The sequence below is a fragment of the Trichosurus vulpecula genome, chromosome 7 (assembly GCF_011100635.1).
Source record: "Trichosurus vulpecula isolate mTriVul1 chromosome 7, mTriVul1.pri, whole genome shotgun sequence".
In the NCBI taxonomy this organism is placed as follows: Eukaryota; Metazoa; Chordata; class Mammalia; order Diprotodontia; family Phalangeridae; genus Trichosurus; species Trichosurus vulpecula.
The window spans coordinates 262,852,285-262,993,961 of record NC_050579.1 but is presented as its reverse complement, the minus strand read 5'-3'; the positions used below and the strand labels follow the sequence as shown (position 1 = coordinate 262,993,961).

General features: G+C 43.6%; 5 protein-coding genes and 1 long non-coding RNA gene across 10 annotated transcripts; 4 read left to right on the top strand and 2 right to left on the bottom strand.

The window, feature by feature from the left end:
* Positions 1–26,590: 26,590 nt before the first annotated feature.
* On the top strand, positions 26,591–76,572 carry AGFG2 (ArfGAP with FG repeats 2). 2 transcript variants are annotated; one of them, XM_036768595.1, is made up of 12 exons: positions 26,591–26,907; positions 42,265–42,358; positions 47,345–47,460; positions 49,938–50,085; positions 50,684–50,834; positions 57,890–58,015; positions 73,876–73,996; positions 74,256–74,344; positions 74,528–74,611; positions 75,374–75,499; positions 75,797–75,882; positions 76,193–76,572. In XM_036768595.1, exons 1-12 carry the CDS (start codon positions 26,687–26,689, stop codon positions 76,250–76,252), a joined length of 1,422 nt encoding a protein of 473 aa, XP_036624490.1. In that variant the 5' UTR covers positions 26,591–26,686; the 3' UTR covers positions 76,253–76,572. The 2 variants fall into 2 exon arrangements, with proteins under 2 accessions (XP_036624490.1, XP_036624491.1); XM_036768596.1 differs by lacking the exon at positions 57,890–58,015.
* Positions 76,573–84,642: 8,070 nt separating this feature from the next.
* On the top strand, positions 84,643–88,131 carry LOC118855934. The gene is made up of 3 exons (XR_005010824.1): positions 84,643–84,962; positions 85,822–85,938; positions 87,342–88,131. It is a non-coding gene; the product is annotated as an uncharacterized LOC118855934 (long non-coding RNA).
* A 26-nt stretch (positions 88,132–88,157) lies between these two features.
* Positions 88,158–91,247, bottom strand: SAP25 (Sin3A associated protein 25). Its single transcript, XM_036765976.1, is given in 7 exon segments — positions 88,158–88,391; positions 88,394–88,538; positions 88,647–88,744; positions 89,910–90,060; positions 90,175–90,242; positions 90,371–90,462; positions 90,574–91,247. Coding segments are annotated over 7 exon segments (726 nt in total). The 5' UTR covers positions 90,699–91,247; the 3' UTR covers positions 88,158–88,344.
* Positions 91,248–91,289: 42 nt separating this feature from the next.
* On the bottom strand, positions 91,290–103,034 carry LRCH4 (leucine rich repeats and calponin homology domain containing 4). 2 transcript variants are annotated; one of them, XM_036766564.1, is made up of 18 exons: positions 102,293–102,705; positions 98,041–98,185; positions 97,708–97,834; positions 97,399–97,504; positions 96,728–96,864; positions 96,468–96,583; positions 96,178–96,277; positions 95,739–95,829; positions 95,545–95,618; positions 95,356–95,417; positions 95,062–95,178; positions 94,742–94,801; positions 94,578–94,654; positions 94,373–94,456; positions 94,058–94,155; positions 93,706–93,843; positions 93,534–93,611; positions 91,290–91,991 (listed from the first exon to the last, which is right to left on the bottom strand). In XM_036766564.1, the coding sequence occupies exons 1-18, from the start codon at positions 102,510–102,512 to the stop codon at positions 91,869–91,871; spliced, it is 1,953 nt and encodes a 650-aa protein (XP_036622459.1). In that variant the 5' UTR covers positions 102,513–102,705; the 3' UTR covers positions 91,290–91,868. The 2 variants fall into 2 exon arrangements, with proteins under 2 accessions (XP_036622459.1, XP_036622458.1); XM_036766563.1 differs by lacking the exon at positions 91,290–91,991 and adding an exon at positions 92,606–93,255 and having other exon boundaries at positions 102,293–103,034.
* Positions 103,035–103,156: 122 nt separating this feature from the next.
* FBXO24 (F-box protein 24) lies at positions 103,157–118,909 on the top strand. 2 transcript variants are annotated; one of them, XM_036766565.1, is made up of 10 exons: positions 103,157–103,336; positions 104,907–105,005; positions 105,091–105,274; positions 106,067–106,305; positions 106,571–106,805; positions 107,722–107,880; positions 108,251–108,372; positions 108,600–108,731; positions 117,885–118,055; positions 118,497–118,909. In XM_036766565.1, exons 1-10 carry the CDS (start codon positions 103,157–103,159, stop codon positions 118,857–118,859), a joined length of 1,884 nt encoding a protein of 627 aa, XP_036622460.1. In that variant the 3' UTR covers positions 118,860–118,909. The 2 variants fall into 2 exon arrangements, with proteins under 2 accessions (XP_036622460.1, XP_036622461.1); XM_036766566.1 differs by lacking the exon at positions 103,157–103,336 and adding an exon at positions 104,640–104,711.
* A 1,146-nt stretch (positions 118,910–120,055) lies between these two features.
* Positions 120,056–125,366, top strand: PCOLCE (procollagen C-endopeptidase enhancer). 2 transcript variants are annotated; one of them, XM_036768665.1, is made up of 10 exons: positions 120,056–120,257; positions 121,272–121,380; positions 122,065–122,323; positions 122,645–122,719; positions 123,396–123,520; positions 123,626–123,762; positions 124,005–124,231; positions 124,433–124,510; positions 124,841–125,011; positions 125,119–125,366. In XM_036768665.1, the coding sequence occupies exons 1-10, from the start codon at positions 120,148–120,150 to the stop codon at positions 125,271–125,273; spliced, it is 1,446 nt and encodes a 481-aa protein (XP_036624560.1). In that variant the 5' UTR covers positions 120,056–120,147; the 3' UTR covers positions 125,274–125,366. The 2 variants fall into 2 exon arrangements, with proteins under 2 accessions (XP_036624560.1, XP_036624562.1); XM_036768667.1 differs by lacking the exon at positions 122,645–122,719.
* Positions 125,367–141,677: the final 16,311 nt, after the last annotated feature.

Below are 141,677 nucleotides of genomic sequence, written 5' to 3'. Positions count from 1 at the left end.
TCAGCACAGTTCTCCTTGATAATTTCTTGAAAGATGATGTCTAGGCTCTTTTTTTGATCATGGCTTTCAGGTAGTCCAATAATTTTTAAATGATCTCTCCTGGATCTCTTTTCCAGGTCAGTGGTTTTTCCAATGAGATATTTCACATTGTCTTCCACTTGTTCATTCCTTTGGTTCTGTTTTATAATATCTTGATTTCTCATGAAGTCACTAGCTTCCACCTGCTCCAATCTAATTTTTAAGGTAGTATTTTCTTCAGTGGTCTTTTGGACCTCCATTTCCATTTGGCTAATTCTGCCTTTCAAGGCATTCTTCTCCTCATTGGCTTTTGGGAGCTCTTTTGTCATTTGAGTTAGTCTATTTTTTAAGGTGTTGTTTTCTTCAGTATTTTTGGGGGTCTCCTTTAGCAAGTCATTGACTTGTTTTTCATGGTTTTCTCACATCACTCTTATTTCTCTTCCCAATTTTTCCTCTACTTCTCTAACTTGCTTTTCCAAATCCTTTTTGAGCTCTTCCATGGCCTGAGACCAGTTCATGTTTTTCTTGGAGACTTTTGATGTAGACTCTTTGACTTTGTTGACTTCTTCTGGCTGTATGTTTTGGTCTTCTTTGTCACCAAAGAAAGATTCCAAAGTCTGAGTCTGAATCTGAGTCTGTTTTTGCTGCCTGGCCTTGTTCCCAGCCAACTTACTTGACCCTCAAGTTTTTCATTGGGGTATGACTGCTTGTAGAGTAGAGAGTACTTTGTCCCAAGCTTCAGGGGTTGCGCTGTTGTTTTCAGAGCTACACAGCAAGCTGTGCCACACCAGTGCTCCTCCTCCCCCAAGACTCAGATCTAAGCTGGCTCTGCACTCCTGCTCTGATCTGCCACTTAATTCCTCCCACCAGGTGGGCCTGGGGCCAGAAGCAACTGCAGCTGTAGTTCTGTAGCCGCACCACCTCTGCTGCCCCCTGGGCAGTGGCCAAACTCCTTTCACTCTGTTCCTGCAGCTTTTCCCACTAACCTTCTCTGTTGTCTTTGGTGTTTGTGGGTTGAGAAGTCTGGTAGCTGCCACAGCTCACTGATTCAGGGCGCTAGGGCCTGTTCTGCCCAGCTCCCGGTCTGGTTGGTTCTCTCAGCCCACACTGGGCTCTGCTGTATTCCGCTCCCAGGTCCATGCTATAGACCTTACCCTGTGACCATCCAGGCTGTCCTGGGCTGGAGCCCTGCTTCCCTCTGCTATTTTGTGGGTTCTGCAGTTCTAGAATTTGTTCAGAGCCATTTTTATAGGTGTTTGGAGGGACCTGGGTAGGAGCTCATGCAAGTCCCTGCTTTCCAGCTTCCATCTTGGCCCCCGTACTCCCTCTTGTTCTGATTCTTCTTTCGCAACATGACTGATGTGGAAATATGCTTAACATGATTTTACATGTATAACCTATGTACTTGCTCTCTTGGGGAGGGGGGAGGGAAGGGAGGTAGGGAGAAAAATTTGGAACTCAAAATCTTACAAAAATGAATGTTGAAAACCATCTTTACAGGTAATTGGAAAAATAAAATATTTAATTAGAAAGAAAGAAAGGAAGGAAGGAAGAAAGAAAGAAAGAAGAGAAGAAAGAAAGGAAGAAAGAAAAGAAGAGAGAGAAAGAAAGAAAAGAAGAAAGAGAAAAAGAGAGAGAGAGAGGGAGGGAGGGAAAGAAGGAGAGAGGGAGCACGAGTGCGAGCGTGAGCACGCGAGAGAGAGAGAGAGAGAGAGAGAGTTTGGACAAAAAATTAAACTTGGAACAAGAGATACAAAATATTACCCAGAGACAAAAAACTTGAAAATTAAAATATGGCGTCAGACACTTGATACTTACTAGCTGTGTGACCCTGGACAAGTCACTTAATCCCAACTGTCTCATAGAAAACAAAGAAAAAAAAAAGAAAATTAAAATAGACCAAATAGAAGATAATGACTCCATGAGACAACAAGAAATATTAAAACAAAAGATTTTGCCTTACAACCAAGAACAATTTAACAAAAGAATTAAATATAATCCTACTGGAGGGAAATGGACCTGAAAAGACTAGAATGAATAGAAACTTTGAACTCCAAACATAGGAGTTAAGAGAAACATAAAAAGATAATGAACAAGCGATCTGAAGGAACTAAACAAGGCTATATGAGCAAGCAATCAGAAAGGACTAATGAAAGATGAAGTGTTTACATCTGAACAGAAATGATACAAATGTCACTTCAGGGTTCTAGTAATGTCTGGAGTAATAGAGGGAATTAAATAAGACAGAGAGGCCATTGTTACATTTTGATGATTTTAAAAGAAGAAAAGACAAGGAAAGGAAATGCAATACGCTAAGAGAAAAGCGGGAGCAGGGGGAGAGGAAGAGCAGAAAAATTATCTCACATAATCTACATGTTCAAGTAGAAGATTGTGCAAACAAGGAGGAAGGAGTGGAGGAAACAGGTACTCTCTGTTCTCTGTTCCCTGTAACACTTGAACTTCACCTTTATTTGAACTGACTGAAAAAGGTTCTTAGAACAAAAGTTGGGTGCAAAAATACAAAGCTAGGGGCAGAAATAAATTTTATTCAACAGGGAAACACAGGGAATGGAGAAAGAGGAGAAGGAAGGATTAAGAGGGAGGGATTGGGCATAAGCAAAACAAGCTATAACTCTGGAGAGTGGATCACAAAGAAGGGTTTAAAAGGAAAGAAAGAAAAGATAAGAACTTGTGACTAGGGTCTAAGTGAGGAAAAGGAAATGAGGAAGGGGAGCAGACACAGATGACGTCAGGCACAGAGTACGGGTGCAAGCACATTATCACTCACCACTGACTTCTTTATAAAGAAAAAGCAGGAAATAAAGAGGGGGGAGCATTACAGACTAGGATGGAGGGAAATACATAATTAACTCATAACCACGTTTGTAACTATGATTGTAGACGGGATAAACTCACCCACAAAATGAAAGAGGACAGCAGAACAGAATCAAAAAGCAAAATCCAACAATATGTTATTTATAAGAAACCCACTTGAAACATAAAAATTCACATAAAGTTAAAATAAGGGTCCAGAGCAAAATCCATCATGTTTCAGCTGAAGTTAAAAAAAAAAAAGGCAAGGGTAGCAATCATGGTATCAGCAAGGCAATAGCAAAAACAGATTTGATGAAAAGAAATAACCTGGGAAACATTATGCTGAAAGGTACCATAGGCAATGAATTAATATCAATACTTAATACATATGCACTGAATGGCATAGTAAGTTGTGGCACATGAATATAATGAAATTAGGTTCTGTTGTAAGAAATAATGAATATGATGAATATAGAGAAGCATAGAAAGATTTACATAATCGATGTAGAATGAAGTAAACAGAGTCAAGAAAATAAAATGATGACAACATTGGAAATGAAAAGAACAAGCACAAAACAATCAAAAGCGAATGTTAAAAAATTATAAACAGGAATAGTTTCAACGAAGAGACACGAGAAGATGTCACCAATCCCACTGTTTTCCAGAGGCTAGAGGTCCATGGGTGTGGTGCATTGCACCTGCTTTCATACTTTTTTCTTGCATTCATTAATTTTGCTAGTATTTTTCTCTTCTAGTTCTTTTTATTTTTCCCTTAAAAATATTTGTTATACATGGTGACTTTTTGGGAGGGAGAGAGGGGAAAGGGTGCTGGAGAAATTTCGATGATGTTAAAAAAAGATGTCAATGCAAATTAATTTTTTTAAAAAGAAAGAAAAAAAGGAAGATACTCCCAAACCCTCAAGGGTATTCCTAAATCCCTAAGAGGAGACAGAGCAAGTAACCATTCTCTGAGGACCCAGCTTTTCAGTGGCAGTGTGAAAGTTGGGGTAAGGACTCCCAGAGTCTATTTGAGCTACACTTGACTATATTCAACTGTTGTAAGGGAGGGAGGGAATGATAGTGAAGGAAAAAAAAAGGAAGAAAAGAATGTCAATGAATCATTAAAAATAAAAAAAGAACAGAAGGAAGTTCAGAAGGAGAAATTGAGAACAGGGCAATGTTGGAAGTAATGTACTAAATGTGAAATACACAAAACCCCTCAAGTTGTACACAGTAGAGATTCATGGTTTCATTCACAGTCCTCTTTCTCTGTTCTTTGTAAAGGGAAGTATTTATGTTGCTGATATGTGTCAAGTTCATAAAAATAAAAAGGGGAAGTTTAAAAAATATGTACTTTTAAAAAGCTATATGTAATAACCTGACTTTCATATATAAGCCTTTTTTTCTGTTCTTTGTATGTGGAAACTCTCATGCTTAATATGTGTCAAGTTTATAATGATAAAAAAGAAAATTTATCATCTGAATTTAAGGCACAGGAGTCAGCTGTATGGCATGCATTGAGATGGGTTAGAAGGTTTTTTCTTACTCACAGCTAAGCACAGCATAGGAGGGTATGAACACACAATCAGGGTGCATCAGCAATCCGGCTAGCAGCTGCTGTGAGGGTGTAAAGCCAACAACAACGAGCTCACAGAGCGCTACAAGCCCAGGTCCTTTTCATCTGCTTTACTAAGGAAAGCAACATTAAGGGGTTAACAATCTTACTTTAATCCAGCATACAAATATCATTTACTTAGTTCAGGGGAAAAACCCAGCACCCTGAATGACAGACCAAATACAATTCGTAGTGATCAACATCTAGGTGTACAGCCAAGGACCTCATTATAACTGCTGGCCCAGAGTCATGCCAGCTCCTCCTCAGAGCTCTGAGCAAGAACGTTAACCTCTGTGCTTATATATCCTGTTCAGAGCTGTGACCTCACCCAGGCTGGGCGTGGAGAAGCTCCCCACCCCCAACATCACATCAGATACAAATCAATGGCTCCCAATTGTCTCAGTGCTGAGAAATACAAAAACATCCCACTTTATCTGCCCCATTCAAACGAAGGCCAGAATCATTAAAGGTCAACAGCAAAAAGTCCCACCTTAATTACTATTACACAAGGATAGAATCCTATGTAGCCTCCTTTGCCTCCACCATAGCACCTAGCAATATTTGGGGCGGGGGGAAGGTTGGCAATGAATGTACTGTTTGGTGGAAGGCCCAAAGACCCTGGGAACCCTAGCTTACACATGGTTTTCTGACAAAGGGTCTACCTTGATGAAACAAGGGAATGTGGACTAGTAACAAAAATAGGAGGCTTTAAAAGTTAGCCAGGAAAGACTACTCAGGACGAAGAAGATGAAATCATTACCCGATTTGCTCAAGAGTTTCGCCATCTAGTTCTAAGAACTGGATACAGTTTAAACCTTAAACATACCAGAATTGTATAAGAGACAGTCTTAGGAGATTGGGATCATACTCTCTTCTGGTTATTCAGAGGACTTATGTTTATCACTTAGTCTTTCCTTCTGGATTGTGCATATATGCTGTCAATCTTAAAGAGTTGCTCTAAGAAAGATAAACAGAGTTAGGCTGTATGCATATGTTTATTTCTCTCAAAGCAGGCAGACACACATGCATAACATGTACAGGAATTCATGTAGAAATGAACTCACTTTGGGGTCAGACTACACAGATTGTATACCCATAGAGCAAGGAAGTGTTCCTCCATCCCCTTGTCTCAGGATGCTTGTGTCCTTTTTCAGCCAAAATTAGAGTTCCCATAGAAGAAGAAAGTCCCCCCAGGATGTCTGGTTTCTGTCAACCATAAACAAGGGGATGTCATAACAAGAAGAGAGTGTCATAACAGGATGACAAGAGGAATGCCATTAATAAAGATAGTGTCCTGTTCAAGGCGCCTGGTACTTATCCTATCAAATAGGACAATATTCCCAGTCAGCTTCATCAGGCCTCATGGTTGCTCACATAGCAAGGAGGATTTTGGGTTCACTCATAGAGCATCACAATGGATTATTAGTAAGGGCTCAAATCATGTTCACAATACAGAATTTCTACTGGGAACATCAGAAATTGGCTCGTGTTTAGGTCTCCATGAAAAGGGAAATGGGTAGTCACCTCCCATGTGAGTGCCCGAGTTAACAAACAGTTAATATGAGACAGGTTCCATTTAAACTAGAGAATGCAAAATGCAAAGGACTAGCATCTGAACCCACAGTCATGAAAATTCTCTCTCCAATGAGCTTATGTTCCCCAGGGTCCTATACTACAGGCATAAGGTGGCTTACCTCCAACAAGAAGAAGGCACGTGATTACCTAAATTAATTTACTTATTCAGTGCCATACCAATCGAACTACCAAAAAATTATTTTACAGAGCTGGATAAAATAATAACAAAACTCATCTGGAAGAACAAAAAGTCCAGAATATCAAGGGAATTAATGAAAAGAAATGCTAGGGAAGATGGCCGAGCCATACCAGATATCAAACTGTACTATAAAGCAGCAGTCATCAAAACTACCTGGTACTGGCTAAGAAACAGAGCGGTGGATCAGTGGAATAGGCTGGGTACACAAGACGCAGTGGTAAACAACTATAGCAATCCACTCTTTAATAAACCCAGCTTCTGGGCTAAGAATTCACTATTTCACAAAAACTGCTGGGAAAATTGGAAAATGGTAGGGCAGAATGATGATTTAGGAATAAAAGCTGATACTATAAGCAGTTTGGGAGAGCAGGGAGTAGTTTACCTATCAGATCTATGGGAAAGGGAAGAATTCGTGACCCAACAAGAGATAGAGAGCATTACAAAATGCAAAATGGATTATTTCGATTATGTTAAACTGAAAAGTTTTTGCATAAACAAAGCCAATGCAACAGCGATTAGAAGGGAAGCAGAAAATTGGGAGAAAATCTTTACAACCAATGTCTCTGATAAAGGATACAGGGAACTGAACCAAATTTATAGGAATAAAAGCCATTCCCCAATTATGAAACGGTCAAAGGATATGAACAGGCAGCTTCCAGAGGAAGAAATTAAAGATATCTATAGGCATGTGAAAAAATGCTCTAAATCACTATTGATGAGAGAATTGCAAATCAAAACAACTCTTAGGTACCGCATCTCTCCTGTCAGATTGGCTGACGTGACAAAACAGGAAAATGATAACTGCTGGAGAGGATGTGGGAAAATTGGAACATTAATACATTGTTGGTGGAGTTGTGAACAGATCCAGCCATTCTGGAGAGCAATTTGGAACGATGCCCAAAGGGCTATAAAAATGTGCATACCCTTTGACCCAGCAATACCACTCTCAGGGCTATATCCCAAAGAGATCGCACAAGTGGGAAAAGGACCCGTATGTACAAAAATATTTATAGCAGCTCCTTTTGTGGTAGCAAAGAATTGGAAATCAAGGGGATGCCCATCAATTGGGGAATGACTGAACAAGTTGTGGTATATGAATGTAATGGAATACTATTGTGCTATAAGAAATGAGGAAGATACGGACTTCATAATAACCTGGAAAGACCTACATGATCTGTTGCTGAGTGAGAGGAGCAGAACCAGGAGAACATAATACACAACTACAGACATATTGATTCCATGATGACTAACTTGATAGACTTGGCTCTCCTCAGCAATACAAGGTTCAAAGACAACTCCAAAGGACTCATGATGGAGAGAGCTGGCTACATCCAGAGAAAGAACTGTGGAGTCTGAATGCAGACTGAGGCAAACTATTTGCTCTCTCTTTTTTTCTCTTCCTTTTTGGCTTTGTTTCTTCTCTCTCGTGATTCATTCCATTGGTCATAACTCTTCTTTGCAACTTGACTATTGTGTAAATAAGTTTAATGCGAAGGTTTATATAGAATCTATATTGAACTGCATGCCATTTTGGGGGGGGAGGGGAGAGGCGAGGAAAGGGAAGAAAATTTGAAACTCAAGAACATGTAGAACTAAGTGTTGTAAACTAAAAATAAAAAATCTAATTTAAAAAAATGTAAATTAAAAAAAAAAAGAAGGCACTTGAGCAATGGTGAGTTGACCTCTCTTCTCTTCCATGAATACACACAGTGCACGTAATTCAGAGTACTGGCAAAAGGTAAGGTCTGAGTTTGTTATTCCTCTTGCTGTTCCTCAGTTTTCCCTCCTATTTGAATTCCTCCTCAGTGTTGGAGAAACTTGGTCCAGAAATCCTCTGTGTAACCAATTCCAGTTCTGTCTACTTTCATCTCTGGAGTCTGAGTTGACTTTTGCTCCACATTCTCTACCTTCCCCCAGCCTGTGTTTTCTCTTTTAAAGGCCAAGTTCAGAGGTATGAATTAGCTACAAATCAATGTCATCTTTAAAGTGGTGTTAAAAGGGCAAAGGGGGTAGGGGGTACCTTGGCCTGAAAGAGTTGACACCTTATCAAAGAACTAAAATTATCTAGGGTTTAACAGCTCATTAAGGCAGTATTACCAGGCTTTGAATCCCATAGGGATTCAGGAAGGTTTTTACCAAGTTCTTCCTGAGCATACCCTCTGCTAATATATCTATATGTTGTGGAAGCATACAGAACCAAGACTTTTCATGTGTTAAAAAAAATTAATATTATAACAATGTCCTTGGTTGGTATTCTTAAACTCCTTAGATTTCCTTGAATAGAAGACAATTAAAATGGGCAGAGTCACTTAAAGAAAACAGAGAATTGATAAGTACCGAAGTCAGGAAATGAAAGTCCTTTTGTTAGTCAAATTGAAAGAGGATTTTTGACTTTTAGTTTATTTGTTCACAATAGAACTAAGACCTAACTGAAAAAGAAAACACCTTTAGTTTTCCTGGAAGGCAGATCTTTCAAAAGGTGGGGTACTAATGTAATATGTGTGATATTAAGCTCCTACTATGTATTAAGGATACATAGATAAAAACCCAAGTAGTCCCTAGCCCTCAGAAGTTTACATTCTCTAGGGGGAAACAAGTACACAAATAAATAAAATATGTATTTGTATATATGGTGTGGGCTGTGTATTCGTTTAGTGGCTATCTCAGGTGCAGCCCATACTGATGGCAAACTCTGCCATACTTTAAGTCAAGAAGACCCGAGTTCAAATTCAGTCTCAGCAACTTACTAGCTATGTGGCCCTAGTCAAGTCACTTAACTTGGGCCTCAGTTTCCTCAACTATAAAATGGGGATAATAAGCACACCTGTCTTACAGGATTTTTGTGAGGATCAAATGAGATTATATTTGTAAAAGCCCTTGGCACAGTAACTGGCACATAGTGGGCACTATATAAATACTTATTCCTTTTCCCCTTTCCTTCATGTCCTGCTTTCCTTACATTTAATAGGAATACAATACAGTGAGAGGTCATAATTTTGACCACCAGGTGGCTCTGTACTCAAGCCGCTAGGCCAGAGGTTTAATCAATATCTCAAACACATGTTCAGAATGTTCTTTCATGCCAGTGGCCCAACCAATAAACCACGGGGCTTCTAAAGAGAATAGGCTAGGAAAAAAAAAAGCCTCATCCACTAAGGGTCTGAATTCTAGCTTAGAGGTTATTAAATATTGTTAAAAATAATTTAAAATGATTGTGCGATGACTGACTTAGCTCTTCTCGGCAATGCAAGGACCTAAGCCAACTCCAAAAGACTCACGATGAAAAATGCTATCCACATCCAGAGAAAGAACTTTGGCGTCTGAATGCAGATGGAAGCAGACTACGTGCTCTCCTTTTCTTTTGTTGGTTTGTTTTGTTTCTTCTTCCTCGTGGTTCCTCCCATTAGTTCTAATTCTTCTTTACAGCATGACTAATGTGAAAATGTTTAATGTGAATGTGTAAGTAGAGCCTATATTGGATTGCACGCCTTCTTGGGGAGGGGGAGGAGAGGGGAGGAAAAATTTAAAACTCAAAATCTTATGGAAGTGAATGTCAAAAACTAAAAAGAAATAAATTAATTATATAAAAAAGAAAAATATCTTTGCTTCTTTCAGCCTTATCTGTAAAAAGGGGGTAATATTAGTGCCTTCCTCACAAGGTTGTGAAGATCATATAAAACTTTATTTATTTATATGTATATATACACACATATACATATATACATATATGAATATATACTCACATATGTATATAAAGTCCTTTACAAATACAAAAGGAAGGTAATATGTATTTCTTAAGCATTTATTATATGCCAGGAACTTTACAAATATGATCTCATTTGATTTTCATAGCAATTCTGTCAGGGAGGTGTTATTATTACCTCATTTGGGAGTTGAAGAAACTGAGGTAAACAGAGGATAAGTGATTTGCCTAGGATCACATACCTAGTAAGTATCAGAGCCATATTTGTATTCAGGTCTTTTGGACTCTAGACCCAGAATTCTATTCACTGTGCTTCCTAGCTGCATCCAAATAAACAAAACATGATATTAAAAAAACTTAAAATGATACATCTCTATGACTCACCCTCACCCACCATTTTGAAAATGTTCTACTTAAATCTAGTTTGATTGCATTCATAAAATTAGGGCAAATAGCATTCTTTGATCACTCATGTTATTGTATGAACAAAAATACACAACAATTAATCAACAAACTTTGTTAAGCTTTTGTGCCAGGTACAAAAACATGGTTCCTGCCTTCAAATAATTGTGCCAAAAATTGTCTGAGGATCTGTTGATTAGCTGTTGTTAATCATACAATCAATGAGGCAGAGATGAAAAAAAAAAACCAAAAAAAAACAACCACAATGCAGTTTACTATGCTCAGAGTACAGGCATCACAGTAAAAACAAATCAGTGAGCCCTGAGCATTCAAGTGCTGGTCAAGTGCTAATTATAAGCGTTTGGTCGAAAACACATGTGCAACATTCAGTTAATGTCCATTTAAAAAACAGATTTCTTGTGTTTTGTCACCCTTGGTTTGGTTATCTACTTCATGAAGCTGTCTGCTTCTGGGAAACATTTTCTCCTGGAAATTCTGTGTCAAAGTGGTCTATTTGTGATCTCTGCTCACAGATCGCCAGTTTTGTCCACTCAAACCCAGAGACATGTATCCCTGAATCAATACCTTAGTCTCTTTCCTGGGGTGTGTTGCTAGTCAAAAGTACCTGGAATAGGCCTTGTTTCTAGAGTAGCTCTGGAGAGGTATTTCTTCTAGCAAATAAACTTTCCAGGCTCCAAACCACTTGTGGATGTTTCCTAGAAAATGCTGCTTAAACCTGCTAGCAATAAGACTTAGCATAATTTAGGAGAACTTTATAAAACTTGATCGTATTGGCCCATCAGGTGGAAGTGGAAATTTTGTGAAGTTAACCTTACGAACATCAGTGCTTTGGGAAGAACATCAAATTAGGCTACTTGGAACTTATCAGAAAATTTAGAGAGTTTCAATCTTTACATAATACTTTTTCTTTCTATCTCTACTTGAACCTTGTACATGCATTATGCTCTCTGTGAGCTAAAGGAAGATTCTTTAAAAAAGAATCCTTGAGGATCTGACTTTGTCCTTCTCTGTCTCTTGATATTATCAGAGAGAGACTTCAAGCAGAAGGGAAAAAAAAACATGATTTAAAAGTTTTTTTTTGACAACTAATTAAAACAATTCTTTATGCGGAAGCCTCCATCTAACTTGAGACTTTATAAACAATTTTAAACAATTACCAAATTATATCCAATGCCTACGTATTTAAGAATTTGTATAAATAGGCATCTGTGAATATTCAAATGGATCTAAAAGAAATTCAGTAGTTCCCTATCACTTTCAGGGTAAAATTTAAAATACGTTGTTAAGAACCATCATCTTTAGTTGGCCTTTTCCACTTTTTTTCACTGGCCCAACAGTTGAAGTTCTAAAGCTATTAAAAGAATTGCAATTATCACAAGTCCTTTAAGTACATTCTTTGACCTCATTGAAAACATTTGAAAGCCAATCATATATCCTACCTCTCAAGTGGAAATGGTTTTGTTGCTTTTCCTGAAGTGAATTTAACTAAACCATTAAAAATGAATACTTTTACATCTTTATCACATCCCCTCTTAATCTTACACGTAAACATATAACCATTAAACCAAGGAGCAAGGAGACAGCAAGTCTAAGAACTGATTTTTCACTAGTTGCCTAGACTAGGAAGTTGAGACGAGTAATGGTCACAAATTCAGATCAGAGAAATCAATGCAATAGGATCCTTTATACTTGTATCCTATTACAGCGGTTCAGAGATGCCTGATGATTCTAACGAAAAGATCCATTATAAAATATCTGTAGTTTTCCTGCCATGTTCAGAGAAGTCTGCTATGAAGGGAAGTAGGATGAGACTGTAACAAAATCAGGGTGTTCCCTCAGACTTAAGCCTAAAGTCACACACTGACCCTGCTTCAAAGACCATTGGTATGGGGATTTCTTCTCGTAGAGGAGCAGGGTGGAGCTGGTGAGAGGCAAGAGAATTCCGCCTTTACCAGTGTCCTTTGGGATTCTTCAAAGCAATTCCCCTTTGGGATTCTTAAAGGCAAGTTCTCTTTGGGACTCTTCAGGCATCAAGTCATTTCAGGCACTTCTGGCTTCCAGATCTGAGAGGGAAGAGACCACTGGACAGACAGGTACTTCTGAACTTTAAGAATCAATACAATTCAGGGGCAGCTAGGTGGTGCAGTGGGTACAGCACCAGCCCTGGAGTCAGGAAGACATGAGTTCAAATCTGGCCTCAGATTCTTGACACTTACTAGCTGTGTGACCCTGGGCAAGTCACTTAACTCCAAATGCCTTGCCAAAAAAAAAATCAATATAATCCGTAGGACCAAGCCCCAGCAGAATCCAGGCCTTCTCAAATGTGGGGCAAGACAACAGTACCACCAGTCTTGAGCTGTAGTCACAAAACCTGGGACAGTCAGGAACAGTGCACAATCTCATTGTCCTTGGAGAGGCAGAAGACCAAGAGATTGGAGAGTACAAATGGTTGACGTAAAAACACCTCCATCAGGTAATCATCAGAGTAACAGACCCACTTTTTGTTACAAATGTGGACTATATGGCCATACTTTTGTTCGATTTATTGGCAAAGAGAATGCAGATTTAGTCATGAAGAAGTTAAAAACTCCTGATCCAGCTTTTGGAAACTGATGTGGAAGCTAGGGAAGGAGGTCCCCCCAGGCCCCAAAGAAGGTCACACTGACCTTATCACCAATTCCCTATCGGTCTATTATACCTGGACTCATAGGACCTTATACTGAAATGATGGTAAAAAAAAAAATTGAGAATGTGGACTGCAGTGCTGTCCTGGACAGTAGATCTCAAGTTGCCATCATCTTCCAATATTTTCAGATAGATATTTGAGTAAAATAACTTTAAAGCCTATGATAAGGCTTGGGTTTGATAGTTTAAGTGATAAAGGTTATCCATATCTGGGATACATCTAGGTGAGCTTGAAATTTCCCAAAGAAAATTGTTAGTTTCCTTTTCTACCCAAAACTATACCCAAAGGGTACAGATTCAACCCACAAAGGTATAGACAATATCAATAGCCAACCTGGATTGGTTGTCAGCCCAGGTGTAGACACATCAGTGACAAGAGATCTAGGTCTATTAGATCTAACTAGTCTTAGTTGTGATGTTACAGGTAAGCCCGAAGATAGAGTTTCACATGTTTCTAGGCAACAATATTAGAGGTTGTGAAAAGTGCCTTTCAGGTAACTGCACATGTTTACTGCTCTATATGTGAATTACTGAAGCTTAAAGTAAGCCTTTGAAAAAAATTTTGCTCTTATGATGATTTGACTGTTTTGTGTTATGTTCAAACGACAGCCATGGCTGTTGGTTGTTTTGTGTAAACACTACTGCTTATTATTCAGTTACATTTTATATGAAGACCTATTGTTATCGTCGTAGCTATCTAGCTGTGCTTTGTTAGTTAGCCGTGCTTATTGCTTTTGATTACTGAGCGTGAGAGATATGCATGTACCTATGAAATGTGCACATGTTATGTATCCTACATGTAGTTAGGTAAGCTTTCATTGCACCATGTTTGCGTGTCTCCTACGTGTACTGTGAACCTGCATTTGCTTCATGTCCCTCTCAACAGTACCGAAAGTAGCTTACTTGGGACGTCACAAAAATCACAGTTGCTGTTTTAAAGTGCATATACCTTACACAGGTTTCGGACCTGTCCCAGATTATCTTTTCAAGGGACTGCAAAGAGTTTCGGCCCAGAGGAGGAATATGAAACCCTGTCCCAAAGTCCATTGGTATGGGATTTTCTCCTCATTGTTGGGGGTAGAGGGGTGGTGCAGAGCTGGTGAGAGACAACAGAGCTCCAGCCTTCACCAGTCCCCTGTGGGACCCTTCAAGGCAAGTCATCTTCAGGACTCTTCAGTCATCAAGTCGCTTTGGGTGCTTCTGGCTTCTAACTGTGAGAGGGAAGGTGGAAGAAACCAACTCCACTGCAGGTCGCTGAAGGAAAAGACTCTGGGAAGACATGAGAGGAGCTAGCAGTCTGTATCATGTCCCCAGCCCAGCTAGCTACAGTAGAGACTTTGGGGAATTGTCCCCTGAGTGAGATCCAGGACTCAGTCTTTTCTCGCTCCCAATGGGAGAGTTCCTTCAGTCTCCATTGTCTGGTACATATTGTCCTATGATTTGGATAAATGGGTTTCTTTGTTATTATCTTTGTGTGTTCATTGTGAAACTGGTATTTGGAGGGGTGTGTAGCCCTGGATATAGCACTTGGAGCGCTCCCCCCCCCCTCCCCCGTCCTCCCAGGAAAAATAAAGCAATCAGAATTTAGCTTGAACCCAATCATATCATCTAGACAAACAATGCTTAAGGAGCAGATAGGTATAATTCTAGTCCGGTACCTGCCCCAACTTCCTGCTTCCCCTCCTGGCAAGAATTAAAGTCTCTTTTGAAGAAAGGTTGGCATCGGGGGAGGGGGAGAGAAGAAGAAGAGACTAGAGATGCCTATTTTGCCTCCCTTTGAGCCACACAACCACAGGTGAGCCTCTTTACACTTGGGGGTCTTTTGCCACACATGGGGTCCTCTACTTAGGTATATAATAATAATGATGATGAACTAATATTTGTCTAGGGCTTCCTATATGCCAGACACCCTGCTAAGTACTTTACGATTGTTATCTTATTTGATCCCCGCAACATTCCTGGAAAGCAAGGTACTATCATTATCCCCATTTTACAGAAAAGGAAACGGAGGCAAACAGAGATTAAGCAATTTACCCAGAGTCACACAGCTAGTAAGTGTCTGAGGCTGGATTGGAACTCAGGTCTTCCTGACACTAGGCCTAGCACTCAATCTTCTGCCCTACCTAGCTGCCTCAGGGGAAAACTCCCTTAGCTCTATTTAATTTTAAGTAAAAGTCATAGATACATTTTGGAAAAGCTAATCAGGCAACTGAATTCCATATTATTCACAGAGTATCATTGCCAGGCTCAGACAAAACCAGGGGGGAAATATTCCTATTCAGAAAGAAAAATAGCACAGTGGGGAAAATGAGTCAAGAGGATCCTGCCATTACCTTGATATGACCATCTGTTCAACCTTCCCAGGCATTGACATCCACCAACGGCATTTTCCAGAAGGCACTTTCTCTGAGAAGCTCTTGGCATTTCCCTCAAATGATACAGTATCGGCTTAACAGCAATCAAACGGTGATCCCTGAATTTACGATTCAGAACAAATCAAATTAGAATTCCACGTCACACAGAAAGTTCCACTACTTACAGTACAGAGCAGGATACAGCTGTTTTGCGTGTTGCAATGACAGTTGGTAAACAATAAATAGCACATTATATGTAATGGAAATAAGCTAGAAACATTCCCCAAAAGATCTGGGGTGAAATAAGGGTGTCCGTTATCACCACTCTTATTCAATATGGTACTAGAAATGTTAGCTTTAGCAATAAAAGAAGAAAAAGAAATGGAAGGAATTAGAATAGGCAATTAGGAAACAAAACTATCACTCTTTGCAGATGATATGATGGTATACTTAGAGAATCCTGGAGAAGCAACTAAAAACTATTTAAAATAGTTAACAACTTTAGCAAGGTTGCAGGATACACACACACACACACACATCACCAGCATTTCTATATATTACTAACAAAGCTCAGTAGCAAGAGACAGAGAAATTCCATTTAAAATAACTACAGACAACACAAAATATTTGAGAATCTACCTGCCAGGACAAACCTAGGAACTATATGAACACAATTACAAAACACTTTTCACCCAAATAAAGTCAGATCTAAATAATTGGAAATTTTTCAGTTGTTCATGGGTAGGCTGAGCTAATATAATAAAAGTGACAATTGTATTTAAATTAATTTACTTATTCAGTGCCATACCAATCAAACTACCAAAAATTATTTTCTAGAGCTAGAAAAAATATAACAATAAATAGCAATTAGTAAACACAATTATTCTCAGTACTAATTAAGTACAATAAGGCCTTTCAGTCATCATTTTTACTTTTTGACTTTAAATACATACTCATAGAAAAATCAATTAAGAAGAAATTAAGAAAATAATCATGTTCTGGAGTTTTGTGCATAAAGAGAATACATGATAGTTCACTCAAACCCCAGAACAACTTTGGCTAGATATTACCCTAGATATCTTAGAGTACTGGATGTTAACCCTCAGGGTAAAACAAACAAACAAAAAAAAACCTTTGAAGAGCCTGTTGATACTAAGATATAACTTTAATATATAGCATGCCAGATACAATTTCATATATAAATCATTTCTATGCCACAAGCAAGCTTGTCATCCCACTTTGCACTTTAGGTATGACTCTGTGTTGGAAAAAGGGCTTAGTACCTGTGCCCAAAATCACTTCGAGAAACCAATAGGATTTAAGCCCTTATTTACATACCTCTTCCCTGTGACCTTCTTTCGCTAAGAAAGACTTCATTTCTTTCATTAAGCTCATAAAGATTTCTGATCTTTGAAAATTTAGTGAGTCTAGCAAAGCCTCTCATAGACAATTCGAATTCATAAGCAAATAAGTTAACTTCAACAAACCTGAGCATACCAATTTAAATATTAAGGATAATCTTTAACCAGAAGGGCACTTGGCCTTCCAGACAAAAGTTTCTAAAGAGTACTAGTTCAAAGTTATAAAACCACAGCATTCAGATGAAAAGAGGAGCTAACGACCAGCAAATATACTCCAGCAAATAAGTATTATATCTTAAATGAACAGCATTTCTTTTTTTTTTTTTTTTGGAGGGGGGAAGGCAGGGCAATTGGGGTTAAGTGACTTGCCCAAGGTCACACAGCTAGTAAGTGTGTCAAGTTCGGATTTTAACTCAGGTCCTTCTGACTCCAGGGCTGGTGCTCTGCTCACTGCGCCACCTAGCTGCCCCCAGCATTTCTTATATGATGGTTTTCTAAAATCATAATGCAAGAAGTTAAGCATAACACTAACACAAAGCAATATCATGAATCTAGAACATAGATCCAAAACAAAAAAATCATTTCATCCATCTATCATTTTATACTAGCTGTATTCAGAGACAAATGTAGAGTAATTGTGATCCAGTTTACATATATGTACATAAAGAGGCCAAAAGCATTATCACTCAGGGCACAGATCAACCATGCTGAAAAGAATATTTTTTTCCAATTAATTTATCAAAATGTAATATACATTTTTTAAAAAGTTTAAGTATTTAATGTATCAGCCAAACTCAGTCATCTCAAAATGATTTAGCTTTAATAGAAAAATTATACTTACAATTCTTATTCTTGCAGTTTGTAAACATTTTTATCTTAATGCCTAATTTTAAGTGTATTTTCCATCAAAGTCTATTTTACTTACATAGAAGGTAAAATAATCACAATTGTCCTAATAGGAAAATCACATTTTATTTTAAATGATACTGCAGTCAAGAATATCAAGGGAATAAATGAAAAAAAAAAGTGAAGGAAGGCACCTAGCAGTACCAGATCTCGAATTACACTACAAAGCAGTAATCAGCAAAATAATCTGGTACCAGATAGGAAATAGAGAGGTTGATCAATGGAATAGACTAGGTATATAATATACAGGAATCAACGATCACAGTAAACTCGTGTTTGATAAACCCAAACATCACAGGTATTAGGCCAAGAATTTACTTTTTGACAAAAACTGCTGGGAAAACTGAAAAGCACTCTGGTAGAAACCAGGCATAGACCAACATGTCACACTGTATACCAAGATAGCCTCATGACCATGAACATGCCTGTATGGTTCAGAATCGTAAAGTATGAAAAATTTTCTAGGTGGAAGGCAGAGGAAGTATAACATTTATTTAGGCACCAAAGAATCAAATCCAGGAACCAGTAATTCCAATTTGATATAGCAGTAATTGTATTCTAGAACCAGTAGGCCCATGTCAATGTAGCCACAAGGCGATTAAAACACAGTATTACAGCAAAGAGCCAAGTTATTGTGTAACCTTCCCCTCCTGCTAGGGCCTTCCCATAAACAATCACTCACGAATCCTGTTTGCTTGCCTGTGTCCTCTCCCCGCTCAGTCCTCTGGTCTGCAGCTCTCTGGTCTCCACTCCCCCCTCAGCACTCTCCTCTGCAGCTCTGTGGACTCTTGAGTTCTTACTCCTTCTCCTCGGGCTGAATTCTGAAGTTCGGCTTCTCTCCAGACTTCTGAATCCTGGGTTCTCAATAGCTGCCTTTAGGGCGTATATGTTCCTTTTAGGGCCCAAGGGCTTCACTCCCAATAGGCAAAAGAGTGTGGGAAAGATCTTTAATCACTAATTGGCCCCACATGAAGCCTATTGAATGGGTGGGAAAGATCTTCAATCACATTTTCACCACACCTCAAAATGGGTATGTCACTTTGACATAAAAGGTGATGCCATAAGCAGATTAGGGAAGCATGGAATAAATTACTTGTCAGATCTATGGACAGAGGAAAAGATTATGACCAAATAAGATAGGATCATGGAAGGTAAAGTGGATAATTTTGATTACATTAAATTAAAAGGGTTTTTGCACAAACAAAATCAATGCAGTCAAAATTAGAAGGAAAGCAAAAAACTGGGGGGGGGGAATTTTTACAAGTTTCTCTGATAAAGAGAAATATATATGAATATGGTTTAGTTCTGAATAAATAGAGAGTTCATTACACTATACAATTAGACCCTTAAAATCATTCACAGCAGCAGTCCTCAGGTGTGCTGCCATGATTGGCTTTACATTTTTGGTGACAAGAATGGGATCACAAAGTATAGTGCCTCTATTTGTTCCAGGATCCATGGTCATTTAGATTGAAAGGTCAAGGATCCTGGAGGGGTGGAATGTAAGGACAAGCAAAGTGAGATTTTTTGCTGTTTTTTCTTTTGGAGTTCTGGTACTCAGCAGCAAGGCAATCAAATACCTTTGACTGAGTCTTGCCTTTGATTGAATCAAGAGTCTTTGATGACATGCTTAAGTCACAAGAAAGCCTAAGTCACAAGAGTTTAAGTAACATGAGCCTGGGTCACAAGGGTTGTGATGCCCTCTGACCCTGAAGAAATGTATATATACTCATTCATATATAGAATATGAATATAACCACATTCATATATAGAAAACTGAGCCAAACTTGTAAAAATAAGAGTCATTCTCCAATTGATAAATGGTCAAAGGATAAGAAGAAGTAGTTTTCGGGAGAAGAAATCAAAGCTATCAATGACATGGAAAAATTCTCTAAATCACTAATAATTAGTGACACTACCTCACACCTATCAGATTGGCTAAGATGACAGAAAAGGAAAATGATAAATAGTGGAAGAGATGTGGAAAAATAGGTACACCTGCACTGTTGGTGGAATTGTGAACTGGTCCAACCATTCTGGAGAACAGTTTGGAATTATTCCCAAAGGGATATAAAATTGTATACGCTTTGACCCAGCAATACCACTACTAGGATTATACCCCAAAGAGATGAAAGAAAAAGGAAAAAGACCCATATGTACAAAAATATTTATATTAGTTTTTTTTTGGTGGCAAAAAAAGGGAAACTTAGGGGATGCGCATCAATTGGAGAATGACTAAACAAATTATGGTATATTATGATGGAATTCTATTATACTATATAAGAAATTATGAAGGAATGGTTTCAGAAAAACCTGGGAAGACATATAAACTGTTGCAAAGTGACATGAGCAGAACCAGAACTTTGTACACAGTAACAGCAATATAGTAATAATAGTCAACTGTGAAAGACTTGACTACTCAGATGAATACAATGATCCACAACAATTCTAGAGTATTAATAATGAAAAATGCTATCCATCTCCAGATAGAGAACTGATAAACTGAGCACAAATTGAAGCATGTTTTTTCTCTTTATTTTTCTTGATTTTTTTTCACAGCATGGTTAATGTAGAAAAATGTTCCCCATGATTTCATGTGTATAATGGGTATCACTTTCTTGCCTTCTCAATGGGTGGGGGAGGGGCAGAGGAAAAGGATTTGGAACTGAAAATAAAAATAAAGAAAAAAATAAATGAGATTGCATTACAATTTTGTTTAGGACAAATTCAGTCAAATTGAATATGAATTTATAGTTATTAATGTTACCATACAGAATTTCAAGTTTCCCAAAGGTAATTCATTGTCAGCATTTCAAATTATAGACCCAACTACTTTCAGCAAGTCTACTGCTAAAGATTAATGTTGCAGTCCTGAGTTTAGAACTCTTGCCTTTAAGGTACATTTTGATCTTTTCTGAAACATGTGAATTGCAAACATAACCTCTGTTACATAGTAATGAAATTATGAATTTGTATTCCCCATATAAAAATTAGAATGTATCCTTTTATTTGTCCTTCAAAGATAGAATTTTAGTATATTCCATTCAAATAATTCTGTGCTGCAAATTTATTTTTATATTCTCCACTTGGTAAATGTTGTAACTGAATATAATATTGTCGATTTTAAATCATGATTCTAGCTATTTTTTCGTATCAACAAGAATAGCCAAATCACTGAAATGAGTCAGAGATTATCAGAAATCTCAAAGCTAATTCTAACATTTCTCCTAAACAGAGTTCACAAATTTGCAGGCATGTAAATCTTTCTAGTCTCCTTTTATCTTAAGGAAATCTAAAATTTCCTTAGCCTTTCCTTCCCTTTCTTTCGATGGACTTTGATTAAAGCCCTACATACTTCAAGACTGTACTTTGATTTCCATACTCCAATTCAACTCTTCAGTTCCCTTCACTATTTTCCCAGTCCCTCACATTTTTATATCTCATATCTCAAGACTATCATAAGAACTAATTTCCTTCACTTCACTGAAACTCCTTCACAATTCAGCACACATTTTTTTGTACAATAAGTTTTTAAGAACCCAAACTGGAAAAACTGGGGGGCCTCAGAAGTTGTAAAGATCAGGTACCTGAGGCAGGAAGCCACTGGGTAATCCCAACAGAATATCCAAGTGGGACAGGAAATCTCTTAAAATAGTGGAGGTCTCCTTCCTTTGCAATTAATTACAGTTTTTACTTTTCCCTGATCAAAATAGAAACTTCTGTGAGTTTGTTGAAGACATCTTCTTCCCAGAAAAAGCACTATTAGAGGTTAAAAAAAGGTTACCAAATTATATAGAGATCATCCTCAGTCTACATTTTGTTGAATAATGGGATAAACCTACTGATTCTATCTTGAAGGAGATGGTCACTATTTTAAGAGATTTCCTGTCCCACCTAACTATTTTGATGGGATTAACTAGAGGCTTTCTGCCCCAGGTACCAGATCTTTACAACTCTTGAGACCCCCAAATTTTTCCAATTTGGGTTTTTCATATTGTCTTCTATTTTTTTCATTCCTTTGGTTCTGTTTTATAATTTCTTGATTTCTCATAAAGTTACTAGCTTCCACTTGCTCCAATCTCATTTTTAAGGAAGTATTTTCTTCAGTGGTCTTTTGGACCTCCTTTTCCATTTGGCTAATTCTGCCTTTTCAGGCATTCTTCTTCTCATTGGCTTTTTGGACCTCTTTTGCCATTTGGGTTAGTCTATTTTTTAAGGTGTTATTTTCTTCAGTATTTTTTGAGTCTCCTTTAGCAAGTCGTTGACTTTTTTTTCATGATTTTCTTGCATCACTCATTTCTCTTTCCAATTTCTCCTCTACTTCTCTTACTTGATTTTAAAAATCCTTTTTGAGCTCTTCCATGGCCTGAGATCAATTCATATTTTTCTTGGAGGCTTTTGATGTAGGATCTTTGACTTTGTTGTCTTCTTCTGGCTATATGTTTTGATCTTCTTTATCACTAAAGTAAGATTCAATAGTCTGAGGGTTTTTATGCTGTCTGTTCATTTTCACAGCCAATTTCTTAACTTTTTAGCTCTTTACCAAAGTAGAACTTTGCTTCCAGAGTAAAGAGTAGTCTGTCCCAAGCTTCAGGGGTTTTGTGCTGCTGTTTTCAGTTCTTCTGAGGTAGTATGATCCAAGGAGAGGTGTTTACTCCTCTCTTGGTCTGTGCTCTGGTCTGTGACTGATTTCAAGCACTCTGTTCTGTCATGTAACTAACGGGAGGACTCCCTCTCCACAGCCACCACAAGCTCTGCCACACTGCCTCCTCCCTGTAGGACCACCAACCAGGACTTTGACCCAGATCCAAGCAGGACAGAGCAAGAGAATCCTGCCTCAGCACCAGCAAAGAGATCCCTGCACTCTTGCTCTGATCAGCCACTTGATCTCCGCCCCGCCCCCACCGACCGGAAGCAGCCACCACCACCACCACTGCTGCTGCTGCTACTGCCACCTCCACCACCACCTCTGCAGCCTCAGGGCTGGTGCCAGACCAAGCCTTTCTCTCACCTAGTGAATGGTAAATCATTATAGAAGATCCTCCATATTACAGTGTAAGCCCAGCTCTCTCTTCCTCTCCCACCCCTGCAGACCTTTAGACTCTCTGGCTTGGAGACTGACAGGTCCTGAACAAAGAATAGAATACACTCCTGCTAGGAGACCAACAGGCCCTGAACAAAGAACAGGAAATATTTCTGAAACTGCTTTTTTGAGGACCTAGCCAGTTCTCAAAAACAGAATGACTGACAGGATCTTCCCCTCTCCAGGGCAGTGGCTACCCTCTCTGGCGGAGAACATCCGGGACAGTGAGCAGTAAGTCTTCCTTGTTCAGGACACTATAAAAGTCACCGTGTGGGACAGGCACATTGGGATCTCACCTGTGGGGAGGACGCTTTGCCTTGAACCACCTTCCTTTTCAGGGCCTTGATCGAGCTGTGTAAACCCGGATCCCCTTTGAGAGGATCAAGTGCTGCAGCTCCCCCAGAGGTGATGAATCTGTTAGAAATTGTTGATTAATGTGGGTGTGGGTTTGATAGAGTATTTCCCCATCTTTCAATAAAAACTTTATTCTGTTGGGAGTGTGCCTTATTGCCAGTGCAAATCCGAATCCAAACCTAACCTAGCTTAATTGAACACTTAGGTCCAACAGAATTTTCCCACTGACCTGCTAAGTTGTCTTTGGTGTTTGTGGATCGAGAAGTCTGGAAAACCACAGCTCAGTGATTCAGTGCCCTGAGGCCTGCTCTGCTTGGTCTGCTATGGCCTGGTCTGTCCTGGTGTAGCCTCTACTCCCAGCAACCACCCAGGCTGTCTTGGGCTGGAGACTTATTTCACTCTGTCATTTCATGGGTTCTGAAGCTCTAATTTGTTTAGAGTCATTTTTTACAGGTATTTGGAGAGATTTTGGGGGAAAGCTCATGCAAATCCCTGTTTTCTGCCATCTTGGCTCCGCCCCATCCCTCCCCACCCTACCCCCATTTGGGTTTTTAAGAGCTTACAGATGCGAAGTTGCTTTCCAATTCCTTTTAGGTGCTTTTGATTCTAATTTACCTAGGCAATTAAGTTCTGTTACATCATTTACTGTGAAGGTATAAATGACAAGACTTGGCAACATATTGGATATGTGGAGTGAGTGCCAGAAAGTAATCACAAATGACTCCAAGGTTGCAAGCCTGGGTGACTGGGATGATGGTGGTAACTTCAAAAATAATAGAGCAGTTGGGAAGAGAGGGCTGCTAGGGGTGGGGAAAAAGAATGAGCTCAGTTTTGGACACGTGGGATTTAAGCTATCTATGGAATGTCCAGATGTCTAAAAGATGGCAGATGGTGTGAAACTGGAGCTCAGGAGAGAGGTTGGGGCTGGATATACAGATTTAGAAATCTTCTACATAGAGGTTATAATTTAACCCAAGATGAAATCACAATGGAAGATAATTTAGAGGAAGAGGAGAGAGCTAAGGATAGACCCCTGGGAAACACCTACAGTTAGCTGGTATGATCTGAAGGAAGAACCATCAAAGGAGGCTGAGAAAGAGCAGTCAGATAAGTAGGAGAACCAGTAGAGAGCAGTATCACAAAATCCTGGAGAAGAGAAATCATCGAAGAGGATGATTGACATTAAAGGCTGCAGAGAGGGGGCAGCTAGGTGGTGCGGTGAGTAGAGCACTGGCCCTGGAGTCAGGAGCACCTGAGTTCAAATTCGGCGTCAGACACTTGACACACTTACTAGCTGTGTGACTTTGGGCGAGTCACTTAATCCCAATTGCCCTGCCTTCCCCGCTCAAAAAAAAAGGCTGCAGAGAGATCAAAAAGGGTGAATATTGAGAAAAGACCTGTAGATTTCTTAATTAGCTAGATTGGCAGGCAAGAAGTAATAAGCATTTATTAAGTCCTTATTTAGCATTTATTAGATTTCTCTCTACTTTGTAACATATTGCCTCCTATGATAATAACATATTACTCACAAGATACTAGTATCTATCAATATAATTAATAATAATAACACAAGAGGCAACATAGGGGTAGAGGATAAGCAATGGACTTAGAATCAGGACGGTTTGGCTTGAACTGGATGACCTCTAACATTCTCTGCAATTCAAGCTCTCTGAGTCTATCATTGACTGACTCTGTGATTCTCATTCTATGATTCAAAGACAGTCACTGAGCTCTCCATCTTCCTTAGGGGAGACATATTCAGGAACTTGAGGGAAGGACTTTTCTTCTGTTCTGTATTTTGGCTCCAGGAGATTGGCATTATACAGGACATTCTCTCTTCTTAAACCATGAAGAATTACCTTTGTCTCCCTCATCCTATGTCATCTTGTCCTGTCTTTAATCCTCTGAAACTGCATCATCCTTCTGAAACCTCTATGCAAGTGTAACTCCCCCAAATATCGGAGTCTCACTTAGCTTTCTTGCTAAGGAGGCCCATGACACTTTTTCACACAAAAGAAAAAGCTCCCATTGGCTAAAAGAGGTCTAAGTGATTTCTTTCACGTCTGAACGAGCTCTCCCAACTCTAAACCTCATCACTTCCTCATCTCTACCTCCTGGCTTCCAGCCCTTTAAGTCCCAGCCAAAATCTTATCTCTCCAGGAAACCTTTCCTTATCCTCTTTAATTCTAACGGTCTTCATTCGGTTTATTATATTCAATTTATCTCATAGATAGCTTGTTTATACATAGTTTTTTGCACGCTGTCTCCCTCATTAGACTGCTAAATACTTGACAAACAAAAATTCCAGAGGCAAATACAAAATGCTTTTTGGCATTCAAAGACCTTTATGACCTAGTCCCTTCCCAGGTTTACAGTTTTCTTATACCTTAACTTCCCAACTCCTCCATCCAGTGACACTGGCCTCCTGGCCGTTCAACAAACAATACACTTCATTTCGTGGCTCTGGCCATTCTGTCTGGCTCTCTCTCTCACCCTAAGAATGCTCCTCCTTCTCTCCAACTACTGACCGCCCCCCCCCGCCCCCCCCCCCCCCCCCCCGCTTCATTTAAGTCCCAACTAAAATCCCACCTCCTACAAGAACCCTTCCCCAACCACTCTTAATTCCAATATCTTCCCTTTGTTAATGATTTCCTATTTATTCTGTATTTGGCTTGCTTTGCATACATTTGTTTGCATGTTGTGTCCCTTCCCTCAGTAAGCTCCTTGAGAGCACACACTGTTCTTTGCCTTTCTTTGTAACCCCAGCGCTTATCACAGGGCCACTGCGATACTTTATCACAGTAGGCCGCTAAGTAAATGTTTGTTGACTGGTTGACACAGCACATTAGAGGTTGCGCCAAGACTAGAAGCCGGGTATCCTGCCTTCCGGTCCTGGGCTCTTCCCACTACATGGTGCAGCCTTCTTAAAGTGTCACTGAGGTCAACCTCGCCGCTTAACTGAAAGAGGACACAACTAGTCACCTGGAGCTATTCGATGATTGGTGAAGAGGTTCCTATTTTGGCAGGTGCTAAAATTACTAGGAAGAGCGGAAATAGCGGGTAGCAAGGGCGCAAATTGCGCGCACTGGCACGAAAGTTCGTTATCCCGCCCGGATTTTTGCCTCTTCCCTAACCTAAAGCATCACAGAAAGAACCTAGCTGGAGTCGGCCCCCGGGCAATTGACAATAGAAATGAGAGAGGAGAAACACGCCACCAATCAGAGCTCGAGGGCTGGATTTCCGGGAGAAAGGGCGGGGCCAAGGAAAAGTGTCAAGGTCCGTTTTCTCCCGCAGACCAATCGGAAATCCTGGGGGTCACGAGGTGGGAAGGGGCGGGGCTAGGTGTAGCTAGATGAGTCGCTATACCCCGCGGCTTCCTTATAATCGGACCAGTGAGGGAGGCGAGGTAAAGAGGCTGTCCAATCACAGCCTGGGGGGAGTAGGAGAGGAAGACGTTGAGTAGCTGCAGCGCCTGCGCGGGCGGGTTTTGGTTGCCGGATCCGTGGGTGAGGAGAGTGCCCAGGAGCAGACAAGGTGTCAGTGCTGGCGTCTGAGGAGAGCCGGCTGAAGAGGGGCAGGGGGGTGGGGGAAAAGCGATGATGATGGCTGCGAAGAAGGGCCCGGGCCCTGGCGGCGGCGACGGTGCCGGGAAAGCGGAGGCGGAGGCGGCTTCGGAGGTGTGGTGTCGCCGGGTGCGGGAGCTGGGTGGCAGCAGCCAGGCCGGAAACCGCCACTGTTTCGAGTGTGCCCAGCGCGGGGTCACATACGTGGATATCACCGTGGGCAGCTTTGTCTGCACCTCCTGCTCTGGTCTCCTGTGAGTCTTTCAGTTGCCGAGGGGCTGCAGGCCTGTTTGCTGGGAGATCCGGGAGGGAGGGGGCTTTTGGAGGAAGAAGAGACCGTCGTGGGGTATCCTGGGGGCGGAGATGAGGAGCTTTGGGGTGAATGAGAGATCCAGAGAAGAGAGGAGTGCGGCCCAGGGAGAGGAAAGAAGGGGGAACTGAGTGAATGAACGGAGTGATGTTTGCCGACCAATAACTATTAGGGGGAATTTCCCTGTGTGAAGAACAGCCTTTGGTTAGTCTGGAGAGGTGACCTGAGGGCGAGGAGCCTCTTTTCAAGGGAATTTGTTTCAAGGGGTGGGAGACTGTCAGGACTGGGTTATCGAATACTCAATCTTGGAGCAATTGTGGACCATTAATGAGCTGTTGCTGGAAGTGTGAATTGGTCCAGCCATTCTGGAAAGCAATTGGGAATTATGCTTAAAAAGTGACTAAAATGCCCGTACCCTTTGATCCAGAAATCCCGCTCTTAAGTACCATTAACTGACAACATAAACTTTTGAAATACTCTACTCTCTAAATCCCAGTAATTATTTTGACCCCAAGGAGTTCAATGATTAAAAAGAAAGACCCCGGCTATGCTTATAGCAGTGCTTTTTTACTATGCATAATAGCAAAGACCTGGAAATGGAGTAGCTGCCCATCTATTGGGGAATAGCTAAAATAGTTGTCATAAGTGAATGAAATGAAAGATTACAGCTGTAAAAAATGAATATGACAAAGAGAAGCATGGGAAGACTTACATGAACGGATGCAAAATGAAGAAAACAACCAGGAAAACACACTGTGTCTACAACTGTGTAAATGGAAAAAGCAACAGAAACAAAATGATAGAATTGAATGCTGTGAAATAATAATGAACAAGCTTGGCCTCAAAAGAAGAGATAAGAAAGCATCTCCATGCCTTCTTTGCTGAAGTGAGGGACCGTGGGTGTGGAACACTGCATAAACTGTCAGACTTTTAAAAAAATTTGTTGGCTAGTTTTCCCCTTCCTTTCTGTTATTCAGGGACGCTGTTTAGGAGGGGGAGGAGGGAAGGATATGTGTTTGTATGTGTGTATGTATACACACATGTACACACATGTTTATATATGAACAAAATATACCAATACACATTTATCTTTTTAAAAAATGGGATAGTGATCTTGGCCCTTGACAGAGTAGAGACCTGAGTGAGATAGGAATATGAGAGGAAGCCATCCCGTTAGGGAAAAGAGACGCAGGGGAAGTGGGACAAAAAGGGAAGAAGGGAGGTGAAATAGAAGAAGCCCTGTAGTAAAATGAAGTACCAGGACCCTGGATAGGACTGAGATTTGGAATCCAGAATTGGAAAGGAAGAAAAGTCAGGGCCTGGAGTGAAATGCTCACTGATTAATAAATAGAATATTCAGCAAGGAGCAAAAGAGCCCTAATTCCAGGAAAGGTTCTCTTCCTCACATGGAGGAAAAGTAACCCTCTAGCTGTGTAAAAACAGTACTTTTACCCTTTCTGGCTCATGCCCTTCCCTGGATGCAGACATTTAGAAACCCGTCTAAGATATGCTTCTTTATGCAGGTTGGCATCATGGCAGTTGAAGAATCATATTCTTTTACTTGGGTGCCAGTCCTTATCTCTCAGGAGTGCTGCTGAGAAGAAAGTACCATTAAGGGAATTCTCCCAACCCTGCTAATGCAGTCAGCTATCAGTGAGGTCTCAAGTAACTGAAGTTTCCCTTTGATTCTTTGAAGGGAAAGTAAAAGGTGTGGAAGTTTAGGAATGCTCACCCAAAGTGGAATAATTTATACCCCCAAGCTGACCAGAGTCACGGACCAAGAGATCTTGAACCACCAAGCAGGTCCCATCCCAAATTCATATTAAAATGCTTCGGTGGTACCACTTGTCTTTAGTGTCATACCCTGGCCAGGTGGCAGAAAGCATGACTGAAGTTAGACTGCTGGATTTTAATTGCAAGGTCCTTGGTTTGTTTGAGTTGGACAGTGATTTACTCTGACTGTTATCTAGTGTGTTTCGTTTTTTAAATATAGGGCCTTATTTCTCTTTTCCTTGTCCCCAGTATGCTGAAGAGGACATTCTTTTTCTCCCTGCTGGGGAGAAATAAGATAACAGAGAAGTCTATCAACTTTTTTATTGTTGAGTCACTGTTTACTATATTTGTTGTGTGAATTTTTTTGCGTTTATGGGAAGGATCCAGGTCTTCTGAGAGCAGATTATTTTTCATGGAAAATTATTTCCTTCTTTATCAAACCTACCCCCTTCCATAGTGAATAGGTATTTTGTGAGTCTGTTGTGGTTCATGCAGTATTATTGCAGAGGCTGTGGGTGTTTTGCGAGTAGGGATAAGAATAGGATAGAGTACTGACGTGATGGGGGTTTTGGTTGGACAGTCCAGGAACATTCCGTGCGCTCAACACTCCCTTCTCCTGAGTTCATGCATTTGTACTGGCTGTCCCCCATATTTGGAACTCAGTTTCCCTTCAGGTCTCAGCTAACGATTCATCTTCTGCAAGAAACCTTTCTCAGTCTACCTGAACCCTAACGCCTTCCCTCTGAGACTGCTCCCACTTTGTCCTGTATATAGCTTGTTTGTCCGCAGTTGTTCGCGTATTGTTTCCCCCATTAGAATGTGAACCTCTTGAGAATAGGAACTGTCTTTTGCCTTTCTTTGTATCCCCAGCATTTAGCCTGACACATAGTTCTTAATAAATGATAGTTGATTGACTGACTAGAACAGGAGTGGGGGGACCTTTGGCCTTGAGGTCACATGTGGTCCTCAAGTTCAGCCCTTTGATTGAATCCAGACTTCACAGAACAAATCTGGATTCAGTCAAAGGCCGTAGGTTCCCCACCCCTGGACTAGAAGCGAAGTTTGGAAATTGTTTTTAGGACAAAGGAAATAGGAAGGGAAAGAAATCCTGGCTGTAAGATACAGGGTAGGAAAAAAAATGGAAGGAGTGACAAAATTGATTGGTTAGTTGCCCTAGGAATCTTGGAAAGAAAACATAAGGAAAGCAGTGAGTTGACTTGTTTCTATGGTTGACTGTAATTTCCTTTAAAAAAAAAAGTTATGGTAAATAAGAAGTCCTGGCTTTGTCATCACCTTTATGGTTTTTGTTCTGCTATATCCTATAAGTAATGTTTCCAGATCCTGGCCTGTGGCCACATCAAATGCCATAAAAACAAACAATTCATAATGTGTGGTAAGAATTGCCTGGAGGGCCTAGCTTGGGTAACTGTCCTTGGATGAATAGTCCTCAAATGAGTTAGAGGGAGGGGAACATAATCTGGGACACACTTTAAAAAAAAACAAACCAAAAAACATTTACTTTGTAGGAAGTTCGCTTTTCGTATGACAGTGAAAATTGTGTCTCCTCCCGGTGGCCACTGTTAGCTTCCCTTTGGACTTACCTTCGTCATGGTCCCGGCTGGATAAGGAGGAATGGTTTTGTGCAGAATGTACTAGGTCCTGACTTGTTTAATATTGAGAACAACTCTAGCTGACTAGGCACTATCCAGAACGAAGAGCATTGGTCCTTGCTTCCTAGGAACTTAGTTTTAAGAGAACTAAGTGGGACTACTGCCTCTAGTTTTGGTTTTAGAGAAGATGGAGGAAAGCATTTTCTATAAAGAATTTTCCAGAGGTGATAGATTTTGCGGGGAGGGATGGTTTGATTGTTGGAAAAAGGGCTCATTAGTGATTGCTTCAGGAAGAATCACTTGACTCTTGGTGCTGAGTGTAGAGTTAGTTATACTTTTACTACACAGGGGAAACCTGAGCCCTTGAGATTGGAAGGGAGAGAAACATGGGGGGAACCTGAGGAAGGGGCTGTGAGCGCTCTGGGGCAAGGCCAACTCTGAGGCTAAATCTTACCCTTTTAGCCTGCAATAGAATGAGTTCATAGCTTTTTAAAGGGGGTGTACCAAGTTCTAGTTCTGTATAGTTGGGAGACAGGTGACTTGCTGTATAGGAGATGTTGATTGAAAGTTATGCCAATGAATACACATGTATAACTTATGTTGAATTGCTTGCCTTCTCACTGAGGGATGTGAGGTGGGGAGGGAAGAAGGGAGAGAATTTGGAACCCAGAGTTTTAAAAGCAAATGTTAAAAATTGTTTTTATATGTAACTGGGGGAAAATTAAAAAAAAAGAAAAGAAAGTTAGGCCAATTCATATTTACAGACAGAGGAACTAAAGTGGCAGCACGCGCATGTCAATTAAAATCAGTTCACATATTTTTTGACCCTTCTTGTCAATCTCTGAACTGGGATCTTGTGCTGGGAAGGCAGCCATTGAAGAAAAGTGGAATATGGGGTGGGAAAAATTGGGAGGATGTCTGAGTGAGAATAATACAAACACTTTAAGGTGCCTGGCTGAGTCACTGCCTGTAAGCACACCATTGTTCAGGGAAGGGAATAAATGAGTCTGGTTTTGCTTTTAACAGCCATTGTGTTTCATTGTGCCTGAATTGAAAAACCTGTCAGTCCTTCTCAGGGATACAGAATGTTGGGTAAAGAGCAGCGTCACCAAGACTTCCAGCAGAAAAGGGGGGTTGGATCGGCATCCCTGGTAAAGTCATCTTTCCAATGGGGAGGTCCCAAAACAATTTCCCGAGAGCTTTGAGGGGGGAGATGTGATAAAGTATATCTGGATTTTTGAGAAGTTCCTTTGAACACCAACTTTGTTTTTTTCCCGATGGGAAATGTTTTTTCAGCTGTGGTTTTCATAAGGTTGAGGTGGTAGTATAACGTAGGGACGGAGGGGAGAGAATAAACATTTTTTTTTGGGGGGGGGGAAGTGACTTGCCCAAGGTCACACAGCTAGTGAGCCCAGTGTCTGGGGTCATATTTGAATTCAGGTCCTTCTGACTCCAGGGCCGGTGCTCTACTCACTGCACCTCCTAGCTGCCCCGAGAATAAACATTTTTATGTAGTACCTACTCTGTACCAGGCACTGTGCTTAATTAACACTTTTAACAAATATTATCTTATTTTTATTCTCAGAACAACCCTGGGAAGTATTCTCTTATTACCCCATTTCCCAGCTGAGGAAACTAAGGCAAAAAGACGTTGAGTGACTTGCCCCAGCGTCACATAGCTGTTAAGTGTCCGAGGTCAAATTTGAATTCAGGTCTGACTGGCCCCATACCCAGCGCTCTCCACTGTGCTGTTTTTGGTAGTTACCAGAGAGGGAAGTTGCTGGTGTTGGCTGTTTCTAAATTTATGAGAATGTTGACACAGTTGTCAGTCTGGAATCTGACCTCCTTTTTAATTCTTTTTCTCCCCAGCCCTGCTCTGCAAATCTAATTTCAATGTTCTAGATGTAGATTCCATTTTTGTCCCCCTAGTAAATATTTTGGCAGAGGTTACTTTTCTAGCAGTCCCATTATAGAATGGATCTGCCCCTGAGGCCTGTGATGAGGTAAGCAATGCTCCATGTAAAAGTAAGGTATTTGTTGGTAGTGGGGCCTGAGTTGTCTCAATAGGATCATAGAATGTTAGAGTTAAATGGAATCCAGGAGGCTGACTCCCTTTTTTCCTCTTGTTCTGGTAGCATCTCCCTCTGTGGTGGGGGAAGGAGGATGGACTTATCTCCGGGGAGGATAGGTATGGGTTTCTCTCCTTGACTCCTCAGTTTCCTTAACTCTGCTATCTAATGGCTTGTGATTAGAGCAAAGGAAAAAATATGTTTTTGCCTGCCTCACTCAACCAGGTACATCTGAGGGCAGTGATGCCTTACCCTTATCATTTACTAATTCACTAGTTTCTAGAAATGCAGCCTTTGTATATTGGATAGATTGTTGGACTTGGAGTCAGGAATACTTGGGTTCAAATCTCACCTCTGACACGTTCTAGCTGTGTGACTATGGGCAAATTATATAACCTTTCTGAGCTTAAAGCATCTCTGCAAGGCTATAAATAGTTATGGACTAGTTAATGCACATGGGGGATGTCTGGGGTAGCAGTCCCTTTTCAACTCACTCATGAATTTGCCCTTCCAGAGTCAGACAGTGGGTTGTGATCAGGGGAGGTCTGGACTTGGTTTCTGAAGCTAGCTACCACCAGGTTGTGTTTAAAATCGTAGGCAAGTCCCACATTTTTTGGACCTCTGTCCATATGTTTTTCTCTTGCTATTTCCTTCAACACTAGTAATGATAATTTGGTTCTTAGAATTTAACACCTGGAAGAAACCTCAAAGGCCATCTTAATACAACCTTTACCTTACCAATAATCTCTCTTTTAAATCTTCTCAGCGATATTTCCAATCCTCTCTCTCTGAACTCTTTCCCACTTTTCAGCCTCTTCTTGAAGACTGTCGATGCTGGGAAACCCAACATTTCCAGAAGCAATTCATTCAGTTCACATTTGGGTAGCTCCATTTGTTGGGAGTTTTTTCCTTACATCAAATTATAATCTGCCCAATATAAGGAAAATCTTGGCTAAAGCACTTATTATATAAGCACTAAAGCAGTTATTAATAATTGAGCATTTTCCATGCATCTTAGCTGGCATGATTGAAGGGAACTTTGTGGTTCTGTTTGATCCCGTTCCTCCCTCAGCACATTATCCTGCTTTTCTGTGTGATAAATAGCTTTTTATTAGATTATTCAGTATGAATTTATGTAAGAAAGCAATAGGGGTTTGCAGAGGCGGGAGATCCACAAATGTATATTGTGTATGTATGTTTTCAGACTTTTTTGATGTATTGATCAGTTATGGGTTTTTTCCCCTCCTTTTTTTTTTGTCTTTAAAAATACTATTTATTATATGGGATGGATCTCTGGGAGTCATAAGGAAAGGATACCGGGGGAAGTTATGGTGATGTAGAAAAACCAGAAAGATCAATAAAAATTTATTTTAAAATTTGTTTGAAAGATGTGACTAAAAGTGGGGGGGAGAGGAGGGCAGAGAGGAAAGGTTAAAAAGAATATGTTTTCTAGAGGATTAAATAGCATTGAATCAAAACTAGGGTGGAAACTGGATTCTTTCTATACAATTGTTTGGAAGCAAAATGGTGCTATACACTATTTAACACATGATGGATAAACCCACGATGCAGAGTCAGACTCATACATTTTCGGACATGGCCAACATGGGAATTGATTTTGCTGGACTCTGCATGTTGGTTACAAGGATTTGTGTTGGTTTTTTTTTTTTTCCCCTTTTTCAAGTTGGGAGTATTGGGCTGGGAGGAGGGTTAGGGAGAAGGTGGCCAAAAGAAGAAAGAAAAAAGAAAAGGCCATTGTAACATTTTTTTTTAAATGCACAAAAGGCCAGAAAGAACTACGTAAAAGCTGGACAGCTTTAAATATTACCTGTATTATACATTTAAAAAGAAAAGCAACATGTATATAGTAGAGATTCATAGTTTAAAGGTATTGGCCTAGTTTAGCTGCAACCCTGTCAGTATAACCCTTTCCAACTCCGAGATTGAGTCTAAAGTGATCCTCCCTTTTCCCAGAAGCAATCGGAGTACAAGTGTCCAAAGACAAAGAGTATCAGTGCTACAAATCTGGCACAAATGAAAGAATTGGATTGGGTAAATCTGGCTTTTTCCATTGTCGACCAGGTGCAGCCTCTTTATCTCACTGACTGAGCAGGTTGAACGCATTTTATTAGTCAAGGTAGAAGTAAAATATGGACAGGCTGACATTGGGGGAGAGGAGTGGCTAAGACAGGAAGTATGTGATATTTCCCTAAAAGTCCATGAAAACAATTTCCATGACTGAAGGGCACCTTTCATAGACTTAAAGCTAGTGCAGATATGTATTTATATACTAGATTAAGTAAGAGGTCCTCAAATATAAGGTTATATTATCAGCTAGGTAATTCAGATGCAATGTAGCATTGCATCTGAGGTAGAGGGAATGTGGCTGAGCTGGAATAAGAGTAAGGGAACAAGTATTTATTAAGCACCTACTAGGTGCCAGGCACTATGCTGAGTATTATAGATAACTCATTTTTGATCATCAAAACAACCCTGGGAGGTGGGTGCTATTTTTATCCCTATTTTACAGTTGAGGAAACTGAGACAGAGAGGTTAAGTGACTCACCCAGGGTCACACAGCTAATAATTGTTAGAGGTGGGATTTGAATTCAGATCATCTTGACTATAGCCCAGTGCTGCTTCTCCTTTCAGATACTATCTACTTTGTTGCTATCTAGGCTGGTTTTCCATGATCTTTGATAAGTTCATCCAGTTCTGGAAAGGTGGCACATCATATTTAGAAAGGATCTTGGCATGCTGGAGCAGCATAAGGATAGTGTAAGTAATTCAAACCATGCTCTGGAAGGATCTGTTGAAGGAGCTAGAGTTGTTTAGCATGGAGAAGAGAAGATGGGGTTATTAGATGTGAGAAGGATTTCAACTTTGCTTGACCTTTGGGGGTGCAAAACCAGAGCTAGTGAGTGGGAGTTAGAGAAAGGCAAGTTTCAGTGCTATGTAAGGAAGAATTACCTAATCCAGCTTTAGGACGGGCCGGACTGCCCTGGTAACGGGGAATTCATCATTGCTTTGGGGGGTAGATTAAATGAACTGAGCTTCTTGTCTCAGTGATCCTCGGTGTGTCTATTGCTTCATATCCCCTTCCTGTCAGAAAGAATAGCTCAGTTATGAGCTGAGATACCAGGGACTTAAGATCCTAGAGCTAGAAGGAACCTCAGAAACCACCTAGTTCAGTCCCAGTATATGAAGTTAGTTGACTTGCTCTGGTCATACAGGTAGTGAATGTCAGAGGCAGGATTTGACCCTAGGTCATCTGACTCCAACATTTAACAACATGCCTCAGCCAGTCTCTACTTCATTAAGGAGAAACTTAGGTGATAGTTATGTTGGGGAAGATAGGGAACTGGTGAAACTGGCCTTGCTTAGTATGAAGCCAGGGACTGACATCCATCCTTTTGGATGACAAAATCATAGAATTTAGATTTGAAAAGGACCTTGTTGGTCATCTAGTCTAACCCATAAAACATTTATTGTGTGTTAGGCACCATGCTAGGTGTGGGGGATACAGAGGCAAAAATGAAACTCTTCTTTTCCTCCAGGAGCTTATAGTCTATCAGACTATATATATATAAGTAAGTATATATGTTCAGTGGGGAAGCGATAGCAGTTGGGGTGGTCGCTTTGTTGGAAATTATAGAGATTCTAAGAGGCAGTGATAAGAAGGGGAGGGCATTCCAGGCATGGGGGACATCCTATGTAAAGGTATAGAAACAGAAATTGTCATGTGAGGAACCCACATTGTAATAGCAGTCCTTAAAATAATGTACCTGACTGGTTGTTCATGCAGTCTCTGCATGAAGACCTCCAAGGAGGAGGAACCTTTCACCTCCCAAAGCAGCTACTTTGGGGTAGTTCTACTTGTAAGGAAATTTTCCCTGACATCAAACTTAAATTTTCTTTCCTCTTTGCAGCTTCCACCTGGTTCCGGGTTCTGCTCTCTGGGACTAAACAGAACACGTCTAGGCTCTCTTCCATTCAAATACTTGAATATGGTTATCGTTTTTCGGCCCCCCACCCCACCCCGCCAAGCTCTTCTGCAGATTAAATATTCCTAGTTTCTTGGCTCTGGCCTTATAACATAGACTCAAGGCTCTGTAACCTCTTGGTTGTCCTCCTCTGATCACAATGGTACTTACTGTCCTTCAGCTGTCGTTTAGAACTGGAATACAGTCCTCCAGAAGTGGTCTGACCGGAGCAAAGTGCTTTGGGCCTATTACCCCCTTATTCCTGGAAGCTGTGGCTTCCTTAATGGAGCACAACACCAATTTAGTTTTTTGGCTTCCATATGGCACTGCTGACTCATATTCATAAGCTGGTAGTCCATTACAACTCTCAGATCATTTTCAGACAAAATGCCTTTCCCCACTTTCCACTTGTGAGACTGATTGTTTTGACCCAAATATAAGACCTTACAATTATACCTATTAAATTTGCCTTTCAAAATGGATTTTTGTGGATGTTTTGCTTTTACATAGCCTAGATTTCTCCCCTGTATCCCTCATCCTCCCTGAAGTGATGTATTATACAAAGAATTTTGTTAAAAGAGGAAGAGGAATATAATGCAAAAATCTGTCATTAGATGCAGTGCTTCCTACCTATGGCCTTTTTCTCCCACCTCTGCAAAGGAATGGAAGGGAGGTATTCTCATCTCTCTCTTTGAGGCATAGCTTGTTCTTATAATTTCACAGATCTCTATTCAACTTGATCTTGGTCAGTTTAGCACAGGGAGATAGCATACCTGGTGGATAGTGTTGGCCTTGGAGCCAGGAAGACCTGGGTTCAAGTCCTGCCTCTGACACCACTGCTGCCGTGACTCTGGGCCAGTCATTTAGCCTCTTGTTTTTCTAGACTGCTTTCCAAGACTATAAGTTGTAAAGAAGTCAGTGACCTGAATAAGTAAAGGAAGTTTCCTTACCTGGCACTTTCCTATACCTGTACCAGTGAAGTCCAGTCCTTGTCACTAAATTCAGCCTAGTGCTCTTTGAGTCCTTATTCAGCTAATCGTCATTGTTTTAGCTCTAATGACCCCCACTCCCTCCCCCAGTTTTGTCATCTTCAGATTTCATGAGCGTGCTCTATCCACATTAAACATCACAGGGCCAAACATAGATCTGCCGGAGCAGGATGCCAAAGAATGCCCTCCTGCCAAGCTGCAGGCCTGGAGTCAGTAAAACCTGAGTTCAAATCCAGCCTCAGATCCTAGCAGTGTAACTCTGGGCAAGTTACTACTTAACCACTGTTTGCTGCAATTTCCTCATCTGTAAGATGGGGATGATAATGGTAGCTAACTACTTCCCAAGGTTGTGAAGATAAAATAATATTTGTAAATTAATTACATACATTATTACATTAAATGTAAATACATCATTAAATGTAAATTAGTTAAATACAAATTTAAATAAATTTAAAAATGCCAAAATATTTATAAAATGTTTTACAAACCTATAAAATGCTATATAAATGCTAGTTCTTGTTAACAGCTGCTCTTTGAAACGAACTGTTTGCCTACTTCCAAGTCCTGATTTTTTGGTCATCTTTTCCACAAGAATAGTATGACACACTTTATTAATTGTTTTGCTAAAATCTGGTTAAACTGTATCTATAGCACTCCCCCCAGATAATTCTCTCAACAAAGGAAATTACATTGGTTTTGCACGACTTGTCTTTGAGGAAGCCATATTGGATCTTTGTGATCACCACTTCCTTTGCTAGGTATTCATTAACTGTCTAATTCAGAATTTGAGCAGGCATGGAAGTCAAGATCAGTGGCCTCTGGTTCAGATTCTTTTCTTTTCCCTTTCTCTGAAAGTTAGGGCATCTGCTCTTCTCTGGTCCTGGGGAGCTCTTTTCCTTGAGTCAGTTATCTCCCCAACCAACTTAATTGAATAAACATTTGTCTTCTGCCTTTGATGGAAAAGGCAACGACTGGGTCCTGGGGTCCTCCTGGAGATTAGTTTACTTGGGTGGATGAGGCTGTATACAGTTAAACGTAATTCAAGATAGAGTGTGGGAGAGACAAAGGAGAGATCCGGGCAAAACGTTTAGGGAAACGTGAGGGGGTAGTAGATGCTTGGGGAGGATGGTCGAGAGCTTCAGTCCTGGAGGAAGAAGTTTGTCGGGGAGGGTCAGAGAAGACTTTGGGGAGGAAGGTGGCTCCTGAACTTGAGCTGGAGAAGAGACATTTAACAAGGAGGAAGAGAAAGTGCATTTGGGAGAGGAGCTGTGACATCTCCTGGAGGTGGGGAAAAACGGGCTCAGAAACAACTCCTCTGATTCAGGTTGTCTAAGCCTCCTGTGGGATGCAGATTTTCTAACCAGGCCTCATTTTTAGAGCTGCATAATGTATCTGCATTGTGTTCTCTGTGTTCTCTAACATTGTGTTCCTGTTTTATTTACACCAAAGGCATATCTTGTTTGATCAAACTCACTTAAACTCTTTATTCCCCTTGTCATCTTTTCCTTCACTGCCACTCCAGAACCCCAGCGTATGCCTGGCCATGGGTGGTACTTTTGATATTTTTTGCTGGATTTTCCCCTAAGCAAGAACATACATTTTCTTGCTCTGCCAAACTCTGACAGCCCCATGTTGTCAATACCAGTAACCCCTTTGTGATGTTTGTTAATGATAAGAAACCAGAAAACCCCAAATGCCTTTCTGCTTTCTATTTCTCTTCCCCGCTTCCTGTCCTCCCCCTCCTCCCCCACCCCCACATGGCAAATTAGAAGCATATTCTGTACAAGCCACCACAGCCTACTGGATGGTGCCATACTAATTGGTTCAAACTGGCTTCTGAGGGCTGCCTTCTTGTAAACTCCTGGACAGCCTCAGTCTTAATACATTTGTCCTTCCACCTAGCACAAAGCCTCATGTAGTAGGCAGTCAGCTGCTAAATGAGTGGTACAAGGTAGGGTACAAGGAAGGGACCTTGGGGAAAAGGATGAAGTTATAAAAGCAGATTAGGCCATAAGGTCAAGATATAGCCTCTGTTGAATTTTGGAATATTTCTATTGAGCTTCAGTCTGGTCACAAGGAAGAATCACGATAAGGATAATGATAATAATAATGACATGTCAACGTTAAGGTTTAAGGTTCACCAGTAATCTGGCAATGTAGATTCTACTAGTTCCATTCTATGTCTTTCTTGTCAGCAAGTGTCAGAGGCAGGATTTGAATCCAGATTTCTCCAGATCCCCAAGTCTAGCAATATTTCCATTCTTGAGGGGACAAGACCTGGTAAAAAGAGGAAGGAAAAAAAAACCCTCGGAGCTATGCTACTTAAGAACAACTAAACGAAGCAACCAGATGGCCTGACAGGATGAAACTAGAGCATTCCTGAAATGCGATGTGTGGCTGCCTCAGCTTCTGCGGCAGGTCAGATATTGTGAAAAGGAAGAATCCCGGCTTCTCTGTGTCCTTTACGTGCTCTTGGGGAAGCAGTTTCCTCAGCTGACTCCTGCCCTTCCTGGGTACGTTTGAGATCTTTCTCTTGGAGTCTGAGCTACAAGTTTTTGGATATTTCCACACCACAGCTGAACTGCTGTAACTAACTAGCAAGCATGGATCTGTTCTCCTTAATCAGCACCTGTCCACTGGGGCAGAATCCCGGGAAAGAAAGCAGTTATTTGTCTGGCCCTTTGGTGTTCACTCTGTTTTGTGTCATCTGTTCTTCCACCCCCAGAGCTTTCACTTAAATTCATAAATAGTGCTATTTTTCTAAACTTGGCAATGACACCTTTTTTCCTCTGTGTATATGTCCCTATCTCCTCCCTGTCTTTGTGAAATTTTACAGTTTCTACTTAGGAAACTATAAAGTTTCCCAGGATTCCCTTGGATTCAGGAAAATCAAACAGGATTTTATATGAAACCGTGACTCTCTGTTTCATGTTACTTGCTTTAGAAAAGTACATAAATATCCATTTTTTTCTCCTCCTCCCTTTGTCTTGCTAGAAACATTAACCAGGACCTGTTAAAGTTAATTTCTTTGTTAAAGTCTTGATTTGGCCAAGTTTTTCCTATTTCTTATTTTTTTCTATTATGTATTTTTCTATTATGTCACTTTTATTTCCCAATATGTTCTCCCTCCCCCACCTGGAGAGTCTTACCTTATAACAAAGAATAAAACATAGGGAAGGAAGTGCGATTTAGCCAGCTAACCCAACACATCAACACAGTCTGGTTTTTGCATTTATTATATATCTTTTTTAAAAAAAATTTAGTTCTGGGGCAGCTAGGTGGCACAGTGAGTAGTGCACTGGCCCTGGAGTCAGAAGGACCTGAGTTCAAATCCGGCCCCTGACACTTGACACACTTACTAGCTGTGTGACCTTGGGCAAGTCACTTAACCCCAATTGCCCTGCCTTCTGCCCTCCAAAAAAAAAAAAATAAAAAAAATAAAAAAAAAATTTAGTTCTAAATTCTCTCCTCTTAGGCCCCTCCCCCCATTGAGAAGGTAAGCAGTGCAGTACCCATTCAACATGAGAAGTTGTGCAAAACGTTTCCATATTAATCATGTTGCAAGGGAGGGAGGGGGCAAGAAAAATAAAAAAAGTGAAAAAACAATGTGCTTCTATCTGCACTCAAAGTTTATCAGTTCTCTGGAGGTAGATAGCATTTTTCATCCCAAGTGCTTTGCAATTGTCATGGATCATTGTATTGATCATAGTAGTCTTTCTCAGTTACACATCAACACAGGCTTGACAGTATGTGGAGTTTTTCTTACGTAAGGAAAGGGAGGCATCTGCATTTTTCTGTCTGTTCTTTAGTATCAAATTTTTGTCCAAATTTTTAGGAGATTTAAAACCTTTTTTTTTTTTGTTACATTATGTCATCTGAGATTGTTTCTCTAACTTATTCCTTGTCTCTCTGAGTCACTTCTCTGCTTTAAAATATTTTAAGGGTAGAGTAGAAAAAAGAAAATTTTCATTTACTAGAAAGAGGCAAATAAAGTAGTGGCCCATTCTTTGCCCCATGGGGGTAGTTTTGTTCTAATATGTTATCAGAATAACATGTCTAAAACAGGACTGGTAGAAGGGTGTGAGAGGAGAACTCCTGTGTCTTTCCTGTTAGAGCACCTCCCCCTAGAAGAAGAAGAACTGGTTTCGTGGCCTCAAGAAAATACCATTCCATCGGCCATGTGGTCTCCACAGGACTTCTTTGACCATAGTTGAACTCCCAGGGAGTAAACAGCACACAGCAGTTATATGAGCATCTCAGCTAAAAGCATGGTCTAGTTTCCTACAGACCTGTAAAGGCTTTTAGATCTTGCTGGATTAAAATAAGTTTCCTAGTGCTTCATAGTAAGAGCTAGTAATGAAGGAGGCTGGCAAAAGACCACCTGCCTGCTGTGAGGAGTGGGAAAGTAGAGATTGGGGAAGGGTAGAGAAAAGCCCTCTAAGTTTTCGTGTTTGTTGCCAAATCAGCTATTTGGGGCCTTTTTAGCATGACCATAATGTCATTGGAAGATGCTTTTACCCTCCAGCTTTTAGTCTTCAGATGTTTAAGTATTATATAGACAAACTGAGAAAAATGGAAGTTGGTTGTCTGTGCTCCCAGAAGTGTTCTATAGCTCACAGGTAGGGCACTAGAGATGTTAATTTGCCAGCCTGCAGAAAAAAAAGGATAAGCAGGGTCTCTGTGTTCAGAGTGACAGACTCTTAAATGTTTTTGGCTATTCTTTTCTATACCTTTCCCTGGCTCTCACTAACAGTCTTACAAGTCTTCCTCCCTCTCTTCCTTCCATAACTAATTTTTTCAACCTTTTCTCTCTCCTCTCCTTATAAGCAGCCTGCAGTATTAATCACATTATATCTTTCTTGCTTTTCCTCACACAGGAGAGGCCTGAATCCCCCTCACCGTGTCAAATCCATCTCCATGACAACCTTTACTGAGCCTGAAGTGATGTTCCTCCAATCTCGTGGAAATGAGGTGAGTTCCCACAGATAAATTTTATTAGAAGGCCTGGACTTTGCCTGAAGCATGTTATAAAAGGTTTCTGTGTTTCTGAAGTTATGATATTTTTTTTTCCTTTCAGTTAGAATTTTCTTGTCTATTTTGGGGAGGACAAAAATTTTTTATTATGAATTTAAACACCAAAAAAAAAAGCTTTCCCATACACATAGCTCAATACAAAAGGATGATTTTATATGAAACTGAATCTTCATTTCAAACTACTTGCAGAGTAAAAAAAGAGTAAAATTTGCATGTTACTTTCAAGACTTCGCTGCTTGTCTGTGCTTCCTTTAGACCTTCTTCTCTTCTGTGTATTTTTTAATACAATTAAATAGCCCTTGTTTTTTTGTTGTCACTATCGCTAGTCCTTCATCCCCTCTTACCTTTCCTCCTCTCACTCTTCAATTAACTGAAAGAAAGGTGAAAAAAAAACTACTTCTAACAAATAAATAGTGGCCATATCCAAAAATCTATGTCTCTGAACCTTGTGTCCATCACTTCTCTATAGGTCTTCTGGAGACACAGTCATTAATTTGATCGGAGTTCTTAGGTCTTTCAAAGTTATTTTTCTTTAAAATGTTGTCATTGTACAAATTGTCCTCCTGGTTCTGTGATTATTCCCTCTCTAGTGTTGTCCTCCGACTCAGCCATCCATCTCTTCCTACACTGAATATGTATTCCTACACCAAACTCATATGTGTATGTTCAATACTTTGTCCATTTCAGATGAGTGTGAGATTCATCTCACACCCACTACTCTTACCCCTTCTTCTGTGTTTGTGTACTCTTCTTCTCCAGTAGCCCAATTATTAGAAAACATTCAGCTCATTCCTGTTGCTGAAATAAATTTACTTAGGTTTATTTGGATTGTTGTGTTTGTATTTTAAAAGTTCTACTCAACTCTGGTCTTTTCATCAGAAATGCTTTTAAGTGCTCTGTTCCGTTCAGGGTCAGTTCTTTTCCCTGTAGGATTATTCTCATCTTTGACATGGTAAATTACTTTTGATTATAAGACTTTTGCCGTTTGGAATATTATATTCCAAGATTTCCTTTTACACTGATAAGACTTCAGCCCAGTGCTATTTCATCACATTTATATACCATATCTTGTGCATTCATTCCTCAATTTCTGGGCCTCCCTTTCTGATTCCTATTCTTTGACACCTCAAAAAGAACTTTAATAATTTTTATACATCTACTCAATCAGTTATTTATTAAGTGCTTACTATGTGCTAGGCACTGTGCCAAGTGCTGGGGATACAAAAAAGAGGCAAAGGACTTCATTAGACTTTGTTTTGCTTAAGACTAATCCCTTTCTTAATCTTCCCTCCCTCTAATTCCTTCATCCCATTCTCCCCTTTCCCTTCTATTTCCATGTTGAGTGAACTGTGATTCTGGACTCAACTCTGTGTGTGTGTGTGTGTGTGTGTGTGTGTGTGTGTGTGTGTGTGTATTCCTTATTTTGAAGACTTCAGTTAAGAGTTTGGTTCTAGTGTCAGCTGCTTCCTCTCCACCTATCCTTTCATATATATAATATATAGATGTTTACTTGTGTACCCTTTTTTTATTTGCTAATTCTTCAACCCACTCTTTAACTTTGGACTTAATGTTAGGGTTGAGCTCTGCAACATTTCTGGGCCTATCCTGTTGTTGCTTTCTTGAAGTATTGAGTGGTGTGTTATTCCAGGATCTCAGAGACCGGTGGGGAACCTGCAGGCTTTCACTGCTCCCAAAGTGGTCTGATCAGAGTAATAGCTGTTTGTTACCTCCCTTGGCCTGAGCTCTGCAGGTACCTGACTTCTTTGGCTTTGTGTAAGAATAGATTGCTATTGGACTTAGCCCCTATCAACCAGCTGGAAAGCCTTCTTGGTTCAGAGTGACTGAAGTGTAGGCTCCCCTTTTGCCTGGGATTTCTGCCCTTTGTTATTCCTCTGTAGGCTGGTCTAGATGCTTGAAGTGAGACCCTGATCTGAGTCTGGGTTCTGAGCTACACTGCTGTTGTTGGCTTCTGACTTCCTTCTTTCTCTATACACTGTACCCAGGGCCTCCCTTCCTGGGAACACAACCCTTGTACAAAGGTCCTTTTCTTGGTCTGCCCTATATCTATGATCCAGAAATGGGGGGTAGGCAACAAAGCTGCTAGTTCACCTCCGTTCCCATTTTTGCCAGCTTTGGTTCTGCAGGTGGTCCAGTATGGGTCAGGTACCTCCTTTTGTGCTGATGCACAACATCTCTCTGGTTATTGGAATGCTGCGCATGCCACTTGCTTCTAGACAGAATCCATCCCTAGTGTTCAAAGGCCTTCTTGTTTGCCTCCCTATGCTGAACTGTGCTGGACAAAGGTCTTTCTGGATTTCTTCATCAAGATTCAGTCCACTTTTTCTAGATCTGTTTGGAGGAGTTTGTAGGTGGGAATTCAGCACACTGCTTCCTGCCACTCCAATACCTTGGCTCTAGCCAGATTGGAATGAGCGTGTTTTCCTTGGGGCTTTGAGGCAAGGCCGTCCTCTATTCCTTATTGTTTCTTCACTGGATTTAGGGCACAATTGTGTTATTTGTTCATGTGTGTCCGACAGAGTATTGATGATATAGTCTACGATCTTCGTTAGAGGTGGTAAGTCCGAGTGCCCTTGTAGAGAAACTGTCAAACACTTGGTGTTTCCATGTAGGCTGAGCACAGAAGGAAGGCTGTTTTTAAGGATTGGGGAAAAGTCTTTATGAGGTCTGGGGCCTAGTGCTAATCCAAGTCATTTACTTTAAGTTAATTCATTGCCTCTCCCCCCCCCCAAATAAGAAAAGAAAAAGAGTGACATTTTAAAACATACTCAGAAGAGAGCCGAAGAAAGTTCAGAAGGGGACTCCGACGAGCAGGATAGTGCTGAGACTGCTGTGTTAAATTTAATGTGTACTTAAAGAAAAAAACAAAACAAGCCGTAAGTAATAGACTCAGTGTCATATACAATCATTTTTCTGTTTTTTATTTATGGAAATCTTCGTGTCTGATGTTTGTCAAGTTCATAATAAAAAAAGAAAATGAATTCATTATACATAAAACTGAATTCTGAGGAAATTAGTGTTATGCCATGGAAGCAGCATATGGTACAGTGGAAAGTACACACCAGGTTTGGAGTCCAGGGACCAGGACTTGCCTATTGGCTCTGTCACTGATGAAGACGTAAAAAGCTCCAATTCTCAATTGAACAGTAGGAATTCAACATGTTATTTTTAAGCTTAAGAGGTTCTTTGTCCTAACTCTGCCAGACCTTGCTGATAACAGGAATGTGAAATAGTTCCAGGAAGTAAAGACAGCTGTCCTTTGTTTGATGTTCCTTTCCTTTGAAGATGGCCTCTTGTTGGCCCTTCTACAATCCATAAATTGTCTTAATTGATAACATTTTGTTCCCTTTTGGTGTAAAGTATAAAACCCTCTTTATGAAACTTACTCTTTGGGAAGAGGTGTCTATGTCTAAATTTCAGCCTCATTCTCTCTCTTTTGTAATTGCAGAATTAAAAAGATTCATTTGTTCCTGAGCATAATTGGCTTGATTATTAGGATTTTTTTTTCCATAACACCACTAAGCACCTAAATGACATAACTTCTATTGGCCTCAGTCTATTAAATCATCTATTAATGGAAGGATGGGATTAGGTGACGCATTTAGAGATGAGCGTCGTTTTGCCTTTATACAGGGAACTTAATCGGGATGCCCCAGGTTGTAGGTATTGACAGTTTATGCTTGTGTGACATGAAATTTCTGGGCTTTTCTTTTTTGACCATTGGGTCCTGATGGACCAGGTTCTTAAAACCTGACCATTGCTCACAAGTACCCAACACCATGATCAGATCAGAACTGTTAAACTGGGAAATGGGGTAACGGTCTGGCCAAACTGTCACTAGAGCGTTGAGACCCAGCTCTAGAGGAGTTTTCTAGATTTCTTATAGAGATTATTTTTGTGGAACTTGAACCAACCAAGGATGGATTCTTTATTCAGGACACAGCCAGGAAATGTCACCCTTCTAACACTCTAGTCCTCTTTTTAAAAATACAGAAAGATTATAAAAAAAAATTGTTAGACTGAATACATTGACAGATAATCACTGCAAATGAGTACTAACTCATAAACTCTCCTGAATCTTTTTCTATATCTTTTTCTAGATTTAAGATTGCTGCATTAGATATGCTGCATAGTTCCAAAGAGATTGAAACACTAAAAAAAATCGAGGTGATATAGGTACATTGTCAGAAAAAGCTGAAATATTTCTAGACTTTGTGTCTCCTCTTGTGCCTAGGACAGTGCTCTATACATAGACTCTTTTTTTTTTTTTTGAGGGCGGTAGGCAGGGCAGTTGGGGTTAGTGACTTGCCCAAGGTCACACAGCTAGTAAGTGTGTCAAGTGCCTGAGGCCAGATTTGAACTCAGGTTCTCCTGACTCTAGGGCCAGTGCTCTACTCACTGTATCACCTAGCTGCCCGTATGCGTAGACTCTTAGTAAATATTTGTTGAATTCAACTTCTTTTGCAAAGTAAATTCCTCCTCCTTCCTCGGCTAGGCCGAAAGGTTTGTGGGATGCTTGTTAGTGGTGTCTGTGTTCCTCACGTTGGCCAGTATGAGGAACTTGGGTCTTAAGACAAGGGCCTCTTCTTAGCCCCAAAACCACACACTTCTCGAGACCATTAGAGGCATCATTATGTTGATAAGTGTTCAACAGTTCTCTAGGGGAAAAATGCTTGCATGACACACTCTTAAGTTTAATCTGTATCATTAATATTTTCTCCATGCTTTCTTAAGTCTAGACAGTCAACAGAACAATAAATCAGGCTCTGCGTCTGCTAATTTCCAAGGCGTAAATGCTCACACTGAAAATTTTTCAGCTCACTTCTGGTTAGAGGTATGTGTGTTTTTTACTCTGTGCTATCTTCTCCAGCACCTAGGTTACCTGTCTCTCCTCTTGTACTACAGGTTTGCAGGAAGATCTGGCTGGGTCTCTTTGATGCGCAAACCTCCTTAGTCCCAGACTCTAGGGACCCTCAAAAGGTGAAGGAGTTTCTTCAGGAGAAATATGAGAAGAAGCGATGGTAATCATGGAGGAGGGAGGAAACAGTTACATAGATTATGTGTGGTATATATTCCTCTTTTCTTTCCAGATATAAACTTGAGGCTTCTCTGGAAGCTTTGGTTAAATCTTTATAGATTTAGTCATAGCTAAGTCCTGTCATAATTCTACAGAACCAGTCTTTGTTGAAGGAGAGTATTTCTTGTCCTTAGTCATTTATCACATACAATTGGTGTTCCCCAAGTTTAACAAAGCAAATGGATTATTTAGAACGTTGGGAGCAGGTAGGCAGCAATGTATATTTATTCCTACCAAGTTGCTATCTTTTGTGGGGAGAGAAATTGGAGGCAGGTATTTTAGCAGGTGGGGTTTGAACCTTCATTATCTTAATACCTTCTTAATGGTATTAAGCTTAATGGTATTTACACCCCACCCTCAGACCCCTCCTGCTTTGTAAATCATTAGGAGATATACTGACCAATTACTGTTTTGTTTTCTCAAAGAAGAAAACCATGTTGTAACCACAGTTCTTGGTTTTCTGTCCAAGGTTTTTTTTTTTTCTGTTTTGATTTCTAGTTGGAGGGTTAGTGGGAGAATGCAGATTAATTTGAATTGGGCAGTAGTATTTTAGATGTGCTCTTCATTCCAAGGGACTTGGCCTTCCGGACAGTGCTTCTTAACCTGGGATCCAAACATCGATTTCAAAGGGTCTGTGAAATTGAATGGGGAGAGAAATTTACATCTTTATTTTTACTAACCTCTGATTGAAGCTAGCCTTTCCTTTAATCATGAATGTAGGCAATAAACATTATTTTGAGAAAGGGATTATGGGCTTTGCCAGACTGCCAAAAAGGGCCATGATACAAAATAAGGTTAAGAATCCCTGGTCTTGGGGAAATGCTGTGGATTAGGAGATGTTATTAAGAGCAAAGTGTATGCACAGAGGCAAAGGTAGAAAGGATGAGAACTGGAGTGACAGATACAGAAATGCACAGTTTGGGAGCCTCACAGTGATGATAAGACTAAGACAGAAATTCTACCTGTGGGAAAGAGGCATTAAGAATTAGAGGGGGAGATATAAAAGAAAGTTCCTATAGGAAAAAGTTGGGGAGTTTCCATGTTGGCAAATATGGTAATATTTCTATCAGAAATTCTGTCAGAATTGAGTTGTTTCCTTTTAGGGTGGGGACTCACTTAGAACCCAGGTGGCTCAGCATGTTAGAATGAAGAAGATGCTCATTATCTTTATTGTGCTTATGTAGATTCCTTGTCACTGCAACTGCATGACCACCTGTCAGAAATGTTCTAGGTCAGTGGTTGTAATTAACATGTAACATAACATTAACATTACATGGAATAGGAAGATCTTCCCTGTCCATTAATAGGCTTATGTGACCTGCTTTGAGCTCTGACCTAGCGCTCAGCTGTGATGTATCCTGAGTCACATGGAACCCTTAGTGGGAGGAGCTTGCTCAATGGAAAAGGAATGGGAGGAGCTTGCCCAATAAATGTTAATTGAAATAGAATGTTGGGGAGAGAGGCAGAGCAGTGTATGAAAGCAGGAGTGGGGAGTGAGAGTGAGGCAGTGCTGAGAGAGAGAAGCAAGTGAGAGGAAGGAGGAATTTGCCTAGGGGGATTTGTGGAGAGGCCTAACAGAGAGAATGCTTGGGATGTCAGCACTCCTGGGATTAGTAATGATCAATACTTTGTTAAATCTTATGTCCTGGTATCCTAATATAAATAAATATTTTGGTTTTGCCTTTGAGGAAGAGAATTTGTTATATTTTGTGGATCTACCCTGGAAATGCATCTGCATGTTTGTAGCAGCTGCTATGGTATCACATTGGTCTTATATTTGGCTAGGAGGATGGGACTGCAAAGTGTAATGCCTCTGTTCCATGATCCATGTCCATTAACAATCTCTTGTTGAGATTGTGAAGGCTAGGATCCTGAGGGGTGGAATGTAATGGCAAGCAAAGTGGGATTTTTTGCTGTTTTTCTGTTTTGTTATTCAGTTTCCCAGCCTCAGGCTTACATGCCTCTCTGCACTGAGCCAATCAGATACGCACAAGTGGGCTCTAGCCAGTCAGACATGTGCATGTGGGCTCTACTCAAACTCAAATAAAAAGGGAGGCCACTAATGTCTACCTAGGGATCCCTGCAGACTACATATTGACTTGGTTTTAAGATGTAATATTATCTATGTTCTATTGTATTTTTATTTATCTTGTTAAATATTTCCCAAATCTGATTCAGGCCTCACTTGGGGCTTCACTTGTGCAGGCCGCATGTTTGACACCTCTGCTGTAAAGGATATCCTTGCATTGGTTGAGAGGTTGGACTAGACAATATCTAAATTCTCTTCCAACTCTGAAAACACCATGATTTGATTCAGATATTGTAATGTCTGCTTTCCTAGGAGTTGAAGGAGCACATAAACTGGGGATACTATAAGGTGTTACTCCTTCTTGTTCCACTTAGACTGTTTGTTCCTTGAAGGTATGTCCCCCCAGACCAAGTCAAGGGGCCATCCTACACCAAAAGCAGCACCTCTACCCCTACCCAAGATTCCACTGCAGATGTAAAGCCCCCGAGGACACTTCTTGGGGACCCTGTGCCCTCTGTTGCCATCTCCAGCACTAGCCAGGTAGGTGTCAGATACAAAAGCTTAATTTATAGAGGGAAAGAAGATAGAGAACAATGTTTCAGTCTTTGAATCCTATAGATTGATTGACAAGACAACAGGGCAGAACCTTTACCATGAACTCTGCTTGTGTGTCACTGTCTGCTAAAAAAATATCCCTGGATCTTACCCTTGTTTAAAAAAAAAAGGAATAAACTGGCAGGAAATAGGGTGAAGGAAAGCACGGACTTACTGATTTTATGTTTAGAGGGAGCCATAAAAGGGCCTTTGGGTTGGGGAACCTTCTTCAGCAACTCAGGAAAAGTAGAAATCTGGTTGATAATAGCCACAGTTGGAATTGAATACTGTGTTATTTGCTGATAATGTTTCACTGAGGCTATTGTCTTTCCTATATAGACCCTAGCCTAAGATCCTGTGAGCTTAGAAATTGGAATGTAAAGGAAACCATCCTATCTTGCTCCCTGGAATTTTCTCAGTATAGAGACCTCATGATTTCCAATGCATCTTACTCTCTGGACTAGAACAATACAAAATCAGAGGAAGTCCTGGAAGTTTTTTAGGATTCTTGGCTCCATAATTATTATAATTCATTCCTCCCTAGTCTGTCCCTCAGGCTCGGCTCTCCCAACACCCATGCTCTCAACCACCCTCCCTCCCTCCAGTCAAGAAAGCTAGCACTGACCTTCTGGCTGACATTGGTGGAGACCCTTTTGCTGCTCCCCAGCCGGCATCGAACTTTGCTGTCTTTGGGGGTAAGTTGGATCCAGACTTTAAAAAACAAAAAGTTTCATGTATTCAAAATACATCAGGCCTAGTAGAGCGCATTTCTTTGGGGTAACTTGCATTCTATAAGATCTTGGAATTAGTTGGCGGCGGGGAAGGATATTAGAGTAATTTCATATTGGTTAGTGGGGAGAGGTTGAGAAGAAGAAAAAGTGGTCATAACACTGGGAGCTTGGGTTGAGGTACTAAATAAACTGGGAGGAGGTACTAAATGAAACCTGCTGCTTGGAGTCCCAGAGCTTCCTCTTAAACTTCTGAAAATGATCTCTGTCTTTTTATTCCCCTTTTTGTCCTCTCCTGCTTTGCAAATGGTTTGGAGGAGGCATGATGAAGCTGCTGCCCCATTGTATTGGCCAGCGGAGGCTGAAGAGTGTTATCTGCCTCTCTGCCTTGCTCCACCCCCACTCCCTACCCAAACCCATCTGATTCTGTTGAATCCTAGTTCCATACCTTGTGAAAACATGCTGAATCAGACCAAGGTTTTGGTGGCAACGTGATGTGAAACAGAATTACAGCTGCCTTGACCCACTGAGTGATAGGCAGTAGAGTTCCAAATGACATAGAGGGGCTAAACTGGTAAAGATGAACTGCATCAGATGAAATCTTATAGGGATCAACGTGAAATTCTGTACTTGGGCTCAAAAATTCAACCTCCTCAGGTTGTCCTGTTGGAGAAATCATGACCAGATAGCATTTTCAGTGAAAATGACCTGGGAATTTTAGTGAACTGTAAGCTCAACATGAGTCAACACTGTGACAGGTAGCCCAAAAGCTAATGCTGTTGTAGGCTACCTGATGCCCAGTAGGGAGAGGAGAGGATGCCAGGAACGGGAGCCGTTTGGATTCTGCCTTCCCACCCAGGGTGAATTAATCCGTGAAGCCTTGGAACTTGACCTCAGTTAGAGCTCTTCTGAATTGGAGGGGGTTAGTCCTCCATGTCTAGCCAGCCAAAGACCTAGCTTCATCTCACCAATACACCAGGGCCCAGGCCACCTTTCCCTCCCTCCCTCCCTTCAATTCTTCTCCTGGGAATAACAATCAGTTCAGCATTACCATTACTACTGGAAGGGGCATAGTAATCTTGTGCTCTCTTGTTCTCTCCACAGTCCCTGGAATTCTGAGTTGAAGAATGCCTAGACCAGGAATGGGGAACCTGCAGCCTGGAGACCATATCTAGGTCATTGGGTGTGGCCTTTTGGCTGAGTCCAAGTTTTACAGAACAAATCCTTTTATTAAGAGGATTTGTTCTGTGAAGTTTGAATTCAGTCAAAGGGCCACACTTGAGGACCTAGAGGGCCACATGTGGCTTTGAGGCTGCAGGTTCCCCACCCCTGGCCTAGACCTAAGCTCCCATCCCTGGCCAACACTCCTCACTCTCTTACATTTTTCCTAGGTCCCTCTCCAACTTCACCCTCCCATCCATTGTGCCTTCTAGAACCTTGTTTCTCTTTTTATCAAATCATATTTGAGATTAGATTTTCCTCTCAGAGTCCTTCCATCTCCTGGCCATCAGAAAAACCTCTCTCCTCAATGGCATGGCACTCCTGACCACCCTTTTCCAGTTGTACCATCTCCCATCCCCACTGACATAGTGGCCTAGGAGGGGGAGAAGGCATGCTTTTTGCTTCTTAACCACCTTCATTTACCTACTGCTCCTCCTTTGAGATTAACTTCATCCAAAATAACCACCCAGATCCTGGTTATTGATAGGCTGTCAGGTCATTTTTTCTCCTTTGCAGTGAAGTTCAGCATCCACTTCAGTCTATTCCGCCTGACCTTGGTGCCTGTGTTGTCTTCCTATCTCCCTCTTGCTTTCACAGCCAGACTCTGAGAGAAAGCTTTCTGTACTCTTTACTTCTTTCTTCCCTCCCACTCATTTCTCAGTTCCTTGCAGTCTCACTTTCCTCTCTACAATTAAAGCTACAGTCTCCAAGGACTCCAATGATCTCTTTACTGTTAAATCCAATGGCATTTTCTAGGTCCTCTTCTTTCTTGACCTCTCTGCAGTGTTCAGTGCTGTTGACCACCCTCCTCTTCTCTTTCTCTCATCCCTGGGTTTTCACAGTGCTACTTACTCATAGTTCTCTTTCTACAAGACACACCATTCATTCTCTTTCTCTTGCAGTTCAATTGTGTTCTGCCTGCTGTGTGTAGGTGTACGTCATGGCTTTGTTCTGTATGCGTTCTTCTTTCCTAATACCTTATCTCTTGGTGATCTTTTCTGCTCCCATGGTTTCTCACCTATTATCTCTGTGCAGAGGAGTTCTAAATCTACACATCCATTCCCCTTCTCTCTTCAGAGCACTTGTCTTGCCTCTCGAGTGGCTTCTGTGACATACCCGCCTGGATAAGTATCTTGAGCTGAACATGTCTTAAACAGAACTCATTATCTTTCTCTTTAAACCCATTTCCTCTTAACTTCCCTATCTCTGTCAAGAGAAACACCATTCTTCTAGTCACTCAAGTTTGCACCTTGAAGTTATGTGTTCAACGTTTCTTTCATCAGTCTCTTTTTCTCAGCTCATACCATAGCCACCCTATTCCAGGCCTTCATAACATTTTGCTTGGACTGTGACCCCTGCTAATGGATCTTTCTTCTTCAAGACTCTCTCATCTTTAATGTGTCTTCCATGCAGTTGCCAAAATTCTGTATCTAAAGTACAGGGATAAACATGACACTTCTCTGCCCAGGAAGCTATGTTTCCCCATTGCCTTAGGATAAATTACAAACTCTGTTGGACATTTAAATTCCAACCTGCCTGTCTTTCTAGGCTTATTATACTTTATTCCCCGACATGTTCTCTATGTACCAGTCAAACTGGCTTACTTGGTATTCCCTATACAGGAGATTCTATTTCCTACCTCCATACTTTCACAAAGGCTTTCTGTCCCTCATATCTGGAATGCTCTCCCTTCTCACCTCTGTCTTTTTGAATCCCTAGTTCCCTTCAAGACTTAGCTCAGGTGCCACCTCCTACAAGAGGTTTTTCCTGACTTTCATAGTTGTTTAAGAATCTCTCCTCCCTCACTCTTTGTAAAGCCTGTGTTTATGGAAACATTGTGTTCCCCACTAGAGTATAAGCACATTGAGAGAAATACAGGACAGCGATTCTTGATCTGCTTTGTGTCCTAGACCCTCTGGGCAGTCTAAAGTCTGTAGACCACTTCTAGGATTACTGTTTTTAAATATGTAAAATAAAATAGAATTAAAAGGAAATCAATTATACTAAAGTACAGTTAACAAAATATTTTTTTTTCTAATTCTCAGACCCTAAGTTTAATAACCCATTTAGTAAAAGTTTGTAGATTGACTTAGAGTTGTATTGTGTTCTAATGGTCAGACCATAATCTAGAACATTGTGTTCAGTCTGTGGCACCATACTTTAGGAAGAATACAAAGGTAGAGAGGAATGTGAGATTATAACACCATATAGGGGATGGTTAGCAGAGAGAAGAGATGACTCAGGGCAAATAATAGCAGTCTTTAAGGATTTGAAAAAGGCCCTTATGAAAGAAAGAAGTAGTGATATAGCAGAAAGACTACAGAAACACAGAAAACCATTCAAATCCTATCTCATTAACACTTAACTCCTTGGGTGACTATGGGCAAATTATTTAACCTCTCTGAGCTGTGATTTCCGTATCTGTAAAATAGTTCCTATCTCACAGAATTGTTTGAGGTTCAAGTGAAATAATTTATGTGAAGTGCTTGCAAACCTTAAAGTGGCATATAAATGTCAGTTATTATTGTTAACATAAAAAGGAGTGAGCAAAGAAACTACAGTATGATGAAAGTAACCAGAAATAACAAACAAGGTATCAATATTAAACTTTTATGCTCCAAATGCCTTAACAGAAAAATTCAAAATGAAAAGCAAGAAGATAGAGAGAGTAATACAGTAATGGTAAGAGAGTTCAGTTGTTCCTTTCTCAATTTTGGACAAATCTAACAAAGATAAACAAAAGGGAAATTATAGAATTGGACACATTGTTGGAGAATCTAAAGGTTTCTGATATCCCCAAATGAGACTGCTTAAGAATAGAAGTATTTCTTTTTTCTTTTTCTTAATATTTATTTAGTATTTTATTTTGCCCCAGTTACATGTAAAAACAATTTTTAACATTTGTTTTTAAAACTTTTGAGTTTTAAATTCTCTCCCTTCCTCCTTCCTTACCCCCTCATTGAGAAGGCAAGCAATTCGATATGGGTTATACATGTGTAGTCATGCAAAACATATCTATAATAGTCATGTTGTGGAAGAAAACATAGACAAAAAAAACCTCAAGAAAACTGAAGTAAAAAAAAGTACACTTCAATCTGTATTCAGACACCATCAGTTCTTTTTCTGGGGACGGAGAGCATTTTTCATCCTAAGTCCTTCAGAGCTGTCTTGGATCATTGTATTGCTGAGCACAGCCAAGTCATTCACAGCTGATCATCTTACAATACTGCTGTTACTTCGTACGCAGTACACAGCCTGTGCAAGTCTTTCCGGATTTTTCTGACAGCATCCTGCTCATCATTTCCTATAGTATAATAGTATTCCATCATAATCACATATCACGACTTGTTTAGCCATTCCCCAGTTGATGGACATCCCTTCAATTTAGAGTATAAGTATGTCATAACACCACATGGAATTTGTAGAGAAATTACTTATGTATTAGAGACTGTACACAGAGAAATTGCAAATGAATGTCAAAAAGAAAGAAATAGTAATCAGTTCAGAGAGCACAAAGAAAAGACACAGACACAAATGGAAACTTAACAGCGAAATCCTAAATAATGAGTGGGTCAAAGAACAAATCATAGGAACAACAATTTACGTGAAAGAAAATGATATTGATGAAACAATGGACCAAAATTCCTGTATGTACCTAGTAACAGTCTCGGGCAGGAAAAGCATATCCTTACAGACATATGTTTGCAAAATTGAAAAAGATAAGACTAATGAAGTGAACATGCATTTTAAAAAATTAGAAAGCCAGCAAATCAACAAACATAAAATAAGCACAAAAGAGGATGTGTTAAAAATTAGAGGAGAAATAGATAAAACTGGAAACCAAAAAAACTGTAGAAATGACTAATAAAACCAACAGTTTGTTCTTTGAAAAAGCTAATGAAATTGACAAATAATTAGCCAATATGATTAAAAACAAGAGAAAATCAAATCAAATCAAATCAGCAACACAGCAAACAACGTGAAATCGCAACAAAATGAGAGGAAATTTAAAAAATGATCAGAACCTACTATATACAATTAGTTATATTCTAACAAAACTAAATACAAAAGAAATAAAGCAGTACCTTCAAAAATATAAAATATCGGGGTAGCTAGGTGGCGCAGTGAGTAAAGCACCAGCCCCGGAGTCAGGAGGACCTGAGTTCAAATGCGGCCTCAGACACTTGACACCCTTACTAGCCGTGTGACCTTGGGCAAGTCACTTAACCCCAATTGCCCTGCTTCCTCCTCTCCAAAAAAAAAAAAGAATCCCAACAATATAAACTGTCTTAACTAACAGAACACCAAATAGAAATCTTAATCAATTTCAGAGGAGGAAATAGAAGTAGCTGTAAAGGAACTACTAAAGGAAAAAAGCTCTTGATTCTGTTGAATTCACAGGAGAATCATATTAAACTTTCATTTATTACCACTACTGTACAAATTATTCTCAAAAATTGGGAAAGAAAACACCCTATCAGAGGAGACAAATATCATTCTAATACTTAAACTGATACCCAAGCCAGGAAAAGATTCAACTATAGACTAATGATTTTAATGAACACTGATTGAAAATTTTTAAATAAAATCCTGTCAGATGACATAAATTCATCAAAGAAATCATTCATCATTATACCAGGGAGGTAAGAATGGCTCAACATTAGAAAATCAACATAACTAATCATATTAAAAAATAAAAATATCTAATTATTGTTGTTAGATTTGTTCTGCTTGACCTTTCAGGGAGGTAAGTGTATGTACCATGAAAGGGAAAACTTCTTAATAGTTAGACTTGTACAGAAATGTAATGGGTGGAAGGAGTTTCCCTTTATTGAAGAAAAAAATTGTTAATTCTATATTCTGAATCTTAGTCTACCAGAAACGGTTTTACTCCATTTCATAGTAATCAAGTTTCCAAACATTTCTGGTTTAGAGGGATGTCCAACTTGGCATACCCGCCACCATCCATACCCTTAGACACATCATTTCCCTCTGCACATGCCCTTAGATGCATACCCCAAGATGATGAGCTAATATTTATGAGAATCCTAAAGAGAAAAATCTCAACATGCTGAAATGCAGTTTGGGGTTAACATTTATAGCAGTAGTCACTTAATCTTCAACCAGAACTGCTAAATTTTTGCCTTAACCTCTCCCCTTAAGGCTTATAGGGGTCCTCTTGATATTAGTATCACAATCTTTTCTGAAACAGAATCCATTATTCAGGGTACTTTCCTGAGAGTTTCACAGGCTAGTCACTTCTGGGATTGGGGAAGGCAAGGAATTTAGAGGATTTTAATCCATTTCCTTAAGAAAGTTGTGTTTTGTTCTTTATCTAACCCACCCTAAGAGAACAGATCTGGAAAGAGTTTTTAAATTAGAAAAAATATTTCTTTGTATTTCTTGAGAAACTAAAAAAAAAAAAAGCTTTTTGATATGTATCCAAACCCTTTGCTGGAGGTCTTCAAACAAAGGCTGTATGACTACGTTTGGAAGTTGTTGTAAAACGGGTTCTGCGTTAGGCAGAGGTTAGATTATATTGGCTCCAAAGCTTCTTTTGCTTCTAAAATTTATTGATTATGATTCTGTGAAGAGGTGGAACTCAGAAAACTTGGGCCCCTTTCAAGTGTCCCTTTCTGTCTGCACATGCCCGGGTCCACTCTCGGGATTGTGGGTCTCTGAGATCATTCATTTCATCTGCCTAGCCTAGAGAGCTGTGTGGTAAAGCAGAAATCCTTTAAGCATTGCTTTCTAGCTCTAGCCCTGCTGGTGTGTAACTACTCTGTTCACTCGGCTTACAGGCCAGGGGACTTCCCATGGAGGCTTTGCCAACTTTGATGCCTTTGGGAGCAGCCCTTTCTCCTCTGCAATTGGATGTGTCCCTCCAGCTGGCCAGGCTTTGTTCCAGACCCAGCCAACACCCATAGGTAACTGGGGTTCATTGTTTTTCTCTCAGCTCCTTGCCCTTCCTTCCCCATTTTCCCCATTCTCATTCCATCACTGCGTCCAAGGCTTGGGTAGAGGAGAGTTAGAATTCAGTATAACTTAAAAGACTAATGAGCCATTTATGGCTGGCCTTCTCAGAGGAGGAAGACTCGACTATTTTCTTCTTTCACCAAAAACCAAAGGGAAAGACCAACACTGCAGTAGGTATAAAAGCTGAATTCAGCCAGGACTCTATTTCCGACTGGAAAGACTAGGCCCCTTGAGAGCACGAGAGCAAGCCTGGGCATAGTTTATTTCTCTCTGGATATCTCTATATTGTTTTTGGGGTAGCTAGGGGTAGGGTGGGGAGGGGCTCAGCCCAGAAGAGGCCTCACCGCTGTAGACAGTGGGTGTCAGAGATTCAGAATAAAGGCACCCTTAGTGTCATCCAGGCCATTCTCCTCATTTTGTGGGTAAGGAAACAAAGACCCAGTGTGGGTAAGCCCAGGATCATCTATAGGTATTAAAAGACAGGCCTGACATTTGACCTCAGATGGTCTTTGTCCTGCTCTTCATTCTCTCCCTGAGCAGTGACCACCCTGAGGCACTTAAGGATTGAGCCCCAGAATTAATAAGCCTCTTGTTTGAGGGCAACTAAGTGATAGATTGACTGCTCTTCTCTGTTGATTTTCTTTCACTCTTTTCCTCTTCCCTCCCTATTGCTAGCCAGTCAGATGCTTACTGGAAGTTACAGCTTTGGTAAGTTCCTTTCTCTGAGCCAAAGGGCAGAAACAGACTTTCTCATATTTAAAGATCCCTTCGTTAGACCTTCTAGCATTCATATCATAGATGAGAAAGTTAAAAGTCTAGAGAGGGTTTTTTTAATTTAATATTTTTCCCCAATTACATGTAAAAACAATTTTTAGCATTCTTTTTTAAATTTTAGAGTTCCAAATTCTCTCCCTCCCTTCCATCTCTCCTCCTTCTACTCCTTCTGCCTCTCCCCGGTCCCACTGAGAAGACAAGCAGTTTGAAATAAGTCATACATATGCAGTCATGCAAAATACATTTCCATGTTAGCCGTGTTGTGAAAGAAACTGCAGACAAAAAACCCCAAGGAAATTAAAGAAAAAGTGTACTTCCATCAGTTCTTTCTCTGGAGGTAGATAGCATTTTTCATCCTGAGTCTTTCAGAATTGTCTTAGGTTGTTGTATTACTAAGAATAGCTAAATCATTCTCAGTTACAGTTTTGCTGTTACTGTACACACTGTTCACCTTGTTCTGTTCATTTTACTTTTCATCAATTCGTGTAAGTCCAGATTTTTCTGAGAGCATCCTGCTGGTCATTTATATAGCACAATAGTATTCCATCACAGTCATATACAACGACTTGTTCAGCCATTCCCCAGTTGATAGAGATCCCCTTAATTTCCAGTTCTTTGCCACCACTAAAAGAGCTGCTGTAAATGTTTCTTAACATGTAGGTCCTTTTCATTTTTGTTCTTTTCATCTCTTTGGGACAGTAGTGGTATTGTTTGGTCAAAGGGTATGCATGGTTTTATATTCCTTTGGGCATAGTTCCACATTTGCTCTACAGAATGGTGAATCAGTATACCACTTCACCAAGAGTATGTTAGTGTCTCAGTTTTCCCACATTTCCAATATTTGTCATTTTCCTTTTCTGTCTTATTAGCCAATCTTGATAGAGTTGTTTTAATTTGCATTTCTCTAACCAATAGTGATTTAGAGCATTTTTTCATATTACCATAGATAGCTTTGATTATTTCATCTGATAACTGGCAGTTTACATCCATCCTTTGACCATTTTTCAATTCAGGAGTGGCTCTTATTTCTATAAATTTGATTCAGTTCACTGTCTCCGTCTCTCTGATACACACACACACACGCACACACACACACACACACACACACACACACACGTGTGTGTGTGAATATGTGAAGGTGAATATGTGTGAATGGCTCTTATTTCTATAAATTTGATTCAGTTTACTCTCTCTGCCTCTGTCTCTCTGATATATACACACATATACACACACCTATATATACATATACACACAAATATACATATATGTGAGAAATGGGGTATTTATTAGAGAAACTTGGTGTAAATTTTTTTCACACTTATGATTACTATGTATTTCTGTCTATCCTCTTTTCCCCATTTATCCTACTCTCTTCTTTCCTTTTACCCTGTCCATTTTCAAAAGTGTTTTGCTTCTGTCTTTTACCTCACCCAATCCTCCCTCCCTTCTGTCAGCCTTCCCCACCTTCTCATATACCCTTCCTCTCCTACTTTCTTGTATGTTAAGATAGATTTTTCTACCCAGCTGAGTGTGTATGTTATTCCCTCTTTGAGGCAATTCCACTGAGAGTAAGGTTCAAGTGCTCCCCTCCTCTCCCTCCTCATTCCCCTCCACTATAAAAGCTTTCATGCCTCTTTTTAAAAAATCATTATTTATTTAATATTTTTAGTTTTCAGCATTAATTTTCACAAGAGTTTGAATTACAAATTTTCTCCCCATTTCTACCTTCCCCCCCACTCCAAGATGGCATATATTCTGATTGCCCCTTTCCCCAGTCAGCCCTCCCTTCTGTCACCCCACTCTCTCCATGCCCTTTTCCCTTACTTTCTTGTAGGGCAAGATAGGTCTTTATACCCCATTGCCTGTATATCTTATTTCCTAGTTGCATGCAAAAACTTTTTTTTTGAACATCTACTTTTAAAACTTTGAGTTCCAAATTCTCTCCCTTCTTCCCTCCCTACCCACCCTCCCTAAGAAGGCAAGCAATTCCACATAGGCCACATATGTATTATTATGTAAAACCCTTCCACACTACTCATGTTGTGAAAGATTAACTATATTTTGCTCCTTCCTGTCCCCCTTTATCTAATTTTCTCTCTTGACCCTGTTCCTTTTCAAAAGTGTTTGCTTCCTCCCCCTATCTGCCCTCTCTTCTATCGTCCCCCCTTTTTTATCTCCTTCCTCCTTCTTTCCTGTGGGGTAACATACCCAATTGAGTGTGTATCTTATTCCCTCCTCAGATCCGATGAGAGCAAGATTCACTCATTCCCCCTCACCTGCCCCCTCTTCCCTCCCAATAGAACTGCTTTTTCTTGCCACTTTTGTGTGAGATAATTTACCCCATTCTATGTCTCCCTTTCTCCCTCTCTCAATATAGTCCTCTCTCATCCCTTAATTTGATTTTATTTTTTAGATATCATTCCTTCTTATTCAACTCACCCTGTGCCTTCTGTCTATATATATAAAATATATATGTATATTACCTTCATCAACCCTAATACTGAGGTCTCATGAATTATACACATCATCTTTCCATGTAGGAATGTAAACAAAACAGTTCAACTTTAGTAAGTGCCTTATGATTTCTCTTTCTTGTTTACCTTTTCATGCTTCTCTTGATTCTTGTGTTTGAAAGTCAAATTTTTTATTCAGCTCTGGTCTTTTCACTGAGAAAGCTTGAAAGTTCTCTATTGTATTGAAAGTCCATATTTTGCCTTGGAGCCTTCTACTCAGTTTTGCTGGGTAGGTGATTCTTGGTTTTAATCCTAGCTCCATTGACCTCCAGAATATCATATTCTAAGCCCTTGGATCCCTCAGTGTAGAAGCTGCTAGATCTTGTGTTATCCTGATTGTGTTTCCACAATACTCAAATTGTTTCTTTCTGGCTGCTTGCAGTATTTTCTCCTTGATCTGGGAGCTCTGGAATTTGGCGACAATATTCCTAGGAGTTTTTTTCTTTTTGGGATCTTTTTCAGGAGGCAATCAGTGGATTCTTTCTATTTCTATTTTACCCTCTGGCTCTAGAATATCAGGGCAGTTTTCCTTGATAATTTCTTGAAAGATGATATCTAGGCTCTTTTTTGATCATGGCTTTCAGGTAGTCCAATAATTTTTAAATGATCTCTCCTGGATCTATTTTCCAGGTGAGTGGTTTTTCCAATGAGATATTTCACATGGTCTTCCATTTTTTCATTCCTTTGGTTCTATTTTATAATATCTTGATTTATCATAAAGTCACTAGCTTCCACTTGCTCCAGTCTAATTTTTAAGGTAGTATTTTCGTGGTCTTTTGGACCTCCTTTTCCATTTGGCTAATTCTGCCTTTCAAGGCATTCTCCTCATTGGCTTTTCAGAGCTCTTTTGCCATTTGAGTTAGTCTATTTTTTAAGATGTTATTTTCTTCAGTAATTTTTTTGGGTCTCCTTTAGCAAGTCATTGACTTGTTTTTCGTGGTTTTCTCGCAGCACTCTCATTTCTCTTCCCAATTTTTCCTCTACTTCTCTAACTTGCTTTTCCAAATCCTTTTTGAGCTCTTCCATGGCCTGAGACCAGTTCATGTTTTTCTTGGAGGCTTTTGATGTAGGCTCTTTGACTTTGTTGACTTCTTCTGGCTGTATGTTTTGGTCTTCTTTGTCACCAAAGAAAGATTCCAAAGTCTGAGTCTGAATCTGAGTCCCTTTTTGCTACCTGGCCATGTTCCCAGCCAACTACTTGACCCTTCAGCTTTTTGTCAGGGTATGACTACTTGTAGAGTAGAGAGTATTTTGTCCCAAGCTTGAGGGGCTGCACTGTTGTTTTCAGAGCTATTTCTACACAGCAGGCTGTGCTACACCAGTGCTCCTCCTCCCCCAAGAACCGCCACATAATTCCTCCCACCAGGTGGGCCTGGGGCCAGAAGCAGCTGCAGTTGTAGTTCTGTCCTCAGAGCTGCACCACTTCCGCGCCCCTGGGCAGTGGCCGAACCACGAACTTCTTTCACTCTGTCCCAGCAGCTTTTCCCAATAACCTTCTCTGTTGCCTTTGGTGTCTGTGGGTTGAGAAGTCTGGTAACTGCCACAGCTCACTGATTCAGGGCACTGGGCCTGCTCTGCCTGGCTCCTGGTCTGGTTGGTATGGGTGCAGCTCACACTGGGCTCTGCTCTGCTCCACGTGATAGACCTTACCCCGTGACCATCGAGTCTGTCCTGGGCTGGAGCCCTGCTTCCCTCTGCTATTTCGTGGGTTCTGCAGCTCTAGAATTTGTTCAGAGCCATTTTTATAGGTGTTTAGAGGGTCCTGGGGGAGAGCTTTAGGCAAGTCCTTGCTTTCCAGCCGACATCTTGGCTCTACCCCCCCTAGACTTCTTCATGCCTCTTTTAATGTTGATATAATTTACCCCATTCTACCTCTTCCTTTCTCATTCTCCCAGTGTATTCCTCTTTCTCACTCCTTAATTTTATTTTTTTACGTAATTATCCTCTGATATTCAATTCACACCTCTCTCTTCTATCTATGTATATATTCCTTCTACCTGCTCTAATAATGAGAAAGTTTTTAGAAGTTACAAGTATCATTTTCCCCTGTAAGAATGTAAACAGTTTAACCTTATTGAATCCCTTATGATTTCTTCTCTTGGCTGTTTATCTTTTTTCATGCTTCTCTTGAGTCTTATATTTTTGGAAATTACATTTTCTATTCAGCTCTGGTCTTTTCATTAGGAACACTTGAAAGTCCATTATTTCATTGAATGTCCATTTTTTCCCCTGAAGGAGTTTGCTCAGTTTTGCTAAGTTGTAATTCTACCTTTTTTGCCTTCCAGAATATTACATTCCAGTCCTTTAATTGCTAAAAGTTTTGTTATCCTGACTGTGACTCCACAGTATTTGAATTGTTTCTTTTTGGCTGCTTGCAGCATTTTCTCCTTGACTTGAGAGCTCTGGAATTTGAGGGTTTAATATTCCTGGGAGTTTTCCTTTTGTGACCCTCTTTCAGAAGGTGGTTGGCAGATTCTTTCAATTTCTGTTTAACCCTCTGGTTCTAGAATATCAGGACAGTTTTCCAAAGATGATGTCTAGGCTCTTTTTTTGATCATGGCTTTCAGGTAGTCCAGTATTTCTTAAATTGTCTCTCCTCAATCTATTTTCCCTCTCCTTGATCTGTGTGCCAGGTCAGTTGTTTTTCCTGTGAGATATTTCACATTTTCTTCTATTTTTTTTTTCATTCTTTTGCTCGTTTTTTGCTGTCTCAAAGTCATTAACTTCCACTTGCTCAATTCTAATTTTTAAGGAATTATTTTCTTCAGTGAGCTTTTTACTTCTTTTCTACTTGACCAAATGTTTTAAGGAGTTCCTCTTGTCAGTGAATTTTTGTTCCTCTTTTTCCATTTGGCCAGTTCTGCTTTTTGAGGCATTCTTCTTTTCATTGCATTTTTGTGCCACTTTTACCATTTGGCCTATACTGTTTTTTAGGGTGTTATTTTCTTCAATATTTTTTTTGTGCCTCCTTTACCAAGCTGTTGACTTTTTTCATAATTTTTTTGCCTCATTTCTTTTCCCAATTTTTCCTCTACCTCTGTTACTTGATTTTTATAATCCTTTTTGAGCTCTTCCATGGCCTGAGACCAATTCATATTTTTCCTTTGAGGCTTTTTTTTTTGGAGGGGGGAAGGCAGGCAATTGGGATTAAGTGACTTGTCCAAGGTCACATAGCTAGTGAATGTGTCAAGTATCTGAGACTGGATTTGAACTCAGGTCCTCCTGACTTCAGGGCTGGTGCTCTACTCACTGTGTCACCTAGCTGCCCCACTTTGAGGCTTTTGATGTAGCAGTTTGACGTTGTTATTTGTATTTTGATCTTCCCTGTCACCATGGTAACTTTGTGTAGTCAGAATCTTTTTCTGCTGTTTGCTCATTTTTCCAACCTACTTAAAATTAAAAATGAAGCTTTTTAACTATGCTAAAGTAGGGCTCTGCTTCCAGAGTGGAGGAAGGCCTGTCTCAAGCTTCATGTTTGTTGTGCAACTGTTTTCAGAGACAATTCTGGGGACCTGTAAATTTTCAGTCCTTTCAAAGTGTTATGATATAGGGAATTGTGTTTACTTCTCTCCTGGCCTGTTTTCTGGTCTGTGAGTGACCATGAGTGCTCTTTTCTACCCTGGGACTGTGAACAGGGCCATAGCTCTCCTTTGGCCACAAGCTCTGGTTTGCTAGTGCTCCTCTTTGCCGTGGGACTGAGACCCAGGATTTTGACCCAGATCCAAGTACAGGCAGTGCAACATAGTCTTGCCTCTGGTGCCAGCAAAGGAACCTCAGTAATCTCCTGACAAGTTGTCTGATCCCTTATTGTCCATGGGCTGAGAGGTCCAGCAACTGCTGCTGCTGCCATGGTAGCCCCCAAAGCCTGCGGCTGGAATGTACCGCTCCACTATTATACTAGTGCTATAGACTTTTCCTGCTGACCTTTTAAATTGTTTTGGGCTGAAAAATTGTTTCAGCCTGTCCTTTTGTGGTTCTGACACTTCAGAATTTGTTTTGAGGAATTATTTAAAGTTATTTGGAAAAGTTTTGGGGCAACCTTTTTCTCCCCCATTTTGCCTCCACCTCCCGCCCCAGGGCAGGGCTTAACTGAGGCTCAGGATCACACAGAAAGTTAACGGATGAGCCAGGACTAAAAACAAAATCTTCTCATGCCAACTCTTTCTGCCACTCTGAGACAGAGGTATTAGTCCCCATGGTCATAGTTGGAAACTCAGAAGTCAGATGGGGGAGGAGGGAGTGACTCCCACTTTGGCCTGGCGCAGGTTGGGGGAGGGGAGAGAGTATGAGTTGGATACTCTTCCCTTCCTCCCTTTTACTTTCCCTTTCTCTCTTTTCTGTCTTTAGAGGCAGCAGTATGCAGCATACACAGATTATCCCCAACTTCCTATCTCTTTCAACTTTTGTTTAGGTTTCTGACATTGGATGAGCAAACTAGCCTTGGAATAAACATTTGTTAGGGATTTGAAAAGCTATAGCAATACAAAGATGCCATTCACATGGCTTTAGGTGGATGCTTTGGCATCTGGGGTAATATTCTCCCGGACTGTCCTAATGTGCAGTTTCTGCACAGGGGTCCTGGACTACAGTCTGCCTCTTTCTGGAAGCACAGGGTCCATTTCTGATCAATCAGGTCTCAAGTTGAATAGACTTTGGCTGAGTCGCTTCACCGGGACCTCTTGGAGTTCTTAAAATTTACGTGGAGGCCCTGGCAGCACTTAATTGGTTCTGTCCGATGTTGTACAGTTGATGTCCTGCTTCTGGAAAATCGTTATTAGGACAACCATAGCCAGTCTACTGAATGAGCTCCTGGTGCTCTGGCCTATGATGGGGTAAAATGCCTGAACGGAAGCACACAAATAGCAGAGTGGATGTGATAAGCAGTTAGTGGCAAATACATTTATTTCTTCATTACGATGTGTCAGGTTTGTTCCATTTCCCATAGACAGAGTAAAGGATCATGCCTCTAGAGCTAGAAGGGAACCTGAGAGGTCATCTAGTTCAACCCTGCCGTTTTACAGATGAGGAAACTGAGGCCCAGAGATATGGAGTCACCTGCTCAAGGTTAGACAGATAGTGAGCAGCAGAACTGGGGTTTGAACTCAGATCCTATGACCTTAAATTCATTTTTTTTCACTGAATTTTCAGTGATGGGAGGAGAGATAAATATGTTTGGAAGTATTGTGATATAGTTATTTAAGAACCACTGTTACTCCATCAGTCTTTCTACCCTGAGAAGAGCCCAGAGGGTGGGTAGAAGAATATTGGACTGGGAGTCAGGAGAGAGACCTGAGTTTAAATCTTATCTCTTGCACTTGCTAGCTATTTGACTTTGAGCAAATTGCTTAACTTCAGTTTTCTCATCTGTAAAATGGAAATATAAAAAACTATAATGCTTGTCTCATAAGATTATTTTGAGTGTTAAATGAGTTAATGTATACCAAGCACTCGCTATACCTTAAAGTGCTAGATAAATGTCAGCTATTATTTATTTACCTCTGGCTTTTCCAACTCCTTGTACTGTGCTTCCCCTCCATGCTTGGTTTGGCCAGTTCCATTCTGTCCAGTTAGTTTTCTGCATTGCTCAATTTGAGGTTCCTCTTTTTAAAAGGTAACTTTATCCTTCAACTTTCCTGAGAGCATAGGTCTGAAACCCATCAGAAAGCACAGGGGACAAAAAAGGACCATGACTCAAGACTCACTATTCTCTGTGAGAATCCTTGGACCACATGAGGGTTGGGAGGTGGGGAGGAAATGTTTTGTTAAGGAGACTTTAAAGGTAGTATGAGAGAGTTCAGAAGATTTCCCCCTGTTTACAGTACAGCTCTTACATTTTTCATGGCTATATGAACCGCCAGTCCGTGGGAAGATGAGCAAGATTGCTCCCCCGAAGTCAGAGGAGGCGAGAGAAATAGGGCCACGTGCAGCTCCCTTGAAGATATGTTGAAATGTATATAAGAAGGAAAGGCAGAAGTGGATCTGGAAGGTGACTCAGATAGAACTAGTCCCTGCATCTTGGGAATTTACAGCCAGCCCAGATGAGATACTTTTTAAAAGATGTATTAAGGGGTTGGGAGGGAACAAGGTGGATTAGAGACATACAGTGTTACTGTGACCTTGAGTAGGGAAGACATCCTAAATTTCCTCACACTGGAAGTTAACTCTTGAAAGGAGTTTGTTGTGAGGGGCTTCTCTGGCCACTAGCTAGGCCCTGATCTGTGGGGCCCATGGTTGTGGGGAAGGAGGCAGCCTCGGGGCTTTAGAGAAGGGTCTGGAACTTATGCCATATCTAGTAAAAAATATACAAGAATCAAGGGCAGAGAGTTTGGGGGCAAGTTAGGTGGAGGGAATGGAGATTTGAGTAAGTCCCTCAGCTTTTGTGTCTTAGCCTTTTATTTTCCTCTCCCTTGTGTTGTTCTCATCTCAAGACCATGTCTTTAGCCAAATCATCCACATCAGTAGAAGCTCCTAGACCATTTGATTCATCCCATTGCAACTAACAGTAAACCCCATTTCCCTGTGAAAAAGTAATTGGACATGTCTTTGAGAAGGACATAGGCACAGCTGAACCTTCTAGGAATTTGGGCTCTTATAACGGAACAAGACTAGACGGGCTGGAACCAAGAGCAGGAAGATTTATTCATGTAGCATATTTTTGGGGGGAGGTGGGCACTACATTTTCACATATATTGCCTAATTTGACACAATACAGGCAGTACAGTTGTTATGCTTTTTTTTACATGTAAGTAAGCTGTAGGTCAGTGAGGTTCCATGACAACCCAAGGTCACAAAGCTCACTAGTAGCAATCAGACTTCAAATATAGCTTTGTTTTTATATTACATGTGTTGGGAACAGTAGACTAAATCCTGCTTTGATGCATATCAGGCTAGTTTTTCCTTAAAAGGTATTGAGACTGTCCTCCAGATAATAATGCACTCTGGATTGGTTTCAGAGTGCAAAGCAGCCACAGGGAGCTAGCTCCAGGCACTGTCTAGGGCTTGGGGGACCATAATGGGCAACTCCAGGGATTCTTGGCAAGTATTCTGCTGAAGCTAAGTAAATCTTCTTTTATTAACTATTAAATGATCTGCAAATGTCTCATTTTGTCTCACTATCAAACATAAGCCACCCTGTGGCCTGGCCTGAATCAGGTCCAGCCCAAACCTAGATCCCTGTCTCCCTGAATCTGTCTTGGAAAGTGGATTGAGGTATTTGGTGTGATTGGAGTTTGTCAAGGGTAATTTTCCACCCTTCCTTGAATGTGTCCTTTCACTTTTTGACTGTGTATTGGAGAAATCCTTCAGCTTTCAGCTTGAGAAGTCTAGCTGTCATTTAAAGTTGCTGACAGGATTTCTAAAAGTTCAGTCCTAGATTTTTGAGCCTTAGGCCCCACTCTTAGCCACAAATGACTTCTGGCTCTTGAAAATAAAACAAAACACAAAAAGTGTTTAAATTTGATTGATACATAGCATTGTATCATGTATACAGAGGCATCTAACAAATACTTGTTGATTGACACCCACTTTCTTTCTCTTCCCAGTGACGTTGGTTTTTCCCCTTTTCTCTGCATGGTGTTCAGAAGGTAGAGAAACTACGTTGGAGAAAATAAGGCTCATCCAGAGCCCCTAATCTCCTCATGCCCAGGAGTTCAGTACTAGAACCTTTTCAACCCCATTTTGAGAGATAGCATCATGATGCTATTAAGCAATAGAGTTGGAGTCAGGAAGACCTAGGTTCAAATCCCACCTTAGAAACTTATTAGCTGGTGACCCTGGTAAATTTACTTCACCTCTCTGGGCCTCAATTTCCTTATTTTTAAAATGAGGATATAGAACTTGACCTTTGAGGTCCCTTCTATCTCAAAATCTCCCACCCTAAGTCCCTTTTTCTTCTCTGCTTGGACACCAGTCCTGTTGGATTCTCTTCACTTCAACGAATGGAATTAAATTGGCCATTGCAAGTCTTACCACTAGATGGGGATCTTGACACCCCTAACTAGCCTATATCTCTTGTGGGAGACTGGGAAATTTGAAAAAGAACATTAAACCTACCACCCCTTTTTATCTGGACTCCTCTTTATGGCATTCTGCACTCAGGTTCAGACACATACCATTTCATACCCTCAGAAAGCTAGGAAGAATTCTACCTGCTGTCAGTTCGTTTTTGCTTTTACTGTTGTTTGGTCTCAGATTGAAGGGGCCTCAAGAATCAGGTAGTTCAGGTCAACTGTGACCCACTGGCCAAATCCAGCCTGCTCGCTTTTTGTGTGGCTGTGAGTTTTTATGTTTTTTAAGGGTTGAAGAAAAAAATCAAAAGAATAATGACTGTGACACTAAAATTATTTGAAATTCAAATTTTGGTATCTATAATAAAGTTTTATTGGAACACAGCCACACTACTTTTTTTACTTTTTGTCTATGACTGTGTTTATGCTACAATGACAGAGCTCAGGAGTTGCAACAGAGACATCATGTGGCACTCTCATCACCTTGCTCTGCTGCCCAGGGCACTACAGAACTTGACAGTGTTTTGAGTGTTAGGCTTGTCATCGTACTGTGACATTTAATTTTTTTTAATCGCCAGTGCCTGCACATCATCATCAAAACAAGAAAAGAGAAAAAAAAAAGTCTTATTGTAATTCTTTGAGCTTGGGGCCAAGATTGAAATTTTTCAGAATGAGAAGAATTGTCCTCAGTCAACATTATCAAACACTGAATAGCTTTGGAAATTAGTTTTTGCCTCAGATTTGCTGTGTTTCTTAATGGATTCAACCTAAAATTACAGGGCAAAACTTTTACTGTGGGAGAAGTCAGTTCAACAACTAAACATTGAGATCTCCATTCTCACACAAATTTGCAAAGGATATATTTTGAGCACAAACTGCATTTCCAGCAGTGTTTTTCAGACCTTTATGCAACTTTCCTGTTTCAAAATCCATTTAACTATGCAGTTGAGGAGATTCTACCTAACCTTCAATTGGAAGTGATTTATCTGCAATTTAATGACATGCTAAAAGGCAAATATCAAGAGAGGAATCTAATAGAATTATTTCTATACATGCCTTCCAAGAGATGAATATGCTCAGTTAAAATCATGGATTAATAATGATATTTAGTAGTACCTAGCTGTATGAAAAAGACATTTTCTTTTTATAAATATAACATTTTATTTTCCCCAACTACATGTTAAAGTAATTTTTTTAACATTTTTTAAAGTTTTGAATTCCAAATTCTATCCTTGCCCCACCTCCCCTTCCCTCCTCCCCACAGTGAACAGTCAGAGGTTATACATGTGAAATCATGTAAAACATTTCCATGTTAGTCATTTTGTACAAGAAAACTCAAATAGAATTTCTCTGGAGGAAGATAGTATGCTTCATTAGTCCTTTGGGATTGTCTTAGATCATTGTTTTGCTGAGAATAGCTAAGTAATTCACAGTTCTTCATCATACAGTATTGTTACTGTGTACAGTGGTCTCCTGGTTCTGCTTACTTCACTTGGTATTCATTTAAGTTTTTCCAGGTTTTTCTGAAATCTTATTTCTTATAGCACAATAATATTACATCACAATCATATACCACAGCTTGTTCAGCCATTCCCCAATTGATGGGCATCCCTTTGATGTCCAATTCTTAGCTACCACAAAAAGAGCTGCTATAAATACTTTTGTACAGATAGGTCCTTTTCCCTTTTTTTATGTCTTTGGGACATAGACCTAGCAGGGGTATTGCTGGACTAAAGGGTATGCCCGGTTTAAAGCCCTTTGGACATAGTTCCAAATTGCTTTCCAGAATTGTTGGACTAGTTTCACCAACAATGCATTAGTGTCCCAGTGTGAAAAGACATTTTCAAAGATGAAATCCCATTAATCTCATTAAAGATTAGCAATAACAGATGAATATTTGCAATCAGTTTTGATGATAGGGAATAATAAGTTTGAACCCCAATTAAGTAAAATATCCCCCAGAAAAGAATTTTGTTCTTATTTGTAGATGTGTATTAAAAAACTTGTACTCCATTATTATTATTTCATTTTGAATTTCATCAAAAAAATTTGTGGAAATTTGTTTTCTCTTTTATTCTGAGTACTTATCCTCAATTTTTGCCTCTTGATCTGCAAAGCTTTTTTACAGCAAAAGTGTGCTGACCCCTGATCTAATTCCACCTTTACCTGAAGCATGAGTCATCAAGGACAAGATTATAAGATGTAGTGTGAGTCTACTGAAGGGAGCTAGATGGAGCACTGGGCTTGAAGCCAGAGAGACTAAGACACTTACTACTTATGTGAATTATTTTAATAGCTGTGGGTCGTTTAATTTCTCTCTGCCCCAGTTTCACCAATTGTAAAATGGGAATGAGAATTCAAATAATATTTGTAAAACCCTTATCATAATAGCTAGCGCATAGCAGGCACTTAATAAATGCTTATTTTCTTTCTTCTCTCATTTCACTGCAATGGGGAACTCCCAAGTGAGAAAATTATCTTTGCCCTTACTCACTGGCACCTTACCTGCAATTTATAATCTTAGAGAGTTGCCTAAAGCAACTTGCTTTAAATAACTTGCCCAGTGTTGCACAGCAAGAGTGTAAGAGAGGTATCTTACCTGGTTCTCTGTTCCCTGCCCCGTGATGCCTCCCATGTTTTAGCAAGCATTTATGGATGAGGCATGCAAAATGGAGTGATAGGTTTCCTGCCCTTATTTAAGGAGCTTATTACTTAGACAGGGAGATGAGAGAGGCACCCTGGGATGGTTGTTTCAGGAGGGTTCGAATCCTGCTTCAGTTGCTTACAAGCTTTGTGATTCTATTTATAAATTTAGGAATGGGCCTTAAAATGCAGCATGCCACAGTGGAAAGAGAGCTGGATTTGAGTTAAAGGACCGGCATTTGATTCCTTGCCCAAGTCACTTCACCACTTGAGGACTCAATTTCCTTATCCATAAAACAGAGGGTTAGACTACTTTTAGATCCCTTCTGGCCCCAAATCTGTAATCTAGTCCAACCCTTTCAACTTTTAGATAAGGAAACTGAGGCTGTGAGAAGTTTGACCTTTTGTAAACTGGGGATATCAGTATTAACTGCCTTTTGTCAATAATTAGCATGACATTAATTCTAATTTTATAATAAAATGATATGTGTTTTTAATTGATCAAAGCCTTGTCTTGTGAACTTGCTGTCATGACTTCTGTGTAAGATAGGTGATAGTCCAGAGGACAGGTGACTTGCTAAATGCCAAATGCAGTGACCTAAGGCTTTTCAGAAAACCACAAAGAAGCATTGAATCTCAGGGATCCAAATGAGGGCTCTCAGACATGGCTGGATTTTCATCCTGGTAGCTTAAAGGGAAGGACTGTGCTTTCTTTACCCAGAAGGATGTTTAGAACACATATGGATAGGATGGGCCTCCTCTAGAGGAAGTAGCTGGAATAAGCATACCATCTAATGATTTGTACCAGTTCCTTCCATGGGAAGCAGCCCCTTCACAGCCAGATCCCTTGGATTCTAAGAAATATTAGTTAATGGGCATAGGATTTGCAAATGCTGGTGCTACCCTATATCTTTCTTCTCCCAAAATCCAGTTCCCATTAAATATGACACATTGGATCAAGGTTTCTTAAACCTGGGACCCATGAACTTTGTTTTTAATATTTTAATAACTATTTCTGTATAATTGGCTTCCTCCATAAGCCTACATATTTGATTTTATGCTTTTAAAAACATTCTGAGAGGGAATTCATAGGCTTCATCAGACTCCCCAAAGGGTCCATGACACAAAAAGTTTAAGAGCCTTTGTGTTAGATGACAGTAAAACCCAGAAGATAAAACCAAAAATGCTATTTGGTTTACTTTAATCTATTCATAGATTTTTATCAGCAAATAATACCTGTAGTCTCTGTCTAAAAGGATAGTTGGGAGGCCCAAATGAAATAATATTGTAAAAGGTTTTACAGATTTTAAAATGCTGTATAAATAGAAGTTGCCAAACCAGTCAATTTCAGCTGGTTGGCATCACCAGGTGGGGCTGATTCCATAGAAGGTGGTAAAGGAGAGCAAGTAGGAAAGCTCCTTTCTGAGATGTTTGATTTGATACAGATCCAGAAATCTCAACTCACTGCTATTGACTCACTCCTGCTCCTCACCTCCTTTATATCTACCCCTTGATGTGATTTGGTTTTGGTGAGATAGGACAATTAGGATGTTGGGCAAGGACAGGTTTTCCTATCTTTTGAAGTCAGAACTGGGAAAAATGTGGCTGAAACTATAGGAAAGAAAGAGATAACATAAGAAAAATCACTTCTCTAGGGGTAAGATCCCTTGGACACTGAGAAGTAAAGGAGGTTTGGAAATATCAGCACAATATAACCTTACACTCTCAGATTTTTTTATTAGGGTGGATTGGGGAGACATAGAATAGTAATAGGGTAACCTAGCAATCTCCTCTTCAACTAAGGGATAGTCTGCCTTTTTCCTTTACTTCTCTTTCATGACTATCAAGGTTTTGTACCCGTCTCATCCGTTACAGGCAGCAGCCCGGTGACCCCATTTGGTGCCTCTCCTCTTGCTCCTGCCAGCCAGCCAAGTGCCCTTTCAGATATGAGCAATGTCTTGGGAACTGGAATGTCAGCTGGTGGTGTTCCTAGCAGGTAGGTTGAGATTGTGGGTTCGCCAGCCATGAGAAAGAGAAGCAAAAACCCTTGGGTTCTTTTTTTTTTTTTTTTACTTTGATACTTCCTATCCCATGTGGTCCCTAGTGGTCCTTTTTTTTCTCAGTGCCTTCTCTTTAATACCCTTGAAGAGAAAGGACCATAGTCTGCTTTTATGGGCATCCAGTAATGCTTAGCTCGTCATGGTGGAAGATATTTCTGTGATACCAGTGACGCAGTTTCTTTCTTCCCCTCACAGAGCCTTTGGGACTGTTGGCCCTGTCTCTGGACTCCATACTGTTGCTTCTGGCAGTAACAGCAGCAGCAGCACTGGCCTTGGGTTTGGGGGTAAGTTCCATTGCAGGGTAATGTGGAAACCTAGGTAAATAAGAGAGGACCAGTAAAGGCAAAGGAGTTTAGGGGTACGAGACTGGAAAAGGAGAAAGGGTAGGAAACAGGCTAAGGAAGATTGAAAAATCGGTCCAGTAAGAAAAGACTAACCCTGCCTTCCTCTACCCTCCCAACATTTAGCTTTCACCAACCCTTTCATCACACCGGCTCCTCACCCACAGTTGCCTTCCACCAACCCGTTCCAATCCAATGGCCTGGCCTCCGGTAAGCCTTCCTTTAATTGTATTTTATCTTCAGACTATCAAACATCTTTTTAGGAAGTCTTTTTTTCCATCCCTTTTTCAGACAGTCACTGGAAGCCATAGGCATATCAGATTTTTTTTTTCCATCACTCTCTTCCTAACCTTAATTCATGCTCACTCACCTCGAGCTAAGTTTTGCCCTATCCCTGTGGGTAAATTCCCTTTCTCCTTAAGCAGTTGGAGCCCTTATAACTTGTATCCCTTTGCTACTTCTGAAGTCATTTTGAATGGTGCTTCCTAATGAGGGCCTTTCCTCCCCCTACATCCCACCCCCGGGTTTTAGTTATTATGAACCACTTTGTCTTTTCTGTTCTTGTTCCCATCCCGGGGCTCCCGTAACATATTAATTCCTTAAATCTCCTCAGCCAGGGCCATAGCCATTATACTCCCCTCTTCTGACTTTCCCAACCCCAGTGCGGTAGTCCTCCCACCCCCAAATTCCCAAAGAAATAAGAGAGCCCTTAAAAACCTAGGTAGAAGGCCATAACTGTATACCGTAACCACATGAATACAGCATTATCTTTGGGAACCCTGAATCCTAGCCCCTCTGCCTTTGATCCCAGGGTGGATCTGGAAACAGAAGATTTCAGAGTTATATTTAGGACAACTCAGTGAGTTGATTTTTGGTCTGGAGAAGCCTATTTCTCTCATCAAGTATATCTTGATCAAAATTGCCCTAAATCCTGTCTTTCTCAATTCCAGTTCACGTATTTTGTTTCCACAGGGCTTGGTTTGGGGATGAACACTGTGGTTCCTAGCTTCTCTTCTGCACCGACCCCTGGTGGCTTCCCAGGAACTTTCTCTCCCAGTCTCTTCCCTCCACAAACCTTGCTGGTTCAGCAGCAGAATGGTAAAGGATTCTTCTTCTGTTTGGCTGCTGAATTTGAGAGAACTATTCATTTTCTTGGATAGGCATAGAAGAGTAAAGAAGGGATAAAACCTGTTTATCCTCAAGTGAGAGACTCCAGGAATACATCTCCCCTCCTCCACCAATCCCTGCCAGGAATGTGGAGTTATGCATACTGTCAGGGAAAATGAGAAAGATTGTCCAAGTTCATATCGCCCTACCTTCATAAGTTTGGTTAAGTTCTGATGAATGCTACTATTCATTGCAGCCACATTGTGTTTTTGGTTTTTTATCTTTCAGGCTCTGGCTTTGTGGGATTAGGAGCAGCCAAACTGGGGCAAAGGCCTGTGAACCATCCTGCAGGGATCTCTACCAACCCCTTCATGGTAAGGAAAGAAGAGAATGAGCCTTGAAGAAGTCTAGAGGGCATGGAGATGTGGGTGTGTCAGGGATAGGGGCCTGTGCCAGTAGACATAATTAGGAGTGAGTCCCCCTCTCTGTGTTACACTTGGATTCGAGGCCCTCTATTCTAGCCCTCTTCCATGTTAGTCTCTTTAACCTATTTTCTCTCTTTATGTCCTTATATTTCTTTACCCTACTTCTTCCTTAGACTGTTGGGGGTGAGGGTGATAGAGGAGTCTACCCATTTCCTCTTCCCAAATCTGATTCTTATTTTTTTTGTTCTTTTCTCTTTAGACTGGATCCTCATCAAGCCCATTTGCCTCCAAACCTCCTCCTACTAATCCCTTCTTGTAGCACTGTGCCCAGGAGGACAATATCCTTCCTGCTTCCTCTGCCTCCAAGTATCCCTCTGTTCCCTAGATCCCTGGTGGCCACCTTTGTTTTTTGGCATTACAGTGGTCTCAGCCCAAGAGGGGGAATGACTTGCCTTGGCTTTGGGTGGTGGGAATCATGGGGATAATGAAAGTGCTAATGCTTTGCTCTGGGCTTGCAGATAAAACACCAGCCCTTAGGCCAGTAGCCCCCTCCCAGAGCAGTGAGAACAATGGGAGAGGTTATTAGAGGTGGCTGGTCCAGGTGTGTTTTATTATTCTAAAAATTTTCCTTCTCTTATCCCACCCCCCCCCCCCCCCCCCCCCCCCTCCCAAACATGTGAGTCTCCCAGCTCCTAAAGCCTTCTCCTGTGGAGAAAGTTATTGTAAGTGTGGGTCGACACAAATTTCCTCCTCTTAGTGCTCTAGTCTAACTGCTCGGAAGCTACGGGAAGCTGAACCCACAGCAGGACCTTTCCCTACATGCTAAAGATCCCTATCCCTGGCTAAAACAGTGGGAAGTATGGCAAGCACATGGGAAGGACATTTGAATGGCACTGGAGTTGGAGCACCTTCATTCCGTGGCTTTCTGCATAGCTGGGCACTTTAGCAATCTTCCAACCACCTTCCACAACTCTCCCCCACCCCCCCAAAAAAAACCTTCCTCTCTCTTGCACAAATTCCCAACCCAACCACCCTGTCTACACATGCAATGATGAAAAGCTCCTATCCCTCATGTCAAAGCTGCTTCCTTTTCATATTTGTTTGCAGAAGTATTTTACAAGTTTAATCCCTTGGCTTCTGCCCCTCTTCCCCCAAACTCATGTCAGGCACTTTAGTTAACTGTTGGTTTGATGTTTGGATACCAGTGTTTTATAAACACAGTTTTCTAATATAGCCTATTCTACATATGTGTGTGTGTATACATACATACTATATATATATATATACATATATGTATGTGTATATAATCTATACAGCCATCCTCCTGTGCACACTGCCCCCAAGAATCACCAGATAACAGAATTCATGATAGAGTGATGATACTCTGGATCATCATTCCATCAGCCATGTTCCAAGATCACTCCCAGCCTTACCTCCTGGACAACCACAGGGGAGAGATTTTTGTGCAGTTGCTGCTTGTTTTTTCACACTTCCTGTTCTGCCCTGACTTTGTTTCTTGCACTAAAGGCAATGTTGGAAAAGGACTTTGGTTTGAAAGAAAAAGGAAAAAATGCTTGTTGTTGTCTGGCTTTTGGGTTCCTTGGTTTCATATACCAGCAGACTTGCCCAATTAGCGTAATTTAGCTTTTTTTTTTCCCCTTTGTCCAGACAACAGCTTCATCTGTAAACTAGCACGAGGCCTTTCTGGCAAAGTGACTCCAAAGAGTTGGGTTGAGATGGGGGTAGGACTAGGTAAGGGTGTTTCTCTTATACCAAGGGCAAGATAGGCAGAAATGGGGATGGCTGTCATTGCCTTAGTTTTAAATTTACCCATACCTAACCAGACTACCAAAGCATTACCATAACATCCCTGACCACCGCCTCAGGCAAACACGGCTGCTTATATTTTTTTAGTGTTATGTCAGCAGCTCTGGCGGCTGAGCTGTTTGTATGGGGACATGGATATCTGCTTAGGGTAAACTTTCTGTTCAGAATGAGGCAAAGGGTTATGACCTTGGTATTTAGGACAGTGTGATGGATGGAGGAGGTGAGAGGACTTGCCACGAAGTTTCCCTTCCCTTATTTGCCTGTGTATCTAGGTGTTTAACCTTCTGTAGCCTTGAGGGTGTAGGCGAGTGGTTATCTTAGTGTATTTGGGGAAATTTTCTGGAAAAATGCCTCCGGCTGTGTGTAGTTTATCTAGCCAGGATCAATCCATATCCTGCTGTCCTCTTAAATTCCTAACTCTTCCCTATGCCCAGCTCTCGAGCATACCTAGTTTTTGGTGTGGTGAAGATGGGAAGTCTAACTACTGAAGAACTGTTGTCACTTCCTCCTGGGACACAGAAGTCAAGCTCCCCTTATCTCTCTCTCCCTCCCCTGCTCCTTTCCCCCTCCCTTCCTCTCTCTCTCTCCCTCTGTCTCCCTCTCCCCCTCCCTCCCTTCCCCTCTTCCCTCCCCCTTCTCTCTCCCTCTCTTTCTCCCCCCTCCATTTCCTCCCCCACTCCCTCTCCCCTCCTTTTGCAAAGGTTTGCTCCACCAGTATAGACAATTATGCCCAGGAAAGGGAGAAACTCCTGCTGGCACTTCTCCCCCAAGGCCAAGTCAGGGAAGCAGAATAGGTACACACCCAGGCCCCAGAGTCTCTTCCTGCAATGGTTACACACTCAGGCAGATGGTGAGAATAAATGGAGGGCTTCTACTGCAGAAGCCCAATGAATTTCTCCTTTAGGGAGAAGGCAACCCATAGAAGGACACTTCTCGGTGTCCTTAGTGTTGTTTCCAAAATTCTGACCTCGATAGGCTGTATCTCCATTTCTCCCATCTTGGCTTTTTTCTCCCTAAGTCTTGTCATTGTATTTCTGTACCTTCTCCATGTTTTTTTGTCTCCACTTACTGTCCCCTTTCACTGGCCTGTTTGGATGCTTTGAGGTAGGGAGGGAGCCAAGAGCCTGGTTGGCATGCTGTGATGAGAGCTATACTGCAAGCCTTTTCTTGTTTTCTCATAGCTTGCTGCCCCCTTCCCCTGCTCCCCACCCCCAATTCTTCAGTTACCAAGGCCTCCAAAAATCAGTACTGGTTGGAACTTATTTAAAGGGCTGGGGATCTGAGATGCCTTTGTGTGTCATATTCTTTCCCTGGTGCTTGGTGCCCTAGATTCTGTGGCTCCCTCCAACTTTCTCCCAGCACTTACTGAGCCAGCCAACTCTGTTGTCATCTTTTCTCTGTTCTGGTCCTAGGACTCTTTAGCTGTTTCAGGGTAGATAGTCATAGGTGATAGGGCTGAGTCAGCCCCAGACCCCAAAGTAGAGAGAACAAGGGCACTTTTCTAGGAAAAGTGAGACCAAGGATGTCGAATGCTTCCAACAACCTTCACCATTCCTAGCCTCACTCCTTATCTCTGAGTTCAGTGGGAATACTAGGAGTTCTGATCTTTACTCGTCACTGACCTAGGATGAGAGGGGGTAGCTCTGGGTGTAGAACCTGGAGTCATGAGTTGTTTGGTGTTTTTTTTTTATTTTAATTTTTAAATTTTGAATTTAACACCAAAAAAAGTATCTCTGTAAGGATTTTTGCATATGAAACTATGAACTCTATTCCATACTGCTTGCTTTTTAAAAATGTATATAATAAATTTGCATTACTTTCAAAGCTGTTCTCCTTTGTCTATGCGTCCTCCTGAATATCCTTCAATGCATTTTATTTTTTTAAAGTTTTAAACTAATTAATTCTTTGAGTACAAATACATTGAAAGAACATGAAGGATAATCAATGTGGTCTTAAGTCTTCTTCAAGATAAAACGTTTCAGCATTTGTTACTTAGAGTAAGATTAGTCTCATATCTTCTTCTGAGCCCGTGATTAACCAAAGTATTTCTAAAATGCCTGATTAAACATTTTGATTAATCATTTCATCAGTGTTTCCAGCGCTGCCTTGCTTCTCTTCCAAATACAAAAGATTCAGTTAAGGTTGTTGTTGGCTTGAGAGAGTCCATCCTTTAACATGTTTTTTCAAATGATTTTTTTCAGTGGTTAAGGCCTGTGGTAGGAGCATAAGCTGGGGAAAGAGTACAATTCTGAGAGGAAAATTTCCCATCAGCCACAACAGTTGAGTCTGAACACCAGGCTTTATCTTACTACTGACTGACTGTTCTAAGTCCATATGATTCTCTTCTCTGCCTTCCTTTTTTTCCCTTAATAGTATTTCCAATGACATGTAAAGATAGTTTTCAACATTCATTTTTGTAAAATTTTGCCTTCTATGCATTTTAAAAGCATCTCAGTGGTCAGGTTTTCTTCCCCTTTGATATCATGATTGCATGCCCCCCCCCCCCCCACAACCCTCCCCATCAAACAGAAATAGGCATGGTCAAGCAAGACAAATCCATACAGTGGCCATGTCCAAAAAGTGTTTTTCCACATCAGCTCTGTCAGTTTTGCCTTTGGAAATTAGGATTTTTAGGTCTCTCAAAGTTTGTTTTTCTTTGCAGTGTTGTCCTTATCTAAATTATCCTTCTCTTCTGCTCACTTCTTGTACCGGTTCACACATATTCCCAGCATTCTCTGAAATCTTCATTTCTTATAGCACAATAATACACCATCACATTCACATGCCACAGTTTGTTTAACTTTTCTCCAGATGATAGATACCCCCTTAGTTTCCAGTTTTTTCCCTTTTCCATAACCCCCCTTCAAGATCCAGGCTCCAAAACTGAAGTCTGTTTTGATTGCCACCTGATAGGATTTTTTTCCTCTTAACCGTAACCCCCTTTTCTCTGCCTCTTTGCTCACTGAGTTTTATATATTTCTATACTAATTCATTAGTGTGTTTAACCTTACTTTATTATCCAGTTCTGCTTAAAAATTCACTTGATGCCTGCACCCACCCTTCCCTTCTCAGTGTATGGATGTTCTCCAGTTGTGAGGGTTCCACTCCCTTCTGCCTCCTTTTTACACTTATTGTTTCCATTTTACTCTCCTTTTTCTTTTCCCGCTTACAACCCATAGAACATAAACAATCCACCCCCAAGTTTTCCATTTGTCTTGTTTAACTCCTTGAAGGCATTAATGTTCTTAAGGAACACTTGTTTCTTCTTCCATCAGAATGTTAGCACTTCATCATTGTGTATCCCCTTTAAAATGCTCATATAAATTTACCTTGGACTTTATGCCATTAAAGGTCCATTTTTTTTCCCCTGTAGGTTTATAGTTTTTCAAGGTAAGTTAAGCAAATTATTCCTCTCTTTTGCCTCTTGGAAAACTGTATTCTAAGAGCTCTCTTAAAGAGAAGCTGCCAAGCCTTCTATGACCCTAACTTTGGTTCATTGGTGCTAGAACTCTTGCTTTTTGGCTGTTTGCAATTTAATTTGACCTGGAAACTCTGGATTTGGGCTATGACATTCATGGGATTTTTCCTTTTGGGATTTCTTTCAGAAAGTAATTGGATTCTTTCACTTTTCACTTTGCCTTCTGGTTCTAAAGATTTGAGGACTTTTCACTTATTGCTTGAAGTATAGTGTTCAGGCTTTAAAAAGAAATTGGTTTTCAAAGAGTCCGAAGTACCTCTCCTTAACCTGTTTTCCTGATCAGCTTTTAAAAAATAAAAATAGATAACTTTTCTCATACTATTAAAAAGTCTTCTTTTGATTTTGTTCTTATGTTTCTTGTTGTCATTAATTTCTTTTTGGTCTATTCTAATTTTCAGGGATTCCATCCATTACTTGGCTAAGGTTTACCACTTTCTGTTCTAAACTCAAAAGAGAGGTTGAGAGACCTCAGAGCCTGTGGGCTTGTGGAGCCTGTGCTGCACAATGCAATCTAGGTGCTTTTGTTCCAAGTCCTTTCCAAAGGTCCATGTTATATGTTTTCATTCACCCTGGGCATTCTCATGGCAGCTCTGCTCTTGCTACCTCTTGGATATAAAGACTTGCCAGCTGCAAGGTGGTCTTTGGTTGAGCTGGGAGGCTTCCATCATGTTTAACACTGGCACTAGCTTTTTTGTGCAGATTTCCTTTCCTAAATAGCCTGTGAACTTCTGGCTGACTTGGTGCAATTCTGAGATGAAGTCACCCTAGGAGCATCTTGGCTAGAAGGTTTGAGTTGTGAGTTCTATCAACCAGATGACATAAAAATATTTCGAAAATAATCAAGTCATGTACAGTTCTGAGGTATCATTCCCTACTAGTCATCTGCTTGGTTTTCCTGTATTCTGTTTCAGAACCAGAGATATTACTTCCAGCCATACTTACTTGCTTTAGCAAGAATATCAGTGGGGGGAGGGGCAGCGTGGGTGTGTCTTCCTCCACTGGACTCATGAAGCACAGATGAAAAATATTTCAGAAATTATCCATTAGAACTCCTTACTTCTCTGTTGGGTTCCACTGTGCCCCTGGGGGTAGAAAAGGATTTAGCAGGTCAGCAGTTAGTAGTTAGGAACTGTGTCTTGACACCTGCTGGCTTTGATTAAAATTCAGGAAGCCTGATTAGGGGAGGCCATGGATAGGTGGGCACCTAGGTGTCCATCTTCCAACTTTCAGGAAGCCCACCTAGAAAAGGTAGACTTTTTCTCTCTGAATCACCAGAATGGTCAGGCAGATCTAAGATGAACCATGACTCCACCACCACCTAGTTAACTCCCATCATTTGATGACCTGTGCTTGCTCATCATCGATGCAATAGGGCTCCCCTGTCTACAGGACTAATGTGAGAGTTAAATGACAATATATGTGAAGATGCTTTATCAACTGGAAACACTTTTTCATACACCTATTTAGTTTTTGGCTAGAACTACCCCCCACCTACCAAATCTGGCCAGTTCCTTCAAACAAGCTTCTTGTTACTAGGACAGTGGGCTGGGCAAGTGATGCTGTTTTTCTCTCTCGTTTTCCCCTTCAATCCTCAGAGAGTTAATTAGGATTACTTAGCAAATGTTCACGCACACGTTAATTCTGGTCCCTCATCCACCCAATTTTGTCCCTTTACGCTAGTTACCTAGTGCTCCTTTGGCCACCTTGCTGCTTGCTCAGAGGCGTCCAGACCCAGGGGTAGGTAGGTATCTGTGAAATCACAGCTGCCGTCACAAAGGAGCAAACTGGATAGAGGGAGAGGGACCCTCTTTCCGTGATTGGAAATAGGGGGAATTGGAATGGGCACCGGGTCCCTGTGGAAAGATCTGGGGCTAGGGAAAACAGAGCACCCGGCAAAGTGAAAGCTAGAGGGGAAGAGTTCGACCTGACACGGGGGAAATGCTTTGGGTTCCCTAATGTCTTTATTCCCTCCCTCCACCTATGGTGCTGCTTGCAAGACAACAAAAGGGGCCAGCACCTTGGCCCCAAGTCACGATAGGGACCATATCCTTCATTATATGCCTGTTCCTGTGGCCACTCGTGGACCCCAGCCATGCCTGCCTCTCACTAGATACAGCCAAGCACTGGTGGCTGTTGCTGCTAGCTCCCCTGCACCATGAGAACTTCTGGCACCTGGCCTGCAATGTGGTGGGACTGTATCTGACTGGGCGTCGTCTGGAACAGTCTGTGGGGACAGGCATGTTGCTAGTTCTGATGTCCTCTGCCGCCCTGTTCACTGGTTTCCTTCACCTTGCCCTCAACTTGGCCATGGAGTGGACGTTCCACGAAAGTCATTACCGAGCTGGCTGTGCACTTGGCTTCTCCGGTACAGAAGGGACAGGAAAACCTCACTTCGAGCGAAGAGAGAGAAAATCCCTGGGGTGGTATCTTGGCGGGGGGGGGGAGGGGGCGAGGGGAGGGGGGACATTGTCTTCCGTCGCTCAGGTCAGCAGTCACTCCGGACCTCCACACTGACACACACTAGAATCCCCAGAGAAATTGCTCCACCTTAGCTAGACTGTTTCTCTCAAGGGGGTACCTTGTCAAACGTCACGCCCTCTTGCTGTGTAGCTGGGAGAGTCCATCTGTTTTCTTTTGAAAAGGAGAGGGGGTGGGAAGAGAATCTGGGGCTCCTGGAGAGTAGTAAAACCCACGGAGTCCTTCCCTTCCACCCCCAAGGTGTCCTGTTTGCCATGCAGGTGATGTCCAGCTCCGAGGACTCCCTCGCGGGGGACCTATTGCTGTGCCTGGCAGAATCTCTGGTGGCCAGCTACTTCGCCCCCAAGTGAGTGTGGCCCTTGCACCGGGGATCCATATGTATTCGAGAGGTGACCTGATGATCACAGCTAATACAGGGTGCAGCTGGGGCCACAAAGCACACTGCCCGATCCCGGGCTTGAGTTTCGGCACCACCTGCTGACTGCTGACCCGCCCCTTCACCAGGAGCCCCGCTCTTCAGGAGCCCAGTGACCTCAGATAACTCCCTCCTCCCAACTGCTCTTAGGAAAAGGGCCGTGGTTCGATTAACATCCACTGCGCTAACGAAAAAAAGCCGGGGGCCCATTGGGCTCCCGCGCCAGACCAGACGCGAGGCAGAGGCACCGAGAAGCCGGTACCCAGAGCCTCTTTTTCCTCCACAGGGTCTCCTTCAGCGAACACTTGGCAGGGGTCCTGGTGGGCCTGGCCTACAGCTGGGGGCCGCTGCAGGACCTCGCCCACCTTCAGAAATAAAAGCTACGCTAAACTCTCCCCCACCCAACTACAAGCAACTAATACACCTGAACACGCCTCAACCTCAGCCTCCAGTTACTTCGGGAGGGGCGGGGAGGGCGCCTGCGCCCTGGGATGGGGAACTCGGCGGAGCTGGGAGCTGGGGCAGGGGTGGGGTAGGGTGGGGCATCTTGGAGCGGAGGTCGAGTCACCGCTCCGCCATCGGATCTATACGGGGAGAGAGAGGCACGTAGACGCGGGCGGGGCAAAGAGATACCGGCGGCAAACGCCTACTGGTCAGAGCTTGGCCGACTTGTCCGAAGAAGTTCTGATTGGCCAACGGCCGAAAACACCGCCCCTCAAGCTAGATCCCGGTGGACACAATCCCTCCCTTCGCATTCCCGAGATTCTGCCCTCCCAGTTAGCACTTTTCGCAATTCTCTGGAGCGCTGCCCTGCGGCCGATCCCGTTTCCGGTCAGTTCTCCCCCACTGGACAAATCCCTAGCATCCGGTCTCACAGCCCATCCCCAGCCTTGTTTTCTCTTTGGTACTTTGGACTCTGGGGGATGCCTCGGTAGCAGTGCCCCGGGGCTCCCACAGGAAAGGCAGACAGCGCCGACCTAGGGAACCAGGTGCCTCTGTGCCACTCTCCCTCCGCCCACCCCAAGCCTGGAGTCGGGGCCAGGAGACGGCAGCAGACTCAGGCCAGAGCTGTCAATCCGTCCCGGGGAGACAGAGGGGTCCAAACAGGCAGGGGATCTGCCCCACCTGGCAGAGTGCATGCAAACTTCATACAATACTCGCCCCCACTTAACTCCCTCGCCCTCCCTCCCACTAGTTGCCTCCGAGCCTAGGTCAATCCTTTGACCCCTGGGACCAGAATATGGAGCTGGGGGCATGTGGTACTAGGGCTGGTGACTCGGGCATCCCGGCCTTCCACTGACTCGCAGACCCAGCCGCGGCCCTAGCCCGGTCACGCTGTGCAGCCAGCCCTGCGGCCACCTGCGGAAGCAAAAGTCGCAGCGGCTCCGCTTCTTCGGGCTCCGTGCTAGAGTGCCCCAGGAGTGCCTGGCACCTTATCCTACTCTCCACACACTGCAGCGGTCTGGGCGTGGTGGCTGCCAGCGAAGCCGAGCACCCCACCTGGCACAGCGATATTCACCAAGGGGAAGTCTAGATCTGTGGAGGTTGCTGGGAAATGGTTTTCGCTTTATGATGGGTTCCGTTTATCTGGATTCCTCTTTCCCTCCCTCTGAGCACTCACTCCCCGCGGGTCTCTTTACACGTGTCTTCGGTGTTTGCTCTGATTCCTCATCGCCTTCGTTCCCTCTAGGTTGGAAGACTCTTGAGACCCTGCTATGTGCCAAGTGTGACCCAGTGACCCTTCGGCCCAAAGAACTCGAGCTGCAGACTCACAGCCTGGGCTGAGATTGTTACCGCCTTACCAGAGGTACGGGGTGCTCAGGCGGAGGGAAGCCAGAGAGAGGTCTGGGAATCTGGTACCTCCCCTGCCGCACCCTGCCCTCTGGCTGCCCTTGCTCAGCTTTCAGCATTGCGGCCACAGGGTGCTGGTCACATCGGCTCCCACAGCCCGAGTTGCTGTGGGGCTGCAGGCACCCAACAGGCTTGTGGCCCGTAGCATCCGCAAGATTGTGCTAGATGCTCTAAAGCGGCCTGGGCTTGGTGGGACCGGGATAGAACAGGGAGTGGCTCCTTTGGTGACCGTGTAATCACAGCACTGGTCTGTCCTGAAGTCTCCGACAACTACCGTTGCTCTAGTTCAACAGGGCCCTGATTACATCGGATGAGCCCCGAGGTCCTAGGGAATGGCTCAAAAGGAAGGTCACCCCAGGAACAATGCCCTCAGGACAGAGGTGCGGCTGGAGCCAAGTGGTCAGGGGACTAATTAGTGCCCGAGGCCTCAGGGAACTAATGTCTTCCGGAGGCAAAAGGGGCCATGGTGATGGAATTGCCCTCCAGGGCCAGATCACTTCCTAATGCCGTATCCTGTAGTCAGGAACCCAGGGAGTGGGGATCAGACCCTCCCAGAATTGCGTTGGAACTCCAGCTCCCTGCCGGGCTATTCCGGCCAATGTAAGAGAGCTGCCTCCCCCTGGCACTCCAGTGGAGTACAATGACAGCTGTGGTCACTGGGATGCCAGTGAAGTGACAAACTCCTGGGCTCTGAAGCTGGTAGGGGAAAACCTAGGTAGGTACTGAAGGTCCAGACTACTTAGCCATGGGAGCTGGCTGGGCAGAGAAGACTCCCATTACCAACCAGGAAAGCAGCCTCAACCTGGATCTGGGGCAGGAAGAAGGGTGGAGCAGCCAGACCCAGGTTCATCTTCTGGTCCCTGCCTGTGGGGGCGTACCCCATAACTAGGCACAAAATTAACTTCAGGGAGGCCCAGAAAAGGCTGAGTGTGCAGGCCAGGGTGCCCTTGTCAGCCCTTCATAACCTGGTGATGAATGTAGCATGAATCAACTGTCTTCTTCCCAGCCGTTGGGCTGGGATAGGATTTAATTGAAGTTGAGGGGAAGGAGAGTCTGTGTAAAGTAGTGGCCCAGTCTTTGTGGTGCCCAATACAACTGATCCAGGAACTAAAGAGATTTAGCTTTCCCCCCAGGTAGTCCTCCCTTCAGGCTACTACCTTTCCCAGTAAAGTCACTGAGTCACCCTCAGTACCTGCCTGGCTCTGCTTGTCTCATTTTCAGCTATTGTAAAGGGAGAAAGGCTCAGAAAACGCACACTCAAAATCCAGTAATTTCATATTGAAAGTTGGCATTAAAAAAATGCTGCCCACATATATAGATATCTTCTTAAGAGTCTCCTTTTTTTCTTTTTTTCTCTAGAGTCTTGACAACAAGAATACAGGCAACTCTCCAGAGGTGCTTCCTCATTCCCAACCCACTCCAAATTGCTATTTCAGATTCCTGCAGTGCTCTTCCCACACTCAGACCTGCAATTACTTGGGTAAAGTCAAATGTCCCAGTGCTATCTCCTATCTCTTATCGATAGATCAGTCCCTCTACTCAATTCCTAGCCAAATTTCCATGAGCCAGGGAGGAATCTTAAAGAAACTTTCTCCCTTGACAGCTAGAGAGGCCCACAGAGGAAGGCACCCTGTAACTCTGGAAGCAGTCCCATTTAACCTGTAATTTGAGAGGCCAAATTTCCTTTTCCCTTTATCTCTGTTCCAATGGGGGCCCCTGAGTAAACACACAGGGCCCTCATCGAGAGTCTGCCCTGGGCAGTAACCCCAGGCATATGACAGAACCTACCTTTTATCTCAGACTGCACTAATGGAACTGGTTCCAGTCTGTCCTGCCACCTGCATTCTACAGCCATTTCCCCATATGCCATCTTCCCCTAGACAGGGCTGAGGTGGTTGATGACTGACACCAGAAGAACACTGTGATGGAGTAAAAGGGAAAAAAACTGGGTGCTTTATCACCCCCAGACAATCATATTGGAACTACTGGTCTTCGTGGCTTGTCACAAATAGTTTACCGGGGTGGGGAACCTGTGGCCTGGAGGCCACAAACTGCTTTGAGTGGGATCTGTATTCTTTGTATTTGTATCCTCAACACCTAGCTAACATAATGACTCTGGAACGATAATAATAAATCATTTTGATTGGGAGACAGTTGAGTACACATTACCCTCTTTATTGCGCCCCACAGCAACACACCAAATACAGCAAAAGGTGGGAGGGGAAGAGGGACGTTATTCATTCCCAATACAGTAATACGGCAACAGGAGGTGAGGGAGGAGGCTTTCCTCAGCTCTCAAGGAGTATTGCAGGGAGGGACAGGATGGGGATGAGATGATAGAATCCACCTTTGGCTTGGTGGGCTACGGAGTGGGTGGGGCTAGGGAGGGCTCTGGGGTGGGGGTAGACTGGTTTCTCCTCGGCTCATCTCAAGTAGGCTGGTAACAGCTGTTATCTCTGGACCACACTGCCAAGTCAAGATGGGAGCTGGGGTTGGCTGTGTCCAGACTGACATTATGGGGGGTGGGCCAAGAAGCTGCCTAGATCTCCTTAGAATCTGAAGAAGCAATAATTGGGTTAGCATGGAGAAGCCTTGAAAGCTAGAAGGTCTTGAGCCTCATTCAAGTCTCCCTAGGGATTTGGATGGAAGGGGAGGACTTCTCACCTGCTGGGGAGGTTGGGACAGGCCAAGGGGGATCCGAGTAATGGAAGGCAAGAGAGGGTCAGAGAAGAAGAAATCTTCTGAGCAGAGAGCTGGATAACCTTAGGATGATGATTAACATGGCTATAGTGTCACAAAGTGTCACAAAGAACTTCCCTCCCAGCTACACCAATGGGTGGGGTGTGATTCCCCTTTCCTGACCTTGAATTCACCCTTGATTCCTCTTTCGCTCACCCAGATCCAATCAGTGGGTAAATTCCACAGCTTCTAACTAAACCTCTCTCAGTTGGACCCTTTCTGTCCAATCACACAGCCACAATCTTAATTCAGGCCCTCCACAACTCTCAAAGAGACAATTGTGATGGTTTAATTGTCCCAAGCAGCCTCACCCCTCTACAAACAACTACCCAAGAATCCTAAAGCATAGTTCACTGAGACCCGCAAAAGCCTTCCCTAACTGCCTCTAGGCTAAGAGAGGAATTCCTCCGCCTCACATTTAAGGCCCTCCCGAGTCTGGCCTAGGCCCTTCCTTTCTAGCTTTAACTACCATTATTCCCCTTAGCATGCTCTGGGCAAACTGAACAGCAGTAACCAGAGCTAGATTATAATACCTCTGACTTCATGTACTTGCACAAGCTGTGCCCCATGCCTGTAACACCCTTTACCCTTACCCTACCATCAAAATACTTCCCCTGAAGGCTCAGCTCTGTGGAGACTTCTTAATTTTTCTTAGTAGCTAGCTAGCATTTATATAGTTGTTTTATTTATAAAGCACAACAAAGTGCTACCAAATTAATATCCCTAAAGCACAGGTCTAAAGAAACCTACTGAAGAAACTTCAGTTGTTCCCCTAGGATAAATAGACTCCTTTTGGAATTTAAAGGCCTTCACAAAACAATCTAGCTCCAACCTTTCTGGACTGACTATTCTCCAGTCCTTCCATTCCATTCCTTTGTTTGTCCACAATCCCGAATGCCTTGGTAGCCTCCTACTCCTTACCTCTGCCTTTTGGAATCCCTAGTTTCCTTTGGGGTCAGCTCAAGTGGCCACCTCCTATAGAAAAAAGCCTTCCCTGATCCCCAGTGGTTCTTTCTTTGGGCCCCAGAGTTTATTGAATAGTAGGTGCTAAATGCTTGAGTTGAATTGAAGGGGGAAATAACATAAGGGGGTTCCCAAGAAGAGACTTTCAAGACACTGGGTTCTTCAGTCCATCAAAGTGTCTTGGATCTCCATGGGTTTGTAACTTACCTAGGGAAGTTCAGTTACCTTTATCACTCTGGGAGCTCTCTCTATTCCCCTCTACTTCAGGTGGAGCTGGGGATTGGATGTCATGGCCCTGGGCATCAAACAAGGCACAGAAGGATGGATGCCAAATGGTTCTGAAGGAGATTGAGTTACCAGATCCAGAATTCCCTGCCTGAGGTTGGGAAAGGATTTTTACTTCCACCACAAAATTCAACATTGTCCCTCCCACAATCACTCCACAAATTCCACCCCACCCTTATACCCCAGCCCCCTCCCACCCCGTCACCCTTTCATAGCCGGGCTCCCAGGGTGCTGGCTGGCTCCCCACTTTGAGGTTCTGGGTGAGAACTGGGGCTAGGAAAAATGGAAACTGAAATGAGAATAGGGCAAAAACCAGAATGGAAGAGGGCAGAGGAAGGAAAAAAGGGGGTTTCCACTGGAGGTCAAAATCCAAGTGGGATGGAAAATGTTGGCTCACTTACTCTGATCCCCTAGAAGCTGCTGACCAATAGCATTTGGTGCCGAAATCTGGTCCCTATGGAGCTGAGCGACCAGAGAGGGCCCAGGCGGGGGGCTGAAGGTCAAGAGGAATATTAAGCTGTTCTTCTAGACCCTCTCATCTCCCATTTATCCCCCTAAGCCTGATCCCCAATGTCCTGGAACTTTTCCCCCAACCTATGCTGACCTGTATGGTGGAGGGATCCCTATGTCATCCAGACTCTCTTCTCCAGAGCCGAAGTCCTCTTCTTGGTCGCAAGGGTCTTTATCCAGATCTTCCTCTCCTCCCCCACGGGGAAGGCAGGGGATCATGCTAGGTCGGGAGAAGCATACAAGACTACCTCCTCTTCACCCTTTAGACACTCAGGAGTCCTGCCTTCCTAATTTTTCCTCCACCTGGGTATATGGTCTCCCCCAACCTTCGTCCTTTCCTCCAGCTTTCTGGGCACTCTGTTCCCACAGTTTCTCTCAGACCAGAGACTCTGCTTCTGCTTCCTCTGCCAAACTTGACTGGAGTCTTGGGGGAAAAATCCCTTTCCCTCCCTGGGTGGTCTTGAGTCCCACCAGGTAGATCTCCCAGGCCCCGGCAGGGAATAGCTCAAAGACCCAACAAATCTTACCTGGGAAAGGAAGGGGGTGAGGGTGCGGAGCGGGTCCCGAGGTCCCTCGTTCCCCCACAAACCGAGAAGTGCTGAGGAAGGGCTAACCCCGCAAGGGGACCGGGTGCCCCCGAGGACTCGGAAAAAGGTTAGAACCCGAAGAGCCGCAAAGAGGGAAAGAAGAGCGGATGGCCGGAGGCCAGGACCAAGAGGCTGGCCCTTTTACCACCTGGGAACCCCCCGAGGGAATAGTCACGTGTCACCGATGGGAGGTGGGGCAACGCGGGGGGGGTGGGGGGGGTGGAGAAAAAGAGAAGCGGGGCAGAGATAAGAACTGGGGAAATGGACGGAGAAGAGCTATGGAATTAGAGATGGTCGGACGAAGATTCTCTAGAAGACTCAGAATTTCCCTGAGCCCCCCAGTCATTTGAAAAAAAAGTCTTGCCGGCATTCATTCACCCGACAGCCTGACTTTGAGTCAGCCCAGGAGGCTCCTGGCTGTTCTTTATTGGAGGACCTGACACAACTTCCAGTGTCTAGGGGGATTCAGTCCAGATACTTTCTTGCTCCATCTTGCCCCTCCCTCCGGAACCCCGTTTAGCCATGTACGGTGGGAGCCACCGCATTTGAGTAGGAATTACAGCCCCCTACATCAGGAACAGTCTGGAAACAGTACCTGAGTGGCATGAGGCCAGGGCTGAGGTCTTCCCACCCACCTAAGAGTCCGGGGCAGGAAAGAGAGCTGAGGAAGCGTCCCTTTGCCCCATCTCATGTCCATCTGATTTGTGGGCGGCAGTAACCTAAAGATATCCATATTTGCTGGTGCAGGGAGAAGGGTCACTGGGTTCCTGGATGTCTTGTCCGATTCCCCCCTTCCCCTCTCCTAATGATGCCCATGGGACCCTGCCTGCTCCAGCAAGGCGTGGACAGCAGTGGCGATGTTGGGGAGACCCTTTTCAGGGGTCCCCTCCTCTTCTAAGATGTGGTGGGGCTGGCACAGGGACTCCTGGGGGGGAGGGGGGAAATGAGGAAGGATTCTAAGTTAGTTTTCATGAACTAACTTATTTAGCCCACCCATTCCTGGAGAGGCAAGTAAGAGACCCCAGCCTGGCCTGCCCCCCCGCCCCCTCAGCCTTGATAGCCCACTTCCTCCTAAGTCACTAAATAAAGGACACAGGTTGAATGGCAGGGAGACAAAAAGGCATCCTCAAAGTGAAAACTAGGCCCCTGACCCTGGCTACTTCCACTCTCCCTTTCTGTTCTTGGCCAACACTATTGCCTGTATCCAGCCCTGCATACAGACGCTGCACACAGACTGGAGCGATGGGAGAGAAGCCTTGAAGGGATGAGACAGGTCAATGCTTAACACAGTGCCCATCAACTGTTAATTACTGTATTGGGATAGAACTCTGTGCTAATGGGTTCTGAAGCAGAGAAGATCTCAAGCAGACTTGGAGGGAGGCCCTTCAAAGTGTACTGCTAGAGGGCCATGAAGTGGGGCAATGCTTTTGGCTTGGGAGACTTCCTATTTATTGGCTAGAAAAGGGAAGCAAGTCGAAGACGGCATCAAAGTGACACAGAGCAGATACAAAATACACATAACAATACACAGAGACAATGTCAAGGTCTATACAGTTTATAAACAAAGAGGGAGATGGGCAAGGGCCCTATCATCCCCTAAAAATATAGTGATCTCTCTACAAAATAAAGATAATTTAACAGGAGGAGGGGGAGGCAGAAGAGGTACCAGTATGTGGGTGTAGGGGGCCAAAGCCTCTCTGAAGAATCAAAGGCCAGAGGTGGAGGACCCACAGTGAGGATCTATGGGAATGAGGACTGGATCCCATGGTGGAGGGGGATGGGGCAGTGTGGGGCTTCTGAAGTCATTGTGTATATATATGGAAAGGGGAAGCAGTACAGCTCTGTGACAGCAGAAGGCATCATTGGTCAGACAGAATAGGAAGAGGGTAGCTGAACTAAGTCTCCACAGTGAAAACATTTCGTTTGTGGGGGAGGGCGGGTATTGTCATAAATAGGCACATGAGGTTTGGGGATATTCAGACTCCAGGGTCCTAGGAGCCTAGGAGCCCAGCATAGGTGACATAGAGCAGGAACATGAGGACCACGTAGAATAAGGCGAAGCCACCCAGGCTGGGAGAGAGCCCAAGGGGCAGGGGGCCCTCCCCCCCACCACACTTCACAGCCTCCATCGTGGTACGTAGCCCCCGTGTGGTACCCTGGAGGAGGTCGGAGGGCAGGCACAGGTCAGCCTGCGGTAGGTCAGAAGGGCGGGAAGCAGAACAGACAGACAGACGTCAGCAGCAGCAAAACCTTCCCCTCCCAAATCTCCCTTACATGCTGATATTACATTGGCAACAACCCACAGGCTACGCTTTCTCCCATACAGACATGCTTTCTTCTGGTCAGCCCTCGACCCCATTCCATTTCCTTCATGCAACATACCCAGCCCTCTTCCCTCATGTACCTCTCTCCCACCTCCACAGCATGCACCCCACCCTGTAAGCTCCCAAAGCATCCTGCTCCATACCTGAGGGACTCCCATCTTTCGACAGGCCTCTAAGAAACTCTCCACATTCTTTCGAGCCTTGAGAGCGCTAAGTTTTGGCTGAGATGGGGATCGAGGAAGTTGGAGATGAAACACAAAAGGTGACTAGAGACCCTTCCTCTTTCTTCCACCCTCTCCTCCCCTATATACTAACCACAGCAGGTGATGGAACATGGATGAAGGGCACAGAGCGTGGACGGAGGTGGTTGGCTAACTGACAGAGGACAACACCATTAGCCAGAGCATCACCTAAATCCTCGGGAAGGGGTTGTTGTAGGCGAGATTCAAGGACCTGGGAAAACGTAAGGGTTAGATCGCTGGCTCTACCTTTCCATTCTTCTTATGAGAGAAGGAACAGGTTTCTTGAGTTGCATGAAGTGGGAGTTAGGGGAGACCTAATACCTGCAAACGAGGTTGGAGCAGAATTCTTGGGTCCCTGAAGAGAATCCAAACCTACTTCTTCTCTGTTTGGAGTTTTGAGTGTAAAGAGGCAGAGGAAGACCTACCTGTCGGAGTTGAGCCATTAACTCCTCCCTGTCCATTGCTTGGGGGGACCGCCGTGACCTCAGAATAGGCTCTGATGAAAATGGGCCTGGGGAGGAAGCTAAAGACAAAGGGCTGTTGTTTTTCCTTCTCCAAACCATACCCTCCTCCTTCCTCACATGTTCCCCCAACACTCCAACTGAAATCCTTTTTATCAGGTTCTGTGAAAAATGAAACTGGGGTCTAGGAAAATACAGTGCACATGTTCTAAGATGGTGGTAGAGGGGAAGTGACTGGCACAGGAGCATAGGAAGATGCTCTACAGGCCTACAACTCACCCGAGCTGCTCTGAGAAGACGAACGGAACAGGAAACTGTTTGGTCTTTGGCTGGAGCCAAGTGGCTGGGGAGAAGGGCCTGTGGCTAGGGGGATGTAGGGAGGGAAAAGATGAAACCTGGGAATGTTAAGTTAAAGTAGTACTCCACCCCATCACTTTCCACAGTTCTCCTGAAGATCCCTTCCCCCTTAAGGGCCCTATCTCACCTGGACAGGCTGTATGGTGAGGGTCAGGGGTGGGTTCAGGGGTTCCAGGCTGGGGGCCACTTCGCTTGGAGGGATTGCTAAGGGGAGAGAATTAATTGGGAGAGGATATTTTGGGAAGGGATGAAGGGACAGCTGAAAACAGAGATGAGGAAGAAAAGACTTACTTGTAGGCGGCTATGCTGCTAGCACTTCCCCCACTACCTTTGTTTGCCAGTTTCAGGAAACTGGAAAGAGACCAAAAGGACAGAAAATGGAAGAAACACACTGGAAGAATATTCACATAGAGTGAGGAATCGGATAAGGTGGGAAAGATCGAAGCCTGGGGCCTATGGCACGTGGGGGAGACACACACCAAGGGGCAGCTTTCTCTAGCCCCACCTCCCACCACCATCACCACCACCCAAACGTGGCCACTCACCAAGTCCCATCTCATCCCAATGTCCCCTACTCTGCACTAGTCTGAGCCCCTGTCCATTTCTCATACCTCTCCTTTCTGGGAGGCCCCCACATGCCTCCCTGCTGCTGTTGCCTCCTCTCTCGATCCTGCCATAGTTGCAGAGTGTCTGGCCGACGACGTTCTTCCCCAGCTGGCTCCTCCAACCTGAAAGGTGACAGTGAAATCAAGAAAGGGGTACCCATCCACGGGATCCAAAGGGAGAGAGGACTGAGGAGAAAAGTCAAAGGAGAAGAGAAAGGTTACCTGTGGGGCAGAGTAAGGAGTGACTGGATGGGGTGATACAGGGGCAGTGGGCTGATAGTGGGACTGGGGCAGGGATACCTGGCACTAGGAAGCCTTTCTACTTCCATCTCTGGGGTCTTCTGCCCTGCCAGCTGCTGCTCCTGGTAAAACAGGGTACACAATAGTTGTGTTGAGAGATGTGCCATGCCCATTCCCCACTCTGTTATGTTACATTTTCCTTAAGGGCCCACCCAGCCCTCCCATCTACTAAAGCTGGGGCCCCCTCACCTCAATAGGACCTCTCTCCTCCTCCCCAGGTACACTGCTGTCTATGAAGTCAATTTGTTCAGGGTCCCCATCACCTGAGAAGGCCAAGGGAGAGGGTCAAGGGAACATCTAGATCCCCAGCCCCCACCTTCCCCATCTCAGAATCACTAATGGCCCATCTTCTCTCCATTCTCTGCCACTCCTGCCCTGCTCACCTGTTCGATCTTCCCTCTGTTCCCTAGGGCCCCGAGGTTCTTGGGTCAATTCTGAGATACGGAAAGATAGTTCCGAAAATTCGTCTGTCAGCTATAAAGAGGGAGAATGAGGGCCTCTGAGACCAACCCCCAACATCACAATTGGATGGTGTGTGATGAGAGGAAGGAATGGAGAGGGTGTGTGTGTGGGTGGGATAGAGTAGAAATGTCAAACTATGAGTCTCATCCTCCTGCTAATACTCTCAACCCTTTCCATGGGAAGCGGATAGCCCCAGGCATGCAATAAAAAACAAGGCCCCTTGACTCCCAGTCCCTGTGCCCTATCTATCTCTTTTCTGGAATAGGAAGATAGCAGAGGCAGAGAATCTCTTTGTCTTGGAAGAAAAAACTTCTTTCCTAGGGGTTGGGAAAGGAATGTCCCACTTGGGGAGGCCCTTACCTCATTTCCGGACCACCTCTTACTTCCACTGTCAACACTGTGGAAACCGGAGTCCAGCCCACCATCATACCGACGTCCAGGGAACAAATCTTCTACAGGGCTAGAGTTGGGGGAAGCCATGGTCGAATGTCAACTGGATAGTTCTAACACTGCCCACCCCCCACCACCACATCCACATCCCCAAATTCTCCATTTATCTGAGAAAGACCCCAATCTAAAACTACACTGAACACAAAGCTAGAAAAGGGGTCTCATTAGCCACATAGCTCCTTCTATAACCTATGACCCACCAGGGGCTGAAGCTTGATGAGTGAGAGGGTGGCAGGTCCCCAAATCCAGAGACTCCCCGCTCTCCAGCCTCTGATGAAAGGTACTTGAAGATATGAAGCTTTCCCTTCAGGCAGATCTGGGGGTCAGAAGAAAGAGAGGGAGAATGCAAAAATGAGCTATGAGGGGCAATCTTCAGGGTTGGCCTCTTCAACTTTGGAAAACGGCTCTACAGCCAGGCTGTATCCTGCCCACCTGTCCTTCTAGGTCCAGGGTACCTCACCTGTGCAGGAGGGCTCTGAAGGGGGTTGCTATCCAACAGAATGACCTGGAGGTGCCTGAGGCGGCGGAAGGAGCTTGGGATTCGAGAAACATGGTTACAGGAGAAGTCTAAACGGACCAGAGGAAGGTCTCCCAGCTCTGGAGAGCAAACAAGGATTTGGGTTTGGACCATGGAATGGAAGGCTGGCTCCACCCTAACTATCCAACCCTGTTTCCCACTGCTCCCCCACCCCACATACCTTCCATTCCTGCCAGGCTGGTCTCCTGTCTACTGGTCCACACCAAGCTCATTCCTACCATCACGTTACCCTCACTTGGAAGGCCCTCCTCTATCCAAATCCTACCAACCTTCAAGGCTCAGCTCAAGCTTCACCTCTTCCATGAAGCTTTCCCTGGCTCTTCCAGCCCACACTGGTCTCTCCTTTCTCTGATCTCCTAGTATACTTATAATCAGAACCACACAATTTAGCATTTAATTTACACACTGTCTTGTACTTTCCTGTCTGTCTGATAGTCTGGCTTCTTCAACTAAGTCTGGGAGAGAAGGGACCACACAAGCTGGTTTGTTAAATGGCTGGTTAATTTGAGAGGGGGATGGGTGGTGGGTGGAGGGAGGTTTCCCCAAGATTACTAAGGATTCTACTAACCCACCCAGGCCCTGACCTCCCTCACCATCAGGCAGAGTGCTGAGCTGGTTCCTCCGAACATTAAGGTCCCTCAAGGAGTGGAGGTTACCCAACTGGAGGGGAAGGGACTGGAGCTCATTGCTGCTTACATCCTGAAATTAGGGAGGAAGTTGGGGCTTGAGACCAGGGTCAGGCCATGAGTCCCTGGATCAGCCCCTCTAACCCCATCCATTTAATTTTCTGGCATCATCGCCTATTCCCCCACCTTCACCCCAGCTCCCATCTATTGTTTCTCTTCAACCTTCCCTCCAAAGAACCCCAGGACCTCCCCTTTCCCTGGCTGTCCCATTCTCACAAGCTGTCTTAGGCTTCCCAAGGCCCCAATGTCAGGAGGGAGGGCTCCCAGCTTGTTGTTGCTGACAATGAGCACACGAAGGGGCAGCTGGCATATATAAGGAGGCAGCGACAACAGTTGATTCCGGCTGTAGTAGGGGGAAAAAAAGGTAGGCTCACAGTTCACACCTAGATGGCCCAGGGAGTGCTTCCCTGCTTAGAAGGTTCTGTAAGGTTTAAGAGTTCAGGATTCAATCCCAGGGTCTGACACTCATACACGAGGCTCAGAGTGGGGCAAGATATTCCCACTCCCCTTCGCTTCTAAAGCAGAGATCTCCCCAAATAAGCACTGTACCTTAGGTTGAGGTAAGTAAGGGCCGTGAGGTTCCCCAGCGCTGGGTTCAGACACCGAAGACAGTTGTGATAGAGGCTCAGCCCCTCTAGGGACACCAGCTGGCATGCTGCCTCTGGCACCTCAGGGAACCGGTTCCTGGACAGGTCTAGAGGGGATCAGGTAGAGTAGGGGATAGTGATGGGAAAGCCCAGTCCTCTATATCACAGGGTTCCTGACTTACCCAGAGGTGGCACAGGTATCCCCATCTCCTACTATAAAGAGGGGGTAACTGCTTAAGGTTAACATGACTTAGGCCCCATGAAGGCCCCTCTTGCCTTAAGAGGATGAGAGAGCCAGGGGAAACTCAGAAAATCTTGAAGTTATGGCAGAGGGAGCAAGGAAAAAGCCTCAGACAGGGAAACGGGTTCCCCATCTCACTATATGACGCTCTTCTTTCCCATCCTTGCCCTATCGCAGGGGAACCCAAGATTCCCCGTGTCCAGGCTCCAACTGACCAGGTAGAGACACGCCCTTCTCCAAGCAGTAGTGAGCTAGAGGTGAGAATCCCAATAATTTAAAAAAAAACTTTCTCTCAACCAATTCCCTCCAGACTGGCCCCAGATGGCTGCCTGCCCAGAGAAGCTATCATGGCTGCTCCTCAACAATCCCCATTCCCCCTTCAGCCAGATTGCATAACCAGTTTCACTTCCTCTCCACCTGACCCTGCTGGGTGAAGCTCAGCCTTCACTGAGACAATTTCTCTTCCCCCCCAATTCCCAACTGGGGGGTGGTCCAGGCAGGAGTAAAGGGAAGCCCCAGAAGTACTTAAGTCTGCCTAATTTAAGCAGCTCGCCAATCCACCTGGGCTAGATTCCCTCCCCAGGAAATCCTAGAAACCCAGGACTCCTTTTGTTCTACTGGTCAACCAGTTAGGGGTAGGTCCTCCAGGATCTAGAGTAGAAGGCCTGGACGACTCTCTGGATTACCCCCATTTTCCAGTGCTGGAGGAAGAACTTTCCTGAGGTAGGGGGTATCTGGCCACCAAGGACAACTTTTCCCAAAGAAACTGGTCTCATGACAAAGTGAAATGGAAAATACTCTATCCACTAGCCGCCTGAATTTTTCACAGGGCAGGCAAAAGGGAAAAGCCTCAGAAGGTTCTGTTTTACATTCCTCCAACCTATAGATAAGTTCTGTCATCCGAGAAAACATTTCTGAAATATCTAGGACTCCCACCCTCATTCACCACCACATAGGGGTGGGGACAGGGGGTGGGAACAGGCTGGTGTGGGGTTGTGGAAAAACTCCTCAAAGTAGGAAGGGAAAAGGAGCCCAGGCTTGGGGAGGGGGAAGGCTGGCGGGGAAGAGGAAGAGGAGGGCAAGGCAGAGACAGGATGTGGTCAACGGCAGGGCTGCCAGCGCTTCTCTTCTGCTATAACTATTCCCCAAACCCTACCTCAGGTTCATCCCTGTGTTAGGCCCCAGGGAATAGAGTCCACTGGAATGAGGGGATAAAGGGTATTTTTCCTGTCTGGAGAGGGAAGTATTGAGATAGATGGGGTAGGTGAAAAAAGAGATCATTTCTTCAGGTTCAGAAAGAGCTGAAAGAAGGAAGAAAAATGACATTCTAGCTTTCAAGTCAGGAAGGCTAGAATAAATTAAAGTAGAGGCAACTCTGATGTTTTATCAGGCTGTGGGGAGAGAGAAACACTAAAGAGAGATCTCTGGAGAAAGTGAAGTTTATTTTTCTTCTCTGGGCAGAGAAAGAAGAAAGTTGAAGGGGGAAGGGGCAGAGGTACATGGGCTCCCAGTGAGGGGCAGAGTAGCCTCAATTCCCTCTCTAATCCTGGAGCAAAATCACAGAACCTCGCTGTGAAGCAGAAATTGGGGGAGTTGAGGGGAATAATGTTAAAAGAAGGTAGTAAATGAGGCAGGACAGCATCCCTTAACTTCTCTGGGCTTCCATAATATTAGGGAGTTAGACTAGATGACTTAAAAGGTCCCTTCCCATTCTAAATCTATGATCCCATGATGCGATGCTCTCCACCTTTAAGAAGCCCTGTGTTCCAGTCACTTCCCTTCCCCACACTGCCCTCCCAAGAGTGTGAAGGAGCCCTGGACAGAACAGAAGCAGTCTCATCTGTGCAGATTTACCAGAAGGAAAGGAGGTGGTGGTGTGTTTGAGGAGACGGATTGGTACAAGGAGAGCTGAGATTTTCCCACCCTCTCTATCTGCCATGAAACTATGGAGAAACACTCCAAAGTCCCAGGTAAAAGATGAGAAGGAAAGTGAGAGCTGTTTGAGTATGGGAAGAGGGTACTGACTGGGGAAAAGAAAAAGAAAAGGAGTGGGGGTGGATTCTAAGTGGCTCTTCTCTCTCCCCCACCTCCAGTGCCTCCTGTCCAAAAAACACAAAGACCCATGGGTGACATTTGGTCTTTTGCAAGGCAAAAAATACAGAGACAGCTGGTGGCTTGGTTGGAGAGAGCACTGGGCCTCAAGCAGGAAAACCTGGGTTCAAATCCAGCCTCAGACCCTTCGTAGCTGTGTGACTCTGGGTAAATCACTTAACCTCTAATCGTCTGATAAAGGCATCCACTGGAGAAGAAAACGACAAATGACTCCAGCATCTTGGCCAAGAAAAGTCCACGGATAGCTACTAGGGTCCATGGGGTCATGAAGAGCTGGACACTATTCAACAAAAACAAAGCCTATTATATAGGCTGAGGAGATACACAATGAGATATGTCCTGGAAGTAGGAGCTGGTGGGGGTGAAGGAGGGGAAGAAGATGGGAAGACACAGACAGCCCTGAGCTAACTTAAGCAGAGGGGCCTACTAGCCACTTAACACCTAAAAGAACTGAAGAAAAGGGAGACATAATGGTTGTTTCTAGTTCAGAACTGGGAAGCGGGCAGGTACAAGCGCTTAGTTCAGGGAGGAAGAAACTTCTTGGGTTTGGTGTCAGGGAGACTTCTAACTCAGTGAGTACAGGATCCCCCAGACTAAAACCAAAACAGGAGAGAGATGGAGTGGCTGAGCCAGGGTTGGACTCCAGGAATGCAGTTTTCTAACAGCTGTCCCGCTCTAGGTCCTAGCATGCCTTAGGAAGCAGCTGAGTCTGAGCTCCCCTGACAATGTCCCCAACTAACATCGGTTCAGCAGATAGAACGATTAGAAGGCACTATATGGTCCATTCCTCATGCGTTTAGTGTGAGGGAGAAGGTAATTCATACAAGCTACTGTAGTGAAAGGTATACTGAACTAGGAGTTAGGAAACCTGGTTTCTAATCCCAGTTAGTAACTAGTAGTTACTACAAGAAGGTGGTAGACCTGTGTGACCATGGGCAAGTTACTTTCCTTCGCTGACTCTGTTTCTTCATTTGTAAAATAACAGGGTTGGATAAAAGGATCTCTTTCTAAAGTTCCTCCCGGTTCTGAAATCGTAGAATCTTGACTAAGAAGAATGGGTATCAGGAAAGAAATAGGGAGTATCAATCAGTCTTTTCTCCTTTCCCTGCTGCAGGATCTGATTTTCCGTCTTAACGACCTTCCTACCTTCTAGGGAAGGAAGCAGAAACCGAGGTGTGAACTCAGTGACCCCACGGGTGGAGGGCAGGAGAAGCCTCAAATAATAAACCAGTTAAGCCTAGGTAAGGCGACTTCAATGCAAGGCTCGAGGATTGGTTGGGCTGGTGAGGAGGGGGGCGGGGAAGGGGGAGGTGTGTGGAGAGTGCCGTAAGAAAACGAGAACGCTCAGGTTCTAGAGGGGTAGCCCTCGGAGAAGGCGGTGGGTTAAGGCGAGACTCGAGCTGAAGGAGGGAGGGAGGAGAAAAGAGGTCACAAGTCAGGAGGATCAGAGCTTCGCAATGAGGGGGCATTCCCCAAAACGTTCGAGTCACTGAAGATCTCTGGGGCTGCTCAGGTTCCTCATCTGTACAAGGGCGAGGATGGCACCTCCGGCTCTAGGGGAGTGGACGCCACGTTATGCAAATGAAGAGGCGCGGTCAGGAAAGTTCCGACTAGAATTTAGCCAATTGGGGCGTAGCTTTGCAAACGATCAGCGAATGCCAAGGCCGACCGGCCAGGTACGGAAGGAAGGCGGTAGTTTATGCGGAGGGAGCTCAGATGCGGCCCGGCCCAGGCCGGAGGGGCGTGGCTATGCAAAAGAGAAGGCGCGGTCGGAAGCTCTCGAGGGAAAAACATATGTAGGAGGCGTGGCTATGCAAATAAAGACCCTCGAGTCCCAGGCCCGGCGCGAGGGCGCACTTACCAGCTTGGGTGATGTCCGACAGGTCGTAGCCACTGGCCGTGCCCCTGGGGAACTGCTTCAGACGCCGGTTCGACAGGTTCAGTGTGCCGGTGGCCACGGCCTCCTCTAGAGCCCGCTCGGCACTACGGCTACCCGGCAGCCCCGTAGATCCCGGAACCCGGCTTGCTGCCGCAGTCTCCTCGCCCCCGACGACGGGCGGGGCTACTATGGCAGCCGCCATCCGCACCCGGCAGTTCCCCCAGCGGTCCGACGGACGGGAGCGGCCTTACCCTCCCCCTCTCCGTCTTCGGAGCCGCCGTAGTCTCTCCGGGAGGAGAGAGAGGGGTCAGAAACCTCGCGGAGCAATCGCCGTCGCGGGACGGGTGCGCGAGCCAATCAGCTCTGGCTACGGGAAGATGACTGCCCTTCGAGTGAGGGGAGAGAGGAGGGGAGGAGGGACAGGAGTGTTCGCCAACCGCCGCAGCTCGAGGCCGTCACACCCCTTGATGCTGCATCCAATCCTAACGCCCGAAGCTGGACACGGAGCTAATCAGGTCGGGCGAGGAGGCGAGGACTCCGGCGCTTAGGTAAAAGGGACCGTCAAACGACGAGAACACAGTAGGCCGTGCCCTCTTCTCGCAGCAACCAATCACAGGCTAGCAACGGGAGAGAGGCTGCCAAACAGACCAATCAGAAGACTCTCAGGAAGGAAACTAGAGGCGTGCCTTGAGGGCGTGGCCTCTGCTCTGAGGAACGTTTTTGCCTGCCAATAGTAATAATAGAAGGGGGCGGTGCCAGGGTTAAGCTGGGCGGAGGTTGAGGTTCCACTAACCTGGGAGAGGACCGGTGTGAGGGAAGCTATGGGTACCATCGCTAGGGGGCGAGATGAGCAAGCGAGAGAGAGTTGGGAGAGCGCGGGGGGTGGGGGTGGGGGGTGGCGGGCTGGCTGAGTACCGAACGAAAGCCAGGAGGAGCGGGGGAACGAAAGAGGCGGGAGCTGGTGAGAAGTGCCGGAGACTGGCGGCAGATCAGGAGGCACGAGTGTGGCAGGGTGAGCGTGCAAAGGTTGAATGTACTCCTCAGGCAGTGACCCGAGGGTGCAAGGGAGGTGAATGTGCCAGTGTGAAGGTGTAGAGGTCGGACGTGTGTGTGCCAGGGAGGTGAGCGTGCCAGCGTGAAGGTGTAGAGGTGGTGTGTGCCAGGAAAGTGCCAGGGACCTGAAGCACCCCAAAGGACCGGGAGAATGAGGGGCCAGTTGTTGAGAGAGGCACGGGGAGTGAACACAGGCTGCTGCCCGGGGTGCTTGCCAGAGGGAGCTGCAGCTGTCAGTCTTTGGGTGGCAGAGGAGGCCGCTGAACTCTCCGCCCCCAAGCTTTTCTCCTTCCCAGCTCCTGAATACAATTACAAATCCCTATCCCCGCTGAAACGGTTTTCCTTCTATTAAGAATGGGAGCTCCCAAAGAGACCCTGAGGCTCTGTGCCCCCAGAGGATTCCAGGAGTCCTGGGGTTGGAGAAAAGGGTTAGGAATTTAAAAAAAAAAATTCTCACCCATACTTTCTCCGCTCTCCTCAAAAGAAAATCAGTTGCACTTTCATGTATGAAGATGTTTTTGCTGGGGCATAACCCTGAATTGTTTTTTTTTTTTCTCCTTAGTGGTAGTACTGGTGAGACTTAGTAACCTGACTGATGATTTCCCTTGAGATCAAGGGCTGCAAGCTAACTGGGCCAGGCTTAGGTCTGTAGTGAGTAGCCATGGAATATTGAAGCCAACTAGCCAACACAGGGAGCAAAATACTGAGCATTATTAAGGTGTTGCTATACTAGGAAGAAAACACTCCATCATATTTCCCCCCAAAGTCCATTTTCTAGAACCCAGTAATAGTTGGCAAGAAAGGGAGATTAGCTACCAGGATCATATGACATATAGTCCTAGTCATTACTGCAATACGAAGTTGGAGTATTGGAAGTTGTGGAGTAGGAAGATCTCAGCTACTGCTCCTGAATAAATCCTGGGAGAAAGGAGAAGTGTCCCTTTATTGAAGAATCATGCTGTGAGTCCTCTGAGGCCAGAGGGTAAGAGATTGGCCAGAGACCCAGGGGCTTGCTAAGAGGTGAAGTCCTGGGCAAGGTTGGGTACACAGGTCACAGTGGCTGGATGGTGAGGTCACAGAGAAGTTTGTTTGCCTGGGGCTCCATGTGGGGGAGGGGCTGCAGAGGGGGAGGGGCCTCAAAGGGCCCCCAAGCCCAGGCAGGGGGCATGGTGTGGGAAGGGCAGAACGGGTGGGGCCCAGGAGCTGAGTGAAGGGGGCAGGGGGGGCCCAGGTGGCCAAGGACGGGAAGGAGCAGGGGGGGGGGAGGGGGGTCAGGATGGTGAGGAGGAGCCGAAGAAGGAGGCTGCAGAGATTCACAAGGCTGTGCGGTCGGGAGGAGGGGCTCAGGGTGAGGGGGACAGGGGCAAGGGCATGGGATAACAGCTACAAGAGAGTAGTGTTAGGGTAATGGGGGAACAAGCCTGAAAGACAGACATAATGGGAGGGGATGCAGCTATGAAACTAGAGAGGAGAAAGATAAAAGGAAGGAGACAGTGGCCACCTCACTTTCAATGATCTCACAATTTTTCTTCTCCCTGTGTAGGTAAAACGGAGCTGCCCCCCATGTGGACCAGAACCTGGAAGTGGTGGGAAGAAAGGCCGAGGGAACCCTGTGTCTGTTCAGCTGTTCCCCCCTGAGCTGGTAAGCCTGAAACTTCGGGGATCAGTGCTGAGGTTGGGGCCAAACACCCAACTGATGGATATCTTTCTTCCCCTGAATCCTCTAGGTGGAACACATTATCTCATTTCTCCCAGTTCGGGACATTGTTGCTCTGGGTCAGACCTGTCGCTACTTCCAGGAAGTATGTGATGCTGAGGGTGTGTGGAGGAGAATCTGTCGACGGCTCAGCCCCCGACTCCGAGAGCAGGGTGCTGGTGCTCGGCCCTGGAAAAGAGCTGCTATCCTAAACTGTATGCCTCAATAACAGGCTTTCCCAGCCCCAACGAACCTCTTCCCCGCCACTGGGCCCTAAGCTCTTTCTCTTACTTCATCCATCTTATTACTCCCAAGACCTTGGGAGATTCCTTGGAAGAGATTTACTAAACTTCAGCTGTATGCCCTCCCCATTCTATCCCACTCCCTACCCTAGAAATGCCATTAGATTCCTGGAATCCCAGAGGTAGCCCTTTAATAGCTCCCTAAGAAAACCCCCTAGCCTAAAGATGCTTGGATACTCCACTAACCCCTACTTCTGTATACCCAGTCCAAAAATAACTCTCCTTTTTTTCTCCCTTCTGTCCCCCACAAAAAAAAAAGAAAAACAGGCTTTAGTCCAAAGACCTGGCATTCTCCCAGAGAAACCTAAGTCTCTAGTCCTAAACTCTTGACAAATAGAATTTCCCAACTTTTCTCCAAGATTTCCCCCAAAGCTCTCTAAAGATCCTTAGCTTTGCTTCCCTAACCCTCTTGTTTGTATGCTTGTCTCTCTCCCAGTATTTTTCCTGATATCTCTGACACAGGACTAAACTTTGTAGCTAAGCATGTCTTTGGGAGCGGGGAGATTTGGCATGGGGCAAAGGAAAAGAAGGGAGTGCTTAGGCCTATGACCTAAGAGTTACAAAATGTGGGTGTGGATTTTTTCATGATTCCCAGTCCTTTAAATGGGAGGGATAAGGAGCTAAGAACCGTGAAGTTGCAGAACCCAGTTTGTCCCAAACTCTTAACCACTGCCCCCTGCCATATATAATTTCCCCCTCCCCCAGACACCAAAGGCCTATACTTCCAGGCGTTTGGGGGCCGCCGCCGCTGCCTCAGTAAGAGCGTGGCCCCCCTTCTTGCCCATGGATATCGACGCTTCTTGCCAACCAAGGACCATGTCTTCATTCTTGATTATGCTGGGATTCTCTTCTTCCTCAAGAATGCACTGGTGTCTTCCAATCTTGGCCAGATCCAGTGGAAGAGGGCATGCCGCTATGTTGTGCTGTGCCGAGGAGCCAAGGATGTGAGAGACTGAGACCCTACAGACCCTCCGCCAAACTCCCCCTCATTCTGGGGACCCAAGTGTCCAGGACCACAGCCCCCTTACCACCACTATGGGAGTCCTCTTAGACCCAGGCATCTGGGAATTTAGCTCCAATCCACTGCTTTCCAGCCCTAGAACCTTGGGACTAGTCATTTCCACCAGCTCTAGGACTAAAGTATCCCAATTGCCCCTACCTTGTTGCCAGGTGGCCCCTGGAACCCAGGTATCCCTATTTTGCTTGTAGTTTGCCTCAGATCCACGGAATGACACTGTCTATCGTAAATACCTCTATGTGTTGGCCACACGGGAACAGCCAGGAGGGGTGGGGGGACCTGGTGGAAGAGCCTGCGACTGTGTAGAGGTTTATCTGCAGTCCAGCGGGCAGCGTGTCTTCAAGATGACATTTCACCACTCCATGCGCTTCAAGCAGATTGTGCTGGTTGGTCAGGAGACTCAGCGGGCTCTGTTACTGCTTACTGGTATGGTGCTGCCATCGTCTCCCAAATCGCAAGTCTCAGAATGTCAGAGTCAGCAGAGGCCTTAGGAGTTTCTCCAGTCTAGCTTCCCCTTCATTTTATACAACGATGAAAAAATGGAGGGGAAGTGATTTGCCCAAGATCACACAGCCTGAAATAAAAGTCCAGATAGTTGGTCCAGGGTCCTTTCAGAGCCTTTCTGGCCTCCCCTTCTCCTAATTCCATTAAATAAACATCTATTAAGCCCCTACTTGTTACACATCAGTACTAGGTGTTGGGGAAGACAAATGCAGATAAGTAAATGCTTTAGAAATGTAAAAAACCTCCATATATATCTGTATCAAATGTTGGCCTTCTCCAATGCAGGACTGAGAGGGAGATAACTCAGAACTTGAAATGTAACCCCCCCTCAAAAGTAAAAACGCAAAATGCTTATATGCATGTAATAAAGAGGTTAGATTCATAAGCTCCTTAGGTAAAAAGATTATCTCACTTATATCTTTATCTCCTGGGCCTAGCAAAATGTCTGGCACTTGATAAGTGCTAAATGTTTGCCAATAGATTGATTTAAAAGACCACTAACTCTTGCTGGTTCCCTAAATATCCGTTCTAAACCCCAATTCTGCTTCAGATTCCTTGAACACAAGGGTCTTGACAATTTAGCTTCCCCTTAACTCTCTCTGCCCTCAGCCTTCCAACTCAACTGAGTTTGAGAAGACTGTCAGACTGGGGAATGGGGGGAATCTTTGGGGAGCTTGATTAAGTCACTTTTCCCTAGGGTGTCAAACCTCCCATCTCAAAGGAAAGGAAGATTATTCCCTGGTTTTGAGGGTCAGTTTGAATGGTAAGGGAGTGGGGGTTTCCTATTCTCTAAAAATCCCTAATAACCTCTTCCTGGCCCATCCCCTACATTCTCTAGAAGAAGGGAAGATTTACTCCCTGGTGGTGAATGAAACACAGCTAGACCAGCCTCGGTCATACACAGTGCAACTGGCACTGAGGAAAGTGTCTCGTTGTCTGCCCCATCTCCGAGTGGCCCGAATGGCCTCCAATCAAAGCAGCACACTCTACATTACGGGTACATGTCCCAGGGCCCCAGTCCAATCAGACCCTACAACTTCATTGTAAATCTTTCCTAGTTCCAACCCTCTTCATTTGCCTCTCCCATGACCTATGTACAACTCTGAATAAGTTCATTATTATTATGAGTATTATTAAATGTGTGTCCTGAGCATTCCAGTCCCTGGGATCACTACAGACTTTAGAGTTCTGGTCCCTACTCACCCAAGGACCTCTCCCTAATCTTCTATCCTGTCCTCTATCCCCTCCTCCCTTATTCCATTTCTCCAACAGTCTTATCTAGAGATAGCCTTCATCCAGGGGTGGGAGTCTCCTTGGGACATAAGGTATTTTAGGAGCTTCAGTGCTGAGAACCCCCGCCCCCCCAGACCAGGGGGGAGTGTATTTTGAGGTACACACTCCTGGAGTATATCGTGATCTCTTTGGGACCCTTCATGCCTTTGATCCTCTGGACCAGCAGATGCCACTTGCCCTCTCACTACCTGCTAAGGTAGGAGAGCCTCTAAAGGGGTGGGGGGTCCTAGGAAGCAGAAATTGTGGGACTGAGAAGGGAAGAGATTTGGACAAAGATGGGGGAGGGGAGTCATCGGGGGTGTTGGCTTGAAAAGAAATGGGGAAAGAAAAAGGTTTTAGGGATCTGTTCTTGGGAGTTATGTTCAAAGGAGCTGGATGCCCTGCCCTTACTACTGCCCCTTCTACTTCACCCTCCTCCCCCAGATACTATTCTGTGCTCTTGGCTACAATCACCTTGGTCTGGTAGATGAATTTGGACGAATCTTCATGCAGGGAAACAACCGATATGGGCAGCTAGGGACGGGGGACAAGATGGACCGTGGGGAACCCACTCAGGTGAGACCCATGACCAAAATTTGGGGGACTTGACCCAAGTGTCCTGATGTACATCCTCTTGCTCTCATATTGACTCTTCTCGTGGGACCCAGGTTTCTTGCCTCTCATATTCAGATGCCCCCAGAATTGAGTCCCTTGTCCCCAACCAACTCTTGAGTGTGTGTAAAGGAGTGATAGCTTGTTACTCCTTGTGCATAGCAGCCTCAGTCAGTCTATAAACAGATATTTACTGAAAACCTTGTATTTGGCAATGTGCTGTGGAAAGAGAAGGAAAAGAATAGGAAAAATCTTTGTCTTTAAAGAGCTTACAGTCTAACCGGGGGAGAGTATGACACACATTTGAAACAACTGGAAAACACTATAAGGTAATATTCAGTTTGACAAACATTCAGTGCTTTACACATGTTTTTGTCAGCTTTATGCTAAGCTCTGAGGGAGACAAATCTTACATCAGTCAGGCCCCCTGCTCACATGGAGTCTACAGAGTCAAGAAAGAAGGTTTATTAATTAATAAGTGATCAATAAAACATGACTCCTTTGCACAATGATTTGTAAGGTCATCGGTCCACAGATCTAGAGCTTGAAGGGCTCCCAGAGGCCATTTAACCACCCCCCTCATTTTACAGTGGTAAGTGACTTGGCTGAGGCCACACAAGTAGCTTAAAAGTAGAAAGGTGGGACTTGACCCAAGGTTCTATGACTCACAAATTCATTTCACTGCCCATTGGAAATAAGACTGGATCAGCAAGGAATGGGCCAAATTATGAAGGGCCAAGGACAAAGTCGATGTGGCATAAACTGGCCGTCAGAGGTTTTTAAGTAAGGCCATGACATGATGAAAGTAGTGGTTCATAATAATATGTTCCCATAGCACTCTCTGGTTTTCAAAATGCTTTTCTCACCACCCTGTGCGTTACGCAGAAGCAAGTATTACCCCTTTTCACAAACGAGGAAACTCAAGCTCAAATCATGACTTGTTCCAGGACTGGGACTTGACCCTCCCCCCCCACCCCCTACCCCCACCCCACATCTCCTGATTCATAAGCACTCTTTCCATTCTACTAGGCGGTCTCTTATGAAGCAATGGTCTGATTGATGTGTTGGTTAGTTTTGCTGAACTTTTTTTTTTTCTCTTTGATTTACAAGGGGTGTGGCTCACTGGGGAGGAGAGGGATATGTCTGGAAATGAAGGTGATGTAAAAACAAACTCTATCAATAAAAAACTTTAAATGATACCAGAAAAGAAAGATCGCCTGGCAGATGTGTGAAAGATGGACTACTTCGAGGGGGAAGAAGAGTCAGGGAAGCCATTCACTCAGTACATTCAAATGTATGATTTCTAGGGTCCTTCCAACTTTACAATCTTAACGTTAAGTATTTCATATCTCCTTTTGTGGGGGATACAAGATGACTCAGATACAGTCCCTGCCCTTAAGAAGCTAATATTCTAGCAGGTGAGACAAAACACGAACGATCATAATAGAGGATGTAATGAAAAGTTTTCAGTCCTGACCTTCGCTCACTCCTGTGTGACCCTGGGCAAGTTGATTGGCCTCTTTAGATTTCAGTTTTCTTGTCTGTAGAACGATGAGTGGGTTGGCCTAGATGATTTCCAAGATCCCTTCTAATTCTGAACCTACAATGCCATGAAAAGTCATAATGTAGGTACCTATTAAGTGCTAAAGGAATTCAAAGGGCGGAAAGGTTACTTCCACCATTGTAGGAGGGCAGAGGAACTTGGGAAGGCAACAGCACATTTTAAGCACCTACTATGTGCCCAGGCACCGTGCTAAGTGATGCGGATTTACAAAGAAAGCTCCCCCACCCTGAAAAAGCTTGTTCTTTGTAACTAGTGATAATGATAATAGCAACATTCATAGAGCATTTTAAAGTTTTCAAAGCACTTGACAGAAATTTTATCCTCACAGCAGTCCTGGAATGGAGGTCCTCTTATTTCCCCCATTTTACACATGGAAAAACTGAGGCAGGTGATGAAGTGATTTGCCCAGGGTCACACTGCAGTGTGCTAGGCTAAATTTGAACTCTAACATTCCAAGCTGGGCCTAGGGAACCGTGAAAATAATCCAGCCATGAGGCGATAAGAACCTGGACTAGTGTTGGAGGCATCAGGAATGTAAGTGAAGTACTGAGACACATTTTTAAAAAATGTCTTGGTAATTGATTATATGACAAAAGAGATGGATGTATGGATGAATCAGGTTTTCAGAATGGTGGTACCTCCAACAGAGACAGGAAATCTAAGAACTGGAAAGTACTTTAGAAATTATCAAATCCAAACACCATCCAAACACAAAAATCCTCCAGCCTTTGCTGGAAGACCTCCAGTGAGAAAAGGAAATTACTACCTCCTAAGACAGCCCATTCCATTTTTAGACAGCTCTAAAGTGATAGGAAGTTACTCCTTACATCAAGTCTTAAATTTGCCTATTCCTGATTCTGACCTCCTACCACGCAGAAAAATCGAATCCTCCTATTTTATAACCGTTTCCTTCTTTAGGTTAAACATCTTTCAAATGATGCTTATATGGCATGATCCTGAAACCTTTCTCTATGCTAATGGCCCTTTGAGTGCTCTCCAGATTATCAGTGTCCTTCCTAATAGTTTGCATCCAGAACTAGACACAATATTCTAAATATGGACTTAACTGTGGCAGAGTACAACAGGAGTATCGCCTCCCTAATCTTGGACAATAGGCCTCTCAATGCAAACTAAGATACAACGAACTTTTGGAGCTCTTGATTTATACTGTTCACACTTACTTATTGAGCTCGTAATACGGTAAACTAAGATCTTTTTCAGGTAAGCTCCGTTCTATAGGCATACTTCCCCCAGCTTTCACTTAGGACATTGATTTTTTAAAGTTAAGCATAAATGAAATTTGACCTGTTGTTTTTAAATGTCATATTATTAGGTCATAGGATCTTAGATTTGGAGCTAAAAGAGCACTTAGGAGACCACTGAATGCAACCCCTCAGAAACTGGGGAGCAAGGAGGTTAAGTGATTTGCCCCAGGGTCACACAACTAATCAGTCAATAAATATTTATTAAGCACCTGATATGTGTCAGGCACTCAGAGGCAAGATTTACCAATAATAGGCAACATTTATACAGTGTTTGTGCTAACTGGTTTACAATTATTGTTTAATCCTAACAACAATCCTGAGAAGTAGGTGCTACCTCCATTTTACAAGATGAGGAAACTGAGGCAGATAGGTTAACTGACTTGTCCAGTGTCATACAGCTGGTGAGTGATGTTGGATGTGAAGTTAGGTCACTCAGGTCTTCCTGACTCAAAGCCCGGTGCTCTACCCACTGCGCCAGTTGCCAGCCCCTATCCATAAAATGAGGTTGAACAAACCTTCCTGTCTCCAAGTCCAACATGCTGTCCCTGTTGCTTCTGTGCTCTGGTCTGTGCCAAGGTCTTTCACAATTCTGATTCTGTCATTCTTTCCTTCCTAGCTCTGGGTATTCTGCTAAGTTTGAGAAGCATGCCATTTAGGCCTCTATTCAAGTCACTGATGAAACTGTTAAATAGCTCCCCCATCACATGCAATTATGATGTGTATTTGTGGTTTCACCACAGTAGAATGTAAGGGTCCTTGAGGTTAGGGATTCTTTGTTTTTTCTTTCACCCAACAAGCATTATTAGTTTTTTTAAAATTTTGTATTGATTTCTTTTGTTTTTATATCACCTCCATTTATGAATATATCTTTCCTCTCTCTGCTGTCCATCAAGCTATTCCTTGTAACAAAGAATAAAGAGGGAAAAAGGCAGTTCAACAAAACTAGCCAGCATATCTGACAGCATATGCAGTGTTCCATAGCCACACTCCCTCCCCTCTGTAAAGAAGGTAGCGAGGTGCATTTTCTAATCTCTGGGGCCAAACTCAGTTATAATTATATATCATTCAGTTCCATTTCCTTCTTTCTGTTTACATTGTTGTAATGATATAGATTACTTTCCCGGTTCTGTTCACTTCACGATCTCAGTTCGTATAAGTCATCCCATGCTTATTTGAATTCTTCCTATTCAACATTTCTGATGGTGCAGTAATATTCCATTAAATTCATTTAATTAAGTCAAGTCAACAAGCACTTATTAAATTTAAGCTTAACACGTATCAAGCACTACGATAAACACTGGATTAGGCATTCTTTAATCAATGGGTACCTATATCAAATATTTATTAAGCACCAGACATGGTTACAAAAACAAAAAATGAAGCCGTATATATCCTTTAGAGTTTCCATACTATTAGAGGGAAATAACATGTACATAGAAAAGTAAATACAAAGCAACTTATGGAAAAAAGGCTAGAACTGGGGGGTGGGGGTGGGGAGGTGGAGTGGGAGTCAGAATAAGACTCCTATAAGATGAAGCACCTGAACTGAGCTTTAAAGGAAACTAGGGATTCTAAGAAAGACAGTCAGAAGGGAGGGCCTCATTGGTATGAGGGATAGCCTGTAGAAAGGCAAAGATGGGAAACAGAACAGCATGCATGGAGAATGTACATTTTGGTTGGAAGGTAGAGTTTATGAAGGGGGAATAATGTGCAATAGGCCTGGAAAAAAGGAGGCTGGAGCCAGAGTGTAATGGGCTTTAAATGCCAAAGGAGTCTATATTTGGTGCTAGAGTATGGAAACCACTGGAGCAGAGGAGTGGCATAGGAATATGGATTTGGCAGTTGTGTGAAGGATGGATTAGAAAGAGAAGAGATGTGAGTCAGGGAGACCAATTAGAAGGCTATTGTAATGTAAGTGAGAGGTGATAAGGGCCTGAACTAGAATGATAGCTTTATGAATGAAAAGAAAGGGGGTGGGTTTGAGATGTTACTGAGGTAGAATTGCTAAGACTTGACAACTGATTGCCTATAGTGGTTGTCCTTTGTTCACAAAGAGGACCAAAATGAGATCACTATTCTAGAGTCAAATTTCAGTGTGTCCAGCTGTGGCTGATCAGACCAATATGAGCTTGGAATGCTCCACCACAGGTCAGGCACATATATTCCATGTGAACATTTGGGGTGAATTCTCTAAATTTGTGCATCTCACGTTTCTTTTAAGCTTTTTCAGTTCTGCTTATAGAGAACAGCACCTTCTCTGATGTGGGCATGCCATGCTGAGGGGTCCTGTGCCATTGTCTCCCATATCACACAATCTATTCCAAAGTGCTTAAGAGAGGTCTTGGAGAGTGTCCTTGTATTTATTGCTGCTTCTGACCACCATGTGAATGCTTGCCCTGTGTGAGCTCTCCATAAAATAGTCTTTTTGGCAAGTGAACATTTTGTGTTTGAACAATATAGCCAGCCCATTGGAGTTGCACTCTCTGAAGCAGAGTTTGAATGCTTGGCAGTTTAGTTCGAGTAAGGACCTCAGTGTCTTGGTATCTTATCCTGCTAGGTGATCTTCAGAATCTTCCTAAGACAATTCAAATGGAGTCAACTCAGTTTCCTGGCATGGTATTGGTAGACTGTCCAGCTTTCACAGGCCCACAACAGTGCCTATGAAGTATAAGAGAAAGGAAAGAATTGAGGAGGACTCTGAGATTGAAAACCTGGGTGACTAAGAATTTCAGCAGAAATTGGGAAGTTAGGGTTTTGAGAGGCTGATGAATTATTTTTTAGGGATGTTCAGTTTATGGGACATTTAGTTAGAAATGTCCAATAGTTGGTGGTGCAAGATTAAAGCTCAGGAAAAATACGTTGGCTGGAAATATAGATCTGGGAGTCATCTAAATAGGGATGATAGTTAAACCTATGGGAACTGACTAGATCTTTGTATCTCTGGTGCCTAGCTAACTGCCTACCACACAATAATTGTTTAATAAATGCTTGTTGAATGAATGGATCTAACACAAAGCCAAGCAATTCTGTAGGGTCCTCCTTCTAAGCTGATATTGAACTGGTATTCCAAGCTGATATTTGAGACTGGCCATTCAGCCAGTACTTGACTGTACTGTAGTGTAAGCTATAGAAACTTTATAAAATGTGTTACTAAAATCTAGGCAAACTATCTCTATAGCATTCCTCTGATCTATCACAAAAGGGAATTAGGTTAGTCTGGTATGACTTGTTCTTGATGAAGCTATGCTGCCCTTCTATGAGTGCTGCTTCCTTTTCTACATGTCCATTAACTATATCTTTTAAATGAAAAATTCTAGAATTTTGCCAGAAGTCAAAGTCAAGCTCATAGTCCTATGGTCTGCAGATTTCAATTTTCTCCTTGTGGAAAATATTATACTATTTTATATCATTTTTAATTTCAAGTAGACCCAGAGCCTGAATTAATGATTAACTGGATGAAGATCCAGGACCTGGGCTTCTTTGTTCTCTCTGAAAGTTTGCTCAGGGAATATCCTTATCTCTGTCAACAAAGCCAGACTAGGCTGACCCTCGTTAGTCATCAAGGATGAGACCCTAATCCCAAGAGAGATCACCTAGCTTAATATTCTACAGGTATATACTATGTTATGGAATGTAATGAGACACAGAGACGCTGAGTTATAGTTTCAACTGACTTTTGTTAACATCCTTTACAACTCTATTCAATTAAGGGAAATCCTTGTCTTATGGTCAAACATACCTGAGAATCATAAATTTAAGTAACATGCTGAATTGTGATTGTTCTAAAGAATATAAAACCTGTTCATGTTTCTGTACAAGTCAGTCAGACATTCTCTGGCTCAATCTCATACATGTATGTCTGTTGGCTATGCTTATGGGAATTAATATATATAAATAATACAATTTTTTTTATCTAGTCCGTTGTTTCCTTTAACCAACATCCAGGTTCACATCCTTTAAAAAAATTAAGATGTTAGCCTATCTTCAGTCCCAGGTACTTCCTGTTCTCCACTATTTTCAAAGATCATTGAGTGAACCAGCAGTCTTATCTACCATTTCTTTCAATACCCAACGATGTAGTTCATCTGAGTTTGGTCTTGAGCATTTAGCCTTGAACTCATCAAGATCAACTAAGTGTTCTCTTACTAACTCTCCATTTTAGAGGGCTATCAACTCCCTATTTGCCATTTTATTTCTGTCTTTTCAAGTCTAAAAGATCATTCACCTTGAGACATCTAGATAATTGAAGGTTCTTGGCACCACTGTATCATGCCTTCATATCTTTGCCAAGCCCTTCCTCTCTTTCCCCTTTATTTCCTGGTGGTCTATAGTATACTTCAGTGACAACATTGGTTCTTTTTCTGCTTCTATTGATTTTCACCCGGATGCTTTCTACGATGCTGCTTCTTCTCTGGTTCCTTCATCTCCACTTATAAGTTTAACTTCTTAATGTATGTATGGTGTTATTGGGCCCACCTTTTCACTTATGCTAAAGGTTTCGCATCATAGATTCAGAGTTGGAAGGGGCTTTAGAGGCCATCTAATCTGGCCTCCTCATCTACACAGGAGAAAACTCAGGCTCAGAGAGATTACAGGATTTAATGTATACTCCTCCAAAGAAATGTTCCAGGAAGAGTCATATCCCACAAAGTCTCAACAATACCTATGAGATCAAATTTTGCCTTCTTCTAGTAGGAAGAAGAACTGGTTTGGGGGGAAAGATAATGAACTGCATTTTGGACATGTGCAAGTTAACAATGATGGCTAATTAAAAATGTTTTAGCAGTAGTTGGAGATTAGGGATTCATCCATATAGCCATAAAATCATCTCCATTTGTTTAGAGAATACTTGGTAGTTATAGAACACATTCATATACATTATCTCACTTAATTCTAATAGGAATCCAAAGAATTAGACAGTGAAAGTATTGTTAATCCATTTCTCCTTATGTTTGAGGAGGTTATAAATGGTTGGTCAGAGGTCTCTCTGCTAGTGAGGACATGACAAAGCTGAGACTCCCAATCCACTTTCTTTTTCTTTTACTCCACCTTGCTTTTCAGAGAAGTGATAACTGAAATGGTGAGAATATATGAGAGAGAGAAGGAGCGGGGGGGGGGGGGGGGGGAGCGGGGAGAGAAAGGAAGAGGAGGGAAGAGAAAGAGCAGTTAAAGCCAAAGTCTCAACTTTGGAACAAGAAGTTGAATGAAGAAGGAAAAATGAAATTAAGAAAAAGCAGTTGAAGTGGTAAAAGGAGAGAGCCAGGATGGGGTATAGTATCACAGAAGCTGAGGGAAGAAATAGTTTCCAAAACATGGTAGTCAACATTGTCATGTGCAGCTGAGTTCCAGGAAAATGAGGATGGAAAAAAACAGCCGTCAAAATGATCAATCAGGACAATACTGAATCTTCAATGGACCCACTTTTCTATAGTCTGGTACCCAGACTGGGAGAGGTTGGGTGGTTGAAGAAATGAAGGTAGCAGGTATATTTTGTAAAAATGTATTAGCAGTTGGATGGGAAAGACCACCAGACTTAGATGAGGAGGAGCCATAGAGATTCCTTCTCTGGTCTCCTTCCAAGAGGAGGAAACTCCTAAGGAGTTAACACCCAGGGAGGTAAAGTCACACATCATACAGATAACAAATCCTAGAGGCAGGATTCAAATATAAGTCTTCAGATTCCAAATCCAGGGTTTTTTCTCACTTTACTTGACTGCCACTAAGAGGCAATCAGAGATAGTGAAAGGTTTGTGTTAAGGCAGGGAAAGGCATATTAGAAAGTGGCATGAAAAGGAGCCAATGGAAAAGGAGATGACAGAGGGAGGAGTAAGACACTAATCCTGTGTCCCTGGGACTGAAGAGAATGGGCTCTTGTACTGATTTGTGGTATGGTGAGCCTTGAGAACAGAAAGAACACCTATTCTAGAGGACTGAGGATTAGGATGAGCAGATGAATGCAGGAACTGAAATGTAGTGATAAAGGGATATGGGGAAAAGCTGTGGAAGTAGAAGACAAGGTTCCTTCACTTAAAATCTGTTTAGGGAGAAAAAATACACCAGATGAAAGTCGAGAATGATAGAAGGTTCTAGACCGATCTGTGGTACAAACTAATTTCTATGAGAATTTAGGATAGGGAAACAGAGTTAAGTCAGGGAAAGCTTCACAGAGGAGGTGAGATTCGAGCTGAAAGTCTCTTTCCCACCCCCCCCCCCAAGCCTCCCTGCCCCCCAACCCAAGAATCCTTGGTGTCTTTCCTCACCTCAGGGATCCTGACATCTTGTCCCCAGGTACATTACCTGCAGCGCCCCATTGCCCTCTGGTGTGGCCTGAATCACTCTCTCGTGTTGAGCCAGAGCTCGGATTTCAGCAAGGAGCTGCTGGGCTGTGGCTGTGGAGCTGGAGGTCGGCTCCCTGGCTGGCCCAAGGGAAGTGCCTCCTTCGTCAAGCTCCATGTCAAGGTCGGGATTATGGTGGGGGAAGCAAAGGGGGTTATAAGGATCAGGGGTCAAGATAAGAACAAGAAAGTAGGCTCTTTTGATCTCTGCCCTTCTATACCCTCCCTGTCCCACCAAGTGGTATGCATAGACACACAAATACATGCACACATAGCTTTATTCCTCAGTCCCTTTCCTGTTGTGTACCCTACCAAGTAATCCTCAGGCTCTTCCCTGGCCCCTCCCTCACACATAGATTTCTCCTATCTAGTTGGCTCTGTAGGAAAATGAAGCAGACTTCCCAGGCTTTCCACCTTCACTTCCAAAACTCCAGCTCTAAATGTCCTATCCTTCTCCTGCACGCACGCGCGCATGCAAACACACACACACACACACACTCTCTCTCTCTCTTTTCCTCTAACCCCTTCTCTAGCCTCAGATGCCTGCCATATTCTCTCTACTTAGGTCCCTCTTTGTGCCTGCTCTCTCTGCTCCACGAGGGAGTGTCTCTACATGCTCTCCAGCCATGACATTGAACACCGCCCCACTTACCGTGACCTGCCAGCCAGCAGGGCCACGGGGACTTCAGAGTCCAGTGTGGGGACTGGAACATGCCAGGATCCTGGGGGGGCAGCCCGAGCCTGTGAGGAGTATCTGAGCCAGATTCACAGCTGCCCCACCCTGCAGGACCGGATGGAGAAGATGAAGGAGATTGTGGGCTGGATGCCTCTGCTAGCTGTACAGAAGGATTTCTTCTGGGAGGCATTGGACATGCTGCAGAGGGCTGCTGCGGGAGGTGGCCCAGGACCCACACCCCCTGAAAGCTGACCCCCCCCTTACTCTCCCAAAAGGAAGGGGAGAAACTGGCCAGGGGCCAGGACAGAGGAGAGCTGAAGCGTGTACTATATATATGTGAGAGATTTGGGGATGGGGGAGGGAACAGGAGACACGCACTGGGACGGGATGGGGGTTGTTTTGTAAAACGTTCGGGGGCTTCCCAGGAGGGGCCCCCAACCTGGGCATCATGGACAAAAGAAATTTGACGGATGGATACAATAAAAGAAGCTGCAGCAGAGCCCTGGGTACTTGGGTCCTAGGAGGGGAGTAGTAGCTATGGTTTCCTTGGATACCCATGGGAAATAAAGGCTCAAAGGGGAGAAAGCAGGGAACCTGAGAGTAGAATGCTTGAAGCTTAAGAAGAGCTAAGGCAAGGTAGGGGATCTGGTCAGTGGGGATGGCCAAAGGAAGTGGCTGCTTTTTCTTAACTCTCCCTTTGCCACAGCAAACCTCCCTAAGATCTAAATGGCAGAGAAAAACTCTTGAGGTTCTACCTCCCCATCCTAATCACTCATCTTCTGTTTCCCCCATTGGATCCTCCTTCTTCTTTTTGCCCCTTTTTGTCTCCTGTTTGCTCACATCCAACCTCCCACACCCATTCTTCCTCTGGTTCTGCCTCCATACACTCTGGCTGTCCTTAACTGTTTTCCTCAATCTCAAACTTCAACATGCCCTTCACACAGAACTCTTGTTTCAATCCTCCATCTCCTATTATTTCTCCAACTTGTCTGGCAGTGGTGGAGCTATTTTCTCACCCCTCAAAACACCTCCAGGTTCTCCCCTGACTTGGACTGGAGGGCCAGATGTCTGGAACCAAGGAATAGAAGTGGGGGCAGAGAAAAGGGGAGCAGGAACCCTGGGTAAGCAGAATTAAGAGCTAAGTGGAAAGTGGCAGTTGAGGTCAGATCCAGCTATCAGGCTGGAGGAAATCCTCAGTAGGAACTGGATGCATGAGCCCCCAAAGAAGAACATGAGCTTGTGGTAAAATTACAAGCCATTTGGGTCTTGGCCAATAGCTAGGGGTGCTTCCCCTGCTTCCCTCCACCCTAATCACTTAGGTTAAGTCAATATTTGTGTGTACTGGGCCTAAGAGGCCCCCAGACTTGGCTCTGCTTTTTCACATCCCTGTCTTCCTCCCCTGCCCCCATTCCTCTCCCTAATTCGTCCAGTCCCCACGCCCACACACTCGAAGCCAACCCATCTGGCATTGATTATCCTGTTGCTGCTGGACTCCGCCGCTGCCTCTGTCTCAGGGACCCCGGCTCTTCTCCCCCTAGCCATGCCGCCTCCTACCCCACTCTGCATCCTGGGGCCCCTCTTTACTTCCTTCGCCCTGCTATACCTCACCCAGGCCCAGGGAGCTCCTGCCCAGAGCCCTAACTACACCAGGTAGGTTTATTTCCACCCCTCATGAACCCTTCCCAGTGTCCACAGAATCCAATAAAGGAACCTCAGCTTTGTAGATTTTCTATTGCTGGAAGCCACCGGGCTTTTTCCCCCTCTTGCCCTTTGAGAACTCCCCCACTTTTATTTACCCCCATCCTCTTTTGCTATTACTCATCCTAAGTGCTTTCTAGTCTTGTCTTGGCTCTCCGGCTCTTTTGTTTCTCAGCAGACTCCTACTTGAACCCACCCGGACCCTTTTCTCTACTGTCTTGTACCTCTTTTCTCTGGTCCTTCATCCCCTTATCCCAGATTGCTGTGACCTAAAAGGAGCCACCTCACTTTAGAGGTTCTGAATATCTGTGTTCAAGAGGGCTGGGGGGGGGCAGGGTTTGGGTGAGTTAGAAGGTCAGGAAGTCTGATGCCCAAGTCCCAGGCTTGAGCAGAAACAGGCAAGTGTGGGAGTTAAGGGGAGCTGATGCCTGGATTCACTGAGATATATCATTGCTTCCTCTCCCCTCATATCCTGCCCCCTCCTTTTAGCAGGCTTGTGGCTGTGGCCACATCTGGTGCTAGTTAAGTCAGCTCCTGTCCCAGCTGCCAGGCAGTGTAAAGGGAAAGGATTCCAAGAATTCCGGCCTTCTAGCCAGCGTAGGGGTGAAGGACCTTGGGGAATGGGAGTAGAGAGGATGTTGGGAACAGCTAATCAAAACTCTTAACCTCCTCCTTTTCTCCCTATCCCTGCATCTCCCTCCCTATCCCAGTTGGCTGTAATGCCATCTGCCTTGCCCATTTGCCAAATGCTTTGCCCATTTCTAGTAACCCCTCTCTAGCCCCATCTGCGACCAATCTCACCACCACTCCAGCAACCTTTCCACCCCTCCTGCATTTGAGTTTCATCCCCACCAAAGTCTGACACCCCCCTCCCATTCTTATACCTTATCTGTATCACTTCTCTGCCTCCCCCCACCCATACTGATTACCCACCACCTTCATTTATGTGCCTGGCCAACTCCCTAGACCTGTGTTCCTGTGCGGAGGGGATGTGACCGGGGAATCAGGCTACGTGGCAAGTGAGGGCTTCCCCAATCACTATCCCCCAAACAAGGAGTGCCTCTGGACAATCACGGTGAGTAGCTTCTGTGTCCTTTGCTCTGCCAATTTCTACCATTTCCCAGCTCCTAGGACCAGGGCAGCTTATTTTGGGATCAAGTGTTCCCCTAAAACTCCAAGATCCTTCCCCCAATCAGGATCCAGCAAAAGGACCTTTTTCTTGCTAACCCCCATCTCCCTCATAGCCATCAAACTAGATCTAGTTACTGCCATCTCTACCCACTCCAAAGGAGATGCTTTCTCATTATATATCCCATTAAACCCCAAGGCCTCAGCACTTCTTAGTTTATAATAACGTCCTTTACTTTTCTGACACTTCTGTACCTGTAGGGGAAGCATAAGTCTTGGCTCCTCTGTGCCTTGTTGCTAAAGGATACTCCTAGGCGACAAGACCAAGGGAGTGAGACCAAGCTTTGTCAAAAAGAAGTCTGACTGGCCAAAGAAAGAATTCTAGGGGACCCTTCTCCATAACTTGGACCCTGGGGCCCCCAAACTCCCTTGGCTTAACTGCTAGAGAGGGAACCTTTTGATAATGTTCCCCTGAACCACAATGGATCTACTCCATCCCCTGATCTGCCCCCAAACAGCTAAGGACAAAGCTCCCTAGTAATGGTAAAGTTGGGAATATAGGTATGGAAAGAAGAAATTGAGTCCTGAAGTATAACCCTTGGCCCCTCTGCTCCTCCTTTTTCTCCCCTAGGTCCCTGAGAGTCAGACTGTTTCCCTCTCCTTCCGAGTCTTTGACTTGGAATTGGATCCCTCCTGCCGATATGATTCCCTGGAGGTTTTTGCCGGGGCAGGGACATCAGGCCAGCGTCTTGGACATTTCTGTGGGACCTTCAGGCCAGGGCCTGTGGTTGCCCCTGGCAACCAGGTGACACTGAGGATGAAGGCTGATGAGGGGACAGGAGGACGGGGCTTCCTGCTGTGGTACAGTGGGCGGGCTACCAATGGCAATGGTGAGATTACCCCTCCCCCCACCTCTCTCTCTCCAGCACACATACTGCCACCCTGTAACTTGTGTCCCACCAAAATCCGAAGACAAAGACAGGTCCCTCCATGAGACACACCCCCGTCTCCCAAGAGGCTCAGGCCTGTCCCTGCTCTCGGCCCCAGCACACCTCACAGAGGGCCTCACCTCCAGGCTACTCTCCTCAAACCCCACCCTCCACCTTGCATCCTCCCCTCTCCTCTTGTCCTCACTAACTGCCCCTTCAGTCCCACCTCTCCATCTTTTCTACCCTTCCTTTCCCTCCCTCCCACCAAACCCCCTCTTCTAGGCACCCCCCCAGGTGCAAGGCGGAAATGGGGCGCAGACCCGCGGGTGGACTGGGCGGCGTGGGGTTACTGGGATGGTGAGTAATTTGCCTTCATGTCCCCCACAGTTAGAACTCACCTGGCTGGGGGTGGGGGGGAAAACTCAGATGAAGGGGAGGATGCATACGTTCCCCCATCCTAGACTACCCCCCCCAACCCAGCCCTGGGATTCTGATTATGGCCCCATTATCCCTTCCCCCACAGCAGAAGACACCCCTTAAAAAAGTAAGGACCACTTTGATCAGAGGGAAGCATTAGAAGAGGCATTACCCCATTTGAGGGGAGAGAGTACCCCAAATGGGTAGCCTTGGGTTGGGAAGCCCTCAAATCCGGGAAACTTCCAACTGAGAGGACTAAAAAGGACCAGGGAAAATTCTGTTAAATTGGGGGGATAAGATCTCCCTTGGGAAAGGGAAGAGCGTGGGTAAGGAACAATAGGGAGGGAGAGTAAGAGTTTGGGGAGTGGGCTGGGACCCCAGCTATTTCCTATCATTTTCCAAGGGTGAAGTGGGGGAAATTTAGGGGTGCCTTTATGCCCAAAGCCAGATCCCCACTCTTCTTTATTCTCTCTTTTTGCTAACTTTCCCCCTCTCCTTGCCTCCCCCCAACCCTCCTCCACTCAGGGATCCATATATTTGAACTTCCTTTTCCCCTGCCCTTGAACACTAGTTTTCCCTCTCCCTGCCCCCACCCCATTTCTCTCTCTCCATCCAGAGCACCAGTTCTGTGGGGGTCGGCTGGAGAAGCCCCAAGGCACCCTGACCACACCCAACTGGCCTGAGTCTGATTATCCTCCTGGGGTCAGCTGTTCGTGGCTCATCATCGCTCCCCCAGAACAGGTAACATTCCCTGGGCTCTTCACAAACTTAAGCATCTGGCTTCTCTGCTGTACTTCCCCTTAGACACCCAAGTATCTAGCTATCCAGTTCCCTTCTCTTCCCTAGGTGATTTCTCTGACCTTTGGGAAATTTGACCTGGAGCCAGACACTTACTGCCGATATGACTCAGTCAGCATCTTCAATGGAGCTCAAAGTGATGATTCAAAAAGGCTGGGGAAGTATTGTGGGGACACTGCCCCGAGGTGAGTGAGCAGGGTCTGTGAGAAGGGCAGGTTTGAGTGGCTGGGATGAAGTTTTAAGGGAAAGTACTGAATCAAATAGAAGGGATCATGATTTAAAAACAGAGGTCCCCACACTGAATGGGTTGGGGAGGCTAAGAAGGGGAAGGAGAGAGGGAAAAGAGCGGATTTTGCGGGAAAATCTGAGGGCACTACAGCTTGGGCCCTTCCTTCCCCTGACACCCTACTATCCTCCTTTCCCTCAGCTCCATCACCTCAGAAGGAAATGAACTCCTGGTTCAGTTTGTCTCAGATCTCAGCGTCACTGCTGATGGATTCTCTGCCTCCTATAAAGCCCATCCCCGAGGCAGTGGGAAGGAGGGGATTGTTCCAGCTCCTCCACAACCACAGCCAGGGCCTAAGGTCAAACCTCCTACCAAACCCCAGGCCCCAGTCCAGGAGGACCTGAAACCTACCCTTGCCACAGACTCTGGTAAGCATGGTTGGTTAGCTACCAGAGTCCAGGGAGGGAAGCAGGGGCTGGGGGTAAGGAAGATGAGTAGAACAGGGATCGGGGTCCTGAATAGTAGGACACATGACTAGAACTTGGAGGGTTGGGGAAGATGAAGCTGGGTTGGAGGTGGGGTGAAGGAAGAGGAGGAATAGATCATAAGGCTAATTTCCTTCTTCATAGGTGCTTCTAGTACTCCCTGCCCAAAACAATGCCGAAGAACAGGCACTCTACAAAGTAACTTCTGTGCCAATGACTTTGGTAAGGAAGCCAAGAATCCTGCTCCTTCCTATCTCCTATCAACAGACCTGCTCCTTGCATCAGTCTATGAACAAGCCTTATTAAGCACCTATGTCTTCCTGTACTCCTCAGTATCTCCCCCCTCCCAACCCCTTCTCTCTCTCATATCAACCCCTGGCTTTCCATTGCCAGCTCTTGTACCCTCTCTACCCAAGCTTCATCTCCCAATACTATCTCACCATCCTAGCTTTTGGTCCATCCTGTGACCTTCCGCCAATTTAGTCATCCTGCCCACCATATGGGACTCCCAAACTTTATTTCCTGATCTTTTCCTGTCTGTTTTCTCCACAGTGGTGACAGGGGCAGTGAAGTCAATGGTTCGGGGTCCTGGGGAAGGGATCACTGTTACCGTCACCCTCATGGGCGTTTACAAGGCAGGGGCTCTCGTCCTCCCTTCTGCTCCCGTTGGAGCCCCGCTTAAGTTGTATGTGCCCTGTCGGCAGTGTCCCCCAATAAAGAAAGGTAAGAGAGCCTGGGTGAGGGCACATTGTGGGTGCTAAGAACAAATAGAGGGGGAGGGTGCGGGACAGACCCTCTGGCCTCACTCACTGCTCCAACCTCTCCTTTAGGGGCCAGTTACTTGCTGATGGGGAGCGTGGATGAAAAGGGAAGCGCAGTCCTCTCCCCCAACAGTTTTGTGGTGCTATATCGGCCAAACCAGGACCAGATCCTCACCAACCTCAGCAAAAAGAAGTGTCCTTCGCAGCCTCCAGCCACGGCCTGAGACGACCTGCGCCAAACCACTATCTAGTTTCCTCCTTACCTCCATACTTTCTCTATTAAATACAAATAAAGTTCACTCAGACAGAGAAAAGAACCAGAACTCGTCCGGGTGAAGATTGGGGCGACGGGCCGGGTGGGGGGGGCGGGACCACGTCAAGTACTTCTTAGTTTGCTGAAACTTAAAAAAAAAAAAGCCTCCATCATGCCCCCGCCCCCACCCCCACACAGACTCCTCCTCCTAACTGACCGATTCCTATCCCTTCTTCGTCAGAGCAAGCTGTCCAGACCCAGGGGGCTGGGTCCGGGCCGCAGGTGGACAGAGGGGAGACTGCGTGCGGGGCTCAGCAAGAAGCCGTTAGAGCGGGAGAAGGAGGATGGCCAGGCCACTCCGCTCCTCGGGGATGGGAAAGGCTCCTGGCGAGCAAAGGGAAGTCTCAGACATGCAGAGGACGGGCGAGCAGAGTAAAAGTCCACGTCCAGAGCCCCACCCTCGATCCCTGCAGGACAGTCCAAGTCCTGCGTTCCCCGCCCAGGAGATGCCAATTGAGTAATTGCCACGTACGTGTATTCGAGCCAATGAGCTGCTCCCCTAGGCGGGGCCTACCGATCCTGAATTTTGTGTCAACCACTAGGCCTAGTTCTACGCCTCAAAGGCGTAGGACGAACCGAGTCGAATGCCCACCCCTCAGGCTGATAGGCGGCCTCGTCGCCCAATGTGAGCCGGCCGGGCTGAGCCCGGAACCAAAGCTGGAAAACCTGAACCTCAGCGCTGGCAGAAGCTCCGCGGAGTCAGAGGTTGGCAATGCAGACGGAATTAAAGACTCGGGGCTCAATGTCCCAGAAACAGACCGGCGTTACGGACGGCTCCGAGTCGGGAAGCCACTAGATGGACGCTACAGGGGTCGAGACCTGAGAACGAAGGGGGGAAGGGGCGAGGACTGGAGATTCTCAGGGCAGTGTCTGAGAAGGGAGGGGGCTAGACCGAGGTAAGACTGACTCTTAAGAGCAGAAGAAATGGTTAGGTCTTGCCAGTGTGCATCTCGCGCACCGCCAACCTCCCAGAACGTCCACCCTTCCTCTGTAGTTTGCATCCACTCCAGACATTGGTCCTAGAGCTCGCCCCTTTGCAAAGCCATCCAATCAGGGGACTGGTTCCCGAGCCCGCCCCTCCTCTGCCGGTTCCCCAATCAGGGCGTTAGTTCCTGAGCCCGCCCCGCTCCTCTGCCGGTTCCCCAATCAGAGCGTTGGTCCCCGAGGCCGCTCCACTTTCTCTGCTGGTTCCTCAGGCAGGGCGTTGGTCCCCGGGCCCGCCCCCCTCCCCTCCCTTTGCTGGTTCTCCAATCAGGCAGGGCGTTGGTAGGGCCCGCTCCGCCCCCTTTTGCCGGTTACCCCAATCAGGGCGTTGGTCCCCGAGCCCGCCCCTCTGCCGTTTCTCCAATCAGGCAGGGCGTTGGTCCCCGGGCCCGCCCCCCTGCCGGTTCCCCAATCAGGGCGTTGGTCCCCGGGCCCACCGCCCCTCCTTTGCCGGTTCCCCAATCAGGGCGTTGGTCCCCGAGCCCGCCCCTCTGCCGTTTCTCCAATCAGGCAGGGCGTTGGTCCCCGGGTCCGCCCCCCTGCCGGTTCCCCAATCAGGGCGTTGGTCCCCGGGCCCACCGCCCCTCCTTTGCTGGTTCCCCAATCAGGGCGTTGGTCCCCGGGCCCGCCCCCCCTCCTTTGCGGGTTCCCCAATCAGGGTGTTGGTCCTTGAGCCTGCGCCCTCTCCGTGTGCTCTCGAATCCGGACGTGGGCTCTGGGAACCCCTTTTTTGGTTCTCCAGATTTCGCGGCTGGTGTGTTTCGGGGTCGCGGGGTTATCGGAGGCTGTGGATCCGATAGGCTTGAGAATAGAGGCTGAGCCTTGGGAGGGCCCCTCTCTTTCCGGGCTTTTTGCCCCGGTCCATGTCTTGCCTCCAGAACTGGGCTTCCAAAGAGACCCATGAGGGGGCCTTGACCATGTTGAACCCCCGGACCTGCGCTCCCCTTGCGAGGCGAGGGCGGGCGACAATACGGGGAAAGCAGGCGCTTGCGACCACCGACGGTGCTTTGGGTCTCAGAAGAGCCCCCTTGACCCTGGGCGAGGTGGCCCCGGGGTCTGGTTGGGGGGCATCTTTATTAGCGCGCCCACTTTCTTACTTCTAATGGGCCGCGGCCTCTGCTGACCACAGTCCCGGGGCGGGGGGTGGGGAGGTGAGGTGGCAGAGGGCTGTGGGAGGCCTAGTTCCTCAATCGACATTTGAGGTGTAGGTTAGCTTCCACTGCCTGCTTAATTTATTACATTTGTTCCTTACCCAGTTCTCTTTAGGTACCCCCAACCTTTCCCTAGATACCCTCATCCTGTCCCTCTTGTCCGACAGGGAAGCATTTGTGTGTCAAGCTGCTGTCCCTGGGTTCTTGGGAAGGCTCTAGGGCTTCCCTCACAGACATTTGTCAGCCTCTCTAATCCCCTTTCTCTGCTCCCTCAACCCCCCTTCAAGGTATGAAATGTCATTTGGCCCCCATCCCTAGGCACCACAATAGAAGGAAAAAGGGACCCAGTGGCAGGACTCGAAGATATTCATCCCATTGGGAAAACCCTTGCCCACGATGCCCCATCTGTTAGGCCCATCTACTTGATCAGCTGCTACTGCCCCCATCACACCCCTACCAGTTCTTTACCGCAGGGTGTAGAGAAAGCACGCAGAGATGTCGGGTAGGGTTGGAGAAAGTTCATGCACCAGAGAATTGGGGAAAGAGTCTTCACAAACCATCTGACTTATACCACAGGCTGATGGATTAATCAGCAAGCTTTTATTAAGAACCTGTGGTTTGCAGGGCACTGAATGCGGTAGTCTCTGCCCTCCGGGTTAAGTGGCTGAGTATTGATGAGGAATAGTGAGGTTATGATTATAGCCTGTCTCCCCTCTTTTCTCTGACTTCTCTACCCCGTGACTCTCTGCTTCTTGTCTTCAGGTTCCTGTTAAAGGCAAGGGACCCTTGGAATAGGGTCTCTGGGATCCCGTGCCTAGTTTGGGGGAGAAGAGAAAGGGGAGATTCAAGCAGTGAATCTCCCCGATGTCATAAGCCCCAGTATCTTCCTTCTCTCCCTTCTGACAGGTGTAGTCGGTGTGGCTTCCTCTTGCTCTCTCTGCAGGGGCAGTTCAGTGCCCTACTACCCCACATCCTACGGGTCTCCCTGGGACAGATGTTAGGGGCAGCAGGTCTTAGTGGCCATAATACCCTTGGGTTGGGATTGGGAGAGGGTAGGCAGGACACTAAATCCTTGGAAGGAGTTGGCTTCTGATGACCTTTCCTTCCTTTCCCTTTCTTTTCACTGTGGCTTTCTTTCAAGTCTAGATCTTCCCTTCAGTTCTGTGTAGGGATTGAGAATAATCATTGGGACATTGATACTTTAATTTATTCATTCAGACATTAACAAGCTCTTGTTTCCAACCTCCTGAGCTCAATAGTTTTTAATCATTTTTGTGAGCCCAATTTTTAATTATTTTATAAAATGAATAATAAAAATAGAAAAAAGTCAACGTGAAGAGAATCTGATTTCCATTCCTATCCCTTCCCTTTTTCTTCTTTCTAGTGAAATATATTCTGCCTCTTGATGTCCCTGGGATCTAGATGTTCACTGAGCTGTAGTGGAATGAGCTCTGAGTTGGTGGAGTCAGGTGACTCAAGCTGAGTCCTGGCTCTGCCACCAATTAGCTGTCTTACTTGTATGACTTTTAGCAAGTCCCTCTACTTTCTGGGCCTCAGTTTTCTTCATTATAAAGTGAGGAGGTTAAGCAAGCAAAAGCTGACCTATAGCACTTTAAGATCAGCAAAGTACTTTTAAGTTACCTTGTCAGTAAGTGACAGAAGCATGATTTCAAACCATTTACCTGAGCCCAGCTCCAGTATTGCAGCTACTTTGCGTGCTGCATAGCTGCCCTTAACATTCTGTCTTCAGGTCTCTACTGTTCAGGTGACATGAAGCTCCAGTTCTTTCATCTAGAATATTGGCGCTAGTATGAGAAACCTATTTTAACATTTAAAAATGTTGTGAATCCCCATACATCAAGGGAATTTTATTCATATATGTTAATTGAGATAAGGCAAATGACATAAATTATAGATTCAGTAGACATTTTCAGAGGGTCAGCATAGTACAGTGAAAAGATCACTGGACTTGAAGTTCAGAGAGACCCAGCTGATGCTTGTCTGACTTGGACCAAGTAATGTTTTTGAGCCTCGGTTTCCTCATCTGTGAAATAAAGATAATAATATAATATCTACCTTAAAGGGTTGCTGGGAAAATGCCTTGAAAACTTTAAAACAGTATGAAAATTTAAGTTAATATATTTTATTATAAACTTGACAAACATCCAGAAAAGTATTTTCTAATACAAAAGAAGAATAGAAAGAGGCTTGTATATGAAACTGTGAATCTCTTAAATCTCTTATTTAACATGGAAGCCCTACCAACCCTGTTTATCTGTGTCCCCTTCTAGACTTCCTTACAGTTTCTAAAGTGTATCTTTAAAATATTTCATCAATGATTTTTTTCTTCTTTTTTGTTGGTACATTGCTATTACCTCTTCCTACCCCTTCTCATAACTACCCCCTGGACCTGGACAAAAGGCACCAGCAACACATGAGAAATCCCACAAGATAATCTCTCAGCTACCCAAGGTTGTCTGTACAGAGTGAAGTCAGAGGACTGTTTAGGAATTGGTAAACCCACTTAATACTGAGGGGCAGGTTATTATCATTAGCGTTGGGGAGGAGATGGAGGGGGGGATGCATCCATGACAATTTTGGTAGCAATACTCCTGGCCTATGATGCTGTTAAAAGAAATGGTTGTGCCTTGTGCCCCTTATCACGGTGCCGTAGTTCTGCTGGAACCTCTTGCGACTTGCTGGAATCCCACCTAACAGTTATAATTCAATTCATATCCATTGCCTGGTGTGTGCAAGGCAAGCAGTAGCTGATAGGAGGTGGGTGGTACCAGGTGGGACTAACATGCGATTCAAACAAATGGCCTTCGAGGGTCCCTGGCTAACACATGCAGATGTTGAAGTGAAAGGGAAGAAAAATGGGAGATACTCAGGCAGGTCACAGCAGGATGGCTGGAGAGAGAATGGTTCTGGCTATGGTATAGTAAGAGACTTCTCCAAATTGTATATGGATTGAGGAAATCCCCACTCATTCCAGTCTGGACTGAGTAATTGTGTTTTATAATAAAAAATGTAACTGCCACCTACAAAAATAATCACATGAACGTTTTACAGAAAACCGTTAACATTTAACAAAGCAGAATCATACAACAAATACATAGAAAAATTTGTTTGCTCTGTGTCCTGTTTAAGTGCTTTTTAGGTCCAGTTAATTTTATGTTAATATATATGTATATATCTCTATCTGTCTGTCTGTCTGTCTAAAGTAAACTGGAGAAACCTCTTTCCATAAGCAGCTGCTCATATCCCTATATCCAAACTCCTAATCTCTTAGATTTATTTATAATGCTTAAACTGTAGAAAGATCACAGCCAAGGTTATCTTTTTCTGTCACTACAGTTCTTGACTTCCCTTGAGTTATGTAACATAATCCCACGATTATTACCTCAAGAGAACAAGGAAAGTCTTTTCTCAAGAATTCAGGTCTCTAAAGACTTTCTCTTTTTCTGTGCCTCCTTCAGTCTAATTATGACAATAAAAAACTTGTCATAGAATGGTAGTTAAGTTGTCACTTCAAGATTCTATAGATTCTTAATTGGGGTCTTTAAACTTGTTTTAAAAAATATTTTTATAAGTATATTTCAATATAATCGGTTTTCTTAGTAATTGCATGTATTTTATTTTATGCATTTTAAAAAAAATTTTGAGAAGGGGTCCATTGGCTTCATCAGACTGCCGAAGGGGGACATGATATGGAAAAAAAGTTAAGAATTCCTTTCCTATGGGGATTCTTTTAAAGCCAGTGTTGAACACTTGCATATATATATATTTATATACGTATGTGTATATACACATATATGTAGTCAATTTGTCTTGCCAGGAAGACCAAGCATTTATTAAGTATGTGAAAAGTGAAAAGTTGCCTGGCTTAGTAGAGACTGCTGAACTTAGGAAGATGAAAAAATTCTTTTTTCTGACACTTACTAGATGTGTGACCATGAGAAAGTTACTTAATCGCTTTGAGCCTCAGGCAGCTCCCTAAGACTTATCTAATAAGTTATAGTAGATTTATAAGTTACAGCAAGTTGCAGATAAAAATTGAAATTAAGTTTTCAGCTATTGACTTTTGTGAAAAGTATTGTTTTAGGTGCCAGGGTTGGTTGGTTGCCGGTGGTTGGTTGGTTGTTGTCCTTCGTTCTCGAAGAGGACCAAAATGACATCACTATGCTTGAGTCAAGACTCAGTGTGTCCAGCTGTGGCTGATCACGCCAATACAAGCTTGGAATGCTCTACCACAGGTCGGGCACAAGTAGTCCGTGTGAACATTTTGGGGGGGATGCTCCAAAACTTGTGCATCCTGCATTTCCTTTGAGCTATTTCAATTCTGCTTTGCTCATAGAGCACAGTACCTTCTCTGATGGGGGCATGCTATGCTGAGCGGTCCTGTACCAATGTCTCCCATGTCACACAGTCAGTTCCAAAGTTGAGAGTGTCCTTGTATCACTTTTTCTGACCACCATGTGAGCACTTGCCCTGTGCGAGTTCTCCACAAAACAGTCTTTTTGGCAAGCCTATGTTTTGCATTCGAACAATGTGGCCAGCCCATTGGAGTTATAGTCTCTGAAGCAGAGTTTGAAGGCTTGGCAGTTTAGTTCGAGTAAGGACCTCTTTGTCTGGTACCTTATCCTGCCAGGTGATCTTCAGAATCTTCCTAAGACAATTCAAATGGAAGTGATTCAGTTTCCCGGCATAGCACTTGTAGACTGTCCAGGTTTCACAGGCTTACAACAATGAGGTCAGCACAATGGCTCTGTAGACCTTCAGTCTGGTAATCAGTCTAATACTTCTTGTCTCCCATACTTTCCTTCAGAGCCTCCCAAACACTGAGCTAGCCATGTGTCAACCTCATTACCAATGTGTACATCCCTGGAAAGTATACTGACAAGGTAAGTGAACTTACCACAGCATTCAAAACTTCTCCATTTGCTATAACTGATGGTTTCATGTATAGATGGTGTGGTAGTGGCTGATGGAGCACCTGTGTTTTCTCGGTGTTAATTGTTAGGCCAAAATTAGCACAAGCAGCAGAGAACTGATCCATACTTTATTGCATCTCAGCTTCAGAGGCTGCATTGAGCGCACAGTCATCTGCAAACAGAAAATCATGCACCAACACTCCCTCCACTTTGGTCTTGGCTTGTAGCCTTTTCAAATGAAGAATTTACCATCAGTGAGGTAGCTGAACTTGATGTCATGTTCATCCTCATTGAAAGCATTTGACAACATGGCTGAAAACATCATGCTAAAAAGCATGGGAACAACAAGCACATAGCCGTTTCACTCCTTTGGTGACTGTGAAGGCACAAGAGCAACAGGGTGTCTGAGCAGCCTTTTAAAGATCACACTGCTCACCTCCTGGTGTGAGGAAGGGGCTAGAAAAGGCACCCTAAAAATCATCTGATTACCCAACCCTGGCCTGATTACCACAGCAGGTGGGGAATCCCACTCTATGATCGAAACACAAAGAAGTGTACAAAAACATCTGCAAAGAGGCTTCCACTCACCATTGGCACATGGAATGTGTGCACACTTACAGACAACACAAACTCCAGTAAACCTGAAAGATGAATAGCTCTTCAGGCAGGAGAACTTAGTAGGTATTGCATCCAAATAGCAGCCCTGAGTGAAACAAGGCTGGCAAATGAAGGCCAGCTTACTGAAGCTGGAGCTGGATACACGTTTTTCTGGAGTGGCCGCAGTGAAGGGGAGCACTGTGAAGCTGGCATAGGTTTTGCAATCAAAGCTAATCTGGTCAACAAGCTTGTATGTCTGCCAAAAGGAGTGAATGACAGGCTCATGACTATGCGACTGCCACTTGCAGGAAAATGTCACCATCATCAGTGCCTATGCTCCTACCATGACGAACCCTGATGAGGTCAAAGAAAAATTTTATGAAGACCTGGAGACCCTTATCATCAATGTGCCAAATTCTGGGTGACTTTAATGCTAGAGTAGGCTCAGACTACCAGACTTGGCAGGGAGTACTAGGGTGGAATGGAGTTGGAAACAGCAACAGTAGTGGTCACTTACTACTGAAGACTTGTTCATCTCATGACCTCATCACCAACACTGTCTTCTGTTTACCTAAATGCAATAAAATTTCATGGATGCACCCTCAAAGCAAACATTGGCATTTAATAGACTATGTGATTGTAAGAAGAAGAGACAGACAAAATGTGAGAGTGACGAAGGCAATGTGTGGTACAGAGTGCTGGACTGATCACAAACTTATCTTTTCCAAGTTAATATTCCCATTCAGCAAAAGGGGTGCCCCCAAGGCAAAATGACCACCAGAAGAATTAATGTCAACAAATTAGGTGCCAGGGTTACCAGGTACAAAAGGTACTTCCATTCTCGGTTTGGTAGGGGTGGGGTATGGTTACAACCAGTACACAAATAAGTAAATGAAAAGTAATTTGACTGGGCAGAGGGCACTGACAGATGGGATGATTAGAGAAAATATCGATGCAGATGATTTTCAGATTTTTTTTATTATTTTCAGCTGTGTCCAACTCTTCATGACCTCATTTGGGGGTTTCTTGGCAAAGATACTGGAGTGGTTTGCCATTTCCTTTTCTATCTCATTTTACAGATGAGGAACTGAGGCAAAAAGGGTTCAGTGACTTATCCAGGGTCACATAGGTAGTAAGTGTCTGAGGCTAGATTTGAACTCAGCTAACAATAAGACTAGTGGAGGTGATAGAATTCCAGCTGATGTATTTAAAGTCCTAAAAGATGATGCTATTAAAGTGCTGCACTCAATATGCCAGCAAATTGAGAAAACTCAACAGTTGCCACTGGATTGGAAGAGATCAGTTTATGTTACAAGGCTAAAGGAAGGCAATGCCAAGGAATGTACAAATTACCAAACAATTGTGCTCATTTCACACACTAACAAGGTTATGCTTAAGATTCTGCAAGCTAGACTTCAGCAATATGTGAACTGAGAATTAAAAGAAGAGCAGGTTGTTTTCATAGAGGCAAATAAACTAGAGACCAAATTGAAAACATTTGCTAGGTTATGGAGAAAACAAGGAAGTTCCAGAAAAAACATTCTGTTTCATTGATTACACTAAAGCCTTTTACTGTGTGGATCACAACAGAATGTGGCCAGTCTGCAAAGAGGTGGGAATACCAGATCATCTTGCTTGTCTCCTGAGGAACTTGTATGTAGACCAAGAAGCAACAGTTAGAACTGAACACGGAACAACTGATTGGTTTAAGATTGGAAAAGGTGTATGACAAGGCTGTATATTGTCACCTTATTTATTTAACTTATATGCAGAGTACATCATGTGAAATGCCAGCCTGGATGAATCAAAAGCTGGAATTAAGGAGAAATATCAACAGTCTCAGATATGCAAAGGATACCACTCTGATGGCAGAAGATGAAGAGGAATTAAAAAGCCTCTCAATGAGGGTAAAGGGAGAGTATAAAAGCTGGCTTGATGCTTAGTATCAAAAACCCTTGGCAACTGGTTCCATCATTTTCTGGCAAATTGAGGTGAAAGAAATGGAAGCAGCATCAAATTTTATATCCTTTGGCTCAAAGATCACTGCAGATGTCGACTGTAGCCATGAAATTAAGAGATACTTGCTCCTTGGAAGAAAAGCTAATGGCAAATCCAACACTCATATACCACCTTCTGCAAGACAATTTCCTAGTCTCTCTCCACTGCCTCCTCCCCTCCCTAATTCATCCCCCATGACTTATTTCTTCCAACTGAGATTACTTCACATTTACACTATATATATGTTATATTTTTGATTAAAAGATGAACTCCCTGAAGGCCAGGACTGTGTTTCTTCATTTCTTTGTATCCTCAGGGTTTAACACAGTGCTTAGCATGTAATAAGGGCTTAATCAATTTTTGTTCACTGAAAGGTAGAGACAGGTGAGAGTCAATCCTACATATGGGGAGGGGGGGCTCACATGAATCCATGGAAGCAGGTAAAACTTTTTTAAAAATATTATTTAAAAAGGTGGAAGTCTGATTATAAAAGGCCTTAAACATTTGGCTAAGGAATCAGTATTTTATCTTCTCCCTCAGTTTTTGTTATACCATTCTGTCATAGTTCTTTTTTTTTTTTACCTGTTGAACTCAATATCTTTTCAGGGTTCATCATCTGTTTCCTGTCTGTTCTGGGCCCTAGCCTCTTACAACAGCCTCCCTGTTGGTGATCTCATCTACTCCCATGAATTCAACTATCAACTATGAAGAGTCCCAAATCTACATATCCAACCTTCATCCCTCTTCTGAGCTCCATTGTTATTGTATCTCCAACTGCCTACTTAATTGGTCTTCCTTCATCCATTCTCTCTCCATTCTATTCCATCTTGCATAGAACTGGGAGAATGTTATTTCTTTTTTTTAATTTAAATTTATTTATTTTTAGTTTACAACATTCAGTTCCACAAACTTTTGAGTTTCAAATTTTCTCCCCCCCCCGCCTTCTTTCCTCCCTCCCCAAGACGGCATGCATAGGCTCTACATATACATTCACATGAAACATATTTTTACATTAGTCATGTTGCAAAGAAGAATTATAACCAATGGAGTGAACCACAAGAAAGAAAAGACAAAACAAAACAAAACAAAAAAGCTAGAGAAAAAATAGTATGCTTAGATCTGCGTTCAGACTCCATAATTCTTTCTCTGGTTGTGGATAGCATTTTCCATCATGAGCCTTTTAGAGTTGTCTTAGAACCTTGCATTGCTGAGAAGAGCCAAGTCTATCAAAGCTAGTCATCAAACAATGTGGCTTTAACTGTGTACGATGTCCTCCTGGTTCTGCTCCCCTCACTCAGCATCAGTTCATATAAGTCTTTCCAGGTTTTTCTGAAGGCCTCCTGCTCATCATTTCTTATAGCACGATAGTATTCCATTATATTCATATACCACAAGTTGTTCAGCCATCCCCAAATAATGGGCATCCCCTGTAGCAACAATCTTGCTGGCAGCTACTGTGGCTGTGTAAAACCAATAACAACCGGCACACAGAAGGCCATTAACACAGGTTCTTTGATCTGCTTTACTAAGGAAAGTAACAGGTTAACAATCTTACTTTAATCAAACATATATATGTATGTATATGTGTATAGATATGTATGTATGTGTGTGTGTGTGTGTGTGTGTGTGTGTGTGTGTATGCGTTCAGTTCAGGAGGAAAAGCCAGCACTCTGAACTTCAGAGCAAATACAAACAAATTACAAACATACATAATATAAACAGACCAAATCACAAAATCACAATTCATAGTTACCAGGAAAGCATCAACATCTGGGTTTATGAGCCAGGGAGCTCTTAACAACAGGTTGCCCAGAGTCACACGCCATTCTTCCAGTGACTGAGAGCCCCAAAAGTCAAAGGCCAACCTTGGATCTTATATAGCAGTGTCAGGGCCTGACGGATTCATACCTAATGAGCAAAAGAATGTGGGCCTGGGGCTTTGTACCTAGTAAGTCTTAATCAAAGGCATTTGATTACTTTAGCATATCTAAAAGAGAAAACAGTAAAAAAAAAGTCCCACCTTAATTACCAATACATCCCCTCAATTTCCAGTTGTTGGCCACCACAAAAAGAACTGCTATAAATATTTTAGCATGTGTGGGTCCTTTTCCCATTTTTATGATCTCTTTGGGATACAGCCTCTAGAAGTGCTATTGTTTAGTCAAAGGGTATGCATATTTTTATGGCCCTTTAAGCATATTTCCAAATTGCTCTCCCAAATGGTTGGATCAGTTCACAACTCCACCAATAATGCATTAGTGTTCCAATTTTCCCACATCTCCAGCATTTATAATTTTACTGTTTTGTCATGTTAGCCAATCTGACAGATGTGATGTGATAGTTGTTTTGATTTTCGTTTCTCTAATCAATAGGGAGCATTTTTTCATATGACTATAGATAGCTTTAATTTCTTCCTATGAAAACTGCCTGTTCTTATTCTTTGACCATTTATCAATTGAGGAATGACTTGTATTCTTATAAATTTGACTCAGTTCTCTATATATTTTAGAAATGAGGTCTTTATCAGAGACACTGGTTGTAAAAATTCTTTCCCAGTTTTCTGCTTTCCTTCTAGTCTTGGTTGCATTAGCTTTGTTTGTACAAAAACTTTTCAATTTAATATAATCAAAATGATCCATTTTGCATTTCATAATGTTCTTTATCTCATTTGGTCATAAAATCTTCCATTGTCCATAGATCCGACAGGTAAACTATTCCTTACTCTCCTACTTTGCTTATAGTATCAGACTTTATATCTAAATCATGTACCCATTTGGACTTTATTTTGGTATATGATGTAAGATACTGATCTATGCCCAGTTTCTGCCATACTGTTTTCCAGTTTTCCCAGAAGTTTTTGTGAAATAGTGAATTCTTATCCCAGAAGCTAGAGTTTTTGGGTTTATCAAACAGTAGATTACTATAGTCATTGACTACTGTGTCTTGTGTACCTATCATATCCCACTAATCCACTCTATTTCTTAGCCAGTACCAGGTAGTTTTGATAATTGTTGCTTTATAATACAATTTAAGATCTGGTATGGCAAGGTCACTTTCTCTAACATTTCATTGATTCCCTTAATATTCTGGACCTTTTGTTCTTCCTGATGAATTTTATTTTTTCTAACTCTATAAAATAATTTTTTGGTAGTTTGATTGGCATGGCACTGAATAAGTAAATTAATTTAAGTAGAATTGTCATTTTTATTATATTAGCTTGGCCTACCTATGAGCAACTGATGTTTTTTCCAAATATTTAGATCTGACTTTATTTGTGTGAAAAGTGTTTTGTAATTGTGTTCATGTAGGCCCTGGGTTTGTCTTGGCAGATAGACTCCCAAATATTTTATAATGTCTACAGTAATTTTAAATGGAATTTCTCCTTCTATCTCTTGCTGTTGGGCTTTATTAGTAATATATAGAAATGCTGAGGATTTATGTGGGTTTGTTTTATATCCTGCAACTTTGCTAAAGTTATTTATTATTTCAAGAAGTTTTTTACTTGATTCTCTAGGATTCTCTAAGTAAATCATCATATGATCTGCAAAGAGTGAGAGCTTTGTTTCTTCATTGCCTATTTTAATTCCTTCATTTGGCACCAAATGCCTCTCCAAATGAGTGATTATATAGTAACCTTGTATCCAAACTAGGAAGGGATAAAGGAAATCCACATACAAAACTTATGTATCCAGAGGAGATTTTTTTAAAAAGGATATTATTCTTTATAGCCAGTTGGAGATGGGAATGGGCTACTGTAGATCCCCAAATCTGCATCCAGATTGGGTAACTAGTTTGGCAGTACCCCAGATTTGGGCAATGTAGCTACTAAAGCTTCCTCTCCTTCCTTTTTTTGTACAGGAAAAGTCACATTTTTGTTATGTATTAGAGACGCTCCTTTCCTCCTCTTCTTGGGTGTCAGGATAGTGATTGGTAGGGACCAAGGTATTATCTGCCATTCCTGTTTCCAGAACAACAATTTGAGATCATGGAGTGCAGCTGTTAGTTGAGGAAGATGAGAGTATAGGAATGGGATGTTCTTTTACTCAGGGTTAGTTACTAAGGGCAATCTAGAGGTTCTTATTTATCATGCCAGGGGCTGTGGGGCTACCTGAGCCCAGAAGGACATTTATCGCTAGGCAAAGAGGGAGATACCTTTTCTGCTAGTTTTAGAATTGGAAACAAAAAGCCGGGGGCAATTAACGCAGGATATATGCCAATTAAGTATCAGGAAATGGTCTTGGGTTATTCCCTGACTGAGGACTCATTCAAATGTCTATAGATTTTTGCCCCCTTTGGGGATTCTACAAGTGAAGTGTTTGCTCACATGGGTTGGGGTGAGGTGAAGGAATAAACTTCCCATACACAAAGAAAGATACTAACAAGTCCCTATTAACATAGCTACGTATAATATGTAGCTCTTTATAGATATATATAATACATGGATATAGCGTGTGTGTGTGTGTGTGTGTGTGTGTGTGTGTGTGGTCTTTGCAGTCATTTACCCTGGACAAATCACTTAACCTCTCTCAGCCTCAGTTTCCTTAACCGTAAAATAGAAATCATAATAGCAGGTACTTCACAAGCTTGTTGTGAGGAACAAGTGAAATAAGTTTAAAGTGTCTTACAAACCTTATCAAGCAGCATATTTAGGATGAGGAAGGATTGTTATGAAGTTATGAAATACAAAACCACAACAAAAAGGACATAGAGAGAATTACAGAGACCAGACATCATGGAAAGCATTGTAGCCGGTAAAGTTTTGTTGGCCCTGTCATGCAGGTGTGGCAGAGTCCTTTGCCTTGGCTTCTTTGACATGGCTCTCTGACCTAACTGCTTCTTGTCATTTGTCTCTTGATCTCATTTGCTCCCGTAGGTTCAATTCTTGTCTGTGTGCAGGGAACTTAGATATCTCTGTATCTCATATATCTCTAAATCTGGCCCCGATCTCTTTCCTGAACTTCAGAAGTCTTAGAATGCCAACTCTCTGTATGTTCCATTGATATTTCAAACTCGTCATGTCAAAATGGAACTCTTCTCTCCGCCCCCCACCTTGGGACCCAGGGACGTAAACACATAAGCACATAAACAGACAACAAATAAAAGAGTGGGGGGAAGAACCCAGACTTCCTTGCTTGTTTTGTGAGTACCACCACCTTCCCGGTCAACAAGGTTTATGATCTCAGCATCATCCTTGGCTCTTCACTCTCCCTCACTTTCCATATCCAATCAGTTGTCAACTTCTGCCGATTATACTTTCATAATCTCTTCTTTTTCGGAATACTCACAATGACCGCCCTAGTTCAGGACCTTATCATTTCACATACCTGTCAAAAATATTATTTGATGATGCCACTTCCCTGGTCAAAAACCTGGCTCCCGGATGCCTTTAGGATGAAATAGGAAGTCCTGATCCTTGCATTTAATACAATCTGGCTTTGACCCAACTTTCTCTTTAAACAAATACTATCATTCAACCAAACTAGACTGTGTACTTCTCCACGAACCCAACATGCCTAGAGCTGTCCCCTCCTTGTCCTTCCTCACCTCTGACTCTGAGAAGCCTTATTTTTCTTTAAAGCTTACTTCAGTTACTGTGCCCTCCAGGAAGCCTTCCCCCAGTCCCTCAATTATCAGTGTTCTCCTTTCTCAAATTACTTTGTGTATCTGTGTGTAGTTGAATTAGCCTATGGGGTTAATCCATGGAGAATGTTCAGAGCCGCCATTACTGATTCTGGTTGACCACGTGGAACCTTTGGGGCCATGCTTCCAGCTATCTCTGGCTCAGGATTTGCACTTTGAAATGAAAGAGAAGCTCTTTATATTAGATGTGGAGCTGGGAGAGGTGAGGACTCAGTGAATGTATAAAAGGGATACCCTGTCCCCTCCTCCCTTTTCCTTCCAGTTGGCAAACCATGTCAGTTCCGTGGGGTAGGAGAAGAAGCCCTAACTCCAACCTTGACCTCCATGTAGCTGTGAGCACATGGCATCATGTCTTGCCTAGGCCTGGGTTCTTTTCTGATTTTAGGCAAGCAGATATTTATCCCACAATGGATGTGTCTAGGCTCAGAGGCAACCTTCTGAGTGATAGAGGTCCCCAGGCCCATGGGATGGAGCTGAATGGTGGCAAGGGACGAGTCCATAGCAACTTCTCTGGCTCTGTCAGAGAGAATCAGCCCAAAGCTGGCTGTCATACAAGCAGTTTCTGGGAGATGGTACAAAGCTAAAAGGGAAAATTAGAATTCATTATCGCTGTTATTTAGTCGTACCCGTGACCCCATTTGGCGTTTTCTTGGCAAAGATGCTGAAGTGGTTTTGCCATTTCCTTCTCCAGCTCTTTTTATAGATGTGGAAGCTGAGGCAAACAGGATTAGGTGACTTGCCCAGGGTCATACAGCTAGTAAGTGTCTGAGGCTGATTTGAACTCAGGTCTTCCTGACTGGGGTGGGGTGGGGAGAATAGGAGTGGATGCTTTATTCACTGTGCCACCTAGCAGCCCTAAAAAATACAGTTTAGTCCTAAAAACTGCTTTCTACCTTCTGAGGTTAGGTTTCAGCCTCTCGGCATATTGTAATAGTAGTTACAAGTTTTTACTAAATCCTGTTTTAAGTCTTTTTGTTAATGTAAAATATGAGCCTTTTATGTTTAGCATTT

What these genes read in the sequence shown, in the direction of transcription:
- AGFG2 (XM_036768595.1), top strand. Translation starts at nt 26,687, where the DNA reads ATGATGATGGCTGCGAAGAAGGGCCCGGGCCCTGGCGGCGGCGACGGT. An exon ending in GACCCAGCCAACACCCATAG is followed by an intron (nt 58,016 to 73,875) that starts GTAACTGGGGTT and finishes CATCCGTTACAG; the next exon opens with GCAGCAGCCCGGTGACCCCA. An exon ending in CACTGGCCTTGGGTTTGGGG is followed by an intron (nt 74,345 to 74,527) that starts GTAAGTTCCATT and finishes CCCAACATTTAG; the next exon opens with CTTTCACCAACCCTTTCATC.
- LRCH4 (XM_036766563.1), bottom strand. Translation starts at nt 102,512, where the DNA reads ATGGCGGCTGCCATAGTAGCCCCGCCCGTCGTCGGGGGCGAGGAGACT. An exon ending in TGGGAAGCCTAAGACAGCTT is followed by an intron (nt 97,505 to 97,707) that starts GTGAGAATGGGA and finishes CCCTAATTTCAG; the next exon opens with GATGTAAGCAGCAATGAGCT. An exon ending in ACAGAGGGAAGATCGAACAG is followed by an intron (nt 95,619 to 95,738) that starts GTGAGCAGGGCA and finishes TGGCCTTCTCAG; the next exon opens with GTGATGGGGACCCTGAACAA.
- FBXO24 (XM_036766565.1), top strand. Translation starts at nt 103,157, where the DNA reads ATGAGCAAGCGAGAGAGAGTTGGGAGAGCGCGGGGGGTGGGGGTGGGG. An exon ending in TGTGCCGAGGAGCCAAGGAT is followed by an intron (nt 106,306 to 106,570) that starts GTGAGAGACTGA and finishes TTTTGCTTGTAG; the next exon opens with TTTGCCTCAGATCCACGGAA. An exon ending in TCGTCAAGCTCCATGTCAAG is followed by an intron (nt 118,056 to 118,496) that starts GTCGGGATTATG and finishes CTCTCTACTTAG; the next exon opens with GTCCCTCTTTGTGCCTGCTC.
- PCOLCE (XM_036768665.1), top strand. Translation starts at nt 120,148, where the DNA reads ATGCCGCCTCCTACCCCACTCTGCATCCTGGGGCCCCTCTTTACTTCC. An exon ending in GGCGTGGGGTTACTGGGATG is followed by an intron (nt 122,720 to 123,395) that starts GTGAGTAATTTG and finishes CTCTCCATCCAG; the next exon opens with AGCACCAGTTCTGTGGGGGT. An exon ending in CTTCTGTGCCAATGACTTTG is followed by an intron (nt 124,511 to 124,840) that starts GTAAGGAAGCCA and finishes TTTTCTCCACAG; the next exon opens with TGGTGACAGGGGCAGTGAAG.